Below are 144,179 nucleotides of genomic sequence, written 5' to 3'. Positions count from 1 at the left end.
GGTGGCGTACTCAAAATTCCGCATTTTCCATCAAAAAATTTAAAAAAATAGTTTTATTATCGCAGCCATTTCCCGTTACTAAACTGTTAAAAATCGTGAGACATGTCATTTTAAGGGAAAGTGTTCTACAAAGTTTTAGAGCAGACAAAAACAAAATTTGTTATAAATAAACAATAGGGCTTTGCATATATTTTTCACGGATTATTAGAATAGGTATTACAATATAGATTTTTTAACCCTTGAAACTGAATTGTGTGCTTTTGAAAGAATTTTTTTCTGAATATTCAGCTTATTTTCATCCCTTTGGACGATTCTCACTTTTCAAACAACTTTTTTGTCAAATTTTGATAACTAAAAAATACACCCTTTATTTTTGTTGAAAAAGTTGCATTTTGCGTTTCTCTTTGTTTCGTCGTCCGTGTCTGTTGCGGGTGACCATGAACGACCATGATCAACGATGACCAACTTTTCAAAACGTTTTTTCGTAAAATCGTGATGTTTATTAGCAAACCCCTTATGTTTATACATCATTTTTTTGTAATTGTCTACTCTACAACTTTGTAAAATATTATTACACTCTAAAAAATAACCCAGCAAAGTTAGAAAAAACTCGAAATCGTAAAATGAAAATTTATGTTCTAAATGAAAAAATTTCCCTTCTGGGACAATGAAGATTCCAAAAGAACATTAAATATCCCTTAAAACGACATGTTCCAAAACAAATTTACAGTTGATTAACAGAAAATGGCAGATTTTTAAACTTTTTTGTTATTGTCTGCTCTACAACTTTGTACAACATTGTGACAATCTAAAAAATAACCCTGCAAAGTTAGAAAAAACTAAATTTTAAAATGAAAAATTTTGTTCTAAATGAAAAAATGACCCTTCTGGGTCAATGTAGATTCAAAAAGTACATTAAATTTCCCTTAAAATGACATGTTCAAAAACATTCGAGTAACGGAAAATGGGACAGTTTTTAAAACTTTTAAAGTGTTTAATTTTATGATAAATACGTTTTTTTTAGAATTCTGAGTACGCCATCAAATCGGGCGTACAATTTTACATTAAAGTCTCTTTGACAACAAATTTCTATCTCATCGCCGTTTCAGGCTGCAAATTCTAATCTAATCTAATCTAATCAGTCCCTAGCGCAGCCAATCTTTCGAAGGGATCCTGGAGAGTGCCTTAGGTTAGATGACGCCTAGCACTCTTCTTGTCATTTATTAACATTTGTAGTGCGCCATTGCATCGGAATGCATTGAAACATCACAAGCGTTAAAGCGGCCAGGCCTACTGCGTAAAGCCGTATCGCAGAGATGACTCGTAATTGGGTTGAGTTTGAGCACTGAGTGTTCGAACAACAACACAATTCTGAATCGACAGGGGAGGAAGAAGCGTGGGACACACCACCATACGCTCCGAGATTTCGTTGTATCTGTTGGGAGCACCATGCTAAGAAGGTTTGGTACTCCGGGACCTCTGGGATGGGACATTGTATTTCCACGAATGCCCTGGACACTATTTGCCGTGGTTATAGCGCCACAACTCGCTCTGTAACAGTAGTCCTAATTCCAGTCCAAGCTACCAAGTCGTCATGGCCTAGTGGTTAGCATTTTTGCTTACCAACCCAAAGGACGGAGGATCGAACCCCGCCTCGAGCGACTTTGATTTTTCGTTCATATTCATCATTTCAAATTCTGTGTACTTAACTTTCTCGTTTGGAGCAGATGGGAATCGAACCCAGAACCATTCGCTTACATAGCGAACACCGTAACCAGTCAGCCACGGCCGCTCCCTAATCGCCGTTTCAGGCTGCAAATTATTGAAAAACACTTCTTTTTTCGCATGTTCAAAAATGGAAGGGGTCGTACAGCCCCTCCGTCACGAGATATAAAAAAAAACGGACCTCGGATTCGTGATCAGGAACAAAAGTTACCCCTTAGGACAAAGTTTCACGCAAATCGAAGAGGGGTCGGGGCAACTTTTCCCGATTTCGTGTGAGTTGGTAGAGAATAACCCATTTGTTATTTGTTATTGGTTATTGGTTATTGGTTATTGGTTATTTGTTATTTGTTATTGGTTATTTGTTATTTGTTATTTGTTATTTGTTATTTGTTATTTGTTATTTGTTATTTGTTATTTGTTATTTGTTATTTGTTATTTGTTATTTGTTATTTGTTATTTGTTATTTGTTATTTGTTATTTGTTATTTGTTATTTGTTATTTGTTATTTGTTATTTGTTATTTGTTATTTGTTATTTGTTATTTGTTATTTGTTATTTGTTATTTGTTATTTGTTATTTGTTATTGTTATTTGTTATTTGTTATTTGTTATTTGTTATTTGTTATTTGTTATTTGTTATTTGTTATTTGTTATTTGTTATTTGTTATTTGTTATTTGTTATTTGTTATTTGTTATTTGTTATTTGTTATTTGTTATTTGTTATTTGTTATTTGTTATTTGTTATTTTTATTTGTTATTTGTTATTTGTTATTTGTTATTTGTTATTTGTTATTTGTTATTTGTTATTTGTTATTTGTTATTTGTTATTTGTTATTTGTTATTTGTTATTTGTTATTTGTTATTTGTTATTTGTTATTTGTTATTTGTTATTTGTTATTTGTTATTTGTTATTTGTTATTTGTTATTTGTTATTTGTTATTTGTTATTTATTTGTTATTTGTTATTTGTTATTTGTTATTTGTTATTTGTTATTTGTTATTTGTCATTTGTTATTTGTTATTTGTTATCTGTCATTTGTTATTTGTTATTTGTTATCTTTGTTATTTGTTATTTGTTATTTGTTATTTGTTATTTGTTATTTGTTATTTGTTATTTTTATTTGTTATTTGTTATTTGTTATTTGTTATTTGTTATTTGTTATTTGTTATTTGTTATTTGTTATTTGTTATTTGTTATTTGTTATTTGTTATTTGTTATTTGTTATTTGTTATTTGTTATTTTTATTTGTTATTTTTATTGTTATTTGTTATTTGTTGTTATTTGTTATTGTTATTTGTTATTTGTTATTTGTTATTTGTTATTTGTTATTTGTTATTTGTTATTTGTTATTTGTTATTTGTTATTTGTTATTTGTTATTTGTTATTTGTTATTTGTTATTTGTTATTTGTTATTTGTTATTTGTTATTTGTTATTTGTTATTTGTTATTTGTTATTTGTTATTTGTTATTTGTTATTTGTTATTTGTTATTTGTTATTTGTTATTTGTTATTTGTTATTTGTTATTTGTTATTTGTTATTTGTTATTTGTTATTTGTTATTTGTTATCTGTCATCTGTCATTTGTCATCTGTCATTTGTCATCTGCCATCTATTTTGTTATTGTTATTTGTTATTTGTATTTGTTATTTGTTATTTGTTGTTGGTTATTTTGTTATTTGTTATTGTTATTTGTTATTTGTTATTTGTTATTTGTTATTTGTTATTTGTTATTTGTTATTTGTTGTTTGTTATTTGTTATTTGTTGTTATTTGTATATTTGTTATTTATTATTTGTTGTTTGTTATTTGTTATTTGTTATTTATTTGTTATTTGTTATTTGTTATTTGTTGTTTGTTATTTATTATTTGTTATTTGTTATTTGTTGTTGTTATTTTATTGTTGTTATTTGTTATTTATTGTTGTTATTTATTATTTGTTATTTGTTATTTGTTATTTGTTATTTGTTATTTGTTATTTGTTATTTGTTATTTGTTATTTGTTATTTGTTATTTGTTATTTGTTATTTGTTATTTGTTATTTGTTGTTGTTATTTGTTATTTGTTATTTGTTGTTGTTATTTGTTATTTTGTTATTTGTTATTTATTTATTGTTATTTGTTATTTGTTATTTGTTATTTGTTATTGTTATTTGTTATTTGTTCGTTGTTTGTTATTTATTTGTTATTTGTTGTTGTTATTTGTTATTTGTTATTTGTTATTTGTTATTGTATTATTTGTTATTTGTTATTTGTTATTTGTTATTTGTTATTTGTTATTTGTTATTATTTGTTATTTGTTATTTGTTATTTGTTATTATTTATTATTTGTTATTTATTTGTTATTTGTTATTTGTTATTTGTTATTTGTTATTTGTTATTTGTTATTTGTTTATTTATTTGTTATTTGTTATTTGTTATTTGTTATTTGTTATTTGTTATTTGTTATTTGTTATTTGTTATTTGTTATTTGTTATTTGTTATTTGTTATTTGTTATTTGTTGTTTGTTATTTGTTATTTGTTATTTGTTATTTGTTATTTGTTATTTGTTATTTGTTGTTTGTTATTTGTTATTGTTATTTGTTATTTGTTATTTGTTATTTGTTATTTGTTATTTGTTATTTGTTATTTGTTATTTGTTATTTGTTATTTGTTATTTTTATTTGTTATTTGTTATTTGTTATTTGTTGTTATTTTGTTATTTGTTATTGTTTGTTATTTGTTATTTGTTATTTGTTATTTGTTATTTGTTATTTGTTATTTGTTATTTGTTATTTTGTTATTTGTTATTTGTTATTTGTTATTTGTTATTTGTTATTTGTTATTTGTTATTTGTTATTTGTTATTTGTGTTTGTTATTTGTTATTTGTGTTTGTTATTTTGTTATTTGTTATTTGTTATTTGTTATTTGTTATTTGTTATTTGTTATTTGTTATTTGTTATTTGTTATTTGTTATTTGTTATTTGTTATTTGTTATTTGTTATTTGTTATTTGTTATTTGTTATTTGTTATTTGTTATTTGTTATTTATTATTTGTTATTTGTTGTTATTTGTTATTTGTTATTTGTTATTTGTTATTATTTGTTATTTGTTATTTGTTATTTGTTATTTGTTATTTGTTATTTGTTATTTGTTATTTGTTATTTGTTATTTGTTATTTGTTATTTGTTGTTTGTTATTTGTTATTTGTTATTTGTTATTTGTTATTTGTTATTTGTTATTTGTTATTTGTTATTTGTTATTTGTTATTTGTTATTTGTTATTTGTTATTTGTTATTTGTTATTTGTTATATTTATTTGTTGTTTGTTATTTGTTATTTGTTATTTGTTATTTGTTATTTGTTATTTGTTATTTGTTATTTGTTATTTGTTATTTGTTATTTGTTATTTGTTATTTGTTATTTGTTATTTGTTATTTGTTATTTGTTATTTGTTATTTGTTATTTGTTATTTGTTATTTGTTATTTGTTATTTGTTATTTGTTATATTTTTTTTGTATTCATTTTTTAAACTTTACATTTCGAATAACGAATGACCGAGCCACGTAGCCCAGTGGTAACGCTTCCGCCTCGTAAGCGGTAGATCGGGGTTCAAATCCCGGCTCGGACCAACACAACTGGTGATCTTTTCCCTTCTGGAATCGACTGCTTAGTAAAGGGAAGGTAGTGTATCGTCACAAACTGGACCTTATCACGACACCTTAGGGAGGCGACCTATGGAATGTTAACATTAACCTTAACATGTTAACATTAAGTTGAGAATGAAACTGCCACTGAATCCGCTTTGTAAATGCCGGCCCCGATACTCTTCAAGGGTGTTCCCCTCAGGAACTGGGAAAGATTTACTTTACTTTATTTCGAATAACTGGTCCACTGTGAACTTCTCCTCCACAACGGTCTCAGTCCAAATCCATATGAATGGGTAGTTCCCAGCAACCTACACACATGCGAGCATCACACCGAACGATCCCTTCTCGGCGAGTAGAGTTGGTCGCGCAGGTCTTTGAAGCAGCCATCGTCCCGCGATTACTCGCTTGCATGCAATACTCTGTAGCGAGACAACGAAATCATACACGGTATAAATATTGAATTTGCACGACTTTGCACTGAAGATGCTTCCTTTCTCTCCTTTCGGCGGGTTCGGCACTCCTTAACTGACCTCGGAGACAATTGCCCGGCCCGGGAGGTTCCCACTCTTGTTTCGTTAGTTGTTTATTTTGTTTTCTCCGCCGTTAATTTCGAGCTTTCCGCTGGACCAGAGCAGGACCCTCGGACCCAGCGAAAGCCCACGAGTTCGGCTTCAATTATCGCGGCTTGAATTTGTTAGGATAATTTGGACTAAACATGCACGCGAGGAAACTTTGGAGCCGTAGTCGTAGTTGCGCGCGGGTTGTCTCAAAGTGGAAAATTGCCATTTGTTTGGGACCCTCGACGGCGGAGTATGGTCATGTGGCACCTTGTCAAATTAATTGAATTTCAGCGAGCTCAGCGAAGACGACGGCGTTGGAGTCACGTGGTCCATGCAAGTCCACGAGACCCCCACCTGGAACGTGTTCTATGCACTAGGAGTCCGTTGTGGGTCCCAAGTGAGTGGGTCAGAAAGATTTGTCCGACGAGGTGGAAAAAACCAGAGGTAATTGGATTGTGGCTTTCAATCCACTTGGCGGAGTGACAAATTGGCTGTTTGTCTAGATGTCACTGCGATGGATGCGGCGGCGGCGGCGGGTCGTAACGTTTGAATTCGAGATGGAGTTGGTGTGATCTGGTATAGACTCATGAGTTGGTTGGGTACTGCCGGTGGTAAACGACCAATATAGATCGTATCTTTTCGATGAAGTGATTGAAATGGAGGCAAGTTGGAGCTGATGGGTTTATATTATGACATGATTTTATCGATTTTGCTGAATAATATGCTAGCATTTTGTAATAACTAGAAATAGAAATTGAAAGGAGAATTGAGAAGGACATCCAAGTTATAAGAAAACTAAGCTTTGTAAAAAAATAGGCATTTTGTGATAGTATCATTATGATCATCAATTCAACGTAAGATCCTATCAACGCATCTTTCCAAGTAGCAATACCCGCAATCAATCTTCGATCGTCTCCCAGCCCAGTCCAACCCCTTTGCCGATTGCATCCAACTATCCCACAGATGCGCGTGACCCTTTCCCGGACCGGGTCCACCTAATCGTCCAGATTTATACCTAGACATAAAAAAACAGATGTTTTTTCAGCTTCTTTGTCAGCACCTTAATAGGCGCACCCAAGAACGAAATAAAAAAGAAACTGCATCATCCCCCTTTTCCTTCGACCCAGCACAATTTTTTTTCTCTAACATTCTGTTGCGCAAACTACCCCTTAAGACCATTTCGAGTAGGGTAGTAAAGGACACACAAAAAAAACTCATCTTCGCACACAAACAGCCACATCACGCCTTCCGGACCTATCCTCACAAGAAATGCCATCAGGCCCATCAGGGACAAGACACCACACTGCCGCCGAGAGAGTGAGTCCAGGATGGAAGGGTCCTGAAAAAAAACGGGATTCACTCATTAAAAAACCATGTGAAAATTTCGTACCGTCGCCTGGACGCGCTGCACAGAGGAGGGCAAACAGAAGCATGTCCTGAAAAGGACCCACGAAAAGGATGGGACGTGAACAACAACAACAAAAAAACTGCATCTCCTCCTCTCTATTCAGTCCAGAGGACCTTCTCCGAGTGCACATATGTCGACTAGAGAGAAGAAAAATCCGATCTATTTTCGTGTGCACCGTTAAGGTGCGTTCCGCGGAGGCCTCTTCTTCTTTCATCTTTTCTCGCACGCTGAAGATTGAATGATCACCAACAAAATGTGAACATTTTCGATAAAGCCTTTCCGTTTCAAAGGTCTGCCCCTCGAGAGTGTACAGTTGCACAGGAGCAGCAATGCATCAAAGAAAATGGATCAAAATTGCATCAAAAGGATGCTCTCGATTAGGCTAACTATCGGTGCTTTGTTCGTGGTCGAAATTAAAGTTGGGAGAGAATGAAAAAAAAAAAATTAGGACCCACAGGAAACCACAAGGATCCGCGTTTTTTTCCTAGCGGGATTTGGGAAAGGACGTGAGAAGAGGATGCGTTTTTTATTGTTGGATTTTCATTAGCGATTGAACAAGGTGGCTGTGGTTTGCTACCTGATTAAAGATGGATAGTGTAAAAAATAGTTGTAAATATATTTAGAATCAACGAAAACAGCAACCTCATTGATCATGATCCAAGTAACATTTTTTCCAGGAGTTCTACAAGAGCTCTTCAAGATAGGTACAGCATAGCAGTTTGGACCACGGTAGGATAAAACTCTCTTCAAGTATTCTTCCAAACTCCTGAAGAAGTTTTGAAGAGAATTTTATCCTACCGCGGTCCAAACTGCTATGATGTAGCTATCTTGAAGAGCTCTTGTAGAACTCCTGGAAAAAAATGTTACTTGGAGTGATTTGATCATGTTTTAAGCATTACACGAAACCTCATCAAATATTGCACATGTTCAATAGGTTAGCGAGTGCATGAAATTTGGTGAAAAAATTCAAAAAAATCACTATTGATATAACAATTGTTTTAAGTAACCATTTAGTCGTGTGTGTGTTTTTTTAACTGATTAAAGCAGGTAAACAATCAATGCTGACACGATCATCAAAAGCATGGGTTATTTGATGTAATGATTATCGATAGATTCATTACAAAGGATGTATCTATGATCACATTTTTTTATGTTTAGAGATTCTTCGTGCATGGGAGATTCGGACATGACTTCTGCACACAAAAAAAAATGGAATTTTACATTTGACGTAATACTTTATCAAACCTATTATCAAATCATGTAAACGTCTTTTCGATGTAAGATTAGGTTTTTTTTTTAATGTAAATCGATAAAATTCCCATTCGTATTCTTTTATATCTTTCGTACCCTAAAATTACATTAAAAATAACCTAACTTCACGCCTAATTAGATGCACATATCTGGAGCATCAAATTTGATGAAATGTTGCATCTAATAAAACCCAATATCACGCACCTTAGCCACTACACGTTTGTCAGAATGGTGAAACGTCAAAACGTTAGCAAGGGTTCACGTTGCAGCGGGAATCAATTTTTCGTTCAGATTTTTTTGCAATTGTGTCGTTTACTGACTGAAACCTGCTACAGTTTACGATAAAAACAAGCAAATTGCTCATAGAGGTGAGTTTAATCGATCTTGAGGTGATACAGAACAGATTGTTTTATCGATTTCTTAGATCGCGGACATGGAACGTGGAGGAAAATTTCGGTTCCAGCCAAGTTCAAGCCGCTGTTCCGATGAAGCTGGCTGGATACTTTCTGAAAACGTTTCCACATACAAAGATGTTTCCGAAGTGAAACGAAACTGTCACCTGCTTGAGGGTTGGCCAACATGCTTCAAATGGCTAGTGGAACAAAAACAATAGCCGTGATTGAAATGGAGCAATTGTGGTGATTATTAGTTGAAAACAGAAGGATAGACAAGTTTGTGTCATGAATAAACATTTTTGTAATTTTTTAAGATGCACTGAGTGATATTTGCAATAAAAACGTATTGTTTATAGACAATTTAAACACGTGTTTTCTCGTCCAATAGGAATGACAAGATTCCAATATGAATTATGTCCGACCAATATTACGATTAATGTAATTTCACACGATCTTCGAAGCACTTTGGAACGTGTAATATTACGTTTCATTTGACCCAGCTTTGCGTCTTATTTGATGCTCCAGTTATGTGCATCTAATTTAACCGAAAATTACACGCTTTTTTCGTAGTGCTCCAAAAAGGTTTGATTATGGTTATTCTAAAATTTAAATTGAATTAATTACCTCAAAATCGAACCGGGATGACATTAATAGAGATTCAATTTAATTGTTTTTATAAAAATCAGGTATTCAAACTTTATTTTTACGTTAAATTTACCATCACTTAGGTTGCTGATATAGTTTTTAAGAAAAAAAAATCAATTTTTATATTTAGTTAACTATGTTTATAAGCTTTATAACAGAATTCATATAAATTGCAGGTAGAATTGTGAAAAAGTCGTAATTTTGCCTGAAATTCGTTAAATCTAGTTTTGTTCATAAAATTATCGATTTATATTACATTTCAAACTGGATTCGAAGCACGAATCACAAATTTTCTCATTTTATATGAAATTTGTTCAACTGAAATTGCCTAAAAATTTGGATATTTTTTTGAATTTTGTTTCAAAGACACATATCATTTAATATTTACAAAATTATTTTACCTTCTTCTAGTGGAAAATTGTCGAAAGAATCTGAAAATGAAATGAAATTATGAATAAAGCATTTTGTTGTTCACAGCAAAAATTTCGATGGTAAAATCGCATGCAAAAGCATGCACATCACCTTTGTGAAAGAAAACACTTAATATTACATTCGACATGTACTTCAAAAAACGTGTAATATTACACACATCTTAATTTCGTTCCAGGGATAGGTATCAAATTGGTATCCTTTGTTATTGTATGTCAAGTAAAGAAAAACAATCGTTGAAAAACTTATTTCTCTTGCTTTATTACAAATAAAATGATCAAATTAAATATGTTGACACTTACGGAAAGGTTAATCAATTATTTTTGCAGATGGATTCGATCACAAAAGGAAAATTGACGGATTTAATAAGTGCGGAATTTTAGTTGCACCGGCGAGTCCTTCTTCTGATCGTGCCACGTCTGAATGTTGAGGTGCGGCTTCGGATAGATCTCCTTCACGTTCAGGGATGACACTGAATCCACAATCAGCGAGTGCGGCCCCGTTTGCTGTGTCCACGATGGCACGATCGCAACCTGCTGACGTTCGGATGAATGGCGTTCGTCAAGGGCATCCGCTGTCCGGACGAGGGTTCCACCATCGAGGCCGACACCGGCACATTGACGTGCTGCTGCGGGGGAACTTGCATCAGGGGGTTTCATCGACATTCCGCACAAGACTACGTGCGTGGTCGGGCAGAATATGGTTTGGTATCCAGGCAGGAAAAGAATGCTCTACATAACCTGATGCTGAAAGGCTTCCGGTCGGCCGTCACTGACCTGGCCGGCGAAGTTACGACCCCGGTAGATCTGGTAGAGGTATAACCACCTCTACCAGATCTACCGTGGACTGGGCCACGCTCACGGACGATTTGACACAGCTGGTTGTCGAACGTGAAGGTCATGTTCTCGGTTCCGTTCGGAATAAGATCGTGACCAGGGTGGCGATCGTACTTATGAATCATCGAGACCGTTCGGTGGCAAACCCTCAGCATCTGCACTGATGCATTCACGTTGTTACGGTGCGCGTAGTCCACCAGGTGCGCAAATGACGTAAACAACGGTTCAGGTCGCCAGTCCGACTTCTCCGCCAGCAGCTGGACACCCTCGGAGTCCGTTGGGAGGTTGGGAGGCAGTTGACGGTACACTCGCTGATCCGAACCATGTATGTTGGTGGCTTCGTTACATTTGATCTGGCTTTCCGGCGTCAACTTCTATTGCTTTCCAAGCCTGCGCGTTGGCTTGTGTTGGAGCCGGTCAGCTGCCTCTGGTATTGCATCCGTTCCTATAACAGAATCAGGTTTTTATGAAGGTGCAGACCCACCGGTCGTGGCACGAAAGTATACTTTTCCGGTTCTTTCTGCTTGGCCTGACCTCACGAGACCTAGAAGGATATATTTAGATTTTAGTAAATAATGTTTTTCAAATAACTAAATTCTTACCTGTTCGATTTTTTTTTAATCCATTGATGTTCAAGGACCCGGTTGCTTTGGTACGTTTAAGAAATTAATCCATGCCGTTGAACTCGTCGCAACGCAGAAGAAGAAAAGGAAATAAAATAAGTTATTAGAAAATTGTAATCAACTTAAATTTTAAAACCTAAAATTCTCTAAATCAAAAACTCTTAAAATTTAAAAATCTAAATTCAAAAAATCCAAGGATCTTAAAATCTAAAAGTAAAACATCTAAAATCTCTAAAAGTCCAAATTCAATGAATTCAAAAATAGACCTGTAAAATTTAAGAAATATTACATCCTGACAATTTATGAACATTAGAATTCAAAAGTTAATAAGCCATTATTTTCAAAAAAAAAAGAATAATAATGTTTAAGAAATGAATAACTAAAAAAAAGGAATTATAAAATTTTAGAATTTGAGAGTTCATGAATTTTAGCGTTAAAATTTAAGAAGCAAAGAATTTCAAAAGTTAAGATTTTTAGAAGCTAATAAATCAAAAATATAGAATTCAATAATTTAATAGTCTAAGAAGTTAGACTTGAAGAAATCGCGATTTATAACATTTAAGAATTTAAATTATTCAGAATTTAAAAAAATTAAAGCTTTTTGAATTTAAAAAGTAAGAATTTCAGAATGCCAAAAGTTAAAAAGCTGGGAATTTTAGAATTTGAGAGTTTCAAAAGAAGTCAAGATTTGTGTAATGCATTTAGGGATTTAAAGTAAAGAATCGAAATGTTATGAATTGGAGAATTTATGTAATTAAAATGTTAAGAGTTAAAAAACTAAAAATTTAAGGATTTTATTATTTGAAAAATTAAGGTTTTAAAAATTTGAGAAGTTAAAAATATTTAAATTTTTAGATTTATTGCGAAAGGTTAAGAAGTTATGAATTTGAAAAGTAAAGAAATTGAGAATTTCAGAATTAAAAAAAATCAATTAAAGAAGATTATTCATTTAAAAAAATTAGAGTATAAATTTAAATTTTTAATGATTTCAAATTTAGAAGTTAAGAATTTTAGAAGTAAACAAGTAAAGTAAAGCAATTTAAAAATCATAGGAATTCCAAATTTAAAAATTTTACGAATTAAAAAAATAATAGGTTAGGAATTTCTGAAGCCATTTTCTTTTAATGTAGGATTTTTGGGATTTTAGAGATTATAATTAAAAAAGTTAGCAGTTAAAAAATCAACGATAGAGAATTTAAAAATTTAGAATTTGTGAATTTATAAATTTTGAACTGTTTACTTACCCTGTCTACGTCTTCCCGCTGGTTGCGGACAGATGGCGACTGCATCGAATCGTCGGCGCCGCTTTCCGCGATTTCGCAAGTCTGGTTGACCTACTTCTTCTTGTTCAGATACATGTCAGAAGCGGTCACTTTGATAGTATCCTCGCCGATCCAGACCACGTTGATTGATGGCCTCATAATTGTCGCCTCCGGTGAGTACGTCCAGCCGTCTAAGTTCACCGACGGTTCCGGCTCGGCATGTACGGGTGAGTTTGGTGTCTGCTTCTTGGTGAGATTTAGAGATGGTTGCTTCGGTACGGACTCATGTAAACCGGCGGCTGGTCCCAAGATTCCGACATCACTTCCGGCTCCGACTGTTTCTTCACCACCTACTAAGACCGCTCCGTTCGGCCTTTGACTTTTGGAGCAGCGGCCTCAACAACCTGCAAACCCGTGCCGTTTTCAGCCGGATCCCGACCGCGTTGCACTTCTTCGTCCCTTTTTCCCTCGGTAGAGGCGGTTCCGGATCCGTAACTTTCAGCTCGAAGGGGTAACTTTTCGCGACGGTGGAAGCTTTCCTGTGCGATCGGGTTTATCCTTTCCTGTGAGATGGCAACAACTTCCGGAACATCCACAGGGTCCATTTCCTTCGCCACTTTGACCTTGGCCGCTGGTCCCGCAATGAGATTTTTTGCGGCCTAAACCAGCGCGGCAGCTTTCCGGCCTGGACAACCTTTTAGCTCCTATCGGAAGATAAAAAGTCGCGTCATTCAATAATAAAAATTGTAATATGTTGGTCTACCTGGCATGCTTATCACACTTTTCACAAAAGTTAAACCACCACGGGAAAAACGCAAATAAGCCTCCCGCGATTGCTGCTGAAGAAGGAACACGCGGGTGCAAGAAAAATCCATCCTTAGCGACCGTTTTTTGTAGAGATGAAGCAAATTCATCACTTGAAATTGTCATCAAAATCTTTGGCACTCTTGACTGTTTTGATAATTTGACAGCTGATTCGCAAACAACACGGGAATGTAATGTTGAACAGAAATGTGTTGAATATTACACATTTTGGGTGTAAATGGTGTTAGACCAATTGGGCAAAGGAGTTCAATGCAAATTGCTTAATATTACACAAAAATAATTACACAACACCTTTTTACATGCAGGCATTTTACTACTTTTTTTGCTGTGTTGTGGAAAATATGGCTTAAAGTTTGTGTTTTGTTATAATTCAACAACACACTTCCATTCCCTTGTGGAACACCAATCAGTGAGGTACTCCTGGATATTAGCTCCTGAAAAGTGCTTAAAAAGTGCAAAAATGCCTCACGGCAAGAAAAAGAGGCGGTCCTCACCAGCAGGATCGGCAGATTTGAAGAAGCTAAAGAATGCCGAAGCGCTACCTGCAAAGCCAGGCAGTTTGAGCAAGGACGCTCAAAATTCGTCTGGAAACCAGTTCGCTACCCTCCCTGTGGACGTGAGCGAGAAGGAAGAATTTGAACGACGGGAGAAGTTGCCACCCATTTTTGTGAAAACATCGTCATCGGATTCGGTGCGAAAGTGGCTGACCGGGTTTATCAAATCTGGTGCATTACGAGCTTCCATTCGCTTGTGTGCTGATGGACTCAAAATTCTGCTACCTACTAGAAAGGATTACAACTACGTTCGGGATTTCCTGAACAACACAAAGATTGAATACTACAGCCATGACGATCCAGGTAAACGCCCCATGAAACAGGTCCTCCGAGGCCTGTACGACATGGATGTGAGTGTGCTGAAAGAAGAGCTCAAAACTCTTAAGTTGAACGTGATCGAAGTCTTCAAGATGACGAGACACAACAAGGACATCACATTGTTATCCGAGCATTCGTTGGTGAAGGTTGTCTGAATCAACATGACTCGTCGCGTCCCGGCGCAAAACGCCGGCAATATCGCCCTACCTGCGGCTCAAGCAGGCAAAAAAGTGGGAATTTCCAAAAGGAAGGTTGAGGCCTCAACTGATGGCCAAAAACCGGGGATTTCAAAAGGAAGGTGCTTTTGGAAGTGACATCGAACAGCAAAAAGACGAAAAAGAGCGACGGTACTGTACCGATGGATGAGGAGGAGGAGAACTCTTCATCGCACGAGGAGCAGCTTTTGAAGAACAACAAGTTTGCTGGACTGCCTGACGAGGACCAGGTAGCGGAAGCAAAGGAGAATGAAGTGAAACAGCGAAAGGAGAAACTGCCTCCTTTTTATGTGCGGCAATCAGCAGCAACGATCGACTTTCGAGCGGGGCTGGTTGAACTCATCAAGTCTGGGAAAGTCCTAGGCAACATTCGTCTGTGTCAGGACGGATTTAAGGTGCTGGTGCAATCCAGGCAGCACTATCAACTGGTCAAGGATTACTTGACCGAAAACGAGGCGGAGTACTTTACCCATGATGTCGTCATGGATAAGCCGTACAAAATCGTCGTCAGAGGTCTGTACGACATGCCAGTGGAGGAATTAGCTGCCGAGCTAAAAGTTTTGAAACTGGATGTGTTGGCCGTGCACAAAATGAGCCGACGCAACAAAGACATCAAGTACCGTGACCAGCTCTACCTGCTGCATTTGGCTAAGGGATCGACGACGCTTCCTGAGCTGAAGGCAATTCGAGCGGTTTTCAACATTATCGTGTCGTGGGAGCGATACCGACCAGTGCATCGTGACGTCACACAATGCTTCAACTGCCTGGGTTTCGGGCACGGAGGTAAGAACTGCCACCTGAAGCGTCGTTGCGCCAAATGTGGTACCGATGCGCACATCACATCCCAGTGCATCCAAGATTCGCTGGTGAAGTGCCTCAACTGCAACGGTGAGCACTCGTCAACCGACCGAAAGTGCCCCAAGAGAGCTGAGTTCGTGAAAATTCGGCAGCAAGCATCGACGAAGAATCAGCCTCAGCGTCGTAGAACTCCTCCAGCCCTGGTGGAGCAAAATTTTCCACCTCTTCAACCGCGAGGTCCCGAACTTGGCACCGTTGCCGTTGGATCCCAGGAAGAGAGCTGAGATGAATCATCCACGGCCGGGTTCCAGCCAGGAGCCGAGACCGCCACCACCGGGCTTCAGCCAGGAGCCAAGACCAACCCAAGAACCAGCAGTTGAGGAAAATGGTAATGATCTTTACACCTCAACCGAACTCCTCAATATTTTCAAACAGATGTCCGCTGCACTGCGTGGATGCAAAACCAAGACCCAGCAGATTGAAGTGCTGACCTCGTTCGTCATCCAGTATGGATCGTAGGTCCCTCAAGCTGCTGAATTGGAACGCTTGCTCCATTAGGAGGAAGAACTTAGAGCTGGTGGATTTTCTTCGCGAGAAGGAGATCGACGTAGCTGCCATCACGGAAACTCATCTGAAGCCCGGTGAAAAAGTTTATCTGCAAAACTACAAGATCGCGACGCAGCTCGATAGGACCACCTCTGGAGGAGGAGGTGTGCTTGTCGCTGTTCATCGTGATCTCAAGCCACGCCGGCTGCCACACTTTAAGCTGGACATCATCGAGGCCGTTGGAGTGGAAATTCCCACTTCGGTTGGCCCAGTACTCTTCATTGCTGCATACTGCCCACGTCAGGTGAATGCCAGAGATGGTTCAGCAGCAAAACTGAAGAGCGATATCCAGAAGCTGACACGGCGGAGCGCAAAGTACATCATCGCTGGTGACCTCAACGCGAAGCATGAAGTTTGGGGCAACAGCAGGAGGAATCGGAACGGAGTGATTCTGCACAACGATCTGCAAAACGGATACTACAACGTTGTGAGTCCGGATCGTCCAACGAGGGTGGCTCGGTCTGGGAATCACTCAATCATCGACTTCTTCATTACCAATATGGCTGAGAACGTGGCTCATCCTGAGGTGTTTGAAGAGTTGAGTTCTGATCACTATCCGGTGGTTGTGGAGGTTGGAGCTTCCGTTACTCCGCAGCGGCAACCAACCCGGAAAGATTACCACAACGTTGACTGGCAGCAGTTTCAGCAAGTGGTCGACAGCAACATCGACTATGATCAACACCCGGAAACTTCTGCTGATATTGATCGTTCGCTGGAGGTGATCCAGCAGGCTATCAACCAAGCAGAGGCTGCCAACGTTCGGGAGGTTCCTGTTAATTTTAAGGTAACTGATATTGACGTAGATACTAAACACTTGATTAGACTTAGGAATGTTTATAGGAGACAATATCAACGGACTGGGGACTATGACAAAAGATTTCAGTTAACAATTTGAACAAAATCATACAAGACCGACTTGACAATATCAGAAATCAAGAATTTTCAAAACATGTAAGCCAGCTTGGGAATTATTCAAAACCATTTTGGAAACTTTCAAAAGTTCTTAAAAACAAACCAAAGCCTATTCCTCCTCTTATTGTTGAGGATTCTCCTTTGATTACATCCGAGGAAAAGGCAAATGCACTTGGGCTTCATTTTGTTAGTTCACATAATCTTGGCGCTTCCATGACCAGCCGTAAAGAAACATCAGTTGCCAATAGTATTTCAACAATCAATGACTCTACCTTTGAATTTCCTGCAGATTCCCATGTTTCTGGTGAGGAAGTCAAAGTTGCAGTTAAACAAATGAAAAATATGAAAGCTCCAGGCTTTGATAACATTTTTAATCTAGTGTTGAAAAAACAGAGTGATCAGTTCTTTCAACATCTAGCCAATATTTTCAATAAATGTTTGCAACTTGGTTACTTCCCCACCAATTGGAAACTGGGCAAAGTCATACCAATTTTGAAGCCTCAAAAAGATCCAACATCGCCAACAAGTTATCGTCCCATTAGTCTTTTGAGTAGTCTGTCCAAACTCTTTGAGAAGGTCATCTATTCAAGGCTTTTGGATTTTACCAACGATAATAATATAATTTTGAATGAGCAGTTTGGCTTCCGAAAGGGACATAATACTGCTCATCAGCTTACGAGAGTAACTAAAATCATCAAGCAGAACAAGCTTGAGTCTAAATCAACTGCTATGGCTTTGTTGGATGTTGAGAAGGCTTTTGACAATGTTTGGCATGATGGTTTGATACATAAACTGTATTTATACGGTTTTCCAATGTATCTTATCAAAATTATCCAGCACTATCTTTCGGAGAGATCGTTCAGGGTTTTTCTGAATGGGATTGCTTCTGGATTATTCAACATTGATGCTGGGGTTCCCCAAGGAAGTATTCTTGGCCCACTTCTGTACAATATTTTTACATCTGATTTGCCTACTCTTCCTGGTAATGGTGTGTTGTCACTTTTGCTGATGACACTGCCGTTATTTATAAGGGTAAAATAACCAGATATTTAGTTGGCCGTCTTCAGAAGGGTCTTGACGTTCTTTCCGAATACTTTGGCGACTGGAAAATTCGCATAAATGCAGCCAAAACTCAAACCATCATTTTTCCACTTTCCAAATCGGCCAGATTTGCCCCAAAGGATGATGTTTTGATTAAAATGAATGATGTTTCAATACCCTGGTCAAAGGAAGTTGTCTATTTAGGTCTCATACTTGACTCGAAACTATTGTTTCGGCAGCATGTAGATAAAATATTGAACAAGTGCAGCATTCTCATCAGGTGTTTGTATCCTTTAATTAACAGAAAATCAAAGCTATCTTTGAAAAATAAGCTAGCAGTTTACAAACAAATAATTTACCCCGTTATTGAGTATGCAGTACCTGTTTGGGAGTGTTGCGCTAGAACTCATAAATTGAAGCTCCAGCGTGTCCAAAACAAGGTACTCAAAATGGTTTTGAATGTTCCTGGCTGGACAAGATCAAGTGAGGTTCATGAATTAGCAGAAGTAAAAATGTTGGATCAGAAGATTCAAGAAAAATGTTTGAAATTCAGGGAAAAATGTGCTATATCTGAATACCCCTTGATTCAAGGATTGGTTTAGTTTATGGTAAGTTTAAGTTAGTTTTAGGTTAGGTTATGTTTTCTTAACATTTTTTTCCTCATTGTACCTAGTGTTACAAAAATGATAAATCATATACTTTTAAAGTTATGAAAATGAACAGTGCTTAAATCACGAAAGGCAAATTAAAGCTGAAGAGCCACAGCTGACCACTTATTATGTAAACCAAATGTAATTATTATAAGAAAGATTCAATAAAGTATATTTAATTCAAAAAAAAAAAAAAAAAAAAAACAAGGACATCAAGTATCGTGATCAACTGTACCTGGTTCATCTCGAGAGAGGATCGACAACGCCGTCTGAGCTGAAAGCAGTTCGGGCAATTTTCAACATCATCGTGACTTGGGAACGTTATCGTCCAGTGCACCGTGACGTGACACAATGTTCGAACTGTTTGCAGTTTGGACATGGTGGAAGGAACTGTTTCATCAAGAGTCGTTGTGCAACCTGCGGAGGTGAGCACAAAACTCAAGCTTGCAAAACAATCAACGAGAACATCGAAGCGAAATGCTTCAATTGCGGTGGCGACCATTCTACCAAGAATCGAAGCTGCCCAAAACGTGCCGAGTTTGTAAAAATTCGTCAGCAAGCGACGACGAGGCACCAACCAAATCGTCGCAAAACACCACCAGCATACACGGACGTGGATTTTCCTGCTTTGGCGTCACCAGGAGCAGGAGCTGTTCGAGTGGTTCCAAATCTGCAGCCATTGCCGTTGAATCAGCGGCAAAGAGTTGCAGAGAATACAACACCTCCAGGCTTCAGTCAGCAACCGAGGGAAAACCAACCAACATCAACGGGCGAAGGCAGTAGTGACCTGTTTTCACCACAAGAACTTCTGAACATTTTCATCGAGATGACAACAACACTGCGTAGTTGCAAAACTCGTGCGGAACAAGTAAGAACGCTTGGAGGATTTATCTTAAAATACAGTTCGTAGTTTACTCGTTCTAGTGATTTTGAATATTTCAATGATTTTTTTTTTTTTTTAGTTTTAAGTTAGGATTAGTTGTTAAAGTGATTTTTTTTCTTTTTTACCTAAATGTATTCGATTCAATGCAATAATGTAAAACAATTTGAAGTAAATAAAATAAATGTGATCAGTTAATAATAAAACGAAAAATACAACAAAGATGAAGAGCATTAGGCCATACCACTTAGCATGTAAAACAAATGTAATTATTATAAGAATATTCAATAAAGACATATTTAATTTCAATTAAAAAAACAACACACTCCGTCCTCTCAACCTCGACCAAAGCCGATAAAACGTACTTGCACTCTGTTTACTTTTAATCATTCAAAAATTTTTAGAAATAGCTTCTGTTGGTAATTTTTAGACTTCCATTTCAAGCTAAAAATGATTCCGTATAATACCGTTTGTAAGTTTTACAAAAAGCTGTTTTCCTACACCAGTGAAAAACTTTAATATGAATTTCTTCATCAAAATAAGTAAAACTGTGTCCATAGATTGAAGTTATTCCAGGATTACTAATTTTGGGGTTAGTTTTGGTCTAAAGCTACACATTTTGAAAACAATTACGCAACTTTGGGTTATGTGATAGTTTTTATGTGTTTTATTAAGATAAATCGTCACATGTGTGCAATCTTATGATATGTCTGTTGTAAAAATATAGGACGTGTCACAAGATAGCACACAAGCCATGAATTAGTGAATTAATTCACTAGAGTTTCACAAGAACCAGCTGATTTAAACATATCTATGGCATAATCCTTAGGAGACAAGCACTGACAAGTACTTTTACGATTTGAATGAAACTTTGGCCATGCATTTCCTATGTCAAAAGATGTTATTTTGCATCATTAGTTTTTCCGCACAAGTCGCCATACAATTTTGACTTCCTCACTGAGGTAAGGCTATAATCCTGCTCTAAAAATGAACTTCGTATAAAAACGTCGTAGACCCACCTTCATGTATACATATCGACTCAGAATCGAAAACTGAACAAATGTCTGTGTGTATGTGTGTGTGTATGTATGTATGTATGTGACCAACAAACTACCTCATGTTTCTCGGCACTGGCTGAACCGATTTGACCCGAACTTGTTGCATTCGAATTGGTTTAGGGTCCCATAGATCGAGTTTTATACAGATTGAAGTTTCGATAAGTAGTTCAAAAGTTATGTATAAAAATGTGTTTTCACATATATTTGGATCTCACTTAACTGTATGTAAACTATGTCCGGGTCCATCATCCGACCCATCGTTGGTTAGGTTATCAAAAGACCTTTCCAACGAGTCCAAAACATTGAAGATCTGGCAACCCTGTCTCGAGATATGGCCACTTAAGTGATATTTATGTACTTTTTTGAAGCCGGATCTCACTTAAATGCATGTAAACGATGTCCGGATCCATCATCCGACCCATCGTTGGTTAGGTATTCGAGAGACTTTTCCAACGAGCTTACAGAATTGAAGATCTGGCAACCCTGCCTCGAGTTATGACAACTTAAGTTATATCTGTGTACTTATTTTTCTGGACCTAAAAAAAATAGCTGAAATATGTGTCCAAACCCATTGTTGGTAAAAAGTGAGGAAGGCATCAACCACATAGGTGGATTAAGTTAGTTTTTAATTATTTTTTGTCCAAAATGCTTACCTTTAGACCAGATTTTGCACCATCCCGCACTCCCAGTCACGAGTTTTAACAGGACTTTAGCAGAGTTCTTACAGATCTGGATATTCTTTCAGCATTCTAGCAGAAATGTTCCATCGTTCTTGCAGGATTATGGCAGAACCAGATCGGCTAAAATAATTTGTGACTGTGGCTCAAAAACTGTCAAAAAAAAATCAAAAATAAAAAAAATAATTTGGGAATCTTACTTTTAGTCATTAAAACATAATAAAAAAAAGTTTATATTTTTTCCGTGTTCCGTCATCAAGGATGACATTCGGTCTGGGAGATGTGATTGGGTCATAAAAAAATGAAATTTGTATGACTCAATCTCTCCCCCAGACCCAATTTCACCCCTGATGACGGTAGCAATTTTTCTGAAAATTTCTTATCATAACCTACAACATTGCCGAATGCATCAAATCGATCAGAAATTCTTCCTCAAGTTACAGAATTTCATACATTTACGTACTCATTTTGTATGACCCCTCATAAATTGTATGGAGATACTAATGATGTAAAATGACGTTTTATGATTTATAGTTTCATCCAAATCAATAAATACTAAGAAAAGTCAATTTGCAAAATCGTAGAGAATACCTCAGATATTAAATATTTTGAATAATCGTACTGGTCTTGTACAGTTTTCTGAAGTTTGTTTGATATTAATTAACATATTGTCGATTGTGAGCTAGCTTGTGACACTTCCTATATTTTTGCAGCAGATGTGTAACAAGATAGCCACAAGGGAAGATATTTATAAATCATGTTTCATTGTTGCAAATGTTTTTAATCAATAAATCATTATAATTTTAAATAGCTTTTTGAGTAAATGTACCAGAATTTGTAAAAGATTGTTTAATTGATTTTAAGCAAAAATATCTGGAAACTAAAACAAAAATATACTCTTCTATTTTTAACAGATTGTACATCATCACTTATAACGCGACATACCGACTCGCAGATGCATTCCGCGTATAAAAAATGCATTTTCCAAATATAGTTTTTTCCTCCCCTTCCGGTAGTCGATTTCCTTCTAGAAACGCACCGCTCAAAAGCCCCTCGCTCTATTAGTCACGTTATCGCCTCTTTCACCCGTCCAAGTGGCAGATCCTGTCGGCAAGAAGCAGTAGAAAAAAAAAACATTTAAGGAAGCAGCATTTTTAGAAAACGCTATTTTTTCTCACCACCAATCGGCAAACAAACATTTGGAACAGAATGCATAAGAAAAAAAATCTCGAGGGGTCGCACTCCTCACGTATGGGTCCATTTGTCGGAAGATATGGGCCTGTCGGGTCCTTAAAGAAAAACGGAAAGGAACAGAAAAAATGCAGATGATCGCAATTTCGTTTTGTCACCCCGAGATTATTTTTTATTGCGTCCTGGGGATAGTTTGGTAAACAATGGTTTGGAAGACGCCGATCGGTCGAGGGGTTGAGGGATTGATTTGCAAATCAGATTGCCCAGGCTGATGCTGGGCGATTTCTCACGTTTTTTAGTTAACGTGCCGAATGGTCGCAGGACTATTTGGGTGATTTGGGTAACAAAAAGAAAAAAAACTATTTCAGTAAATGTGATGCACCTGGAACGGAGGAAAGTATCGTGGGAAAGAAGATTGGACAACGAATATAAATTATTCAAATTGAAATCTTTAGAATGTTGATTCTAAATCTTTGTAAGATTATAAAGATTTTTTGTTGTTTTTTTCAAATTTTCATAAACCTTTAGGAAAGTTTTGACCTCCCCTACCAAAAACTAACCAACTCCTGCGCTCTAAGCAACATTGTCCCACGCCGCCGCAGAGGTCATCGTTCGTTGCCTTGCGCTACCGTGTTGGTCGTTGTAGCAAACCTGCTGCAAGACCTGCAGTAGAACAACAACATCGGCGGACTTCATGTTCTAGCTGCTGTAGGTCGTGCACTTTCCGTCTGGTCTTGCCAACGCCAAACAACGTCGTGTGGGCTCTAGAACAACAGTCATCAACGAGGCTCAACCGGGATTTCGGAGGGACCGGCGATGAGGTTAGGAGGTTCTTCCGCCACGACCACGACGACTAGCTATGACCCCCATTGCATGTAAACGTGAGTGTTACTAATCTACTCTCGTTTTTTTTGCTCTCTTCCTCTCTTGAGCCCAACTGCTCAACGGTACCGTCCCGCGCGCGATGCACTTCTAAAACATTAACTAAACATGTCATTAAGGTGGAACTCCCCCCTCCCCCCCCCCTCTCCCGTAAGGCTCGGACGGACACGGACCTCCTAGCGTTCCGGGCCAAGCCACTAATAGATTTGGTTATGTCGAAATCGTGTCCGTTTTTCCAATTTGGTGCAGCAGATTCGGCCGGGTAAGGTCTCTATTTGGTGCCTTGTGTCAGCGCGTCTGATTAGAACTGGAACTGGAACACGCCGAACTGGGGCAGGGAGGGAGGGGTAACAATCAAGCTGGACATTGACAACAGCACTTGGCTTGTCTTTCGCCCCGGTGAAGGTCTTAACTTGGCCTGTCATCACGACCACGACGACGCTGGAATCGTCGGCGTGGACGAGTGACATGGATTTCGCGCGAGTTAAGACCTCGAGACTTTGGGGTTGGGGAAACGACGCGCTCTTGTTTGACTAGTTGGTAATTATGTAATAAATGATTTTTAACATGTGTCTCTTGGCCGACCTGGTGGGACTCCCTAATGCATGATGCATGGTTTTAGACTTGCTCACCTGATTGTGTGAACGACCTACAGGCTTGAGCTGGTAATTAGATAAAGTGATTTTAAGTTTTATTAAAACCTAAAACAAGTTTGGATAATAGCTCTTGCAGCAACGATTACACTACTGCAATTCATTACTTTTTTACAGCTTTTTTATGATCACAATTAATATTTAATTTACTACAAGTAATATTTAGAAAAAAATTCATTGATTTAAAAATTTATGCAATAATTGATATTTTTATTTTGAAAATTTTATAATGGTTTAAAGGTAGAATATATACCGATGCTGATGAAATTCATACCCATGTATGTTTTCATCACAAAACAAACACTTATAAATTGAATCTATTCCAAAATGAACTTTCACCTCTCCCACGACTTGCATCCCAACCATTTGGTCCGAATATTCACAGCTTTCCCTTTGCCGAGAGAAAAGCAATCTTTCGTGAGAAGTTCAAGAAAAAAAAAGTGTGAAAATATTACGAAAAAAAAACCGGAGCGGAAGTAATTTACTTTCCCTACAAACGAAAGCGGTGCACAGTGGGCGAAATGGAACCCAAAATCGGACTTAATTGAACGCGGCTGGTTTCCTGGTATAAAACATAGTGTTTCTTATGTAAAAAAATCCGGGGAATCGATTGGTGATGGTTTCATCCACCGCACGAAACGGCAAAGGGTCCATTTTGCCCCAATTACTTATTTTTTAACATTTTTTCTTGAAAATCGGTCTGTATTTAGAGCGGAGGCTTTTTGCGGCCTTTCAAAATGCACTTAACTTATTTGAAAATGTCCCAGGAATCCAGTAAAAATAACCACTTGCACCGCAAAATCATCTAGGTCCATTTAACCCCAATTCCGCTATAAAAGCATTTTTGGCCGTTTTCAGATGTTAGGTCAGATTTCAAAATCTGAAAATATTTTTATCGTAAAGATCAGACAATTTTACATAAGAATGACGATTTGCACTTGAAAGTTTGACACATTTATGTTGATATAGAAATTAAACTAAATAAAAAGATTGAAGAATCACTTTTGGGCCAATTTTCCCAAACGCAGAATAAACTGCCTTTCACATACATTTTATTTTTATCAACATAAATGTGTCAAACTATCAAGTGCAAATCGTTATTCTTATGTAAAATTGTCTGATCTTTACGATAAAAATATTTTCAGATTTTTAAAATCTGACCTAACATTTGAAAACGGCCAAAATGCTTTTATAGCGGAATTGGGGTTAAATGAACCCTAGATGATTTTGCAGTGCATGTGGTTATTTTTACTGGATTCCTGGGACATTTTCAAATAAGTTAAGTGCATTTTGAAGGCCGCATAAAGCCTCCGCTCTAAATACAGACCGATTTTCAAGAAAAATGTAAAAAAATGGGGAATTGGGGCAAAATGGACCCTTTGCCGTTTCGTGCGGTGGATGAAACCATCACCAATCGATTCCTCGGATTTTTTTACATAAGAAACACTATTATTCATACCAGGGAACCAGCCGCGTTCAATTAAGTCCGATTTTGGGTTCCATTTCGCCCACTGTGCGGTGGCGATCCCTCCGCAAGAAGTCACTTCCCGCGTGAGAAAACCGCCCAAACGGTTATACCCGCGGCTTTTTAAGTTCGGTTTTGCGTTTCCCGTCAGAACACTAACGCAACATTCAAATGACGGTTGGACCTTTTCAATCATTTTCACCGAGCGTCCCAGCTGCCGTGGTCCACGGCTTTTCGTGGAAACTTCTGCCCAATGATCCGGGCTCGAGCCTCGATGAATTATTGATTTTCCATATCGAATAGCGAAATGTATCCCTTTTTTACCCTTTTTCGATTAAAATTGAAAAGTGCCAACAATGTGGGACAGAGGCGAAACTAAACTGAGAAAAAAAGTGTTGGACTAACCCGTGTCCTCTCGCGGCGGGATGAAAATTAAGACCTTGGGAGGGGTACTCAGGACAGGGAAAATGATTCATTATGTAAAGCAGATGCAGATGTTTTTTTCTAACTCGTGAGGGGTAACCAGGGATGGACCACAGTCAATTTATGTGCGGCATCACACTGGTGAAGAAGAGGAAGAAGAACATGGTAAGGAAATTTTAAACTATTTTTAACCCTAAGCGTCGCGTCCCACAGAATAGTGCGTAGATCCCAGGGAGATGTCCCCTGGTCCTTTTTTTTACATATGAGCCTGGTAAAAGGTCGAGATCTATGGTGCCCAGAGGACCAAAAAAAAACTGACGGTGACGGTTGCATTTAGTTACCCCTATCGGTTATTAATTTTCGTATAGATAAAAAAATTCAAGCGTGTCGCGTTGTACTGAATATGAAATATAATACATTTGACTGTCATGGTCGGTGATGCACTTTGATTTATTTTTTGTCGAGTTGGTAGTGGCTGCAATCTATCTGTATTTAAAATAACAAAGTGCACAAGTCAATGATTTTTTTTTGCGATGTTGAAAAAATTTCAATCCTACGTAACATTACAGTTTTTTTACAACTCTATACGATGTCCAAAAATAGTTTATACTTGTATATTGTGATCAGCATAAACATTGATGTTCATTTGTATCCTCAAGTAATTTTACATTATTGAACCATCCAGACATGTCACTTTACTTATCTTTCGACAGATTTCTAAGAATAATACTATATAGTTGTGAAATAGTTCAAAACATTCTACCTTATTAGGAATTAGTACAACAATTTTCAAAAAGAAGATTTGTGTGGTGAAAACGTCTTTTGAACTAGATTTATACAGTGAAACATTTGTTTCCCCGCTTTAATGACAAGATGAGTATCAAACTCCAAAAAAATATCGAAAAGCATTAACTCGAAATGATGCTGAAAATTACTTTTCGGCACTGTCGTTTTTGGCTATGACGATTTCTTCAAAAAAATATTTTAAAATTTTTGGTAGCAACTCTAACAAACAAAATGGCGTATTATTGAATATTTGACCTTTTTGAAGTGTTAGTGGTGAAACCAAAATTTTAAAAATATTTTTTTCGAAAAGATCAAAAAATTCACAAATTTTTAATATTCAAACATTGTAAAAAGGACCGTTACTTTCTGAGATATTGGTACCAAAAAGTAAAAGGCTGTTTGGATGAGACTAAAAAAACTTTAATTTTCTTGTTCCTTTTTTTTTATTCGCAGTACTTAAGCAATTTTAAACTTACATGATTTATGATGGTTCTGACCCCATACGACCTAAACAGAGTTTTATGGGCTACTTTTTTTCTGAAAACATAATTTATTTCATTGATTTTTCAACTCTTCTTACTTTAAATCTAAAATGTTACTAGGGATGTCAATTCAATTTAAATTCGATTTTATTGGTGAATAATCAAGATACAATAAGTGCTTTTAATAACAGAGTTTAGGAGATACTTTTAGCTGTGTGTTACATCATAATCCATTTTGGAACAATTATTGCTTGTAAACAATGTTGTCACCAAGAGTAAGAAAAATAAAAAAATATACTAAGATTGCAAGGGAAAGGGGATAGAAATAGAGAAAGCTTAGAACTAGATCACAGATTTTTATCCTTTATAGATGTGCTTGATCATCAGCTCCCCAAGGGCCAGGAATTGCTCCGCCTTGTTACGGCAGGTCCGAAACCGAGTCATCATCTCCCCTGCGAGAGCAATGAACTCTGGCAGGGTAAAGAGATCTTCCCCGGTAACTTCTTACTGGGCCGCATCGCCACTGCCGGCAGCGACCACGCTGGCGAACGATCGCCCCCATCCAGGAGGGAACGCTGAGCTGTCCGCTGGAACCGTACGATGACCAGCTGCCGGCACGGTTACGCTCGTACTTCGCTGAGGAGGGTGGGACGCTGCTGCTTTCTTCTTCCTCTTTTCCTGCTCCTCGAGGTTGTTTTTCCGTGCGCTGCATCCACGGGGTAGTTGCTGGTATGGTTACCTCCACAGTTGGCGCACTTGATGCACGCCTTCGTTTGCTTTGTGAAAATTATTCAAAATAATTTAACGGATCGTACTCTGCAGGTATGTTATCAGAATAGCAAATCTGATTAACTACCTGTACGTGCCGGCGTCCCTCAAGGAAGGATTTTGGGTCCAATTTTATAAAATATTTTTACTTCTGACTTGCCTGATTTGCCCCCAGGATGTCAGAAATCACTTTTTGCTGATGACACAAGCATCTCCGCCAAAGGTAGAAGCCTTCGTGTCATCACATGCAGATTACAAAAAAGCTTGGATATTTTCAATTCTTATTTGAAAGAATGGAAAATTACTCCAAATGCTGCAAAAACTCAACATATTATTTTCCCTCACAACCCAAGGGCTGATTTTCTTAAACCAAAAAGTCATCACTTTATAAAGGTGAATGAGGTGAATTTAATGTGGGAGGATTAAGTGAAATATCTTGGACTTGCTTTTGACAAAAACCTTACTTGCAAGGATCACATTGAAAGTATCCAGGTTAAATGTAACAAATATATTAAATGTTTTTATCCCCTTATAAACAGGAATTCTAGACGTTGTCTCAAGAATAAACTGTTAATTTACAAACAAATTTTCAGACCTGCCATGCTTTGTGCTGTGCCGATCTGGACAAGCTGTTGCTTAACCAGGAAGAAAAAACTCCAGAGGATTCAGAACAAAATTCTGAAAATGATTCTGAAACTTCCTCCCTGGTTCAGCACCAGTGAACTTCATCAATTAGCCGAAGTTGACACTTTGGATGTTATGTCCACACAGCAAAAAAAAGTGTAAAAATGGAAGCTTTAAAATTGAATGTTGAAAAAAAGAATGTTCAATATTACATCTGTTTTAGACGAATTGTCACTGAAAATTTAACTTAACAAATTTTACTCTTAAAAGCAAGCTTCCCATGCGCCAGTGCCAACGCACACCGCGGGTTTGGTTTTCTAGCTTCGGTACGTGCCTGAACCCATTTGTGTATTGGTATCTTGGTACATCGTACCAGCGCACCACGACACTCTCGGCTCGCCCCATCGGTTTTGTGTCTGGCACTCACCCATGGCATGAACCCAGCGTGCTGTGGTACGCGCCGTGGTATTGAACCCGTTTTTTACCGCCAGCGCATACCACGGCACGTACCTCGGCACGTACCGAGTGAAGCACCTCGGTTCATACACCGTGTTCATGCCATGGGTGAGTGCCACACACAAAACCGACGCGGCGAACCGAGAGTGTCGTGGTGCGCTGGTACGTTGAACCAAAATACCCTCGGTTCGTGTGAGTCGGGTACGGGTGTAAACCGAACAAAGCAGGCGCAAAGCAAACCCGAGGGACAAGTGAACCGCGTGTACCGCACGGTGCAGGGAAGCTTGCTTAAAAGGTTTAATATTTCGATGGAAGGTGTAATTTTGGGACGATTTCGATGCAATATTGCATACAACAGTTTTTCGACCTTTTTCCGATACCGACACCTGTCAAACTGTCAAGACATGTTGTTTTGAATGACTTTCAAAGGCCACCCAACAAATCGCAGATAGATTGTTTTGTTTTTGCTGCCGCTCGGAAAATCGTCGCGAAAATGTGATTCTGCGCGTCTGGGGGCGTTCAAAGTGTCTAGCGGAAAACGGTTCATGTGTGTGGTTTGTGTACGCAAGCGGAAACATGCGATTGTAAGAGTAGGTGTCTGAAAAGTGTTGGGAAAAGTCAGCGCATCCGTCTTAAGCAATCCACGTAATAACCTTCAACCGAACGTGTGAACCGCGCACGGAATGGTCGCGGCGATTCTAGCGCCAAGATCTAGATCTTCGAACGACCGTGGCCCGAATCAATCGTGTTTCCGTGGGGTTGCATCTGCAACTCGATCAATCGGTCCTCCTGCCGATCGTGTTCAGCTCAACCGGACGCAAGATTCAGTTCTCCGCCGAGAAAATGACCGCGCAGGACGATCCGGACACGCTCAACTATGAAATGACCTTCGAGTTCATCAAGGCGCCAATCACCTGCAAGGACGAGCGGCGGAAGGACGCCGTCACGGAGACCGGCAAGCTGTCCGCTGGGGTGGTAAGTTTGACTCTGAATGTTCTTAATTCTCCTTAATGACCCTTAATTTCCAGATGGAGAGCCGAACCTCCGCAAGAGAAGTACCTCTACGTTCGGCTGGGAGGTCTCCTTCTACCCAAAAACAATCAAGGCGTAACGCTGGAGTACAACACCAGTCTCAGTACCGTCACGTCAATCCGGTTCGCAACGAAGGCCCGCATCGTCATCAGAAATAGCGAGGGCGTCTCCGAAACGGCGTGTCCCCTCTCGGATGACACCGGCCATCGACACGTGGTGGAAGTCTTCAGCAACGGCTTGACCCGCAAGAATCCCCACATTAGATTTGAACCCTCGAAAGTGATTTCCGTTGAGTTTTACAGCCGAACAACGGCGCGTATTCGTTCAGCTGGCTCGATCTGATAAAGCGACCGTCAAAGTCATTTGGTAAGTGAACTTCAGCGCAAACCCTCGACAAGTTCTTCACTAACCATCAACGCTCTTTCAACAGCTCTAACCGGTGCCAAGAAGTATCCGATCCAGTTTCCAGACCTGAACGGGTGCGTCAACGAGTTCATCTGGTGCGATGGGATCGCCTAATGTCCGTCCGGCGAGGATGAATCGTTTACGCACTGTTGAGCACTGCTGCAGCTACCGGCTGAGATACTGGCCGGCTTCGCCCGGATTATGTGTCCACGCTCGATGGCCCGCGAGCTGCTGAACGACTTCGTCGACGATATCAACACATAACGATCGAGTGCCCCCGGAATAAGCAGCAGGGTGGACGGGGTTTTGGTTTAAGTGCGCCGTGTGAGAGACAAAGAGTTGAGAAGGTTCAGCGTGGTTCTTCTGCTGCTACTGCGCACCGGATCGCGAGTGGGCAAGCAGTTGCTGCTGGTCTCGTAACCGTAACCTCGCAGGTCCAATCTCCAAAGGACGTACCAGTGTACCACCTACAGATCGGGCGAGGACCGGAATGACGGTGGTGATGTAGGCCTAAATATACAAAGTTGGCGGAACTAATAAAATAACATGTTGTAAAGCAATGTTTGTTTATGCTCCTTATAATTGATGACAGCTCTATATTTATCGGCTCAACTCCACAGAAAATGCGCAAAATTACACATTTTTAGAGACAAATTTTGATATTCATAGGTAATTTTGAGCATTTTTTGTTGCAAATTGACTCATTATATGAGGTAATATTATCTCATATATGAGTTAAATTTACACATTTTCAGAGGTAATATTAAACCTTTTTTCTGACATAAAAGATGTACCCCTTCCCAGATGTAATATTACCACGATTTTTTTTTCTGTGCAATAAGATAATTGATGCATTTCGACAAAAATCATTGCAGTCTTCAGCTGCATTGATCCACTTTTTATATAGTTTATAAGTTAGTTTTAAGGTATCCCTTTTCCCTTTTGTACATGTAGGATCTCCTACATTTGAAATCACTGAATAGCGATGAATAAATGAAAGTTGCTAGTATTTAAAATTGAGGTGAAAAGTCATCGATTGTGATTGGACACACAATAATATTTTAACTGAATGAATGTACATGTAAGAGAAAATCTGAATAAAAATAAATTTAAAAAAAAAATATGTAGAGGCATGTCTGTAGATATATATCCGGTTTGAATCTATGACATTTCCCCGAAACCCATATTACCGAAGGGACATTTCCCCGAATGCCACTTCCCCGAAAAGACACTTCCCCTAATAGTCATTTCCCCGAATTCCATTTACCCGAATTTTCCATTTCCCCTAATCGTCCACATCCCCGAATGCCATTTTCCCGAATGGGCCACAATCCCGAATGCCACTTACCCGATTAGTCGTATCCCTGAATAGTCATTTCCTGAATGCCATTTCCCGAACGTGGTCAAGCGGAAATGCCCGGTGCCCCGGAGCGCGCGCGCGCTCCTGGGCACCGGGCATTTCCGCTTGACCGCGTTCGGGGAAATAGCATTTTTTAAGAAGAAAAATTGATGGCAATTTTTAACACATCAAACTACTTATAATATTTCTTGAAAGGTTCGTATTGGCCTTGAATGATCAACTTTCTTTTTGGCTTCATTCAGAACAGACGTAGCATTTTAGGGGGAAGGGGTGTTGAAAGGTTTGATAATATTCATTCAAATACAATGAATATTGTTACAGACTTTTTTATATATTCTCAAAACAAATACTTTTTTCTTATAGACATGATAATAACAATGCAATAGAAGTTTTGTTTTCTTTTATGATTCAAAAAACATACCGTGCGATTTTCGTAGTACAGAACCCCGTTCACACTGATCATTTTATTCATATTGCTGGTTTGGGATTTGGCGAAGAGTATAATCATCATAAACTCTAAATAAAATTTGTACCAGCCTTATGTACCTATTTGTTCGATTTTTGGGTTCTTGAACAAAATTCGAAAAAAAGACAAATTTCTCAAAAACAACATCTAGGTAATTATGCGGTTGAATACAAATGTTAATTGAACAAAAAAAATCTAGTTCAGTCCAGACTCGATTATCCGAAGGCCTCGGAAAAAATTCACTTAGGATAATCGAAACTTCGGATTAAAACTTTTAAATCCAAGATGGCGGCCAATATGGCGGTGTTGAAATATTGAAAAAATGCATTTTATTATTTAATAGACAATCAACTATTCAAATTTGACTAAAATGGGGTTGCAGAACTCAAATTTGATGTTTAAAACAAGAAAAAGAAAAAAACAAAAAAATGTTGTTCGTAATTCGATTATCCGAAGTCCCATACAAACCTTCGGATAATCGAACTTCGGATATTCGAAACTTCGGATAATCGAATCTGGACTTTAATTGGGTCCTAAAATGAAAATTAAATTTGTCATATTATTGTTCACAACGATAAAGCTTTTTTTCTAAGTACAATGACCCTTTGAACGACCGCAAAGGATTTAAAATGGATTTTTAATTCAATTTAAAAAAAAAATCACTTCACGGCCCTTCTTGGTAGAAAAGCTCCTACTTGACAGCTCGTTCCAAGGGGACCATAGTTGATCCATCGAAAAAATGTTGTCTTGTCAATAACTTTTTTTTCATAAAAATAAAAAAACGTTATCAGAAATGGTTTTTAATCGTGTTTACCGTTGTTCATAAAAATTACAAAGGGCTTTACTACCCAATTTACAACATTTAATCAACAGCATACCCGAAAAAGCTGTTTGTTCGGTAAAATCGAGAAAGAAAATAACTGTTAGTCATGGAAAAAGGCTTGAGCGAAAATGATGATTAGGATTAGGATGATATGAAAAATCGGCAAAATTTAAATTTAAATAAACAGCAACTGGCGTAAGTGTCACTTCGGGGAAACGGCATTCGGGGAAATGGCCGATTAGGGGAAATGGCATTCGGGGAAATGGCATTCGGGGATGTGGCTGATTAGGGGAAGTGGTATTCGGGAATGTGGTCAATTAGGGGATATGATTTTCGGGGAAATGGCATTCGGGGAAATGTCATTCGGGGAAATGAGCTAGACCCATCCGGTTTTCGTGCAAAACTATTCTAACTATAGCAATGATTGGCAAACAATATGAGTAGCAAAAATGATTAACATTGGATTTCGCTAATTACTCTTTTAAACAAAAAATCCGTCTTCAATCGTTACAAAAGCATTAAAAAGTTTAAAATGTAGTAAAAATAGGTTCTCACTCAATGCAACAATACGATAAAAAATTACAGTTTTTTTTCCAAATTTTTAAAAAATTTATCAACTGTTTGAACTTTCAAGATCCTACCTATTATTTCTAAACATCACAAAATCATACCAAGACTTACCGACCCCGATGGGAACAAATCTGCGCAACCTCCCCTTCCCAAATCGAAAGGTCAGTCCAAGACCCCCGGTCTGACCTCGGTCGTCCCATGTGGTTCACTGTAGCTCCACTCCTCGTTGCAACCTCGCAAGCTCTATTACTGCCATTTGATACAGTTTAAATGGATGTTCTATGAGCCGCCACACAAGCCGGGCCTCTCCGAATCGTAATAAAAAATGAAAGCTCTGGCAAAACTGGCGGACGAATTTAAATCAAATCACGAAGTTGATGTTTTCCCCCCGCTCGCCAAACTCGTTGAAATCGTTCTGGGGACCCTGGGAAGATGGGTCCGCTCTTGGGTCTTTTCAGCCAAAAAGGTTGAGCAATCCGGTCGATTCTTGATTCAAGTAAGTGGGCTTGTGCAGCAAAACGCCAAGACCACACCGCCGAAAATTGCTAATCCACGTGTTAATGGTAGCCACTTGAGTGTGTGTGGGAAATCGTTTAAATCTTCCCCCCTTAACGCTCAAACGCCTCTAAAAACATTTGTACCATTCGGCTTAAGATCTGTTTTACAATCGAAACAACATAATAAAATTGTTTTGCCCTTTTGAGGACAATAATGGCAAATGCAATATCGATGAAATCACGCGTCTTCTTCGCGGCTTGTTGATCTTGTCTTTCGGTGGGCGACTTGGCCGCCGCAAGAGAGGAACCCCCGGCTCACAAGAAGAAGGGGGCAGCGGCTGGAGTCTGAACATGGTCCATGGAGCTTCGAAGAAGAGGCTGCGCTGCAGCCGGTGGATTACACAGGCATCAAAACACGAAGAACAATGGCTCGAATCGATGTTTCATTTGCATAAACACCAATCGATGCACCATTAGAAGTGGGACCGGGTGAAGGCTTTTCACTTGGGGGATTGCTGTGGGTGGCAAAGAAGAGGTTTTGCTGGGAAATTTTCAAAATTTTGGGGAATTCACGTTCACTAAATATTTTATGTTTTGATATCAGGCATTTGCTTTCATGAGAAGAAATGATTGTCTAATTTGCAATAGAATTTGTATACCTTTTTAGAATTTGATCATAGTAATAATGATAAATCCTTGCAAAAAAGTTTTTGAGCTAATCAACCATGTGAGACTAACAATTTGATATAACTTAATTTATTTTGATGAATTGTTCAATGCAGTGAATTCATATATACCCTCCATCTTTATCGTTTTTATCGGATTTTTTCAAAAATTTTAAGGATGCTGGAAAATCCAAGTCGGATTCATACCTTACAAAACAAATCTCATTATACCCAATTTATCAGAGACACGTAATTTTGTGGAAACTTCGTGATGTTCACATATATGTATATATATGTCCTATATATAGGATAACTCACCAGAAAAACGCAAATCTTTACCAGTTGCATCCGAGTTCAAGCTTCCCCCAATTGATTAATGGTATCAAATCCAACGCATTCCACTGCACTAGCATGAAATCACAGTAAATAAACAATTTCGGAATCGCCATGACCTATTCAGTCAAATCCAAAGTCATCCCGACATCCTCAATGTTGAACCAGCTTGCACATCTAGGCCATTTCCATCAATTTCGATCAGTTCCAGTTGGTTACACGGACGAACCGTTCGCCGCCAAATCTCGGACTCGATGCAAAAAGGTGCATTCGGAGGTGAAAGTGCAACGTCACTCCGGGGATCGGACAGGACCCCTGGCAGGACTCCGCTGTGAGTCCAAGCCCTGGCGGTGGCAAGCTGGAATTGCGCATTATGAATTCATCGATATGGTCAGTTACGGCGGGAATCAAGAAACGACAAAAATGTCCTATGATTGATGAGACTTTCTTCGGCGATTGGTCATGGAATTGGCAGTTTGAAAAAGTGCTCGATCATTTGATTGATTCAAGCTGCGATTCGAAGGTGGACAAAGAACTGGCAGTCCATGTGGGACACAGTTTGGACGGATTTGTCGCAAAATTGGGACGCTCGGTCTGAAGAGTCCGCCAAGGGTCAGATGGTTCCCAGAGCGATAAGAGCGTTGTTTTCGTTAAAGTTTTCGGGATTACGTGCGCAAGGGCCTCTTCACGGAGGACAACAATGCTGCTGCCGACCCAGGGAGGACACCACCTTCCTCTCTGGGTCCGACAGGATAATCCTTATTATCGACGTACTTATTAGCAGGGTATAATGACACCCTCTACAAGCAGGCCAGAAATTCTAGCCGAAAAGGATGTTGAAAGGTGAGCTTGAAGTGCGTCCCCGAAGTCCTGAAGACGAGATTTTCGTTCGATCATGCGTAATACGGCGCAGTGTTCCGTCGCATGAGGACAGGACGTTGATAAAGATCAATTACGAAAGATCTCTTTCAGATGTAAAATGTTGTCACCAAATGAAAAAAAAGGACGCAGTTTGTTTGCATTTCGCCGAAAGTGGCACTCGAGAACCTATTTGGAAAAGAATTAGAGTCCAATATTTTTGTTTGTGTACTCAAATGTGGGACTTAATCTTCGAAAAGTTTACGCTTTGTGATTTCTAATGAGTTTAGTAATGGAATCTTCGTTGAAGATTGACCATTGTGCTCGAAGATGCTTTGTTCACGGTTATATGAAGTTTACTCTACTTAGAATTTTTCCCATATTTTGGATGGTAGATTATAAAAAAGAAACATTCCGACAAGAAAACCAAATCCAATTAGCATCAAACAAACGTGGATTGCAAGCATTTGAACTAACCTCTCAAGCCAACGACCAGAACCTCACCGCCTACACCAAAACCGTGTCCACAGAGATCCACCTTCAAAGCCCCACACCGAAGACTGGACCTCACTTGACGGCCCGATTCGTGATCCAATATTTTCACGCCTCCATAAATGGCAACAAATAACGCCATTAGTTAAATCCACCGTTGTACCGTCATCGATAAGCCGCTGAAAAAGTTCGTGGTTTAGTCTGGCAGATGATGCCTTCGTAAAACTGAAAAATTCGCTTCAGACGAAACTAACTCTCACTTGTTGGAGAGGGTTTTTTCTAACATAAAAATATGCCAGCAAAATGCAATTGTGCGCGATCTCTTCAGCGAGTAGATCGTGTTCCGTCGCCTAGAAGAAGATGCTGAAACTGTTCAAAGTCTGTTTAGGGTATATGAGGAGTTGTTATAATTGACTTATTCGATGAGTTGTTTTTTTCCCTGTAATAAATGCTTACTCTGAAAAAGTTAAGTCTTTCATCAATTAAGAAAGTTAGTCTAGAAATAACTCCAGGTGACAGTTGATCTGTTGGATGAGGTTAGGTCAAAGAACTTTTTTTGCGATTTTTGCCAACCTCATCTGACTGAGAAAAGGCCTAAAAATCCCTAGAAAAATTAAATTATAAATTTCAACCTCCTGGACCCACCTTCACGTTTACATATCGACTCAGAATCAAATTCTGAGCAAATGTCTGTGTGTGTAGTGGGATGTTGATTGATTGCATGTTGAAAAATTGCATTGGCTCAACTGATTTTGTCTGTTTTGGTCGCATTCGATCCGTCTTGGGGTTCCATAAGTCGCTGTTAAAAATTATTAAGTTTCAAAAATTATGCGAAAAAAACAATTTTATTTAAAGTCCGGAAGATTGCTAAAAGGGGGGTTTTGTAAGAATCCCCGTCATGCTATTAATTTTTAGAAAGGTTTTTAAAAGACCTTTCTAACTCGTCCAAAAAATCGAAGATCTGACAACCCTATCAATAATTATGGTCACTTAAGTGTTAATTTAACACTTATCAGATGCCGGATCTCAGAAATGTTAATGAAAATGTTGTCCAGATAACGAGTTGGATAAACACGACGAGTGCTGAAAAAATCAAGTTTGCACAACATTTTGCAGTTCCGAAAAACGCTTCTTGAATTAAATTTTATGTCAAACATTCATGTGTTTAGTAAATTCATCGTTCAAAACAAAACAAAATATCAAAAATGTAACTTTTCGATACTAAAATGTAACTTTTCGATACTAGTGTTAAAAAGTTGAACTTTTCAGCACTGGTATTGAAAGTTATTAAATTTCCATTCAGTTATTTTAGGTAGGGAAAAGTAGGTCGTTTCGTTCCTCCAGAAGGACAGGAAAAGATGACAGTTTCACATCGGAATTGCAAAAAGGTAGATTTAGTAACGTTTTTGAAATATATTTTATAATTCCGTAATATTGCGCAATTCTCACTAACTTGGACTTCGCACTAAATTATTGCTATCGATCGCACTATTGCGACTTGCCAAACTGGCTTGGGAAATTTTAATTTTCTCAAAAAATGATCAAAGCGAGCCGATATTGCTCACCTGTAAATCGCAATTTTAAAGTGCGAATGTCCAGTTTGGTGGAAACTGCGACTGAAAATGTAAATAAATAACTGCTGGTTGCCTAGTTTTTGGAAATTTTGTTGTCAAAAGTGCGAGAGAAAAGTGCGGGCCAAATCCAAGTTACAGTGCAAGGATCAATGAAAACACTAAGTTTTATTGTCATTCTATGTTCAAGAAATAGCCTTTTTACCATCCCAAAAAATAACAGTTCTGAAAAAAATGCAATTCCGTCGTGAAACTACTTGCTTTTCCTGTCATTCTTGAACGACGAAATAGCCTACTTTTCTGTACCAAAAATAACAGAATCGAATAGCAATACTTTTCAAAATAAATGCTGAAAAGTTCTACTTTTCAGCACTCAAATGGGTGCTGAAAAGTTGAACTTTTCAGCACTTGTTTCGAAAAGTAACTCTTTTAAACATTTTTTGATTTAAACGATTTATTGACAAAATACATGAAAATTTTACATAAAATTTCACTCAGTGTGTGTTTTTTGGAATTGTAAAAAAAGTTGTATGGAACTCGTTGCAAAACTTGATTTTTTCAGCACTCTACGTATTTATACAACTCGGTGAACCTCGTTGGATAAATGTACGACTCGTGCTGAAAAAATCCTCTTTTTGCAACTTGTTGCATAAACTACAATTTTTCTACTGCTAAGTTTCGATTAAATGACGCAAGCGACATTTTTCATTTTTCTACTTTTCAGCAATGAAATGTATGAAAGTTTGAACTTTTCAGCACTTCTATCGAAAAGTAACAGCTTTTTTTTATTTTAGCGGGAGATTGACTAAACTCATGTAAAATTGAATTAATATTTCATATAATGGTTGATTTTTTTAATTGAAAAAAAAAGTTTAGTGAAGCTCGTGGCAAAACTTGATTTTTTCAGCACTCGTTGTTTTTATCCGACTCGGTGAACCTCGTTGGACTTAACCTGCCAACCATACGAGAATTTCCCCTATTAGCCATTTGAATAAATATTTGCGTAAAATAATAAAAATATTCATTAAATTAATCATCTCCCAGAACACCAGGTAGCAGTTATTGATCAGCTCGCCTGTGTGCTTCTAGCAGATGCGGCGAATGAAGCTGATGTAGGTAATCTCGAAAACACAAAACTTTAAAATTCGATATCTCTGGAACGAAACATATTCATTTCTGTCGATAAGTGATTCTTATGTAAAATTGGCCGGGGAACACGATGGTGAGGTCAAATAAAAAAAATAAGTTGGGGTGTTTTGAGATACGGCCGTTTAATGTTTTCAATTGCGCAATACAGGTAAAAACAATAAATTAATCAACATTTTGATCATGGAAATGGATTCTACGTCCAATTTCCTTCGAAATGGAGTCTAAGACCGACCCTCTAAGATTTGTGGTTCATGAGTTATCATCGTTTGAAACTAGGAGGTTTGCTCAAAAATCGCCAAAAAGTCGATTTTTTGGGGAGGTACAAAAATGGACGGGTGGTCCGATTTGGATGCAATTTGGGATTCTTGCATGTTTTGAAAGTTTCAACAGCTCTGCCAAATTTGAGCAGGATCGGAGAGGGTAATTTTCAAATTTGCACTTTTTCGTGCACAGTTGAGATGGAATGACCCATATGCAAAAACAGCAAGCTGAGAAAAACGCAAGGCAAGTTTGTCCCATACCTAAGGCTACGTGTTAAGTTTTCACGAAAAAACTGGATTTCCTCTCGATTTCTAGAACAAAGTACTGGATGTTATAGGCTCCTAAGAAAGAGCACACGATTTTGAACCAAACTGCATCATTAACTCAAAAGTGATGAAAATGCATATGGGACATTTATGCGATCATGGGCAGTATATTTTGTATGGACATTTTTTTTGCAATTTTTTTATCAGTTTTTAAGTACGTTCTTGTATTTATTTCCCAATACAATATGTTGTTGCAGCAATTTGTTTTTTTTTTCCTTACTTAAAATCCATATATGGTACACTTGCCCCTCCTGAACAAGATATTTTAAAAGCTTTCAACAAAAATAACCAAAAGTTAAATCATACTTTATTATAGTTGTAAGCCATTGGAAGGGACACTACTGATCTAGGAAATATAGCATTTTGATAAAATGAGCCTTAAAACGAACCCAAAGCCTTATTTTGTACTTTAAAAATATTATAAGAAAACAAAGGTTTTAAAAAAACTTCATCAAATCTAATGCCCCGTGGCGATTACGACGTTTTGGTGGTTATGTGGTAGTAGAATCAGCTCATTTCATTGCTAGTAACAATTCCTCATACTGGAATTTATCAAAATTGTATAAATTACGGCCGGCCGAGCAATTGTTTCTCTTGCCCTTATGGTCGTCTTGCCCCATCTACCCCCAAGGTTTTTTTCCAAATTGCTCGAAAAATATTTTCAATTGAGTTATATACATTTAAAGAATGATTGAAGAATGAATGATTATCCAGGGGACACTAATACATTTTTGACAGAAAGAGCCTGATTGGGCTGGCATGAAAATACCATCCACTAAACTTTTGAAATCCCTACAGAAATGCATGAGTGGCGAAAAAAGTGCAACTTTCAGCGGAGAGACGAGCTTTTATTGTTATTGTTATTAGTGCCGATTGTGGTGCACTGGAGCAACAGACTTCCTCCACCCCCACCCACCCCATTCATCGAATGATATTAGCTTTGGAGGATATTTTTCCTCCTTACATTTTTGCTTTTCTCAACATTTATCCACTATTTTGAGGTGGCCTCCCACCCACCCCACCCTCCGTTACGAATGCCGCCGGGTCGCTATTTTTTGTTATTAAATTTTTATTTACTTTTGTTATTAGGCTGAAAGTAGTTTTTTGTTGCTGCTAGCTTCTTCCAAGCTGAATCACGTTTTCGTTGCACCAGTCGAGATATTGACTTTTGATAAGCCGACGACCAAGACGGCGTGGAGGTGCCTCATCTCCGCTCTCCAGGTTGATGACGACAGAGTCTGGAGACTCTTCTACCTCTCTAGGCTCAGAGGTGAAGAAATATGGCAGGCAGAATTCGTTCGTTTGGGCGCTATTTCTAGTCCCCCCCCCCCCGGACGGTCGGGAAACCGTCGTGAGCAGACGGCACCCGACGAGGATGGCCCCTCTTGCAGGTCGCGAAGGGTGTTTAGTTTTATTAGCTTTCTTTTTAATTGGAGTGGACATAAAGAAGGAAAGGTCATGCTTCCGCGAGTCGGGAAGGCGTGAGAGAATTTCGCCAAGTCACGGACTTTTGCGCGGTTGACGCTGATGATACATGGTGAAGTCTCCCGCCGGGCACGACTGTGGGACGGGAAACTAGATCGGGACGGTAATTAACAGATTTTGGAGGGGAGCTGTAAATTATTGGTAGTTGTCAATGCTTGTACAGTCATCCCACAAATTCGGAACGGTTTCCAGATCGGCCAATGTTCAAAAAATCATAGCAAATCGATAATTGAATATAATGATTCGCTTTTACCTTCGTTTGAAAGCTTTTCTTGCGATCTTTTGAATGCTGTATAGAACATCTGCAAATTTTAACTTTTATATGAAGTTTTTGAAGAATTACTTTGACCCTTGAAATCCACAAATTCGGAACACTTTTTTCTTACGAATGTAAACAAACTTTAGATCCCTCCATGAGCACATATTTTTTACCAAATAATGACTTCACACACTGAAATCAAAGAAACTCAAGCTTAGTGATGTTTTATACATGGTTTGATAACTTTTTTTGTGAAAATATCAGTTAAATTCAGGTGTTCCACAATTGTGGGAGGCACAATAACATCCCACAATTATGAAACAGGCCATTTGGAGGCAGTGTTTTGCTGCTCTGGGCAAAATAGTCTTGGAATGAAGTTTTTTGTTCAAAAAGTCCTACTTTTACTAGTGAAATAGCAAGATAATGTCCAAATGAAGGTTCTAAAAATAGTAAGGTCGACAGAAAAGCTACTTTTGGCATGCTATTGACAAATTATCATGAAAGTGTTCCGAATTTGTGGGTGTTCCGAATATGTGGGATGGCTGTAATATTAATAAATTATATTTGTTTATTCCCTTTTTGAAAATTCTTTTGATACTTCATACCAGTTTTAATAAATATTTGTTTTGAAATACCTTTGCATATTTATAAAATACTTGACTTTTAATGCTTGTATTTTCCAGTTTCTTGTTTATATTTAATATTTTTAGACCTTATCATTATAAATCTTTTGATTTTTTGTATTTATACAAAAACCGTTCGCAAATCCGAATTGTTCCTCCCGACCAAATCCGCTACACCGCTTATTTCCTTTCCATTTTCTAAGCGTGCGCGTGTCACCACCACGTGGTCATCCGGGCGCGTCGTCTTCTTCTCCAATGCGTCCCGTAGATCTTCCAGGCGAGAGTGAGGAAGCGGAAATAATTGCGCAACAAAACACAACACAACAGCGCAACCATCGGAGTCCATCGTTTTTCTAGCCACGAGCCATGGACTGAAGAACTAAAGTCAAGACAGCCTACGCGACGCCACATTCAATCCCATGCTGTACCGACTTGGAGGAGAAGAGTTGGCTCGTCCAAAGGGCTCAAAAAGTCAGCGCATAAAGTACAGCGAACTATGATGATTATTCACTCATTCATCGTGAAGAACTATCGCACAAATGACATCGCAATTATCGTCATCTGGTCTCCCTTCTACGGCTCCCCTCCCTCTGGTAAGAACCGACCATGGAGTCCCATTATCGGCGGCGTCGTGGCCGCTTCGGCAGGTACATGATGGTCTTTTTTTTGCCTGCACTTGAAAGTAAGGCTCTTGTGCGCCTATCCACTGATCTACTTAATCTGCGGCGGCAGCGGCGACGTTACTCCGTCCTTTCCCTCAACGACTGGAGGAGTCGCGTTTAAGGCAAAAGAGCCGCTATTTTGAGCGAGCGAACCCAGCGGACCATGTTTTCCTCGGAAGAGCGTTTTTCTTTGCGTAGAACCATGTTGGCAGGAAGGCAGGAAATCAAGCAACCACGGCTATAGGATTGGGAGAGATAAGCGGTGTGTCTCTGAAGGCTAATCTCCTGATGGTGGTGACGGCGATGACCAAGGTGCGAAACGTAATCATCGCAATAGTTACCACTCAAGAGTAAAGTTTGAAATCCAAGTTGATTTTTGAAAGGGGTTTTAAATAATTAAAAAATATATATAATTAAAATCCATTTCGGCATTTAGTAGAGAACTGCTCCTCTACAAAAATTACAGAATCTTCGGCATCTTTTATTAAACTGGTGGATTCTTTCCGTGTTATGGTGGAGTCTGCGATCTGCAGAGAAGCGAGTCAGACGTGCGTCCCTCACACACCAAAAAAAAAGTGCTAAAAAATGCAAAAAATGCCTCACGGCAAGAAAAAGAGGCAGTCCTCAGCAGCAGGATCGGCAGACTTGAAGAAGCTAAAGAATGCCGAAGCGCTACCTGCAAAGCCAGGCAGTTTGAGCAAGGACGCTCAAAATTCGTCTGGAAACCAGTTTGCTACCCTTCCTGTGGGCGTGAGCGAGAAGGAAGTATTTGAACGACGGGAAAACCCATTTTTGTGAAAACATCGTCATCAGATTCGGTGCGGAAGTGGCTGACCGGGTTTATCAAATCTGATGCTTTACGAGCTTCCATTCACTTGTGTGCTGATGGACTCAAAGTTCTGCTACCTACCAGAAAGGATTACAACCACGTTCGGGATTTCCTGAACAACACAAAGATTGAATACTACAGCCATGACGATCCAGGTAAACGCCCCATGAAACAGGTCCTCCGAGGCCTGTACGACATGGATGTGAGTGTGCTGAAAGAAGAGCTCAAAACTCTTAAGTTTAACGTGATCGAAGTCTTCAAGATGACGAGACACACACCTGCGAAGGTGAGCACAAAACTCAAGCTTGCAACACAATCAACGAGAACATCGAAGCCAAATGCTTCAATTGCGGTGGCGATCATTCGACCAAGAATCGGAGCTGCCCAAAACGTGCTGAGTTTGTAAAAATTCGACAGTAAGCGACGACGAGGTTGATGCAAATCGTCGCAAAACACCACCAGCATACACGGACGTGGATTTTCCTGCTTTGGCGTAACCAGGAGCACCTCCAGGCTTCAGTCAGCAACCGAGGGAAAATCAATCAGCATCAACGGATGAAGGCAGTAGTGACCTGTTTTCAACACAAGAACTTATGAACATTTTCATCGAGATGACAACAGCACTGCGTGGGTGCAAAACTCGTGCGGAACAAGTAAGAACGCTTGGAGGATTTATCTCAAAATACAGTTCGTAGTTTACTCAATGAATTTACTTTTTTTAGTTTTAAGTTAAGATTAGTTGTTAAAGTTATTTTTTCTTTTTTTACCCAAATGTATTCGATTCAATGCAAAAATGAAAAACAATTTGAAGTAAACAAATGAATGTGAACAGTTGATAATAAAACGAAAAATATAACAAAGATGAAGAGCATTTAGCCATACCACTTAGAATGTATATGAAATGTCATTATTATAAGAAAGTTCAATAACGACATATTTAATTTCAAAAAAAAATCCGTGTTATGGCTGCAGCAGCACAATAAAAGAAAACAACTCTCCAATGTTTATACATATATGCACAGATAATTTATTTGTTACTTGTACCTGTGAGCTGTGCATACCGTGAAAAAATAAACAACACCTTTAAACTGGTATACGTTAAAATTTTTTTTTTACGCAGTGAAATAATTTTGCAGATATTGAATTTTAAAAATAAGACCTAGCATTTAGAAAATTCACATTTTGTAAAAAATAAAATTGCAAAAAACATGACAATAATGACTAATTTTATTGAACTCATATCCCATTTGGACAACATAAACATGTTATCCATCAATATTTAAAATATTCTCGAAAAAAAAAAATACATTTTGATTGTTCATTGGAAAATATCTAAGTAGTAAAAACTACACTTCACAAGATTATGCATCCAAGCTTTCAAAACAGTAAAAACAATGTTGATAATATTACATCTGGGAATGGTGATAGATTTGTTGCCAAAAAATGTGTTGTTTCATTGTGGTTTGGTTGAACGAGTTATCCCTTTTAATTCCACTATATATAAAGCGGAATTAGAAGAAATAACTCGTCTCTTTGTATTCATAGTGTTGTTTCAATTCGACGTCGTCGTGCTATCTTGTCGTACCCGCCATTTTGACGTTCCGAGAAAAACGCGTTTTAATGTTTGACCTTGAATATACAAAAACGAGAGCACGCAATGTAAACAATAACAAACACGATTTGTTTGGCTCACCATTCTGTACATTGTCCCAAAGTTTGGTTGAAGTTGGTTGCTGGAGTCCCGAGTTATAATTACAAATGTTTACGGTAGTCTAGCTTGTACGTGCGACAAACGCTTCCTGACTTTCCTGGCCTGAAATCCCTTTGGCCTTTTGTCGCACTTACATCAATTTTCATGGAGTGACAAGATAGCACGACAAGATTGAAACTACTTTCATATATAAAGTGACAAAAATGCACGGAGTTTTTTCGGTTTTTGTTGAATATCTCAGGATTGAAATCGAATATTGGGGATCTGTGAAGGTCAAAAGGTGAGGCATTGTGAGCTGCACAAAATGGCGTTCTTAACTCAATTTGGCCCAAAATACACGTACGACAAGTTAGCACGATGGCGACGAATTATAGATTTTCATTAGTTTCTGCTGAAAAAAAAAAAACTCAAAAAGCGGTATCAACCATCCAAACTATATCCTACCAAAATTTACTTTTTGTACTGTGATTTTGACAGATTTTGTCAGATATTTATTTTTCTGGCTATTCTATTTTTAAAAATATATGGCTATCTATTTTTAAAACTATAAGCCAGGCCTGCCTAGCGTCCGGCCCGTGAAGCCATTTCATCCAATATTTTAAATCATTTTCGAATCCATCACATTGTAGAGAACAGTTTACTGAACAATTCCCATAAAAAGGTGCAGGTGGTTATGTTACACATGACCAGTATGACAAAGAACTTTGCAAGATGATTGTTGAAATTTTCGATAAGAATGTCCGGTCCAAATTTCCCCATGATTCCCTTATAATTACATAAGACAACTCTTTTGTGAATAGTTTTAAGACATAATATCAACGTCCTATCGAACTAAGGGGACGGAAATTGCAAATGGAGCTGCAATAGAAATCAAGGTGAAATCAATCGACTTTCCCTCACCACTCGAAAGTTATCAAGATGCGGAAATGTGTTTGCAAGGCTGTTGCAAGCAATTGGCGGCAGCAAAGTAAATTTCAACAGCAAACATTAAAACAGCCCTTTCAAGGGCTCTAATTGAATTCGAAATAGTTATTCTATATTTCCAAAAACAGAATTTCACCGCGGCACAATAAAAAGGCAATCGCAGTAATCGATTTATTACTTCCTGCGTAAAATAAGCGATTTATTTTAACTGCGTAACTTCAGATAATGGTCAGATGCATGTGCAGTATCAAAAACCATAAAGTTTGATACCCATATTGCCCTAACTCTTATGGTTCGGCAAATGTCCCCTCATCGGAACATCCGCGGGGCCTCCGGCCACTCCGGATTGTAGCCAATACTTCCGAAATTTCAAATTTCATGTCCAGTATCAAAAACCATAAAGTTTGATACCCATATTGCCCCAACTCTTATGGTTCGGGAAATGTCCCCCCACCGGAACATCCCCGGGGCCTCCGGATTGTGGTCACTACTGCTGAAATGTCAAATTTTATGTCCAGTATCAAAAACCATAAAGTTTGATACCCATATTGCCCTAACTCTTATGGTTCGGCAAATGTCCCCTCATCGGAACATCCGCGGGGCCTCCGGCCACTCCGGATTGTGGCCAATACTTCCGAAATTTCAAATTTCATGTCCAGTATCAAAAACCATAAAGTTTGATACCCATATTGCCCCAACTCTTTTGGTTCGGCAAATGTCCCCCTTCGGAACATCCGCGGGGCCTCCGGCCACTCCGGATTGCGGTCACGACTGCCGAAATGTTAAATTTCATGTCCAGTATCAAAAACCATAAACGTTATCGCAACCACAACCAACTTGACCCAAAGGGAACTGGTTCTCGATCAACACGGAGACCCCTTCTTGATGCCGTTAACCGGAGCCTTCCGGGATCAGCAGCTTGACCACATCGGTCCCTAACGTTGTTCCTTGATGGCCTGCAGCGACAATCCGTCCCGTTCCTGCGACGGCCCGAGCCATTTCGGCGACCTCTCCACGTCGTTGACCGGGGGAAATTTCTGCTGTTCTTCTGATTCTGCAACTGCCACTCGATGTTGACTCCTCGGCTGTCAGAAAGTTATGAGCTTGACGATTTCGCTTCGCAAAAAAATTGGGTTCCGATCTTTTTATTCATTTTGTTTACACATACTACACACCACCTAGAGCACCAAACAGTGCGTTGCAAGTGTATTTGTAGCAAGAAAACGCCATCGACTGTGGATTTGCTCGTGTGTGTGTGTGTGTGTGTGTGTGTGTGTGTGTGTGTGTGTGTAGTAAACCACACTAAAATTGTGTTCGCGGAACCACACTAATATCGAAAATCGATTTTCCCCAAGATCGATCGGATGAGCAAACTCGTGAAGGGTAGTTGCACGGCAGAAACCAGGCGCACACAAATGAAGCTCCCCAGCCCGCGTTTGTGTGTATGCGTTGATAATTTGGTGCTCTTTCAAGCCCCAAACACTCGATTTCCCTTCCGCATACACAAACACTCACTACCGTACCCAGTGTTGCGTTCCTCACGCGCTCACGCGCTCGTGAGCGCTCACTTTTCGCTCATTCGTGAGGAGGAGCGCTGCGCGAGCTAGCTCACGTTTGCCCGCGCTCACATTTGCTCCGATTTTTTCAGCTCGCGTTTGCTCCACGCTCGCGCTCGCGCTCATATTTCGCTCACGGAGCGCTCATTTTGGACGTGTCGCTAATCATTTAACGTTTTTGAGAAAGTTTTTATTTCAATTCTAGATGAATTTTTTGCTTGAGGTGCAGTAGGGCTGAGGACATATGATTTTGTGAACAAATTTTATGATATATGAATTGGAATAGCTTATTTTCATCAACCTTGTTTTAAAATAAAAGGTTGGATTTGCAAGAGTCAAATCATTCTTTAGACATACAGTTGAATGTATAAATATTTTAGAATTTAAAAGCCTTATTGTAGCAGAGAGGTAAGGGGGGAGGGGTATAGACGCCTAAATAAAAGGGCCTGTAAACATTAGAAAAACTTACAAAACAATGAATTGATTCAAGAGGATTAATGCATTGGTAAGTTCGATTCAATGTTAAAAGCTTCGTTGATTAAAATATAACATTAAACTGTTTTATGTACCGTCAGTGGGGGTGACATTGGGTCTGGGGGGTGAGATTGGGTCAAATTGATTTTTTACGGATTTTACCATTCCTCAGATTCTTCTCAATGAAACTGGATTCTGCTAAAAAGGTTGTGTAGGGGACATCTTAAGATGACTTCGCTGAAAAAATCTCGTTCCTAGAACAAATCCGGTTATTTTGGCAGCTGTCTAAAATTGAGGTACGTTTTTGGCCAAAATGACCTCTCGAAAAATCATTTTTCTAATATTTTTGTTGGGATTGCTCAAAAACTACCCAAATGTTTGAAAATCTCCACTTCAAACATTGTCAATACGATTCCTTCGAACAAGAAACACTGTTGGATGACTTGTTTTTACCATATCGTTGTATTTGAGCATCATTTTAGTTCAAACTATTGGCATTAAAGGTAGTGTTCATCAAAATTTCCCATATTTTGGGAAAATGTTAGTAAACTATCTAAGAACAAATCTACGTTGAAAGATTTTCGATGTTATTTAAATTGTTTTTGTTATTAAGAAATTACAAGAGGTGAATCGTTTTTTGGCCCATATTCACCCCCACTGACGGTACCTAATCAGTGTTTTGACTACATTTCCAGATTGCGGGTCAGAATTAGCTACTATTAAAAAAAAGTTATTCCGTTTATTAAATCTTTAAATGATTCAGTGATAAGAAATGGATGATCATTTCTATAAGGTTAGTCTTTATTTGGTAGAAGTTTCAGAAAATAGGGTAACATTTTGAAACAGTTCTATTTTTAAATATTAGCCTAAAAATTGCTAATGGTTGAAATAACCCTTTTGACTCAAATCAAATAAATTGTCAATATTTTTCACCACAAAAAGGTTGGCTCTTCTTCCAACAAGTGGATTTTATTCAACATTTCCGCAACCAAACCTCTGAAAATATTCAATTACAAGTTATATATGATTTTTTGAACATGAATGATTGTAACTGTTTAAAAGATTATCATCGTGTCTGCCTGTGTGGATCAATCGGACCGCGCACTGGACTCACAATCCAGAGGTCGCTGGTTCGAATCCCGAGGCGGACGCAAAAAATTCTAAGTGTAAATATAGGTATTCGGTGCCCTCTTCCCGTGCCATACCTTCACACTTAGGAGACCCGGGAGGCGGAGTCTTGTCGCAAAAAGAACGATACACACCTGTGGAACCGTTGACGAAACCGCAAGGTTTAAGAGGGCCACATTATAAGGTGTTACGTCGATTCCGTTTTTTTTTTTTTAAAGATTATTCAAAATAATCAAAACATACATAAATTGTCATTTTTTTTGTACATAACAGCAATACAATATGGTCAAATATGGATTTGATTTGTGAACAAATAGTGCATCTCTTCACGTCAATGAATGTTTACATTATGAATTAAGTTTTTTGTTAATTGTTCGAAAAATGTCTAGATTTTAAATAGAACGTAAATTTCGGTTCGCTGACCAAATCCACTTCATTGCATACTTTTGTTTGTTCGACCACTTTCTTGTTTGTTTTTGCTGCCTGTGCTGAGATAGTTCTGGAAACTTCGTTTCAAACAGGCAGATGCTTCAACAGGAAAAAAACAACTACCTACTTTGGCTCACCAGCTCACGTGAGCGCAAAACGCTCCGGTGAGCGTGAGCGAGCACGAGCTACCTGATAAAAAACTCACGCTCCAGCTGGAGCGAGCAAGCCTTCCGTGAGCGCTCGCTCATTCGCAACCCTGTCCGTACCCAACCAGATTTTTAAAGAATACTCTTTCGTGTGAATTGGCCCTGAAAAGGGCCATTTTAATGTCTTATGACGATGATAAAACCATGCGATGACCACTCCAAGTTGCCGGCAATTTTCCCTCCCGCGCCTGCTCTGCCTCTCTTTCCAATTTTTCAATTCTCTCCTTCCTCTCGGCGGCTCTGCTGTGCTGCTACTGCTTCTCGATCCTCCTCGTGCAATGCTTCGGACTCGTTTGAGCTTCAACCGGCGGCACGGCGCTCTTTTATAACCTCGCTTGGCTGTGACGGCTCGATGCTTTCAAAGCAGTGGCAGAGAGCAAAATTTGCTAAGTGCTAGATACTTGAATCTGATTAATGTGTTCGGGAAAGGTTGCGCTCAACCAATCAGCGACCGGGATTTTCCCGGTCTGAATTTTTATTTTTCATCTTAACTTTTGAGTACTTTAATAAAGTTTTATCAACTTTGTGAGGTAGTCTACTTGCAATTTAAGACTTCCCCTTTCGTTTGGTGGATAAAGCATGCAGATAGCTTGAATTGGGTGGAAGATATAAGCGTTTAAACGATTACACAAATCGTTACACTTTCGCTTCGCAAAATTTTGGATTGACACCCGTAGACAGTGCCCTTAGGACAAAGTTCTTTGTCAAAATCCTATAAAATCGAAAAAAAATATTTCTCCGGGCAACGCAAAATGTCGGGAAAGAGCCCTTCTTCCATGGTGCCAAATATCAGACATGCCGTATTTTCTATCCTTATGTCCTGGAAAAATACACCGTGCAATCTTTTAGATATTATAGCAAAACATTTATTTGTTTTTTTTTTGCTTTTGACATAAAATGTTGCCAATTCAAAGTTTTGTTTGGATTTTGATTTTTTTAAATGATTCTATTGCCCATTTTAACATTCTTTGAATTATATTCTTATCGTCCTTGCAAAAAGATTGCAAAATGATACTAAATTAAAATTGCTTTAAGTTTTGGTTGATTTTACTTCTAATTAAGTTATTGCTTTTCGAGGATTTTGATTAAAATTGATTTTTCATAAATGGATAAGCAAAAAAAAAATTTTTCAGAAGAACGATTCAGTGATAAAGTTTTGCTGGAAAAAAGCTTTAAAAAGGCAAATTAATCATATTGGAAATAAAAATCACTGCAAATATTTTTAAAATATTAAAAAATAATTCTAAGTGAGTCAAAACATCAAAGAGCAAACAAAAATATTTTCATAAACGTCAATAATTCTAAGAAATACGAACAATTATTAACATGTCTTTAAAATCATCAATCTTAGGCCGATGCAAATAATTAAAAAAAGTTTTTGTCCCTCGGCCCTGGCCGAGGTCAAGGGGGGGGGGGGGGGTGCAAAAAAATATAAAAATTTAAATAACAAGCCATAGTCTTCACATTTAAATGAAAAAAGTGTTTTCAAATGCATTTTACACTAGTTCAGTTGTTTTGCAATCATTAGTTTTCAAAAAATCTAAGATCTAACAAAAACAAAAATTGTATCGAAAAAAAAGATTTTGCATCGAAAATTTTCAAAAAATCATAAGATTTTTAAATAAACCCAAACATGCTAAAAATGATTTTAAACGCAGGAGAATGTATTTTAATTTGATTTCAGCTGGTTGCACTCGAATTTTCATTGAAATTTTGAAGTTTATTGTAAAAATATTTTTTTTTGCCCCCTGATTTTTCGGGCCAATTTTGAAAGGGGGGTGACAAAAACTTTTAAAAATATTTGTACCAGCCTTAAAACATTTCAATCTTGTAAAATATTTGAATAAAGGTGCACTACAGCTTAAAAATATTTTTTAATTGTACAGAAGATTTGAATCCACATTTCGTTTCAATAAATTTTATCTTGTCTCGTTGGTTTTTCATATTAAAAAAAAACTTGTAATTTTAATGTTTTTTAAAGTAAATGATATCAGGGTATTCAACTTCAATCGACAAAAAATAGGTTGGGCACCCCTGCTATAAGCTCATAAAAGAGCATTGAACGCAGCCAAATAGCAAAGCTCAAAATATGGTGCTAAACAAGGTGGTCTGATTTAGTGAGATTCAATACCGTCTTGGTAAAATATACAAAATAAGCAGAAAAAACTTGCTTAAACTTTATTGAAAACATAAAACCAGGGGTTATTTTGAATGCCGCCAGTGGGGGTAACTGTGGGTTAAAAAACGATACCTCTCGCAATTTCGTAAGAACAAAATCAATTTGAATGATATCAAAGAACGTAGAAATGTTCTAAAAGTTTGATGAAACTTGACTTAAATGCAAGTAGTATCTGCGCTTAGAAGGGGTGAAAAGTGCATAACATATTTTAAAAGGTTGATTTTTTGAATGACCAAAGTGGCCTCAAAACGTACCTCAATTTAAACAGCTTACAGAATTGGTTCTCTTGTTGATCAGAATTTAGTTTCATTGATAAAAATCTGAGAGATTGCAAAAACCGTATACAATCATATCGAAAAAATGGCAGAAAGACGAACATTTTTTTTTACAAAACAAATCCTTTTTGACAGGTTTTAACAAATGGGGGTTTTATCCTGGGTGATCCTGGGTTAGATTTTGAATCCAGGATAATTTTCCCGGCGAAATCATTTGGTATATTATTTACAAATTACAGCATTTTTAAAATGGGCACAATTTTAAAAAATGGAAATGGTTTACAAGTTTTCAATTTTGACAACAAACTTTCAAAATTTGAGCCATATTGATGAATTTTTTGGGCATTTTCTATATTATTTAGTGTGAATAAGATTTTCAGTTTTAAACATCTTGATTGCCACCTAATGTATGATTGTCGATCTAACATGAACAATTGTTCACACCATGCGAAAAACCTCACATGCCACATGCACATGTTCTAGAACCAATTAAAACTGTACTGTCCTGGAAACCGTACAGGTTAATTTCCCATGACATAGAGCTACTTTATTGTGCCGGCGAAAAAAACATTTTTGGTCGATTCTTAGACCGCCAAAACAATTCAATTGTCTACGTGCTCAAACAGAGGCCCTTCCCGAGATCTTCCAAAGGTCTCCAACAACTCACAATATTCCATACAGACCCATATTGTCGTCATCATTGTAATTATGTCCATCAGCGCCGCCGTAGATTGTTGTCGCCGCGCTTCAGGTGAAATCAGTGGCCGCGAAAGAAATGGTTAACCATTGACTAAGCACAAACACCACGGGTACACCCTAAGAGAGGAGCCTTCGTCCATCGAATCTCTTGGAGAAAACTGACGACGTCGCATTAAGGTATCTAGGCAAAACGAGTGCGCACACTGCTCGCGCACACTTAAGGTGGCCACAAGTCCGGAACCGAACAACCAGATGTCGCCGGAGTGTTGTGCGAGCGCGCGCTCTGGGTTTGTCCAATTACCCCGGGAAGCGGGAACCTGCCACTAGGCTCTATGGTCGGTGATTTGAACAAGTTGGTCGCTTTTTTTGTTGAGTTGAGTTGTTTTCTTCTATATTTTAATATTTTTTCTTGCTCAGATTTGGATGCGCTCTATAAGACACTGACTGGCCCAAGCTGGTGTGACAGTCCCGTGTCGCCGTTCATCGCTGGTTGTACACTTTAATTTCTAACTGGAAGGAAATTATGTGGAAAATAAGTGCGGCACGACAATTGTCGCAAGAGCCTCGGTACGGAACATTAACATTACAAGATGTCAAAAAAGATGTATTGTTTGAGCAAAACAGCTAATCTTTTGACGTCCACTTTTCAATTGAAAGAATATTTAATGTTAAATGGAGTACCAATTTAATCTGAATCTCAATTCAAACAATATGTAAGAAATTGTTTGAACAACAAAAATAATATTTTTATTTTAGGATGGTTGTAGTCAAAAGGCGCACCACAGTAGGGCAGTGCTATCTGAGATAAGTAATATTAGAAAAAAAAATACGGTGTTGAAAAAAATAACCACATCAAACATTGAAACGCCATTGATTTCCCTGCCGCAGTTCACGTGGGCAGGGTTATGCGAGATGCATAAAATTCATGACCAGCATTTTCGGTCACGGCGTTCATCGCTGATGCAGTGCCAATCATGCTGGTTCAATTATAAATTCAGCTTCCATTTGGCGCGTACGAGACGTACTCGTGCCCAAAGCGAACCCATTAACATTGATCCAGTTGCATACATTTCGATAAACCCCATATAATGTTGTAGCTGGCAGGTCGGTCGTAAAGCCGATGGTGTGTGACACAGTTGTCACCCTTCGTTGTTCAGTATCTTCTGGCCTGTCAGAAACCTGCCAGAAAACATCGAACTAGTGAGGTTTTCCAAAGTGTATGATTCATCCACGAGTTCAGAAGGTGTGGTGTCGCCCAAGCCCTCGTCATATTTTCCCACAGGGCAAGTATTCATTAATTCTCACTCTGCACACACATATGCATAAAACTGGCAATAATTTTTGCCCACCAAATGAATAATTTATATTAATTCTTTGTACGAATCCATTGCACAAACCGACACAGATTGTGCAACCCCTTCTCAGTCGCTGCAGCCGTCGAAGAACTGTCCCAAAGATGCAGCACTTTCAATTTCTCACAGACTTCTTGCGGTGGGAGAGTCTGAGCTGCGTGTACTCACACTACCAGTCGGTGGTGGTGGTACGCCTTCTAACCCCGTCGAACTGGTCGTGGCAAACGTCAACAAGTCAGTGACGTGTGCGCGGCGACACACAGGAACTGAACTGCATGGGCGAGGTGATCACCTGGCTGAGCCTGGAGATGATCGATTATAGCTGGCTGAAGAAGAACAACCGCGGAGGCACGTGGACGCGCAGTGCTGACGATTAATTAAGAAGCATCTTTCGCCGCTGGCTGGCTGGCTGACAGACTGACTTGGGACTGGCACTTACGGTAATGCACTAGCTGCAGTAGATCTGCAGAAAAAAAGGTTTGTGTGTTGCCGTCGTTAGGGACACCCCCGCGCAATCACAAGATGTTGTTAGGTTAGGATAGGCTGAAGATGATCACGATAGTTGTAGAATGCTGAATCTGAAGATTCGATTCACACAGAAATGCTGCCTTAAATTGTTTGGATGAGAACCTCTTTTCTGGTTTATTATCACTTTTTCAGTCTAAATTGAGTTAAATTTACATCACAAAAAGGCAATACTAAACCTTCCAAATTTACACAATGTTTTACTGAAGATATGAAAAAACATAACAATATTTTTAACAACTTTCCAAATATTTCTTTTTGGAAACTAGGCCCTAGTCATGCACACGGAAAGGATTTGATGAGTCTTCACGTGCATTTTGAGCAGATTTTGTCAAAGCAGTGTTGAGATTTCGTGGCACTCATTTGTTGAAACTGCTAACATCAAATAACTGTATCCCCTTAAGCACTCTTCAATTATAAGTAGTTCTGGAAAAATATATTCTTTTTAACAAGAGCAGTTCTTTAGAAACGATATATTGAGCAATTCCAGCTCAAATCGGGAATTTTTCTGGTACTTTTGTACCCAACCCTCTCCGATTTTGATGAATTTTTTTAGACATGTTATCTTAGGCCTATATAAGCCATTTTTTGTGTATGGAGCCAATTGTTCTCGAAAATAACATTTGAGAAGGGCGTAAGGTATTTACATATTTTTGTATTTTGCAATTTAAAAAATTACTGTATCTCGAAGCCGTTGCATCGTATCAAAAAGTGGTCAATGACAAACATGTAGGCAGGGCTGCGGAGTCGGGTCATATTTCAAACGACTCCGACTCCGACTCCGACTCCGGCTTTCTCAGATTAGCCGACTCCGACTCCGGCTCCGGCTTTCAATAAATGGTTGGCTCCGACTCCGACTCCGACTCCGGCCTACCAACTCTAGCCAACTCCGACTCCGACTCCGACTCCAGCTTTCAACAAATGGTTGGCTCCGACTCCGATTCCGACTCTACATATTTTTAAATGTTTCAAAAGTTAGTTAACTATTATTAGTTAATTATTTTTAAAACATTGATAAAGAGGATTATTTAAATACTCTCTAAGCGTCATGTTTTTCTCAAGAAAAATAAGTTAAGTAAAAGTAAAGAAAGTAAATAAACGGAAAAAAAGTTTCTAGGTTACAAATTTTATACGTTATGGAAACAGAAATCAAAAAAATATCTTCAGTTTTAGAGGCATTTTGAGAAGAACAGTTTTGTAAGTAAATTTGGATTTATTAGCTTAACCTCAAATTTTAAAATATTTTTTTCAAAGCTAATAAATTTAAATATTAAATTGTTATTTTTGAATGAATAACTAAAAGAAGCCTTAATGATCTATTGAACAATAAAATTCAATTTGCTCACTTTCAGGCTAACATTTGTAAGAAGCACAGTAACAGGCACCTTGTTTTTCAAATGACAATTTTAAACGAAACATTTTTTCTTTAATTTTTAATTCAATTTTAAAATTTTGCGTACTTTAAAAAGGAGGTTCACGATACTTCGTGAAACCTAAAACGAAGCTTAATGAATGATCTTGCGCCTCCATTATAATATATGAAAAAACTTAAAATATAATAAAAAACAAATATCCACAAGTAAAATATTTTCTAGGTCACAAATATTTCATTTTTTTTAAGGTACATTGATATGCAATGATTATCACCTTCCGTCATATTGGCGTGGGACATACAGTATGAGAAAATTCGTACCAGTTAATAATATATTGATTTTGTTTTTTTTTATAATACTTGAAAAATAAATTAAAATCCTATATTTTGTTCTATACATTTTTTTATTAGTTTATTTTTGTACTGAATTCTTGAGATTTGTTCACCGATAATTTGCAACGATATCAAAATAGTTTACCTAAAATCAACATCAACAATCAATGATTATTTCAAAATTTGTTGCAACTTATTTTGATATTTTTTGATAGTTTCAATTATTTTAAATGCAACACTTTGATTTGCTTGTACTCACACCCAAACGGCGGTCGCATGATTTTGATTCATGGCGGCATGAAAGTATATCAGAATCTGCATGAAAACTGTCCTCATGCATTTTTTGCGATGTAGGGGTATGACATTTTTGCCCGTTACCGACAATTATCGACATTACCGACGGCTTTATCAGAACGAGGATTGAACCACCAACTTCTTAGTTATTGATCTGACACTCTACCACAGTGATCAGTAGTGCGGTGCCTGTGTGGACGCTCAGTCCTGTTTTTTCGTGTTATTTTCCGTCTCTTTTATGTCGCTGTTCGAGTGCATGGGGTGATTGGTCATTATAATTAAATAATGGCATCAGTAGTGCGGTGCCTGTGTGGACGCTCAGTCCTGTTTTTCGTGTTATTTTCCGTCTCTTTTATGTCGCTGTTCGAGTGCATGGGGTGATTGGTCATTATAATTAAATAATGGCATCAGTAGTGCGGTGCCTGTGTGGACGCGCAGTCCTGTTTTTTCGTGTTATTTTCCGTCTCTTTTATGTCGCTGTTCGAGTGCATGGGGTGATTGGTCATTATAATTAAATAATGGCATCAGTAGTGCGGTGCCTGTGTGGACGCTCAGTCCTGTTTTTTCGTGTTATTTTCCGTCTCTTTTGTGTCGCTGTTCGAGTGCATGGGGTGATTGGTCATTATAATTAAATAATGGCATCAGTAGTGCGGTGCCTGTGTGGACGCTCAGTCCTGTTTTTTCGTGTTATTTTCCGTCTCTTTTGTGTCGCTGTTCGAGTGCATGGGGTGATTGGTCATTATAATTAAATAATGGCATCAGTAGTACGGTGCCTGTGTGGACGCGCAGTTCTGTTTTTTTCGTGTTATTTTCCGTCTCTTTTGTGTCGCTGTTCGAGTGCATGGGGTGATTGGTCATTATAATTAAATAATGGCATCAGTAGTGCGGTGCCTGTGTGGACGCTCAGTCCTGTTTTTTCGTGTTATTTTCCGTCTCTTTTGTGTCGCTGTTCGAGTGCATGGGGTGATTGGTCATTATAATTAAATAATGGCATCAGTAGTGCGGTGCCTGTGTGGACGCTCAGTCCTGTTTTTTCGTGTTATTTTCCGTCTCTTTTGTGTCGCTGTTCGAGTGCATGGGGTGATTGGTCATTATAATTAAATAATGGCATCAGTAGTGCGGTGCCTGTGTGGACGCGCAGTCCTGTTTTTTCGTGTTATTTTCCGTCTCTTTTGTGTCGCTGTTCGAGTGCATGGGGTGATTGGTCATTATAATTAAATAATGGCATCAGTAGTGCGGTGCCTGTGTGGACGCGCAGTTCTGTTTTTTCGTGTTATTTTCCGTCTCTTTTGTGTCGCTGTTCGAGTGCATGGGGTGATTGGTCATTATAATTAAATAATGGCATCAGTAGTGCGGTGCCTGTGTGGACGCGCAGTCCTGTTTTTCGTGTTATTTTCCGTCTCTTTTGTGTCGCTGTTCGAGTGCATGGGGTGATTGGTCATTATAATTAAATAATGGCATCAGTAGTGCGGTGCCTGTGTGGACGCGCAGTCCTGTTTTTTCGTGTTATTTTCCGTCTCTTTTGTGTCGCTGTTCGAGTGCATGGGGTGATTGGTCATTATAATTAAATAATGGCATCAGTAGTGCGGTGCCTGTGTGGACGCGCAGTCCTGTTTTTTCGTGTTATTTTCCGTCTCTTTTGTGTCGCTGTTCGAGTGCATGGGGTGATTGGTCATTATAATTAAATAATGGCATCAGTAGTGCGGTGCCTGTGTGGACGCGCAGTTCTGTTTTTTCGTGTTATTTTCCGTCTCTTTTGTGTCGCTGTTCGAGTGCATGGGGTGATTGGTCATTATAATTAAATAATGGCATCAGTAGTGCGGTGCCTGTGTGGACGCGCAGTTCTGTTTTTTCGTGTTATTTTCCGTCTCTTTTGTGTCGCTGTTCGAGTGCATGGGGTGATTGGTCATTATAATTAAATAATGGCATCAGTAGTGCGGTGCCTGTGTGGACGCGCAGTCCTGTTTTTTCGTGTTATTTTCCGTCTCTTTTGTGTCGCTGTTCGAGTGCATGGGGTGATTGGTCATTATAATTAAATAATGGCATCAGTAGTGCGGTGCCTGTGTGGACGCGCAGTCCTGTTTTTTCGTGTTATTTTCCGTCTCTTTTGTGTCGCTGTTCGAGTGCATGGGGTGATTGGTCATTATAATTAAATAATGGCATCAGTAGTGCGGTGCCTGTGTGGACGCGCAGTCCTGTTTTTCGTGTTATTTTCCGTCTCTTTTGTGTCGCTGTTCGAGTGCATGGGGTGATTGGTCATTATAATTAAATAATGGCATCAGTAGTGCGGTGCCTGTGTGGACGCTCAGTCCTGTTTTTCGTGTTATTTTCCGTCTCTTTTGTGTCGCTGTTCGAGTGCATGGGGTGATTGGTCATTATAATTAAATAATGGCATCAGTAGTGCGGTGCCTGTGTGGACGCGCAGTCCTGTTTTTTCGTGTTATTTTCCGTCTCTTTTATGTCGCTGTTCGAGTGCATGGGGTGATTGGTCATTATAATTAAATAATGGCATCAGTAGTGCGGTGCCTGTGTGGACGCTCAGTCCTGTTTTTCGTGTTATTTTCCGTCTCTTTTGTGTCGCTGTTCGAGTGCATGGGGTGATTGGTCATTATAATTAAATAATGGCATCAGTAGTGCGGTGCCTGTGTGGACGCTCAGTCCTGTTTTTTCGTGTTATTTTCCGTCTCTTTTGTGTCGCTGTTCGAGTGCATGGGGTGATTGGTCATTATAATTAAATAATGGCATCAGTAGTGCGGTGCCTGTGTGGACGCGCAGTCCTGTTTTTTCGTGTTATTTTCCGTCTCTTTTGTGTCGCTGTTCGAGTGCATGGGGTGATTGGTCATTATAATTAAATAATGGCATCAGTAGTGCGGTGCCTGTGTGGACGCTCAGTCCTGTTTTTCGTGTTATTTTCCGTCTCTTTTGTGTCGCTGTTCGAGTGCATGGGGTGATTGGTCATTATAATTAAATAATGGCATCAGTAGTGCGGTGCCTGTGTGGACGCTCAGTCCTGTTTTTCGTGTTATTTTCCGTCTCTTTTGTGTCGCTGTTCGAGTGCATGGGGTGATTGGTCATTATAATTAAATAATGGCATCAGTAGTGCGGTGCCTGTGTGGACGCGCAGTCCTGTTTTTCGTGTTATTTTCCGTCTCTTTTGTGTCGCTGTTCGAGTGCATGGGGTGATTGGTCATTATAATTAAATAATGGCATCAGTAGTGCGGTGCCTGTGTGGACGCGCAGTCCTGTTTTTTCGTGTTATTTTCCGTCTCTTTTGTGTCGCTGTTCGAGTGCATGGGGTGATTGGTCATTATAATTAAATAATGGCATCAGTAGTGCGGTGCCTGTGTGGACGCGCAGTCCTGTTTTTTCGTGTTATTTTCCGTCTCTTTTGTGTCGCTGTTCGAGTGCATGGGGTGATTGGTCATTATAATTAAATAATGGCATCAGTAGTGCGGTGCCTGTGTGGACGCGCAGTCCTGTTTTTTCGTGTTATTTTCCGTCTCTTTTGTGTCGCTGTTCGAGTGCATGGGGTGATTGGTCATTATAATTAAATAATGGCATCAGTAGTGCGGTGCCTGTGTGGACGCGCAGTCCTGTTTTTCGTGTTATTTTCCGTCTCTTTTGTGTCGCTGTTCGAGTGCATGGGGTGATTGGTCATTATAATTAAATAATGGCATCAGTAGTGCGGTGCCTGTGTGGACGCGCAGTCCTGTTTTTCGTGTTATTTTCCGTCTCTTTTGTGTCGCTGTTCGAGTGCATGGGGTGATTGGTCATTATAATTAAATAATGGCATCAGTAGTGCGGTGCCTGTGTGGACGCGCAGTCCTGTTTTTCGTGTTATTTTCCGTCTCTTTTGTGTCGCTGTTCGAGTGCATGGGGTGATTGGTCATTATAATTAAATAATGGCATCAGTAGTGCGGTGCCTGTGTGGACGCGCAGTCCTGTTTTTTCGTGTTATTTTCCGTCTCTTTTGTGTCGCTGTTCGAGTGCATGGGGTGATTGGTCATTATAATTAAATAATGGCATCAGTAGTGCGGTGCCTGTGTGGACGCGCAGTCCTGTTTTTCGTGTTATTTTCCGTCTCTTTTGTGTCGCTGTTCGAGTGCATGGGGTGATTGGTCATTATAATTAAATAATGGCATCAGTAGTGCGGTGCCTGTGTGGACGCGCAGTCCTGTTTTTTCGTGTTATTTTCCGTCTCTTTTGTGTCGCTGTTCGAGTGCATGGGGTGATTGGTCATTATAATTAAATAATGGCATCAGTAGTGCGGTGCCTGTGTGGACGCGCAGTCCTGTTTTTTCGTGTTATTTTCCGTCTCTTTTGTGTCGCTGTTCGAGTGCATGGGGTGATTGGTCATTATAATTAAATAATGGCATCAGTAGTGCGGTGCCTGTGTGGACGCTCAGTCCTGTTTTTCGTGTTATTTTCCGTCTCTTTTGTGTCGCTGTTCGAGTGCATGGGGTGATTGGTCATTATAATTAAATAATGGCATCAGTAGTGCGGTGCCTGTGTGGACGCGCAGTCCTGTTTTTCGTGTTATTTTCCGTCTCTTTTGTGTCGCTGTTCGAGTGCATGGGGTGATTGGTCATTATAATTAAATAATGGCATCAGTAGTGCGGTGCCTGTGTGGACGCGCAGTCCTGTTTTTCGTGTTATTTTCCGTCTCTTTTGTGTCGCTGTTCGAGTGCATGGGGTGATTGGTCATTATAATTAAATAATGGCATCAGTAGTGCGGTGCCTGTGTGGACGCGCAGTCCTGTTTTTTCGTGTTATTTTCCGTCTCTTTTGTGTCGCTGTTCGAGTGCATGGGGTGATTGGTCATTATAATTAAATAATGGCATCAGTAGTGCGGTGCCTGTGTGGACGCGCAGTCCTGTTTTTCGTGTTATTTTCCGTCTCTTTTGTGTCGCTGTTCGAGTGCATGGGGTGATTGGTCATTATAATTAAATAATGGCATCAGTAGTGCGGTGCCTGTGTGGACGCGCAGTCCTGTTTTTTCGTGTTATTTTCCGTCTCTTTTGTGTCGCTGTTCGAGTGCATGGGGTGATTGGTCATTATAATTAAATAATGGCATCAGTAGTGCGGTGCCTGTGTGGACGCGCAGTCCTGTTTTTCGTGTTATTTTCCGTCTCTTTTGTGTCGCTGTTCGAGTGCATGGGGTGATTGGTCATTATAATTAAATAATGGCATCAGTAGTGCGGTGCCTGTGTGGACGCGCAGTCCTGTTTTTCGTGTTATTTTCCGTCTCTTTTGTGTCGCTGTTCGAGTGCATGGGGTGATTGGTCATTATAATTAAATAATGGCATCAGTAGTGCGGTGCCTGTGTGGACGCGCAGTCCTGTTTTTTCGTGTTATTTTCCGTCTCTTTTGTGTCGCTGTTCGAGTGCATGGGGTGATTGGTCATTATAATTAAATAATGGCATCAGTAGTGCGGTGCCTGTGTGGACGCGCAGTCCTGTTTTTCGTGTTATTTTCCGTCTCTTTTGTGTCGCTGTTCGAGTGCATGGGGTGATTGGTCATTATAATTAAATAATGGCATCAGTAGTGCGGTGCCTGTGTGGACGCGCAGTCCTGTTTTTTCGTGTTATTTTCCGTCTCTTTTGTGTCGCTGTTCGAGTGCATGGGGTGATTGGTCATTATAATTAAATAATGGCATCAGTAGTGCGGTGCCTGTGTGGACGCGCAGTCCTGTTTTTTCGTGTTATTTTCCGTCTCTTTTGTGTCGCTGTTCGAGTGCATGGGGTGATTGGTCATTATAATTAAATAATGGCATCAGTAGTGCGGTGCCTGTGTGGACGCGCAGTCCTGTTTTTCGTGTTATTTTCCGTCTCTTTTGTGTCGCTGTTCGAGTGCATGGGGTGATTGGTCATTATAATTAAATAATGGCATCAGTAGTGCGGTGCCTGTGTGGACGCTCAGTCCTGTTTTTCGTGTTATTTTCCGTCTCTTTTGTGTCGCTGTTCGAGTGCATGGGGTGATTGGTCATTATAATTAAATAATGGCATCAGTAGTGCGGTGCCTGTGTGGACGCGCAGTCCTGTTTTTCGTGTTATTTTCCGTCTCTTTTGTGTCGCTGTTCGAGTGCATGGGGTGATTGGTCATTATAATTAAATAATGGCATCAGTAGTGCGGTGCCTGTGTGGACGCGCAGTCCTGTTTTTTCGTGTTATTTTCCGTCTCTTTTGTGTCGCTGTTCGAGTGCATGGGGTGATTGGTCATTATAATTAAATAATGGCATCAGTAGTGCGGTGCCTGTGTGGACGCGCAGTCCTGTTTTTTCGTGTTATTTTCCGTCTCTTTTGTGTCGCTGTTCGAGTGCATGGGGTGATTGGTCATTATAATTAAATAATGGCATCAGTAGTGCGGTGCCTGTGTGGACGCGCAGTCCTGTTTTTCGTGTTATTTTCCGTCTCTTTTGTGTCGCTGTTCGAGTGCATGGGGTGATTGGTCATTATAATTAAATAATGGCATCAGTAGTGCGGTGCCTGTGTGGACGCGCAGTCCTGTTTTTCGTGTTATTTTCCGTCTCTTTTGTGTCGCTGTTCGAGTGCATGGGGTGATTGGTCATTATAATTAAATAATGGCATCAGTAGTGCGGTGCCTGTGTGGACGCGCAGTCCTGTTTTTTCGTGTTATTTTCCGTCTCTTTTGTGTCGCTGTTCGAGTGCATGGGGTGATTGGTCATTATAATTAAATAATGGCATCAGTAGTGCGGTGCCTGTGTGGACGCGCAGTCCTGTTTTTCGTGTTATTTTCCGTCTCTTTTGTGTCGCTGTTCGAGTGCATGGGGTGATTGGTCATTATAATTAAATAATGGCATCAGTAGTGCGGTGCCTGTGTGGACGCGCAGTCCTGTTTTTTCGTGTTATTTTCCGTCTCTTTTGTGTCGCTGTTCGAGTGCATGGGGTGATTGGTCATTATAATTAAATAATGGCATCAGTAGTGCGGTGCCTGTGTGGACGCGCAGTCCTGTTTTTCGTGTTATTTTCCGTCTCTTTTGTGTCGCTGTTCGAGTGCATGGGGTGATTGGTCATTATAATTAAATAATGGCATCAGTAGTGCGGTGCCTGTGTGGACGCGCAGTCCTGTTTTTCGTGTTATTTTCCGTCTCTTTGTGTCGCTGTTCGAGTGCATGGGGTGATTGGTCATTATAATTAAATAATGGCATCAGTAGTGCGGTGCCTGTGTGGACGCGCAGTCCTGTTTTTTCGTGTTATTTTCCGTCTCTTTTATGTCGCTGTTCGAGTGCATGGGGTGATTGGTCATTATAATTAAATAATGGCATCAGTAGTGCGGTGCCTGTGTGGACGCGCAGTCCTGTTTTTTCGTGTTATTTTCCGTCTCTTTTATGTCGCTGTTCGAGTGCATGGGGTGATTGGTCATTATAATTAAATAATGGCATCAGTAGTGCGGTGCCTGTGTGGACGCGCAGTCCTGTTTTTCGTGTTATTTTCCGTCTCTTTTGTGTCGCTGTTCGAGTGCATGGGGTGATTGGTCATTATAATTAAATAATGGCATCAGTAGTGCGGTGCCTGTGTGGACGCGCAGTCCTGTTTTTTCGTGTTATTTTCCGTCTCTTTTGTGTCGCTGTTCGAGTGCATGGGGTGATTGGTCATTATAATTAAATAATGGCATCAGTAGTGCGGTGCCTGTGTGGACGCTCAGTCCTGTTTTTCGTGTTATTTTCCGTCTCTTTTATGTCGCTGTTCGAGTGCATGGGGTGATTGGTCATTATAATTAAATAATGGCATCAGTAGTGCGGTGCCTGTGTGGACGCGCAGTCCTGTTTTTCGTGTTATTTTCCGTCTCTTTTATGTCGCTGTTCGAGTGCATGGGGTGATTGGTCATTATAATTAAATAATGGCATCAGTAGTGCGGTGCCTGTGTGGACGCGCAGTCCTGTTTTTTCGTGTTATTTTCCGTCTCTTTTGTGTCGCTGTTCGAGTGCATGGGGTGATTGGTCATTATAATTAAATAATGGCATCAGTAGTGCGGTGCCTGTGTGGACGCGCAGTTCTGTTTTTTCGTGTTATTTTCCGTCTCTTTTGTGTCGCTGTTCGAGTGCATGGGGTGATTGGTCATTATAATTAAATAATGGCATCAGTAGTGCGGTGCCTGTGTGGACGCGCAGTCCTGTTTTTTCGTGTTATTTTCCATCTCTTTTGTGTCGCTGTTTGTGTGCATGGGGTGATTGGTCTTCTTCTTCTTCTTTTTTCTTTATTTTTAGTTCGCGCGTTCGTTGGCCAATGAGTTTATTTTTGTTCTCTTTACATAGTTTTCGATAGAAACGATCCGAATTCTTTTTTTTTTCGAGACAAGCAAGTCGTATTGCTGGATTAAGTCCTTTCTATATCATCGATGATCGGAAGGCACGCCGACGAATATGTTTTAAGGCTCATGATATAAAATCATTTTAATGAATAAAGCCCTTCTTACATCACCGTTGATCGGAAGGCACGCCGACGAAGAATTTCTGGAGGATCGCGGTCGAATTAATACTATATTTAAACCCCTAGATAGGTATCTTTCGGATTCGATTGTGAGTAGCGGGACTTCGCGGTTACTATGCAACGTATTTTTTGGAGTCTTTTTATATTTTAAATTTATAAGTCCTTCTTTTATCATCGTTGATAGGAAGGCACGCCGCCGGTTAAGTTCGTTTAAGTTATTGTTTTAATTTCATTACAATCGGTTACGTGGTGTCCTGTTTTCTTTTCGTTTATATTCGTTGATCGTAATGATTTATTCCAACTGGCAGCTTAAGTATTAACTCATCTACTATTTTTGACATTTGCTCGCGTTATCTTAATTGTACCAACAGTAAAAATATACTGATAAGTCCAGCCCATAGCACTACCGCTCGGTTGGCACGCGTTCGATTAAAACAAACTTTTTAAATAATCAATTATTTATCTTACCGCAGCCGGCTGCCTAAGATTTAAAATTTTCAACCGATAAACAAAATGCTCATGGTCACATCACTGCCACTCGTGAATCCTGACCTCATACCCATCTACTAACCCCTCAAAACTCATGTGATACTTTGTCGGAGAAGCAGTCGATTGGGCGGTCTCTATCACTCAAGTATCGGACTAACATTCCCATCCACTTCCCCGTGACCCTACCACTGGTCGTGGCCGGCGCCGGTATTGATCAGCATGATAGGGGCCTTTGAGAAGTTGCGAAGCGAGGAAAGATAGCACCCACTTATCTTCCACGGCTCGTGGATGTGACTTCTGGAGGTCCTGGTCAATAACGGAGTAGCAACTGCGGGTGGGCACCTATGCTTATGCTTATGCTTATTGATCCGACACTCTACCACAGTGCCATGGACGCTAAATGAAAAACTAACTTAATCCACCTATGTGGTTGGCGCCTTCCTCACTTTTTACCAACATTTGGTGATATGATGGGTTTGGACACCAATTCCATTCATGGCTTTCCACCTAAGGTACTCGCGATTTAGTGTGTAGTGGTGCGGTTGTCAAAATCAATTTCTCAATAAAAAATACACAAATGTCACTTAAGCGGTCATAACTTGAGACTGAGCGTTGCCAGATCTTCAATCTTTACCAACGATGGGTCGGATGATGGATCCGGACATAGTTTACAAACATTTAAGTGTGATCCGGCTTCAAAAAAGTACATAAATATCACTTAAGTGGTCATATCTCGAGACAGGGTTGCCAGATCTTCAATGTTTTGGGCTCATTGGAAAGGTATTTTGATTCCCTAACTAACGATGAGTCGGATGATGGATCCGGACATAGTATACAAACATTGAAGTGAGATCCGGCTTCAAAAAAGTACATAAATATCACTTAAGTGGTCATATCTCGAGACAGCGTTGCCAGATTTTCAATGTTTTGGACTCATTGGAAAGGTCTTTTGATTACCTAACCAACGATGGGTTGGATGATGGATCCGGACATAGTATACAAACATTTAAGTGAAATCCGGCTTCAAAAAAGTACATAAATATCACTTAAGTGGTCATATCTCGAGACAGGGGTGCCAGATCTTCAATGTTTTGGACTCATTGGACAGGTCATTTGATTACCTAACTAACGATGGGTCGGATGATAGATCCGGACATAGTTTACATACATTTAAGTGAGATCCGGCTTCAAAAAAGTACATAAATATCACTTACGTGGTCATATCTCAAGACAGGGGTGCCAGATCTTCAATGTTTTGGACTCATTGGAAAGGTCTTTTGATTACCTAACCAACGATGGGTTGGATGATGAATCCGGACATAGTATACAAACATTTTAGTGAGATCCGGCTTCAAAAAAGTACATAAATATCACTTACGTGGTCATATCTCGAGACAGGGTTGCCAGATCTTCAATGTTTTGGACTCATTGGAAAGGTCTTTTGATTACCTAACTAACGATGGGTCGGATGATAGATCCGGACATAGTTTTCATATAGATAAGTGAGATCCGGCATCAAAATTCCAGTACCTGATTCGCAACTCTGACACTTTTTTATACGTAACTTTTGAACTACTTATCGGATCTTCAAACAATTCAATAGTGCAGTATGGGGCACCTAAACAAATCGAATGCAACTTGTTTGACTCAAATCGGATCAGCCAGTGCCGAGAAAACTTGGCAAGAATTTTGAGCACCAAAGTGAATACGCACACACATACACACACACACACACACAGACATTTGTTCAGTTTTCGATTCTGAGTCGATAGGTATACATGAATATAGGTCTACGAGCTGTTTTTCAAAAGTTCATTTTTCGAGCAGGATTATAGCCTTACCTCAGTGAGGAAGGCAAAATGAGTGGAAGAGCATATATGCTTCTCTTTGAAGTGTTGCTCGGGGATGGGCCAGCATTATATGTGTTGGTGAGAACTGCAGATCGCTGAAATGTTTACACGTGGCAAAAATGATCTACGGACTTGCTGCAAAAAATGTTATAAAATGTGACATTTTCTGCAGCAAATCCACTGTTGCAGATTTTGAGATATATTTTTCCTTTGGGTGTGATAATAGTGTAATAACACAATTAGAGCTTTTCAATCACAATAAAAAGCTTCAAAAACATAATGGCATCTGTTGAATCAATTAAAAAGATAAGATATTTTTTTAATTAAGCTGGTCTATAGGAAATGCTGAACAATAAAAAAACATATTTTTTGTTGAATTTAAGATAACTCCGGCTCCGACTCCGACTCCGGGTTATCAGAAATCATCGGCTCCGACTCCGACTCCGACTCCAGCTCTTAAAATTTAGCCGACTCCGACTCCAGCTGTTCGAGTTTTGACGACTCCGACTCCGACTCCGACTCCGACTCCACAGCCCTGCATGTAGGAAATTTTATGGACTTTCTGAAAAAAATACACTGAAAGAAAAATAAACGCCAATTTTATGAGAATTTAAAATATGTTATATTTTGAGGTGATGTTACGATTTTTTTCGTTCAAATTTTTGTGAAAATAGCCTAAAATGTGACAAAAAGACTCATGAAAAATGCAGGATGGTATGTCTCTCCTAAAAAAATACAATAATCATAGACTAACACTTTTTTTTATTTGAAAAGTGGTTTAAACATCAAAATTTTCAAAAACCGAAAGTAAGAATCGATTCCCCAGACCATTTCTGCATAATCCTATGTCCAATCCTTGTGAAGATACAGCGGTTTTAAACATAAAAACGTTGAAAATATAGTTTTTTTTGGTGGTTTTTGGCGATTTCTATAAGACAGACTTGATTTTTCAGTCTCGTTAATATTTTTACTGGAAAGCTCGTCCAATTTCCCATAAGTTTGCCATTGACAGCGTTTCAATTGGATGTATGGGCTTATAGATATAAGCTTTATTACATTGCTCATAACTGAAAATTGTATATATTTTTCAGTGTGGTAAAAACCTGGATAATAAATAAGCTTTTGTAAATAATAAAACGAAAAATGAGCTGTTCTTCAACAAGAATCAAAAGAAAATAGTATTGAGTGTTTTACAAAGCTATCTCCGAAACTGCCTTCGGTTTTTTTTTATATTTGGATAGATCATGTCGTCACCGTCGTGCTAACTTGTCGTGCGTGCATTTTGGGCCAAAATGAGTTAAGAACGCCATTTTGTGCAGCTCACAATGCCTCACCTTTTGACCTTAAATTCGATTTCAATCCTGAGATATTTAATGAAATCCGAAAAAAAAATCCGTGCATTTTTGTCACTTTACATTTGAAACAAGTTTATATCTAGTCGTGCTATCTTGTCACCAGGGTTGCGGAGTCGGGTCATATTTCGAGCGACTCCGACTCCGACTCCGGCTCCGGCTTTCCACAAATTGTTGACTCCGGCTCTGACTCCAACTCCGACTTCGACTCCGGCTTTCCAAAAACTTAATAAGCTAGCTACACTTATTTTCAATTGTTTATTTTCAGCAAGTTTTCATTCATATCAGTTCTCTCAGATTTCGGTCATTCGATTTTTTTGTATTTTTTAATCCTACTGAAACTTTTTTGGTACATTTGATATTCCTAAAAAAGCCATTTTGCATCATTAGTTTGTCTATATAATTTTCCATACAAATTTGGCAGCTGTCCATACAAAAATGATGTATGAAAATTCAAAAAGGCGTCATCCATAAAGTATGTCACACTCTAGGGGGGGAGGGGGAGTCTGAGCAAGTGTGACATTGCGTGTTATAAATATAGGAAAAGCGTGACAAAGGGGGGAGGGGGTAAATTTTGGCTGATTTTAGCGTGACATACTTTATGGATGAAGCCAAATCTGTATCTTTTGAAGGAGTTTTTTGATCGATTTGGTGTCTTCGTTAAAAATGTAGGTATGAATATGGACTACACTGAAACAAAATGATACACGGTTAAAATTTTTTGATAATTTTTTTATTTAACTTTTTGTGACTTAAACTTGATTTGCAAAAAAACACTATTTTTATTATTTTTTATTTGTTTTAAATGCCAATTTTTCAGAAATTTCCAGGTTGTGCAAAAAATCTTTGACCGAGTTAAAAATTATTGAATCAATACTGATTTTTTTCAAAAAATCTAAACATTGGTCGCAAAAGTTTTTCAGCTTAATTATTCGATGTAAAATCAAATTTGCAATCAAAAAGTACTAGTTAAATTTTGATAAAAAGCACCGTTTTCAAGTTAAGGCCGTTTTTAGGTATCTTTTTTGAAAATAGCCGCAGTTTTTCATTTTTTTAAATTAGTGCATATGTTTGCCCACTTTTGAAAAAAAATATTTTTGAAAAGCTGAAAAAATTCTCTATATTTTGCTTGTTTGAACTATGTTAATACGACTCTCAGTTGCTGAGATATTGCCATGCAAAGGTTTAAAAACATGAAAATTAATGTTTTCTAAGTCTCACCAAAACAACCCACCGTTTTCTAATGTCGATATCTCAGCAGCTAATGGTCCGATTTACAATGTTAAAATATAAAACATTCGTAAAATTGTCCGATCTTTACGAAAAAAAATTCTTCAAAATTTTTAAACCAAGACTAACATTTTAAAAAGGCGTAATATTGAATATTTAGATTGAATTGAATATTTTCTCAGCTTTTCAAAAATATCTTTTTCAAAAAAGGGCAAACATGTGCACTTATTTAAAAAAAATAAAAAAACTGCGACTATTTTCAAAAAAGTCACCTAAAAATGGCCTTAACTTGAAAACGGCGCACTTTATTAAAATTTGACTGGCGTACTTTTTGATTGCAAATTTGATTTTTCATCGAAAAATGAAGTTGAAAAATTTTTGCGACCAATTTTTCAATTTTTTGAAAAAATCAGTATTAATTAAAAAATTCATAACTCGGTCAAAGATTTTCTGCAAAACCTGAAAATTTCTGAAAAGTTGGCATTTGATGTCCTCTAAAACATAAAAAAATGAAAAAATAAAATAAAAATAGTGTTTTTTATGCAAATCAAGTTATAGTGAAAAAAAAGTTAAATAAAAAATCACCAAACAACTTTTTTACCGTGTATCATTTTTTTCCAGTGCAGTCCATATTCATACCTACAACTTTGCCAAGGACACCAAATCGATAAGAAAATTCCTTCAAAAGATACAGAATTTTGAATTTTAATATATCGTTTATGTATGGACAGCTGCTAAATTTGTATGGAAAATTATATGGACAAACTAATGATGCAAAATGGCTTCTTTGGGCATACCGAAGGCACCAAAAAAGTTTCAGTCGGATTAAAAAATACAAAAAACTAAATTCTAAAAAAAGACTGATTTCGTAGAAAATAACGCTTTACTGAAAATTCCAGTAGTTCAGATTTCAGTAAATTTAACTGAATTCAGTAATAAGAAATTGGTGTGCAGTAACTATTATAGATACACTGGTTTTGAAATAAAGAATTTTCAAAGTAACTTTTTTTTAAAGCTTTTTTGAATTTATTTGAGAAGACGTACATGGACATTGTGTGATCCAGCCCAGTACACACTCTAAACATATATGTAAATCATGAGAATATTCTAAAAGATGAAAAATAAATTTAATTAAATCAATTATATCACCCAGATTTAAGGCATTTAAAAAAATAAGACTTGTTCAACGATATTATTTAAGGATCAACACTTTAAGAGTTTTGTACAGAAATTGTAAACATTGGGGTAATCGATATATCTAATAAATTCAATGACTCGTATATGTTGCATATGCGAGGCATAAGAGCGCCGGTTTAACAGTATTGCTTTGCGTTTCATGTAGAAGGTTGATATAATAGTTGATAATGATTTAAAAACAAAATTATTTTTGTTAAATACTGATAGTGAGCTTTCCAATCACAATAAAAATGCTTCAAAAACATATAAATTAAACAAAAAAATGTCAACACAGTGCACGCAATTCAATAAATAAATTTAAAATATAAAAAAATGGGAGCTATCCTAAATTATAACAAATATTGAACAATAAATAAGTTCGTAAATAATATTATTTTTTTTAAAAACTCCGACTCCAGCTCCGACTCTGGGTCTATCAGAAATTTACGACTCCGGCTCCGACTCCGACTCCAGCTTATATAATTTAGCCGACTCTGACTCCGACCCTGACTCCAGCTATTAGAGTTTTAACTGGCTAAAATGATTTCAGGTCAGATCGCTTTTGATGCACGTACAAGTTAGACTACCGTAAACAATTGTAAATATAACTTGGTATGATAGATTTTTTTAAATAAATAAACAAATCAGATACATAAAAAGGTTTAAAACTTCGAAGAACTGGTCAAAATTGTTCCCTATTCAAAAAACTTGTTGGAAAACTCTGATAACTCGTAAAAAATACATGCAAATATCTGAATTTACCTCTCAAACATGATGTTTAAACATTTATGTTTCTGTTTGTTTTTCTACTTTGTAGAGCATTAAAACACTCTTAAAAATAACACTGTAAAGTTACAAAAAAAAACTAATATTTAAAATACAAAAATCATTTCTCTTGGTTATGGCCATCAAATCAGGCGTTCAATTTTACATAATAGTCTCTTTGACACCGAATTTTATTTCGTCAAGGTTTCGAGCTAGAAATCATTGATAATCGCGTATTAGTAAAAAAAAACGAAAAACGAGCATAGTTTTACGGAAATCCATGAAGGGTCGACGCAACATTTTTCGATTTCGTGTGAAATATTTACTCATAAATAATATTTAAATCAGACAAGAGAAGTCCTATTTATCATTAAAAGGAATTTTCAGGGTAGGATCAATTCTCAATTCAAAGGTCATTGGATTGAATCCCGGTGAGGAAAGAGGCTTGTCGGGTCAGATGAACCCATAACTTGCAAAGAATTCACCTCTGTCATGTATGGCTACTGTCATCCTTCCAAGCCCCCACAACGTGGATGTCATGCGTTGCAACGAGGGCGATAAAAGGGCAGCAGCGTATCGCGTACAGCGTGGCAAACCTTTACCATAACTACTGAGCGCAACAACTAGGCAGCACAGGTGAAGAAGACCGTGCTTCGTAGTCAGCGGCCGCCGCCGGTGATGAGTGAACTATAGGCGCTTCAACTAGTCTAGTGCACCAGCCTTAGTTTTCCCCCACCTTCTTTTCGCCAGGTCTGCGTTTGTTGATGGTAGATGGAAAGCCTCTTCAAAAACGACAAGGTGAACAAGTAAATCGTAATAATTGCTATGATCGAGATGATGACGATTACAGTTGTTCGGCTCGGTGCGATACCGCTCGGCCTGGGGTGTGAAAGAACTTGAGCTATTTGAGGTGCAGCGATGCGTGGTGTTGTTTGTGTTTGCTGAGGCCTAAACAGAAAATTTTGAAGATTGTTGAAGATGTGGACACTTGGATCTAGATTTTTGGTGCTCATTTTCCGCACAATTTAAGTTGTACACAAAGTGACATCTATTGCCCAAGCTGTGGGTACAGTTAACTGTACCCAACTTCAGACACCTCGGCGGTGGTGACTCATCCATGGCTAGAACTGGGGAAGAAAAAAAACACTTTGGAGGCAGATCTTTTAATTGACCACGCAAATCTTACAGCGTGGTAATGATGCAGTACCTCAGGGCGTAACTCTCCACCAATATGCCACGGAAACTCCAACTCATTCACAGTTTGAGTAATTTGCTCGGGTTGGGTAGGGAAGCCAAATCAACGCTCGGGCCATCAATAACCTTTTCATTCATGAAAATATCACTAGATCGCATCTCGAACCACCGCCGTCGCAGCACAAGTTTGCAGAAGTAGTTCCATAGTGCACTTTACCGAGAGGGGGTACAAACCAGAGGAGAGAGATGAGTTGGTTAGTTAGTAGATCGAATTATGTGTAGGATTGTGTCGTCGAGTCATCGCTGCGAACTCCCCTCCCTTGTGTCACACGGGGCTGGCTTGATATCAACCAAGAGTCGTGCAAAGTTTAAAGATTGAACTGGGAACAGTTTTTGCATCGAGGAATAATGTTGGGATAGGATCGAATACCCCGAGGAAGAAGATGTTTCATGATTATCATACTTTTGATTTAAAATTTTGTTAAAATTATAGAAATTGAATTAGTTTTTTAACACCTAAAAGTGAACTTAATGTTTCAATCAAAGCATAGTTAATATTTTAGACAATAATTAGAAATTTTTGTACCTTCATTGACTCAGACTGAAGGGTCTTTCCCTCGTTGACAGATAAAGTTCGATTTTTTGTCATAATTAGACACACAAACCGCAAACAGTCCCGAGCCCAACCCATCGACGATCATCGCCCGAGATGTTCCCTCAATCTGTCTGCCCACCTGAACTGCCCATTCGTCGTCGTAGGGAACCAACTCACTCTCATAGTTCACATCATCGTCTTGCATCGTCCAGCCGAGGGCATGACCAGATCCCGTGGCCTCCCGTGGTGAGCCCGTTTTGCTCCGTCGTGAACTGGCAAAACTGTCCACGTTCGTCTACGCCGCCTTGCCGATCGAGGATGAGATGAGTTTGTCGCCGTTGTGCTGACGTGCCACAATTTTTAAGCAAAATGAGCATTTTCCTTTTTAGTTATACCATAGTCTGCTGTTTAACTCCACGATGGGATAAGACATCATAACCCCGACGAATTGGGGATTGGTCGATCCAATCCATTAGAAAAACAACCCAGAGAGTAACCCACAGAACAGACAGCATGTTGTGATCTCGGCCTTCGACAGATTCACTATCGACATTTCCATATTCATCATCGTATCACTCATAACCCTGGACGCAGCCTGGAATTGACGAGATGATGGCCTGCCTGCATCGCGTGCCTTTGCCGTTCTCCTGGTGGGCACGAGTCTACGGCCCAGACTCCATCGATCTCCCAGGAGACGTCCAAAGGGGAGGAGGAGGAGGTTCCGAACCTTTAATCACATTATTTTACATACAATGGACATTCGACTTCATTGTGTCATTTCCTCTACACGTTTGCAAAGGGACGATTCGAAGACGCGCGCGCCGTAATAATCGAACGTCAAGAACGCCAACAACAAGAACATCCCCCGGGCAGACTATCGACGCTACAAACAATGATTATGACTTTCTTATTGTTGAACACCCAAGATTGTCCTGCACCCACACGATACGGGCTCACCCTTGGTCGCTGGGTGTTCTGTACGTGATTGAGTGTGAACTGCCCATCAAGTCGCGTTGAGGAACACGGGATTGTTCTAACTGAAAGAGGTCCAGACGGCTTTCTTTTTGAACAAATGGACCCCTGCGAGGGCGGCGCCTGGTGTGGTGAGAGAGGATTGGTCTTCACGGTGTAATTTGTCTGGTGTGGATGTTAAGACCAAATTCATTTGGAGCCCCGATCGTACAGGACTTCAAGTTCAACGCGTGGTTCCAAATTACTGTGGGCTTTAGATTTCATGCGATTTATTGTCGTTATTTTGCAGTTGAGTGCAGTATTTTCGGAATTCTTTTACAAGACTTTCTAAAACAAATAACAAACAACAAACAACAAACAACAAACAACAAACAACAAACAACAAACAACAAACAACAAACAACAAACAACAAACAACAAACAACAAACAACAAACAACAAACAACAAACAACAAACAACAAACAACAAACAACAAACAACAAACAACAAACAACAAACAACAAACAACAAACAACAAACAACAAACAACAAACAACAAACAACAAACAACAAACAACAAACAACAAACAACAAACAACAAACAACAAACAACAAACAACAAACAACAAACAACAAACAACAAACAACAAACAACAAACAACAAACAACAAACAACAAACAACAAACAACAAACAACAAACAACAAACAACAAACAACAAACAACAAACAACAAACAACAAACAACAAACAACAAACAACAAACAACAAACAACAAACAACAAACAACAAACAACAAAATAAAAATATTTTTTCATTTATGAGTGGTTCCCTACGATTCCGCAAATTGACTATTCTTTGTACTTTGTGATTTGGATGAAGGAACAAAAAATTTCGTTTTTATGTAACTTTTTATAACTAAGTATTTTTTTAAATTTTCGATTTTATATATTTTTTTGATATAAATCGGATATTTGGACAAAACCATTAGAGCAATTCTCTGAGATTTTGGTCATTCGTTTTTTTTGTATTTTTTTAATCAAAATGATTTATGAAAAATAAAAATCTGTATCTTTTGAAGTAATTTTGATCGATTTGGTGTCTTTAGCAAAAATGTAGGTATGGATATGGACTACACCGAAAAAATGATACACGGTAAGAAAATGGGCACAAAAGAACACAATTTTTTATCTATTTTTTTTATTTTCTGATATGTTTTACGGAAAATCAAATAGTTGGCATTCAGAAAGCATTTCAGAAATTTTTAGTATGTGCAAAAAATCTTTGACCAAGTTATTAAATTTTGAATCAATACCGATTTAAAAAAAATATCGAATTATTGGTCACAAAAAAATTCAGCTTCATTTTTCGATGTTAAATGGAATTTGCAATCAAAAATTACTTCAGTCCAATTTTGATAAAATGCATAGTTTTCAAAATATGCATAGTTATATAAATGTTATAAAATGACATGTTCCAAAATTTTTTACAGTCGAGTAACGGAAAATGGGAGAATTTTTAAAACTTTTTTAGTGTTTTTTTCGTTGAAAAATACGTTTTTTTTCGGAATTCTGAGTACGCCATCAAATTGGGCGTCCAATTTAACATAAATCCCTGAGGAACATGTCCCTGTGGCACCAAATATCTATCTCATCACCGTTTCAGGCTGCAAATTATTGAAAAACACCTATTTTTTCGCATGTTCAAAAATGAAAGGGGTCGTACCGCCCCTCCGTCACGAGATATCAAAAAACGGACCTCGGATTTCGTGTTAGTTGGTAGAGAATTTATTATTAATTTCTTAAAATTAGTGCCCATGTTTGCCCACTTTCGGAAAAAACGTTTTGAAAGGCTGAGATAATTCTCTATATTTTGCATTTTTTAAACTTTCTTGATACGACCTTAATTTGTTGGTATATTGCCATGTGAAGAGGGCCAAACATTCAATATTACGCCCTTTTGAAATGTTAAAAATCAGATTTGAAAAGCAAAATTAAATTTAATATCAATCGTTATATCAGACGAGATTAGAAAATCAGATTTGCAATCGAAAAGAACTTTTTATATTTTTTAATGAATTATGCCATTTTAAAGTTTTAAATGACCAAGCATATTTTTTTATTTGTTTCGTTTTATTATGCATTTTAAAAATACTTCTTGAATGAAAAAATCTTGAACAGCTTGAAAATTTCCAACAATTTTCTCTCTGTAAATTTGAAAACCGGACAATTCGTTTTTTTAATAAATTTGAATCGATCAAAAGGATTTTTTTAGTGTCTCTTTATTATCCTTTAAGTTTCAACTGACGGTATTTCGCCAAATATTGGTTCGATTTTCAATTATATAATATGAAACTTTTGTGAAATTTTCTGATCTTTTCATTAAAAATATAAAAAAAATTGGTCTGATTTATGGAATCGGCAAAATTTTAGATTATAAGACTACTTCAAAAGTAAAGCTTGATTTTTAAATTAGTTTTTTAACTATTCAATGAAATAAAATTATTCATGATTTTTATAATTTGATCTGATTGATGAAATTATGATTTTTTTTGTAGACTTTTCCAAAGCAAAGCTTGATTTTAAAATGTTGATTTTTTTATTTTTATTAAAATGACCAGAAAATTTCACAAAAGTTTGGACCAATAGTTTGCGAGATATTGTCTGTTGAAAATCATAGGATTATTCGGTAATACTTAGAAAAACTAATTAACATCTAGTCGAATTCTTTGTGAGCCTGTATCTCAGAAATTTATTGCCCGATTTTCAAAGTCTTATAGTCTCAGCCTTTCAAAAATATTTTTTCAGGGGTGCTTTCCTTTCAAGAAGTATTTTGAGAATGCAAAAAAAAAATAAAAAATATTCCTATAACTAGAAATAACTTGAAAACAATACATTTAATTTAAAAAAAATGTTTAGTACTTTTCGATTGCAAAATTTATTTTGCTTTCAAAAATGATTGTTAATAACTTTTTGTCCAGGATTACGATATTTTCAAACAAAAAAAAACGATTATTCATAAATTCATGACACTATGGCTCAGAGAATGTCTTTTGTAATCACCTAAATCATATCAACAATTTCGAAAATAAAAAAAAACTTCATCCATAAAGTACGTCACGTTAAAATCGGCCAAAAATTTACCCCTCCCCCCCTCCCCCCCTTTGTCACGTTTTTCCTGTTATAAGCAATGTCACACTTGCTCAGGGGAAAATCATCACTCCAAAATTTAGTCGGCAGGTGACGCAAGTCTCGCCAAAAATTGTCCAAGTTTGAGCTTCTTGTATTAAATTTACCCAAGTAACCGCGGGACTGTATAAGGTAGCTTTAAGTCCCCTCTATATCAACATATAAAGTATTCCAATAGAGTCTCAAAACATTATATTCACTTTATACGCATAGAGGTAAAATTGAGTGGCGACGGGTAGAATTGATATAAAGTTATACCGTGGTAAAATGTCAAAATACTGCTTTACCGACAGTATTAAAAATAGAAACATTCAAAAAGCTTTGCGCAGCTCTCTCTTTCTGGGGAGAGTGCTTTTCACGCTGAGATTATGTTTTGAAAGCTTATTTGTGATTTTTGTTGAGTTCCTCTAGATTGAGATTTTAAACGACGTGTTGAATTGAATTTTTATGAGATGTTTCTCCTTGATGCGCTGCGCCAACCGTCTCGACCGTTCTGAAATATGTATGAACAGTTGATGTTTTTCAATACAGTCAGTCAGAACAACTTTATTTTACTCAGGGAAAATAAAAACACCTGGCAGGTTAAATAGGAGCATTTATTCTTCACTTAGCTACAAAGGTTAATCACGATATAACGCACTTGTATATTTACTTTTTTCATCCTTTTTTCCTCATTAATAACATTTCCTGAGTTTGTAAAAGGAAACATGCACAGCGCCACAAAAAAGCCACCACAAAAATGTCAGCACTCTCTCTCGCGGCGACTTCCCTTCGGCGAGGCAAATCGGACGGGATCGGCATCACGTCTTCGATGCGGCCAGGGCTCAGAGTGCCGACTAGGTACCCGGTCCTGGGGTCTTGGAGCGGTTTCCGCCGATGGCATGCAGCTTCCGCCGGTGTGCCCGCCGTGGTGATTCTGAGCGACTTTTCAGCGACGCCCTGAGCGGCCAACGAAGTGGCTCGCCCTCGCGGACCTACGGCTCGAGCACACATCAAAACCTGGACCTCCTCCTTTCCAGATTTTGTTTTTGCCATCGCAGCTAGAAATAAGAATAATTTTTAACAAAACCTAGTTAAATTTAATGTAATAAACTCACCTTTTTTATAGACGCGGATCGATTTTTCCAACCATAAACATAAAAATACCACGAAATACTGCCAAACTTTTATTGCCCTCACTAGAGTTGAGTTAGTGTTTTGAAACATTTAAGAAATGTCAAAGTGTGATGTAACATTAATGGCTTCCTTTACAGTGATATATAAAGCTTCCATTAATGCTTCAAAACATTATTGTGCTAAATGCTTTGAAACTTTAATTGGCTGTTCTATATGTCATTATACAGTAGGTAATAATGTTTCAAGCTACAAATGTTTCAAAACATTTGGAAAGTCTATTTAAAGTGTCATAGCATTGAGAATGTTTATTAAGAGTGAATATAGAGTTTTGATTAAATGCTTGTGGTTACTTGGGTAATTCCCTACAACTTTGTCCAAGGGTGCAAAACGATACGAGTTGATCTTGATTTTCGATGATTTTTTCGTTAAAGCTATTTTCTTATATACTTTCTATTTTCCCCTTATAAACTTTGCTGCCGATTTCTTTTCATCGCATTGCTAATAACTCATCAGGCTCAACTTGGATCTTCTTGCACCCTTGGACAAAGTTGTAGGGAATTGAAATTCCTTCAAGAATCTCGCACTTAAAAAAAAGTTTGGGGGCGACCTGCGCCAGCTGATGGAAAAATTGTGATCTATAGGGACCCTTACCCCTTAACCGAAATTGACACAGTATCATATTTTTACCTAAAGAATCGAGCCGGGGGGTATCTCTTGAGATTTTTCAAAAATTTCAATTTTTCTTGTCACCCTGCTGATCTCTCAATTTGAGATAATTAAGTTTAGGTTAAATAGATGCAGTTTTCTCTTTGTAGTGTGTTTAAGATTTTGAACTTTTTTGTTATATTTATATGTGAAACATAAAAAATATTTGTTTGCGTGTAAATCAACTGTTGACGTTCCAATTTTGAATGAAACTTCGATTTGTAACAATCCATCGTTCAACGAAAAGACTAACTTAAGTTACACATTATTTCCCCTCCAGCCCGAAGCAATATCAGAAGCCGACAACTTGTTCTCCGCTGGAACTTCTGGAAAACTGCCAATACAGTGTCAGTATCAGTGTCAATTTGGACGGCCGAGCGCCAACTCCCGAAGTGCGAGAGCCCTGCGCGATGAGTTATTACGGCAAATTGAATACCTCTGCGGGCTATTGCGGGAGCACCGATCATTATTGGACGGCTGGCGGTTGTTCCAGGTCGCGCTGGGACCAACCTGGTGCGGTTTCCTCAGCCGTTTCTCCCCCTCGAACCAAAGTTGAATGATTACACATTTGCTGCTGTTGCAGGCTCACTAAGAGTGGTTTCAGTTGCCGCAGCAGCATTGATTGAAAAAGTGGGTGTTTGGTGTTGGTGCAAAAAAGAGAGTCTAACCACAACATCAGCCATAACATCACAACATCAGGCCGGCAGATTAAGCGCGCGGGTTGAAAAAAGGAGGGCAACAAGAAAGGAGCCTCTCAATGGTAAATAAATCAAATGGACAATAAACTATAGTTATTATGAGGTGTCTTGGTGCCTGTACCTGATCGGTGGAAAATTATCTCGTTTTTGTAGGAGGGAAATTGAGAGGAAAATTAATATAAAAGGCTCGTCTTTCAGTTTAAAAAATAAAAAAAAGTACATGAAATTAAAAAAAAAACTAAAATATTCGGGTTGAAAATAAAACACTAAGACCCCATGCAACTTCATACTAGTTAACACTGTGTTTACAATGTTTAAATTATAAAACAATAAAAAATATTTAAGATGAGTATTCATTCAAGTATTAAGTTATTCACCACGATGAAACAAATTCTGTGCCAAAACTCTTCATAAACTGCAACAGATGGCTACGAACGATCTCCATCAGCAAGCCTGCGGTCGGCCAGAAGAGGAGATCGATGGGTGTGATTTTGTCAAACCTTCTTCCTGAACCTAGCCCTAAACTACGCAATGTCCAACACCCTGCTGTCCAACGTTAATCCAACCTACCAGGCCCGATCAATCGATTAAGTGGTGGGGTGGCAGAAATCAATATTGATTTCCGAGGTGCATTTCAAATTATGGTTGATGCTATCGTAAGTGTTAAATATTGCACACCTTCGCTTCCGACGACGGAGGAGGCTCTTTTGTTGTTGTTGCTGATGATGGTGTTGTGGCTAGGAACATCAGGAAGCCTAGGTTTAAGTCCAGGCGAAACCACCCATTATCACATTAAATTTATTACCCCTCGACCCCGCGCACTTTTTGGTCTCGTCCACTCTGGACCATAGCGGATAGGGGAGATTGGACAGGTATGCACATTTAGATTTTTGTGTTCAATTTTAGCAGAATTCCGCTAAAATCAAATAAACTTACCCAGAGAAAAGTCAGTTCCCAAATTCGGTGTTCAAATTAAATGGCCCGTTTTTGAAAGAGGTACCATAGAATTCAAAGACTTTGTTCGTGGTTCCGCATTTCATGAACGCTGGTTCACGTTTTTGGAAACTGATTTTTCACCCTGCATTGCTAGATAGTAAAAATATGTGTCTCAGCGAAAAATTACAGGTAATTTTCCGAAATTATGTATGATGCATCTGGTTCCGACATTATCCTGCCTTATAGAATTTTCAACGATTTTACAATTTTTCTCTAGGGGACTGAATCAAGACTAACATTTTAATAGGGCCAAACATTCAATATTACGCCCTTTTGAAATGTTAGTATTGATTAAAAAATATCAAAATATTGTTTTCGTAAAGATCGGAAAATTTCACGAATGTTTCATGTTTTAACATTGGAAATTGGACCATAAGTTGCTGATATATCGACATTAGAAAATTGTTGGTTGTTTGAGTGAGACTTGGAAAACTTCAATTTTCATGTTTCTTTTTCTTTAAGCAGCTGTATCAGCAACCAAAGGTCCAATCTTCGGAGTCTCTTAGACAATTAGAAGCAAATTTTCTGAACTTTTCAAAACAAATATTTTTAATAATGGTTACTTCTGGTCACTATTTTTAAAAATCGTAAAACTGCAAATATTTCGTTATAATCAATCATTCGGTGAATATTTCTTGAAAACGGTGCCCTTTATCAGAAAATCTGTAAGTACTTTTCGATTGCAAATTCAATTTGACTTAAAAATCCGAGGTCAATTTTTTTTTGGTGAGAAATTTAGATTTTTTTTTCCAAAAAACACATTTTTTTCAAAAAATTACAAAATGGCGGCAGATTTTTTGACCATACTTCTCTATGGCTCAAAAGTTGCTGGTTTTTGTCCCCTAAAACAAATTGAGTTTTTGTGAAAAAAATGTTTTTTTCTAAATCGTAAATTTTTTCCGTGTACCTATTTTTTTCTCAATAGTCCTCAACAATACCTACAACTTTGCGGAAAACTTCAAATTGATCAGAAATTCACTCAAAAGTTACAGCTGTATTTACGTACCATTTTTGTATGGACATCTGCCAAAATTGTATGAAGGCTTGTATTGTTGAACCAATGACAAAACATAGCTTCTTTGGTCATGGCCCCCACAAAGTTTGAGCCAAATAAAAAAATACAAAAAATAAAAATTGTCGAAATCGGCCAACTTCGTAAAGTATTGCTCAAGGGCGTAATATTGAATGTTTGACCCTATTAAACTGTTAGTTTTGATTTGAAAATTTTCAAATTATTGTTACCGAAAAGATCGGAAAAATTCACGAAAGTTTCATATTTTAACATTGAAAATCGGACCATTAGTTGCTGAGATATCAACATTAGAAAATAGTGGGTTGTGTGGGAACGACTTAGAAAACTTCATTTTTTTCTTAATTTTCCTTTTTCTTTTTCAATTATGACCACTATTTTAAAATAAAAAAACGGAATTTTTCGGACAAAATTTAACCATGAATTGCTTTATATTGAAAACAGCTTACCTAATAAAAAAATGAAAAGCACCTTTCGATTGCAAATTCGATATTACATAAAAAAATGAGGTCAACAAGTTTTAAGTACAAGATTTAGTTTTTTTATTTACAAAAATCACTTTAAAAAATCATAAAAAATTTTCCATACTTCTTAATGGCTCAAAAGATGCGGGGTTTTGTCCCCTAAAACATATATTTTTTTTTCTAAAATAAAAAAAAAACGGATTTTGGGGCAATGTATTTATTGCAAAAAAAAGTTTATTAAAAAATTACCAATTTTATTCGTGTACCTTTTTTCTGCATAGTCTTCATCAATACCGACAACTTTGTCAAGACTTGGTGTCAATCAAAAAAATCCTAGAAAATTTACAGATTTTCAAATATTTACGTTTCATTTTTGTATGAACAGCTGTCTAAATTGTATGGAGACTTTTATGGGTAAACCACACACACAAAATTCCCCCTTTTGTCATAGGGAAGGTTGAATCAAATAAAAAAATATAAGTAAAATCAATTTCAGAGAATTGCTTTCATATCACACATTAGAATGATACCAAATTGTACAGCTCATTTATTCTTGAGACATAGAAAGGTATTTCTATACCCATTTTAAGCCTAATAAGCGGTCGTGTTTGAATGATGCTGGTTAATCTGGAGTGTTCCTTGAAATTTACTAATACCAAGTACACCAACTTTTTGTGAAAATTTCGGGTTATTTTCACTGGAAAGTTATAATTAAAAGTTACGCAGTTCGAGTGCATTGGGCCATGCCCATTTTTCTATTTTCAGCTTAGTTTTTCAGCGCTCTGCTTAGTGCTGCCAAAATTGATGAAATTTTTACGCGAACACTCACGAAAAGTAGCATTTATAGAGAAAATTTCCTGACATCACTGGCTCACTCCAACGGCGCTGCTGGTGGTGTTGGTGGTCACCTTTTGTTCTTTATTTGCCTTCTCTTCTCGCTCGGTTTTCTTCAGCCTTCGATTGGAATGGGTAGTCAAAAGTCAAACGTCAAAAGACTTGGCGCGTTCATTAATTCACATGTTTCGGGATTATTTTTCAAGTGAGTGACTAAATCAAGTTCAAAAGAACATGTTGCCAGCAGTTGGAAGCAATTTCATATCTTAAGCGCTTTGAAAACGTTAGCGCAAGTGAAAAGATATCGATGGCGACTTTCGTTGAGCAGTTAAGCTCTCATCTTGCGTGTAGATGTGTGTGCCAACGAAATGATAAGAAATGGTCTCGCAAAATAGAAATTATTATAGAAAGTGCATTAAATTTGATCTTTTTGGCCAGTAAATGGCATAAATTTGCGTGCCTACTTGAGGCGGTGCTGTTGCTGGTAAGTTTATGGCCTAAATAGTATTTTTGGAGCTTTAATCGTGCATCAAACTCTTCATATGACGAAGATAGGTGTTTGATTAGAAAGGGCATATTTCCCCTTTATGTTTGAACATATATTTTTTTGAAGATCCTAACATTTTACAAAAGTGTAATTTCTGTAACTTGCGAATGGTACATTTTATCAAAAAAATGTTAAGTACATTTCGATTGCAATTCAATTTAGTTTTTAAGAATTAATTTTTAATGTTTTTTTTTATTTTCAACATTTAAAAAAGACAAAATTTATTGATGTGCACTATGGCTAAAAAGCTGTCTTTTTTAATCCACTAAAACAAATGAAAAAAAAATGAAAATAAAAATACTTGACTTGGGACTTCAACTTTTAGTGATAAAAAGATAATTGAAAAAGAAGGATTTTTTTTTTGGTCAAAAGTTTAGGTTTCGATTCCTGATCTCGACACTTTTTTTATGGGTGAACTTTTTTGAAAATTAACCCATCAGGCTAGTTATTTCGAATATTTCGGAATTTAACCACTCCTTTACAACCAAACCGTGCTATTTATCCTCCCGTTTGCCGTAGCCTGTTGTGGGTACAGAAATAAGCCTATTTTAGAATTTTTATTTTTGCAACTCCCTTAAACTTTGTAGGGGCCATCCCTATGAGCATGAGCATGAGCATGGTTGACTGCCAATGAGCTGCTACTCCGTTATTGACAGATCAGCTGAAGTTACACAATGAACCAACAGGTGAGTAGTGGGAGCTAATCATCCTCACTGTATAACCCCTGAAGATCTCTGCTTTAAGTCAATACCGGCGCCCCCCCAAGGAGATGCAGTTCAACAAAGGTAGGAATGTTAGTCCGATAGTTGAAGTTGCAGACTCATCAGACACAGAGTTTGTCGCTCTATACCTGTTGACACCGCATGAGACCGTTGAATCCACAGCATCTCCTTCAAGCATCACGGGAAGTGGGGAATTGTGTTAGTAGGGGAAGGAAAGGGAAGGTCAGGATTCATCTTGGTAGATGATATGACCAGAATGTGAACTGTGAACCAAAACCGTTGCCTTCTGAGCTACGACGCTATGAGAAGGACTTATCATTCGCGTATTTTTTACTTTTTACCGCCGGCGTGCCATCCGAGCAACGATGCTTTGGGATGGGCTTTCAACACGAAATGAAATTTGAATTAACGCATTATTCGGTAACGTACAATTTAAAATAGATCCGTCGTCGTGCCATCCGAGCCACGATGCTAAGGGATGGGCTTTCAAAACAAAATTAAATTTTTAGCAACGTATTATTCGTTATCATGTAAACCTCAAATAGTGCTGATACACCGAACTGTTTCAATCGATTTAATGAAATTCTTCGCGCATGACTTCTTTGCAACAAACTTCCCCACGAATTTACCCAATCCGGACCGCGAACAACCGGCTCAACAACAGAAAGAAAATATATACACGACGACGCGAAGCCTTCTATCAATAAATTCAAGAATCTTCTATCACTTTCTCGCGGATTCTCGCGCGTCGGTTCTTTAACCGATCCCCCTCACGAACACCACACGACTGAGGGCCAAACTCCCAAGGCCACCACGCGACACTTTTTCAATGAATTCCAGAATCTTCTATCACTTTCTCGCGGATTCTCGCGCGTCGATTCTTCAACCGATCTCCCCGACGAACACCACGCGACTGAGGGCCAAACTCCCAAGGCCACCACGCGACACTTTTTCAATGAATTCCAGAATCTTCTATCACTTTCTCGCGGATTCTCGCGCGTCGATTCTTCAACCGATCTCCCCGACGAACACCACGCGACTGAGGGCCAAACTCCCAAGGCCACCACGCGACACTTTTTTAATGAATTCCAGAATCTTCTATCACTTTCTCGCGGATTCTCGCGCGTCGACTTTTCAATGAATTCCAGAATCTTCTATCACTTTTTCGCGGATTCTCGCGCGTCGATTCTTCAACCGATCTCCCCGACGAACACCACGCGACTGAGGGCCAAACTCCCAAGGCCACCACGCGACACTTTTTCAATGAATTCCAGAATCTTCTATCACTTTCTCGCGGATTCTCGCGCGTCGATTCTTCAACCGATCTCCCCGACGAACACCACGCGACTGAGGGCCAAACTCCCAAGACCACCACACGACCCTTTTTTCAATGAATTCCAGAATCTTCTATCACTTTCTCGCGGATTCTCGCGCGTCGATTCTTCAACCGATCTCCCCGACGAACACCACGCGACTGAGGGCCAAACTCCCAAGGCCACCACGCGACACTTTTTCAATGAATTCCAGAATCTTCTATCACTTTCTCGCGGATTCTCGCGCGTCGATTCTTCAACCGATCTCCCCGACGAACACCACGCGACTGAGGGCCAAACTCCCAAGACCACCACACGACCCTTTTTTCAATGAATTCCAGAATCTTCTATCACTTTCTCGCGGATTCTCGCGCGTCGATTCTTCAACCGATCTCCCCGACGAACACCACGCGACTGAGGGCCAAACTCCCAAGGCCACCACGCGACACTTTTTCAATGAATTCCAGAATCTTCTATCACTTTCTCGCGGATTCTCGCGCGTCGATTCTTCAACCGATCTCCCCGACGAACACCACGCGACTGAGGGCCAAACTCCCAAGACCACCACACGACCCTTTTTTCAATGAATTCCAGAATCTTCTATCACTTTCTCGCGGATTCTCGCGCGTCGATTCTTCAACCGATCTCCCCGACGAACACCACGCGACTGAGGGCCAAACTCCCAAGACCACCACACGACCCTTTTTTCAATGAATTCCAGAATCTTCTATCACTTTCTCGCGGATTCTCGCGCGTCGATTCTTCAACCGATCTCCCCGACGAACACCACGCGACTGAGGGCCAAACTCCCAAGGCCACCACGCGACACTTTTTCAATGAATTCCAGAATCTTCTATCACTTTCTCGCGGATTCTCGCGCGTCGATTCTTCAACCGATCTCCCCGACGAACACCACGCGACTGAGGGCCAAACTCCCAAGACCACCACACGACCCTTTTTTCAATGAATTCCAGAATCTTCTATCACTTTCTCGCGGATTCTCGCGCGTCGATTCTTCAACCGATCTCCCCGACGAACACCACGCGACTGAGGGCCAAACTCCCAAGGCCACCACGCGACACTTTTTCAATGAATTCCAGAATCTTCTATCACTTTCTCGCGGATTCTCGCGCGTCGATTCTTCAACCGATCTCCCCGACGAACACCACGCGACTCACTTTGTAGGGGCCATCCCTATAACCGAAAAAGCCTTTTTGCGATATTGTTTTGTCCATTCAAGTTTTCACATAAATTTGAAAGCTGTCCATTCCATTAGAAAATGGAATTTAAATTTTCTAGAATCTATATCTTAAAACGAAATTTAATATGAATGGCAATGTTGCGGGAACATTTTAAACAAAGTTAATCATTCAAATATTATTGAACACAAAAAATCAATTTACACAAAAAAAAATACTTTTGAAAATTTTCATTTACTGATTGTTTTAAATGATAAAAAAACGTCAACGTTGAGCTGTGACCCAGCAAAGGCAAAGATTACTTGGCAGTGTTGTAATTTATTGAAATAATCTAGATTTTCGGGAAATTTCGGCAAATTTTAATAAAAAATAGTACTTTTTGGAAAAGTTTTCAAAAAAGCTCAGCTTACAAGAGTAAAAATCCTGACTTGAAGGTGATGATTTTCGACAAGCGTGCTGGATTTCCTATTTCCAATACAGAGCTCATGAGTTTGATTTTCATACCGAGATTTTTATTTTTTTATGTCTCCGGCAAAATTGTAGGTATCACTAGCAATATATATTGTTCTAGAACTAGTTTCCCAAGCATCCCCTATCAAACACAACTTCCGCTGCATACAGGTGAAATAGTGCACCAGCAGCAGCAGCTTCAACTATACCGGACCAGGCACCTTTTCTCTAGCCGTAATTTAGGTGCAATGGATCTCCTATGGACTGGCCACGGCTCCAAGTGGCTCTAAACTTCCGAGAGCAGCTCCCAGCTTTGCGATAATCAAATTGATTAGGATCGGTTTAAGGGGGTTAGTACCGGGAAGCTGCTACTCAGAGCAAGAACCTGCTGGCGGTCTGTTTATGAACTGTACTATCAGGGCTTTGCTTCTCCGTGGACGGGTGTCCTATTAGGCGTAACGGTTTGGGCAATTTTGCGTGGCAGCCGCGGTGATTTACCGAATTAAGCAGGTGCCTTTTTAGCTGAGCAGGAAAGTGTGCCAAACAAAGAGTGGAACAATGGTTTTGGTTGAGTTTGGAAGTGGGTTTACAGTTTGTGTTAGACTTGAGGTAGCTGTTCTTGAAACTGAAATGAGTTCTGTGGTTACTGAACTCAATGACTTTCTTTACTTTTTTTTTTACTTTCCTTTTAAAGATTCATGTCCCCCTTCCAGCCTGGACAAAACTTTTCACTAATTTAAATTCAATTGACGCTCACCCCGCACTATAGAGTTCGTCCCAGTGCACCACATATTCTCATTAAATCTGTTTTAAGACAATCACGAAAAGAACGAACTTAGTTCAAAGTTCCCGTCACCCCTGCTGCAAGCCTGGAGATGGTCGCGGTTGATGGAACCGCGCTCTGCCAACGCTGGCCTCTGTCACCGTTGACGTTCCTCGCCTGACTTGGTCGTCCCGAGAGTTGAAAGGGAAAACTTTTTCGCAGCACTTTACTTGGGGGGTTTTTTCGTCTTCGTCGTCGTCTTATCGGACCTGCCCGATCGAAATGCCACATCTTGGGGAATCAACCATCCGCGACCTCACCGTCGTGGTCGCAGAGTCTAAGTCATGAGGGACAGATTTAGCGCCAGCCAGTCAGCCTCCGGACGGGGAATGCTCATACGCGATTGCCACTCTCCAAGAGGCGAAAAATACGTGAGCAACCGCGGGATGGCACCACCATTTGTCGTGACCCTCATCATTTTTCCCGTCTGGCAGTGGTGCCAGATTCGGGGTTTTGAAGAGTGGAAGTCTTGAGGATTTGACGATTTGCAAACAAGGACTTGGAGACTTGAACACATGATGACTTAAAGACTTGAAGACTTGAAGACTTGAAGACTTGAAGACTTGAAGACTTGAAGACTTGAAGACTTGAAGACTTGACGACTTGACGACTTGACGACTTGACGACTTGACGACTTGACGACTTGACGACTTGACGACTTGACGACTTGACGACTTGACGACTTGACGACTTGACGACTTGACGACTTGACGACTTGACGACTTGACGACTTGACGACTTGACGACTTGACGACTTGACGACTTGAAGACTTGAAGGCCTGAAGACTTGACAATCTTTAAAAAAAAGGTGAACTTATGAGTTCAAAACCTTATGGCAACACTGCCGTCACTGACTCCCGTACCGAGAGTGTTTTAAGTTCAAGTGATGGTGTCCTTCCAGATGTGCATGTACTGGCTGGCCCCTTCTACTACGACGTCGTAATTCTTTGAAAACTTTTCCAAAACCACCACCATTCGCTCTGTCTCGTGACATATGAGTTCATCGCATTAGCAAAAACTATGCCCACTTTCCACGTGCTGTCTTTGGCTTGGGTTGGCTCAGCTTGACTGGCCAAGATATGGACTTGGAGATGAGGACGAAAAAGTTTTCGGGGTAAAAACAATAGACGTCACTGGCAGAGCGGTGTTGTTCGAATTGAGTTTGGGTACAAATTTCATTATTATTTTTTACTCGATGAATGGATAAAACTGTTGGAAAACTTTGTTCAAAGTCAACGGACGTTGATTCAATTTGAACAATCTGGCATCATCGACTTCTTCACCTTGAGATTTTCAGAGTCATTCTACAACCAAATAACCTAGTTTCCCACACCAGTAAGGTCACCAAAACACAACTCACGACACGAAAAAGGATGGGCCCTCCCTGGCCTGCCCAACAAACATCAATTACCTGCAACAAATCCAGCTCAAACGTACCCTTTTTTGGGGACGAGGATGGGACTGCTTTTGGCCTTTTCCCACTCCTCAAATCGAAAACTGCAATGCCTAACCCGCGGACGGCCTACACATTCCACGCCGAAGACGAATCACCGACCGCGGTTGTCGCCGGGATCCATTTTTTTTTTCCTTTGGGGTGTACGAATTCCTTCGCAAGGAATTAAGTTATTCACGATCTGTTTCAGCACGCCGTTGTCGTCGCTGGAAAGACTGCATGATCACACCTTAGTGGCGAGGGGAGTTCAGAGATGAGCAGATCTGAGATTTTTACCATATTTTTAGTTATGATGGTTGTCATGTTATGTTATCAGAGAAAAGAAATCTATTAAAAAAATATATAAACAATAGTGTTTCAAATCATCATATTCTTCACTTAGATGGTTGATGTCTTCCTCACATTTATATAGTAATTTAACTTGAAACATCAACTGATCCCTAGTGGCAAAAAGGTTCAAGTTTCAAATGGTTCGTGGTCTGACTAAATAGTTGCTGGAGCTGTTGTTCAACAAGCTTGCTACTTGGAATCTTTACAATATATGACTTATCGGGAAGTTCTCTCGTCAATGCAAACAACGAAGGATTACGTGATATATCCATAATTTCAATCGAAATATTTGACGACTGACCTCAGAAAAGTTTACAAAAACACTTGTATTTCCAGATATTCAATATTAATAGATCCTCGACATGGTAATTAAAAAATCTTTAAAGATCGAAAAAAAAAATCATTTTTTTTCATGAACCTGACCTAATAGCACAGGTATAAATCTACAAGCAATTTCAATCTGGCGACTTGCATCAGAAAAAAAGTGAGGCATTTTCGCTAATTCTTACTGTTCTATGTTCTGCGTGCACACATACTAATACAAAGCGCCACCAAGAGGCAAAAGGTAATTATGAATTTTTTTGGCCCTTTCGTAAAAAAAACATGTGGATTCGCAACAAAAAAAAACAAATAACAAAACCTTTTAGGTCTAGTTTGACTATCAAACTTGTAAATTGTTGCTGCGCGGAGAAAAAAGAGTTCCCAAAATCGTGAACAATTCGATAAAAATAATAAGTTTTTTTGCAGCACCCCTTTTGGACGGACATTTCTGTAGCCACCTTTTGGTTTCTTGGATTAGACATGGATAATTTCACAATGTGATGAACATGGCAGCTACCATCACGCCGCGTCACTGTTTTGAAGGAGAAAGTAATGCAGGTTTTTCAGACAAGTTTCATTACCCTGCTAATAGGGAATAATAGTAATAGAATAATAGGGAATTATTTGTTATTTTAATTGTTATTCAAGCAACCTTTTTTACTTGATCATTGTAAAATATTAATTTATTCAAATTATTTAATAATATTAGGTGAAGTATCATTTTTAAACAACAAATTTTAGGTGTTCTTTTTTCGTTTTGAAGCTCAATTTTTTTTTAACTTATTTTAAATCCAGGTTAATTTTTTTCCATCGAATATTTGATTATGAAAAACATTATTTTTGAAATAAAAAGAATGAAATCAAAAGAAAAATTTGTATGAACTAACTGAAATTTATGCATTGAATAGAAAAAACAAAATCCACTGAAAAGATGGTCAAAATGGTTGATTAATGAAGATATATTGGGCCAGATGTTTTCATTTATAAATTTTTCAAATTAAAATGAAAAATATAGAAACTTTTGAGGAAATTGTTTTTTTTTTTCAACACGAAAAATAAACTCAAATTCAAATATTTAATGAAAGGCCTAAAGGTGAGCAATTTTCATAATCCCTCGCGAACCGGATGAAATTTCTTCTTGGATTTTTACTGGCCCACTAGCTGGAGATTTGGCATTCCTGGTTGAAATGGATTTGAAGGACTATAAATAAAAATTCATCTGATATTTATTTTTATTTGACAATTCTAGGAAATGATCGTGTTTGAAAGAGTGAACAAACTCCATACATTATCGAAACAAGAATAAATTATTCAAAAAACACTCACAAAAAACTAATACAAGATTTATTGAAGTTAAATGAATGTGAAAATATGTTTAATATTTATAAGATATTATAAGATCAGTCATTTTTAAAAAGAATTAAAAATAAACTCACGACGATAGCATAAAATACATAAATACATTATTTTGAAAGATTATGAAATTTGTTAAAGTATAGTTGACCTCAAAACTTTTTTTCATAAAACATGTTTGAAAGCTGCTTCTGTCTGGAAAAATAAATTTATAAAAGACTACGTTAAGATTTTTTTTAAATAGAAAAATATAAAATTTAAAACAATAGGAAATTGTTTTTTTAAATTTTTTTTGAGTTTTCAATATACATTTTGCCTTCCTCACTGAGGTAAGGCTATAATCCTGCTCTGAAAATGAACTTTTTATTAAAAGCTCCTAGACCCACCTTCATGTGTACATATCGACTCAGAATCAAAAACTGAACAAATGTATGTGTGTGTGTATGTGTGTGTGTATGTGTGTGTGTATGTGTGTGTGTATGTGTGTGTGTATGTGTGTGTGTATGTGTGTGTGTATGTATGTATGTGACCAAAATTCTCACTGAGTTTTCTCAGCACTGGCTGAACCGATTTTGATCGAACCAGTTGCATTCGACTTGGTTAAAGGTCCCATACATCGCTATTGAATTGTTTGAAGTTTCGATAAGTAGTCCAAAAGTTATGTATAAAAACGTGTTTTCGCAAATATCCGGATCTCAATTATATGCACGTAAACGATGCCCGGATCCATCATCCGACCCATCGTTGGTTAGGCAATTGAGAGGACTTTCCAATAAGTCCAAAACATTGAAGATCTGGCAACCCTGTCTCGAGTTATGACCACTTAAGTGATATTTATGTACTTTTTTGAAGCCGGATCTCACTTAAATGTACGTAAACTATGTCCGGATCCAACATCCGACCCATCGTTGGTTAGGTAATTAAAAGACCTTTCCAATGAGTCCAAAACATATAAGATCTGGCAACCCTGTCTCGAGTTATGACCACTTAAGTGATATTTATGTACTTTATTGAAGCCGGATCTCACTTAAATGTACGTGAACTATGTCTGGATCCAACATCCGACCCATCGTTGGTTAGGTAATTAAAAGAGCTTTCCAATGAGTCCAAAACATAGAAGATCTGGCAACCCTGTCTCGAGTTATGACCACTTAAGTGATATTTATGTACTTTTTTGAAGCCGGATCTCATCTAAATGTATGTAAACTATGTCCGGATCCAACATCCGACCCATCGTTGGTTAGGTAATTAAAAGACCTTTCCAATGAGTCCAAAACATATAAGATCTGGCAACCCTGTCTCGAGTTATGACCACTTAAGTGATATTTATGTACTTTTTTGAAGCCGGATCTCACTTAAATGTACGTAAACTATGTCCGGATCCAACATCCGACCCATCGTTGGTTAGGTAATTAAAAGACCTTTCCAATGAGTCCAAAACATATAAGATCTGGCAACCCTGTCTCGAGTTATGACCACTTAAGTGATATTTATGTACTTTATTGAAGCCGGATCTCACTTAAATGTACGTGAACTATGTCTGGATCCAACATCCGACCCATCGTTGGTTAGGTAATTAAAAGAGCTTTCCAATGAGTCCAAAACATAGAAGATCTGGCAACCCTGTCTCGAGTTATGACCACTTAAGTGATATTTATGTACTTTTTTGAAGCCGGATCTCATCTAAATGTATGTAAACTATGTCCGGAACCATCATCTGACCAATCGTTGGTTTGGCAATTGAGAGGCCTTTCCAATGAGTCCAAAACATTGAAGATCTGGCAACCCTGTCTTGAGTTATGACCACTTAAGTGATATTTATGTACTTTTTAGAAGCCGGATCTTTCGTAAATGTATGTAAACTGTGTCCGGATCCATCATCCGACCCATCGTTGGTTAGGTAATTGAAAGGCCTTTCCAATGAGTCCAAAACATTGAAGATCTGGCAACCCTCTCGAGTTATTACCACATAAGTTATATCTGTGTTTTTTTCTGGAACTAAAAAAAACTGAAATGTGTGTCCAAACCACTCATATTACCCATTTATGGTAAAAAGTGAGGAAGGCATCAACCACATAGGTGGATTAGGTTAGTTTTTAAATTAACTGTTAATGTTTGAAAGAACGGACAAACTGCCAAATCATAATCATCATACAAAATACATAAATGTAATCGAAACAATAAAATTTGAACAAGTAAAGCCTACAGCAATATAATAGAAACATGAATAAATGATTTTGTTTTTTTATGTTTAAATCCAGTCTTTTTGAAAACATTTGGAAGTACCGTCAACCGGGGAGACATTGATAGTATTTCAATTTATTTTTGAAATATTTTCCAACTGGTAAGGTTTGTCATAAGATTACTATTTTTAAAACATGTAGGGGAGAGTGGGGTTGATCCTCGGAGACACTTGATCCCAAGCCTGTATCTCGTCAGCGTGTGGGTAAAACAATTAGCTTTGTTCTAGAATGTTGTGCGAAATTGACTAAAACTCATTGTAGAAAACAAAGAAAAAATTTAACAATGTTTAGATTGAGTTACACACATTTTTCTAAAACGAGCTGCAAAAAACATCCAAGAGATCTTTTTTTCTTTGGTTTGATATGTATAGAAAACAATCAAAAATTATTCACCAAAATATTTTTTATACATGAATTGTTTGATAAAATTATCAACTCCAAAACCCTTACGCATTTGAAGTAAAATTTATCGTCATACTATTTTTACAATCAATTGTTTAAAAAAGTGCGTTTAGGGAGACTTGATCCCTGCATTTCTACAGTCACTGGAATCAATCTCAAGATTAATTAATTGGGCTGGGTTTTCATACATAGTTTCCTTTAGTATAGTTGTACATAACTTACTGCAGCTTGAACCTTTTTCAAAAGTTTTGTAAACACAAATTTTCAGCTTTTGTAAACATGCTTAATTTTGGTCTAAAAAATAATATTTTAAGTTTTTAAATATTTTACATACTAAACTTGTTATATTTTGAACACAAACGTACAGGTTTTATGTGAAATTGCTGTAACTTATAGAAAATTAAAAGTTTGGATGAATAAGAAACATTTTGCTTAAGATTTCTTCAAAATGTTGAAAGGGGGATCAAGTTACCCCTAACATTTTTAAAATGCCGGTTTAAAATATTTTTTTAAAACGCTTGGCATGATTCGAAGAGTTCATCTGTGGAAATACCCTTATTAGCCAAACATAGATAAATGTTTAAGCTTTCAATTCATGCAAAAAGTTTATAGTTTTGTGAGACATTGACAGAGTTATGTGCGATACAAAAAAGGGGATCAAGTCTCCCCACTCTCCCCTACTAGGGTAGGCGACATAAGGTGTATGCACTATTTTTGATAAAAAGTTTTTTCATTGAAAATTCTTATTTTGAATTCCGGGGTGACTTTGATTTTTTTTTTATTCTTTGTCCTCTATCTTAACCTATACCCTAACTGGCTCAATCGGCCTTGCCATCACGGAGCCGTGCGTCTATTTATAGATCCGAGATCTATTGTTCTTCGTATTGATGGTAGATGATGATCTCCTGGGGGTCTTGTTGGAAGAGTCTTCCTTCCTTCCTTCACTCGTTGTGGTGTGGTTGGTTGGTCATCTTCCCGGTCCATTATCCACTCAACCACCGCTATCTTTTTCTAGCGGGGGGAGCGGCGTGCGTGTGTGTGTGGTAATTAATTACCGAGGTTCTGGTGCTCCCAGAGGGAGCAAGGGGGTTCAATTGCCACCGAAAAATCGGTGGCGAGGTGACCGGGCGGGATTCGATCCCTGATCGTCTGCTTGGAAGGCAGATCGCTTAACCATCAGGCTAAGTACCCGGACGGGGTGACTTTGATAGTCATAGTTATTTTTTTTAAATCAGATATAATGTGTTAAATTTTATGTTTAGGTCAAATGTACCATTACAAAGGTGTCGCTTTTAAGAAGAAAAAAATCATTGTTTATAAATATAAATTTTGTCCCGCCCGTGCGGATCAATCGGACCGCGCACTGGACTCACAATCCAGAGGTTGCTGGTTCGAATCCTGCGGCGGGCGCTCTCAAAATTCTAAGTGTAAATATGGGTATCCGGCGCCGTCGCTCCGTGCCGTACTCAAACATTTAGGAGCCCAGGGCGGCGAAGTCCTTGTAGTTAAAAGGAAGACACTAGTAGTTGGTACTAGCAATGGTGGCCGACAGCTATAAAGTCAACTTCGTTTTAATAAATATTTAACTAAGTTCATGAGCTTTTTAACAAACGGAGTATAAGGAGTTATATTTGTTATTATTATATCTTAAATTTTAAACTGATCCTCGGTCCCAACCTGGTCGCAGCACCTAATAGGACCTAATAAAAATACAGGTAAATTTTAGGTAAATTGTTCAAAAGTCATTTTATTATAAAATTATTGAATCATATTACACTCTAAACTGAAATCAAAACAAGAAACATCAGTTTTCACATTTTATATGACGTTCTACTGAAAATGTCTATAAACTGGAAGATTTTATTAAATTATGTTTCAAAAACACATAAAACCAATTATTTACAAACTTATTTTACCCTTCTCCTAGTGGAAAACTGCCCAAAGAATCCGGAAATGCATTCCATTTTCCGGTTCGAAATCATATACATTGAGATAATCATGACATTTTCAGAATATTAAAATAATGCTATTAATCAACATTTTCTTAGCCGAGACGGTGGTGTAGGGGTAAGCGTGATTGCCTCTCACCCAGTCGGCCTGGGTTCGATCCCAGAAGGTCTCGGTGGCAAATTTTGAGACGAGATTTGTCTGATCACGCCTTCCGTCGGACGGGAAGTAAATGTTGGCCCCGGACTATCCTAAAAAAAAAGGTTAGGTCGTTAGCTCAGTGCAGGTGTAGGAGTCGTCTCCCTGGGTCCTGCCTCGGTGGAGTCGCTGGTAGACAGTTGGACTCGCAATCCAAAGGTCGTCAGTTCGAATCCCGGGGTGGATGGAAGCTAAGGTGTAAAAAGAGGTTTGCAATTGCCTCAACAATCAAGCCTTCGGACACCTAGTTTCGAGTAGGAATCTCGCAATCGAGAACGCCAAGGCAATGCTGTAGAGCGAATAATTTGATTTTTTGATTTTAGTTGATTGTTGTAGTTATATCGGGCCGGATGTTTTGTTGTATATTTTTTTCGAATTAAAATTAAAAGTATTGAAACTTTTAAGAAAATTGTTTTAAAAATAAAGATATTATAAGATCTTATTATGTTTTATTTTTTTAACTAAACAGGTTGTACAGAAACAAGAATACATTATTCTGAAAGATTATAAAATTCTTTAAGGTATGTTTGAGTTGTTTGAGTCCCGCCCGTGTGGATCAATCGGACCGCGCACTGAACTCACAATCCAGAGGTTGCTGGTTCGAATCCCGCGGCGGGCGCTTTAAAATTCTTTGTGTAAATATGGGTATCCGGCGCCGTCGCTCCGTGCCGTACTCAAACACTAAAGAGTCCAGGGCGGCAAAGTCCTTGTAGATAAAAGGAAGACACTAGTGGTTGGTACTAGCAATGGTGGCCGACAGCTATAAAGTCAACTTCGTTTTTTATGTTTGAGCTCAAAACTTTTTTTCATTCAAAAATTTCAAAAGTTGCTTTTATATGAATGAATATAAAATAAAAGTAATGAGGAAAGCGTTCATTATTTTCGAAGATTTATTGGTTTCGTTTTATCATAAATTTATAAATATAGTAATTATATTTGAAAAAGTGGATAAACTAGCGTTATATAACTGAAACAAAATTAAAATATGAATAAAATAGAAATTTAGTTATTATTGGATCAGGAATTGAATATTTTAGAAAAATATGTATTTAAAAATGTTTGAATTCAGTTTTTTCAAAGACATTTTTAAGTATAGATCATGTTTGAATGAATAGAAAACTCACTATCATAATGCTGTTACAAATACTTTTAAAAGTTTTTGTCACCCCTACCTTCAAAATCGGCCCGAAAAATCAGGATGCAAAAAAATGGAATTTCAAGTGCGTCTTTTGAATTTTTGATAATTTTCAATGTACAATAGGGTGACAACAAAAAAAATCGATACTCAGGAATACCCTCTGATTCGATTCATTAGGCAAAAATAAATAACTGAATTAGATCGTTAAGGGTCCCATTAGATCGTTAAGTTGATAAAAAAAAATCATACAAAAACGTCTTCAAATCGCTACTAACACGTTAGGGTTGACTCGGAACGTTTTGCGGTCTTCGACAAGTTGTTTTTCATAAAATTTTACATAAGAATCTCACACTTGACAATGATCCGAGTCATTTAACGTTATCTTTTGGTTGAATTTTGAAATTTTTGCTTTTCCCATACATTTTTGCGAATTTTTCCATACAAACTTCAACGATAGAGAGCGACCCTTAAACCTTAATGGATTTGGCTCAAAATTGGCATAGTTACTTAATTTTGTTTAAAGAACCTATTAAGATTTTCCTAAATTTTCTTGTAACCCAAATGTACAATTACCGCAAAAAGTTTGTTTTTCGCTATTTTTTTTTTGTTTTCGTCAAATCTTACATTTTTGAAAACTAATGATTGCCAAACAACTGGACTAATGTAAAATTCATTTTAAAATACTTTTTTCATTCAAATGTTGAGACTTTAGCTTGTTGTTTAAATTTTTGTATTTTGTTCCAATTATTTATTTCATTATTTCATTTAAAAATGAAAGTAACGTTTCAAATACATTCTAATCTGATGAGTCTTAGTAATAACAGTTCAATTTCTAGCTAGTCAACATGTTGTTTCATGCATTGTTTCTCTTGCCCCAGTGGATTGTTCGTCTTACCCCACTTGTTGAGTAGAACGTAAGGAAAATTAAAAATTTTAAAATCATTTTTTTTTATAGTACAACACAGGATTTTTAAGAAACTGTCATTTTCGAATGACGAAATTGCCGAAAAATAATCTGCATGCAAAAACTAGTTACTATTTAGGATCAAACCAGATACTAATATTACTTCCGTCCAAGGCAATGCCAAAATAGAGGGTGAAAGCGTAGTAAGTTTTTTTATGTGTTACACATCTCATTTACGTCCAACTCCACTTGTCTATGCATCGCATCCATTGAGAGACTTTTATGTACTACACAGCGAATAACAAACAACAATTGCAAAATTACAAACCATTATTGCGCCGCCGTCGGCCCGTGGTAATAACAGTACGGTGAACGTTGTCGAACGCGCGCAACACTACATGTCGATTCTTCAATGAAGCTGCAATCCGATCCCATGTCGACGACGAGCCGAAGACCAGAAATTGGAGGCGTTACAAAGAAGTCCACCGCGTGGAGGTCACTTGTTCCGCCGTGGGTCCACCGGAGACGTTATTTTGGGCCCCGTGACGTGCATTTGCATCGCTCGGAATGTGGCGAAGGGTGATTCCAAGTCGTGATCCGCGCTGCTGAGGTAATCAAAACAATAGAAGGTCAGCCGATGGGGAGGAGGAGGCTCGTGGTGAAAACTGGCCAGCGCCGATGAGCGCGCTCAAATTGGTTTGGGGATGGGATCGCCCGGCGACCGATCCGACGGCTGGTTGGCATTTTCGGCGCGGCGCGGGTTTTACATCACAATTATTATTCTAATTAGACGTGATTGTTGAAAGGTTTGCGATGTCATGATTGGATTATTTGTCAAAACAATTTAGATCTGGCTGTGTTGTTTGAGGAAGGTTTTTAGCTAGTTGCAACAGATGATTCTCCAGTGAAGCATTCCTAAACTATTTCAATCAAAGATATCCCAGAATTTTGAAAGCGAAATGCCCAAAACCTACCCTTCAAAATTGAACCGTCTGATCAACCCACATGATAGCATAACAACGGCGATCCCAATTTGTCAAGCGGAATCCGTCCAGTTTCCGGGGAAGGCGATCCGATTGGCCAAGCCCCTTCATCAGTCAAACATGATTCCCCGAAAAAAAGCAGAGAAACAACAAATCACGGTCCACAGTTACACCTTGTTTCTGGTAATTGATTTCGGTTTATACATCGCCGTACATTCTCTTATCAAATAATATTCCAATTATATCTCAGCGGGGATCGTGGCCCGACGACCAGCTCCAAAACCATGAATGAAACTCCAACCTCTTCTTCTTGGCCAAGCTTGTTCCGGTCCTCGTCATGAATGAATCGATCACACACGCAAGCAAGCGGGAAAGGCCGTCCCCTGACGTGACGAGTCTTCACGGCCAGCGGTCCGCGTCTTGGTCGTATTAACCATGGATGGAAGAAAAGACCGTTTCTGGGAATGGTTGGGGTGGTCCCAACCTATGATGGTAATAAGGTTTGTGTAGGATTTTACCTGAGGAAGAACTTTGTAGAATATCGCAAAACGATTCAAGTTGATCCTGCTGAGTTGCATCCCGATCTTTGGGATACCTCGAGCACTGTTTGAGATACCACCCTAGCACGCATCGCATCCGTATCGCACCAAGTCGTCAACGCAGATTGAAGCCCGGACTGAAGGTGAAACATCGCTGTCCAACAAATCTCCACGACAATTAATCATCTGCCTTCATTGAATAATGATATTTGTGCCCGAGCTACAATAATGACAACAGGAGAGCGACAACCCCCGGCAGATCTTCCCGTGTAGATCACCCGGGCTTAAAGTGGGCACGTTTTGAGATGGCATTCAAACCGGCGCGGTGGACTTCACCTGTAGACCAAGAAGACACTCCCCCGAATGCGATGATGGCTGAGCGAGGTCAACGGAAGGGGGCGGGAGAGGTCCAAACAAGTCCGATATGGAACGCGGTCCCGGGTTGGAGCTGTTTTTGGTCTTCTCGACTGGGAGTGCCTTGGGAGTTTTGGGTCCAGCAATGTAAGGTGAAATGGAGGAAGATAATTACAACTGTTTCTTCTGAACAAAAGATGCTTTCCGGCTCTTCGGGTAGGAGCAATGTTTGTCCAAATCCGCTTAGCTTTGTTTGGATTTGGGCACAGATTTGAATGAAGAGATCAGGCGCGAGTCCATTTTGGGGACTGACGGATTGACTCAGGTGAAAACAGTAGTAGATTGACTCGATAAGGACGTCAAATCGTCAAACTGACTTGAGTTTGTCTTGGTATAACTTGGTAAAACTTAACTTTTTAACAGTCATAAACCGGTCAATCGCTCAGCTGCAATTCAGTTATTTAAATTGATCTTTCTCTCTTCTCATCCGACCACCACCGCTTGTGGCACTTTTCTGCGGTTGATCTCCGCAATCTATCTGCTTCTGGTCACCACTTAAGCGGTCGTTGGTGGTGCAGTTTTGACATTTTTCTGACATTTGATACCGTCCAAAGCCGTCGGCAGCGTGCGATATTCGCGAAGCAGAAGATCCGCGTCTGACCAGCCCCTTTTCAGTGATCGTCCCAAAAGCCTCCAATTTTTTTTGCGGCAAACATAATTTGATGCGATGCGATACCCACTCCACTTTGATTGACGGGGAAGGATTTGTTTTGATTTGGGACCCGCGAAAATGTGCACAACAATGACGCGGGTCAACCGAGCTCGAAGCAGGGTCTTGGTTGGGTCCTGTCCGCGGGACCTTGACTCAAATGTTGACGCTGAAAACTGGGGCGAGCGATGCGGCCGTGTCTGGCAACCTTGGCAACTAAATGGTATCGCGGAGGAATTATGTAAGAGCGGCCGTGACTTATGTTGAGCAGTTTTTGTGAACATTACTCGAACATTCGCTCAGAATGCTCTGTTTGCAAAGTTTTCTCAATTACAAATGCCCAGCAAAACAAATAGTGCCTCAAACTCCCCTGGCAATTCAAAAATGAAGATGGGCAAGCCACACATTCCAGTCGTGCCCAGTTCGCATCGGTAAGTGCACAGCCGCTAAAATGTCACTTCAAATTCCACGTAAACGACTTTATGCACTTCTCTCTCCCCCCTGAAAACCAGGAGGGACATTGAACACACATCGACTACAGCAAAATCAGCGCGCCCGGTGGCAACGCCGATGACTTCTCGAAATGGCATCGAGTCGTGTGCCTTCCGATGTCTAATTTCAATTTTTGTCTGCACAACTATCGCAGCATTGTTTGTACAAAGTTTTGGAGCCGCGGCCGAGAGTGATGCACTTATAATAAGATGCAGTGTCAAAAAGGTCCCCGGTGGGTTTACCTTCTTTTTGCAGAGTCGTAGGATGAGTTTTCATTGCATCACCCTTTTACTTCTATAACATCATCATCTTCGGCGATTGTATAGACGGGCTCAGTGACATCAGGCTGAACTTTGTGCCATTCGAGAATGTTTACATCGATTCGGCGCGGCACGGTACACGAAGGAATCTGATAACCAGCGACGGGTTTTGTGACACCTTTGCGACGTGCAATTCGATGTGGGCTAAATTTCAAACTTTTCAGAAGAGAATAGGTCATAATGGGAAAGTTCAATCTTTATCACAACGTTGTTTAACGTTGACGCTCTAAAATAGGCCAAAATTAAAAGTTTTAAACTCATATAGTTTTGAACCTTTTTTGTCTTTTAGTTTATAAAGAGGAAATTCTCCGCCAACTTACACGAAATCGGTATAAGTTGTCTAGACCCCTCATCGATTTGCATGAAAGTTTGTCCTAAGGGGAACCTTTTTTCCCTGATCGCGAATGCGAGCTCCATTTTTTTAATCTCGTGACAGAAGGTTGGTACGACGCGTTTTCAATAATTTGCTTGATATAGAAATTTGGACTCCTGTATAAAATTGGACGTACCATTGGATGGCGTACATTACATTTTATTTGAGAAATAAAACACCGAAACGATTTTCAAAGGCAGTTTTTGTAGATTTTGTTTGGTTTGTTCTGGAAGTCGTATGAATCGATAAATGAAATTTTTAGCATTTGTTTGTCTTTACATGAGATGCACTCATGCCAAATCAATTCCAATTCTCTGAGTTGCATTCGAAAGGTCTCTTGAATCCCTTCAAAATGGACCATACAGATCCGGGATTTGTTTAACTTTTTTTCTTAGCTTTGAAATAGTCGTTTATGCAACAAGTTGCAAAACATTCATCCAACGAGGTTCACAGATTGCACATAGAGGGTGATGATTTTCGAGATTTTCAATTTCCCGGGAATCGAGAGTTGAATTTGGCCATTTCCCGGGAATTCCCGGGACCCGGGATTTTTTTAACTATATGTCAATAGAGCCAATAATATAAAAAGAAAAGTAATAAATCAATTATTTTTCAATGAATTCAGTTACAATTAATTCATGTACATATTTTCAATAAAACGATAATTTTAGTAGCCTCATTATTTAGCGGAAATATCTATACCTTTTGATTTTTCTGAATCTGTAAATACAAGATCGTTTCTTGAGCTTTTTGAGACTCAAAATTATAGTTTAAAATGTTCATGAATCTTCATTCGCACTGAGTAATTTTTTAAATGTGCAGTTTTTATTAGATTTTTGTGAAGTAAAAAAAGCTAATTTGTAATTTGCCGAAATATAATAAATAACGACTAAACTATTTATTAATGAAATATTTGCTGTTATCAGGAAACCGATTGTTCACAATTGGTGGACCATAACATTTTTTTCCCGAGAATTCCCGCTCGTCACCCTCTAATTGCACAGATTTTATTTTGATGATTATTATTCCATCGCCATCATTTTTTAGAAAACAATTAATATCTGGGAAATTATGGACCCAATTTTCGACGCTACAAAAACAATAAGGTATTGAAATGTTCTCATTTTCTTTATATAAAAAATCTTCGAAATTATAAAATCTAGAATTAAAATAAAAAATATCAAAGAAAACAATGCCTTGACCTTATGATATATCAGTCGTTGCCGGTATCTCAGCAACGAAATAATGCATAAAAATGTTTTTTTTTTAATTTCAGGATTTTCGAAGCTATTTGAGATAATAAAAATGGACTTTTTTCAATAAAAAAACATTTATAGGAAGTCGTCAAAATTTAAAAACGGTGTACATTCAAAAAAACTGTATTTAATGCAAATAATATTTAAATAACATTATTAAAAAAGTACTTTTTGTAGCAATTTTTACTCTGAAATAAAAAATGTTTTAGAAATCTCTTTGAGTTTTGACAGCTTAAGACAATCATTTAAAATATATATAGATAGTAATGCCGAAAATAATTCGTCCGTCACAGTTGCCTTTTAATCTAGTAAAAATACATCAAAATCAAAAAATCAATGCAATGCCAATTTGATAAAAAAATGGGTAATATATCTTTACATTTTCTAGCATTTTTCAGTGGATCAAATTTCTAATTAAGGAGTAACATACATGTAAATCAACAAAAAAGTCAGAGGTTGGTGTGAACACACAATTAACTTTATTTAAAATCTGTTATCAGGGCACTACAATATATACCTTTTCATCTATTATCAAAACAAATTTGAAGACATTTGGTTGTATCATTGCCGAGATATAGCAATTTGAAGCTAGCAGTTTCAAAAAACGAGTGCCACGATATCTTAACACTGTCTTGACTAAATCGGCTCAAAATTTTGGTGAAGACTTATTTAACCGGTCCTGTGTGCATGACGAAGGCCGATTTTCAAAAAACTTATATTTAAAAAGATTAAAATATTTTTGTGTTTTTCACATAAAAAATCATCAGTTTTTATTTTTGTATTTTTTTAAAAAGCAAGATTTCAAAATTGGCCTTCATCACGCACACGGGATATGTCTTGAGAGACTTCACCCCAAATTTTAGCCAATTTGGTCCATCCCATCTTGAGATATCGTGGCACCCGTAAATCAACTCGGGTTTCAAGAAAAACGCTCAGAAAGTTTGACAGTCCACTTTGTGCACAGCAAAATGTTGAGCTTAAAATTGTCTCTAACTTAGTTTAAACATGTAATATCTTCATGATACTTTCAGGAGTGATTAAAAATCATCTTTGTGATTTTCTACATGTATGTAAACCCTTAAGAGAGGACTTTTTTTATCATGCTTTAAATTAGGTTTTAATGTCAATTAACACTGATATTTTCATGGGATTTTTTTCCTACTGAATTTCTAACAAAGCTATAGCTTGAGAACATTTAATGAAGGATATTCGAATGATATATTAAACGTTTTCCTTCTTATTGTTCACTTAACGCTGTCAACTGAATTTCCAAAATAATTATTTTTGTATTTTTGACAACACTCTTAAAAACGGATTTGAAAAAAGTACATGGACATTGTTTGGCCAACCCCAGAACATTTTTTAAGAGCAAACCTTACCGATTCAACAATATTTGCAAAATAAATGATAATTCTATCAGTTTCACTCCTAATTTCGATAACAGAATAATGCAACAAATAACAAGATCTTTATAAAAAATATTCCTTAATAACCAAGAAAAGGTTGAGAACCACTGATTTAGAACATTTGTTTTTATTTCGAAAGTTTGTGTTTTTTGTAACTTCAATTTCAATATCAATTTTTAACAGTAATTTTAGAAGCTATAAGAAAAGGTCAAACCAATCCCAGATCTGTATGGCACATTTTGAAGTGCTTAAAAAGACCTTTAAAATACAACTAAGAGAATGGGAACTTAGCAAGTTTTTCACAAATGCGAGCATTTATAAATATCTACCAAAACCGGAAAAAGATTTTATTTGTATTTTTTAATTTGGCTCAAGCTTTGTGCACTGAAAAAAAAAGTGGTAAATTCCTAAATTCTAGGAATTTTGGCTCCTTTCCTCATGAAGTGATCCAAAAAACACGAAATACTAAATAAGGAAAAAAGGCAAAAATGCCTAGAATAAAAGAATTTGCTTCTATTTTTTTATTTCAGTGTGGAGGCTTTACCTATGACCAAAGAAGCTATTTTGTGTCATTGGTTTACCCATACAAGTCTCCATACAATTTTGACAGCTGTCCATACAAAAATGATACGTAAATATTGTAAAATCTGTGACTTTTGAGTGAATTTTTTGATCTTCGGCAAAGTTGAAGGTATTGTTGAGGACTTTTGAGAAAAAATAGGTACATGGACATTTTATTTGTCTATTTTGTAATTAACTATTTTTTTAATTATCGAGATTTTATGATTTGTTTTAGAGGACCAAACGCCGCAACTTTAGAGTCATGTCAAAGTGTTTGTTTGAAGAAACTCGCGCTAGTTTCGCACGAGTTTTGCCGCCATCTTGGAACTGAAACTCTAGTGCCGCACTCGATATTTTTTCAGTTTCATGCGAGTTCCATGCATACTGAAAAGTAATGTTCGATTGAACTAAAACTAACACCAACAAGTGCCACTCTAAGTGCCGCACTGGCTCTTCAAACAAACGTACCGTAAACTGGGGTGACTTTGATAGTCCGGGGTGACATTGATAGAAATTTGATTTGGCCACTAATTTTGATACATCCAATGTAACAGTCACATTTGTGCATATATGTTCGATAATAAGCTATCCCTTAATGCTTACATACTCAAAATTCTCAAAAATGATTAGATATTAATTTGACGGGCATTTGAAAAGCCTATCAAAGTCACCCCGGGCTATCAAAGTCACCCCAGTTTACGGTACCAATAGGGAAATATGGTCAAAAAATCTGCCGTCCATGTATAATTTAAAAAAAAATGATTTTTGAAAAAAAAACAAATTTTATGCATCTTTTATTCTGATTAATTTGTAATCGAAAAATACTTTACTGATTTTTTGACACAGTGCCCCGTTTTCAAGATTAGCCACAGAAAGTTTCATTTCACAAAATATTTGCAGTTTTTCGATTTAAAAAAAAACTAGTGACCATGAGTGACCTTAATCTCCATTTTTTTTCAAAGGTTCAGAAAATTGGACTCTTGGATGCTGAGATACGACGCGCACGTACAAAAACAGGAAAATGACGAAATCGGCAAAAATCAACTATTTTCACTAAAACTGCAATAACTTCAAAATTTCAGCGATGACCTATACATGTTAGGGTACCAAAAGTTGCGTATTTTAAATACAAAAAATTTAGTACCCTAGCCAGTATAGGTCATCGCTGAAATTTTCAAGTTATCGCAGTTTTAGTGAAAAAGTTGATTTTTGCCGATTTCGTCTTATTCTGGTTTTGCGCATGGCGCGTCGAAAAACTCAGTTTTTATTTTCAAAAAATCATATCTCAGAAACGTACGGTTCGACATCGCCAATTTTTTATATGTTTTGTGAAATTTTCCGAGGAATCCTATAAAAGTATTTTCAGACATAGGCTCTTTGGCCCTTTAAGTTTTCATACGACTTTTTCAATTGTTAAGCTAGATTTTTGTAACTTCTTGCTATTTTTCTCAAATTGTCAAACTGATCACCTTTCTTTTGCATCTAAAACAGCTAAAATTGGATGATTTGCCGCGGAGATATGATATTTTTTGAAAAAAGTGGAAAATTGCCATTTTTCGAACCTCCCTAGCACGGTAGGTCACCCTAATCACCAAACAAAAAAAAAACGGATCTAATTATTTTGGCCAAGGAACCCCCAGAAAATTTTTGAGCCCGATCGGTTTAGGCTCTTTTCAAATGGAATTGCTGAATAAATTAACTAACATTTTTTTCGGATTTCCAAATTTTACTGGTTGAAAACTATACAGAATTTTCTGTCGAAAGAAAAACATAGTTTTTGAAAAGAACACGTTGATTGATCGGTACATGTATTTTGACAACAATTATTAGCATAAAATAACAGTCATAAGTGGCAGTACGTGGCCGAATGGTTACGCTGTCCGCTTTTTAAGCGGATGATTCTGGGTTCGACTCCCATCTGCTGCAACCTTCCATCGAATGAGGAAGTAAAATGTCGGTCCCGGCCTTGGTTGTTAGGCCGTTAAGTCATTCCAGGTGTAGGAGTCGTCTCCATGCCATAAGTACAAACAACACACCAAACCAAGCCTACTCCGGTGGAATCGCTGGCGGCGGTTGGACTCGCAATCCAAAGGTCGTCAGTTCAAACACTGGGGTGGAAGGTTCCTTGGAGTAAAAAGAGGTTTGGGTGCTCTCCCCATTCAAGCCTTCGGACTCCTAGGTTCGAGCAGAAACTTGCAATAGAGACCACAAAAGACCCGGGGGTCGTTAATGTGGATGGTTTGATTTTTTTTTTTTTTTTTGAACAGTCATAAATGTAATATCAGCCGGGACCGGTGGTGTAGGGTGAGCGTGGTTGCCTCTCACGCTAGTTTGGCTGGGTTTGATCCCCAGACGGTCCCGGTGGCATTTTTCGAGACGATATTTGTCAGATCACGCCTTCCGTCGGATGGGGAAGTAAATGTTGGCCCCGGTCTAACCTAGAGGTTAGGTCGTTTGCTCAGTCCAGTTGTAGGAGTCGTCTCCCTGGGTCCTGCCTCGGTGAAGTCGCTGGTATGCAGTTGGACTCAAAATTCAAAGTTCGTCTGTTCGAATCCCGGGCTGGATGGGAACAATCAAGCCTTCGGACCCCGTTTCGAGTAGAAATCTCGCAATCGAGAACGCCAAGGCAATGCTGTAGTGCGAATAATTTGATTAATTTATGTTTATGACCTGAAATCAAAATTTCTCCTAAATATGGAAAAATCTCGTGAAAACTGCATCCATTCCATTGCTTCGTAGCACAAAAGTGCGGCCGGTCGATCGGTCGTTTCCCGGCCACCGGAAAGACCCGCGCATCTCGCCCTGCCAAAGGACCCTGAACTCTACGGGACAACGCACTTGTCTCCACAGCATCACTGCACTGATGTGGATGACTTTTTGTATGCTCTCGTTCCGTCACTTTGCTTCACTCCCCATCCGTGAGTGTCAGTGTCAGAGGCTTGAGTTAGGAGGGAAAGGGGACACCAGATATATATTTTCAACGCTCGAAAAGACCCCGGTCCGGAGACTCATTATGGGTTTAAAAGTGTACCGGTGCTGGTCGTGATGGGGACACAAAAAAAAACTGTGGAGAATATTGATGGTGCAGCAGCAAATCGACCGAGATGGGCCCTGTGATGTGATGATATTTTTATATCCAGTCGAGCTGGGTTAGATGGGTGATGTCTGGTTTGATTTGGGAATTTGTTGGATTAAATGGTGAAATTGGATGAAATGACTTTTTTTTGTTCAAAGGACAAGTACAAACTTGGCCAAGCAAGGCAAGACAAGTGAGCAAAACCAAAGTTAGAGAACTCAAGATCAAATCAGTTTTCAGACAGCAGGTGTCAATATCAGACGAAACAATTATGCAAACATTGCGTCGTCCCCTGTCACAAAATCGCTAACAGCCACGTTTAATTATTTCTCAGACACCGCGCTGCGCGGCACAGGTTATTCCGAATCGCATTATGCTCACTTAAGGTACCTCCACAAACGCATTAATTCCGCAGCCAGAGACTTGCCGCCCGCATAAAAAACGCATTCATTCAGCAAAAGGGTAATTGCAACAATCATAAATCAAAGACCCAATTTGCCGCGCGGCCGATCCAAGGGACTTCCACTTTGGACCCCCGATAAAACCGTAGAACAACCCCTTCAACTCCATGCGCGCAGAGAATTCGGTCCCGGGGCCAGAACGTTCAGCGCGGATTTGGGCTTATGTCGGCGGCGGTACCAAATCTCTCAGTAATCAACTGGTTGACGGCGGCGGCATCGATTGTTTAGAGAAGTTGCTGCGCAACTTGCGTGTACTAACGCTAGTCTGGGATTGGGTAATGAGATCGTCTCAAGTAGACGGATTCTTTGTCGGCATCGACTCATGTTCGGATGAGATCGTGGTGCACGCGCCGCGATCGAACAATATGGTTGCTAATTACATGCAATGCAACTTTTAGGACACGACATATCAATTTCGAAAATAGAAGGTTGTAGAATCAGGTCTCACGACATGTCATCGTTGCGACGGGAAGATAGCTCACTCGGAAACTTTGCTCCTGAACTCCAAAGCAACGGTCATCCAGCAATTCAGTCATTCTCTCCCCTCGTAAAAAGTTCATTTGTTATCTGTTTAAATATTCAAATATGTCCATAGAGACCTATCTGGATCTGTCTCCAAGCTACGTTGGACACACATTCGGTGCCCCATTCGGGCTGCCCACTTCCGTCCAGGATGCTGCTTTGTCCTCTGGAAAACCTTTTCCAGGATGTTGACGATGCATTTTCCCTCCGGTTTTTTTTGCTGCCCAAGTGCATCCGATGAAAAGAGCTCCATAACCAGTGCAGAAATTAAAAATATCCCATGGCCCTGAGATCCGGTGTGGATGCTGGCCATCCTGTCAGTGCCCATGTATGACACCACATATGTCAAAAGGAGGGGGGAAACAACAGAAGCAGACTTCGGTCCGAAAGCATTTTTTTCTTCTTTAGGGTGGTCGTTGTCACCAAATTTTTTTTTTTTTTTTTAATTTCATTCAAAATTCACTGTTGCAATCTAATCTAATATTCATGAATGATTTTTTTCAAAACTCTTTGACAAACCTGAGGAGCCACCCTAATCCCGACACACCCATAACCAGTGGACCGACACTCCTCGGGCTGATCCCTCGCACCCAGAAGACGTCGGAAAAGCCGACCGGACGTGTTCAGGAAAAACAGCACGGACAGGAGAAGGGGACGGGGGGAAAATGCATCATTTAATCATGAGATGATATGGACCAAATGTGGACATCATTCAAACTTAATGTGCATGCATGCAACGCGTCGTGCTGGCCTGAGCTTCTTTTTTCTTGAACCAAGTCCATACTGAGGCAGTTTTTACTCTCGAAATATCTGGGGAATGATTTTTGAAAACGGGGGGAAGATTAGGGGGAGGATGCATCGGAATGGCGGGGAGAGGGGAGGAAAGTCGAGAATATTACGGACGATGACATTGACAACGGTGGTGATGGGAAAATGAGTAACGGGCAGAAGAAAAACCTTGGAAAAAGCTGGCCAGCTGGTGCAAGTCCGGAATTAAGTGGGCTTAGTATGTTTGTTTGGGATATTCATCAACTACTGGACGTTCTCAATTCTGTCACTGTCAGAATTCCTTTATTTTGTCAAAATTATCAATTTATTGAATAAGTAGCGTCACTTATGTTGATCAGTCCCTTTCATCTGAAAACTTAATTTTTCTGTCACAGTAAAGACAAACGTCACCTCAATACACCCACGTTATGTTTAACAATGGAAATATGAATGTGAGGAAACTCCTCTCCCAGCAGCATAATTGAATATTTCTATAAATCATCTGAGGTAGTTTGAACATACATTATAGGCTATTCAGAGAGGCAAAACAGTTAAAAGACAACAGCAAAGAAAAAAGAAGCACAGCCCAAATGAAAAATAGCTTCGATTACTAGTTCGCACAATTTAATTTGCACTACCCATAAATTTCTAAATAATAACGATCATGACGATGGTTATGATTCTCTCTTCTTCTTATTTTTGTTCCCCCACTCCACGTTACTGCTAAATGATCATTAACCGAGTTGCCGCGAAACTTGAAGTAAGAGTGAAAAACTAGAGGAAACTTCTTGTCGGCCCGCGCGCTCCGTAATTCCATGTATCGCACCAGCAGCAGCAGCAGTCAGAGTGGTCTCTACGACGAACCCGCGGACCCCGGGGAAGCGGAGGTCTCACCGGGCTCGTGTTTGGCTCTTGGTGTGTTGGTGGTAATGATTATTGCCCAAGCTTTGCCGTTGTTGTGATATTTGCGACGACGACGACGACGACTCCGCATGTTTGTAACTCATATATCACTGCGGCACCACCACAGTGGCGGTGGAGTACATGCCGATTCTCTGCGGACGACCCATCCCCGATCCCGTCATCCGGGCAATTTTGCGGGTTTTTTTTGCGGCGATTTGGGCAGTGATGGGAAAAACTTTGAAGGATGAAAAACTCGAAGAAATACCTTGCAAATACATTCAAAATGTATTAAAAAAAATCTAATCAACATCACAAATTGAAAATAATTTACTTGAATTGAGAATTGAAACTTGATATTTTTTTAGTAAAACTTCAGAGGATTCAGAACAAAATTCTGAAAATTATTCTGAAACTTCCTCCCTGGTTTAGCACCAGTGAACTTCATCAATTAGCCATAGTTGACACTTTGGATGTTATGTCCAATAAAATAATTGATGCATTTCGACAAAAATCATTGCAGTCTTCAGCTGCATTGATCCGCTCTTTATATAGTTTATAAGTTAGTTTTAAGGTATCCCTTTGCCCTTTTGTACATGTAGGATCTCCTACATTTGAAATCACTGAATAGCGAAAGCTACAATATTTCATGAATAAATGAAAATTGCTAGTATTTATAATTGAGGTAAAAAGTCATCGTTTGTGATTGGACACTCAATAATATTTTAACTGAATGAATGTACATGGAAAAGAAAATCAAAATAAATATAAATTAAAAAACGTTACTTAATCCACCTTTAGAAGGTTGGTGCCTTCCTCTAATTTATAGAGTAATTACAATCCCCTAAAGTGTCCATATGGTTATAGATCTCCCCTAACGTGATCGCAGCACCTAAGAGGTCCTAATAAAAATAAGTGACGAGTAAAAAAATAGACTTCCTACAGACTTTTTGTCAAGACTATACAGACACCGCCTTTTAGGAAAATGGCATCCCTCTACAAGGCTTTTTAGGTGGCGATCAGACGGGACCATTTTAGGTTATGTAAATTCAGACCATTTTTTAAACTGCTTGTAATTTTAGATAGGTAAGTCAGATATTGAAAAATCTTAATCCACAAGAAAGGTCTTCTCATATGAGCAGTTCTCTACGGAATCGTTCTTTTTTCTTTAGTTTTAATTTTTGTATTTTTTAATCCGGCTGAAACTTTTTTGGTGCCTTCGGTATGCCCAAAGAAGCCATTTTGCATCATTGGTTTGTCCATATAATTTTCCATACAAATTTGGCAGCTGTTCATACAAAAATGATATGTGAAAATTCAAAAATCTTTATCTTTTGAAGGAATTTTTTGATCGATTTGGTGTCTTCGACAAAGTTGTAGGTGATATGGACTACACTGAAAAAAAGACGATACACGGTAAAAAAAATTGGTGATTTTTAATTAAACTTTTTGTCACTAAAACTTGATTTGCAAAAAAACACTATTTTTATTTTTTTTATTTTTTTATGTGTTTTAGAGGACATAAAATGCCATCTTTTCAGAAATTTCCAGAATGGGCAAAAAATCTTTGACCGAGTTAAATTAATTAAATTAAAAAGAAAATTTTTCATTCATTCATTTATCGATGTAAAATCGAATTTGCAATCAAAAAGTACTTTAGTGATTTTTTGATAAAATGCACCGTTTTCAAGTTATAGCCAGTTTTAGGTAACTTTTTTGAAAAAAGTCGTAGTTTTTCATTTTTTAAAAATAGTGCCCATGTTTGCCCACTTTTGAAAAAAATATTTTTGAAAAGCTGAGAAAATTTTCTATATTTTGCTTTTTCGGACTTTGTTGATACGACCCTTAGTTGTTGAGATATTGCCATGCAAAGGTTAAAAAAACAGGAAAATTGATGTTTTCTAAGTCTCACCCAAACAACCCACCATTTTCTAATGTCGATATCTCAGCAACTAATGGTCCGATTTACAATGTTAAAATATGAAACATTCGTGAAATTTTCCGAACTTTTCGAAAAAAAAATATTTTCAAAAATTTAAAATCAAGACTAACATCTCTAATGGGCGTTATATTGAATGTTTGGCCCGTTTTAAAGCCTTTTGAATGAAAAAACATTATTTTTTGTGAAAAACATTGTGTCTTCTCTTTTTTTTCAAAAGAATGTAATAGCTTATAGAAATTATTCAAAAATATATTTTTAGAATTGAGTCATGTTGAAAACAATGCAAAATCACAGCAATTTTTCCAATGGTTTTTTATTCAAAGAGTTTGTCATGTTGAACAGAATGCAAAAACTCATAGATACTTTATAAGAAATCCCCTTTTATCAAAACTAAGGTCTTTCAAAAATGTAGGGTTGTAAACCTATTTTTTTTTTTTTTTTTTGTATAATAGAACATGATTTTGAAAGATCTAGTCATGTTGAAAAAAATGGTAAAACTCACAGATTTTTTTACGACAAACCTTTTTTCCAATGCACTTGTCGTATTGGAAAGAATACAAAATCTTCTAGAAGTTATTTTTTTTTAATTTTCAAAAATCTACTAGTGTCGAAAAGAATGCAAAAAAATCATAGACATTTTTCATGCTGATTATTATTATTATTTCAAGAATAAATATCCAAAACAACCTATGAGATGAGCCATGGGTTTCCTATGCAGCTAGGACCTTTTGAAACTGTAATCTAGATTTATTTTAAACAATGTGTTTATAAAAAACTGGAAATGTTAAAAAGAAAGCAAATACTCACAGAAATAAAAAACATATTTTATTTAACCCTCTACTGCCCAAATTTTCATTTCGATTTTTTTATTTTTCCCATGTTCAGGAGGTCATTTTGAGCAACTTTTGTTCTATGGAAAACTTTACTTCTGTTGTTTTATATTTTTCTTGTTTCATTTTTAGTATTTCATTTTGATTGTTTAGTTTATGTTTGTTTCTGATAGTATTTGGCTTACTCTACCACCTCCTATCATTACCCTTTGCTGTTTTTCAAATTTTCTACTATAAAACGATCCCATTATCATTTACATAGTAATTGTAATTTGAGACACAGTCTGGTACACTACAAACATTACTGCATACTTATTTTCACATAATATAGAGGAAATGCTTGTAAGAAACACAGCCAAAGCAAACCACCTATTTAATTTGTTCTTTTTTAATTTGGCTCAAATTTTTTGGGACTCATTATCCCCAAAGAAGCCGTGCTGTGTCGTTGGTTCACCCGTAACTTTGGCAGCTGTCCATACAAAAATGTTACGTTAATGTTCGAAACTCTGTATCTTTGAAGGAAATTTTTTGATCGATGTTATTTATTTGTTTATTAAAAAAAGAAGCAATTCTGTTTTTTTGTTGCGAAACAGAAATTACTTAATATTCTATAGACTTTTGAGAATAGTTATTCTTTCTCCAGAAATATGTTTCTACTATAGCTATTGTTTAGGAAAACACTTTAATAAGCAACACTGAACTACCTTTTGGAAAATTATCTACCTAATATCATAAAAAATACATCTGAGTTTGATAATATAGTCTATAGACTTCTCAAATGGCAAACTTGTCACACAGTAGTTATAGAAAACTTGTTGCAAACTCTTTTCGATAGTATAATTGTTTTCTGAGCTTCTGTAGAACTTGTTCACCAGTTGGGATCAACCACAAGATAGTAAAACCAAAACATCTTAAATTTCCAACACTGTTCATGACTCAAACCAGAAGACCAACCGAGGGACGTAGACCCCCATTAGCTTGTAGCTCGCTGCACCTCAACGGAAGAGGGCTTGTGCAGAGTCGTCGTCGGCCTACACTTGTACTCTCAACCAACGCACAGTGGGCAAAAACGGGTGAAAAAACGGATCTTTTGATGCCGTCAGTTTCTGCATGTCAAAAGTATCATTTTTAATGTAAAAAATTACGAGGAATCGATTAGTGGTAATCTCATAAGCGGCAAATGACGAGAAGTGGTCCATTTTACCCCATTTTGCCTGTTTTATGGTGTTTTTCTCGAATATCTTCAACTGCCGTAGTTTGCCGCACTTCTAAAGTAACTTTTTTTATGTAAAAAATCACGAGAAATCGATTGGTGATACTCTCAATAGCGGCAAATGACGGCAAGGGCCTATTTTGCCCCATTTACCCCTTATTTATGTGTTTTTCATGAATATCTTGAATTACTGTAGTTTCCTACATTTTTAAGTATATTATTTTATGTAGAAAATCGCGAGGAATCGATTTATGACATTTTCATTGCCGGCAAATGTCAGCAAGGGCCCATTTTACCCCAGTTACCCTATTTTATGTGTTTTTCGCGAATATCTTTAATTGCCATTGTTTTTACATTTTGAAAGTATACTTTTTTATGTAAAAAATCACGAGAAATCGATTGGTGACACTCCCATTGGTGGGAAATGACGGCAAGAGCCCATTTTGCCCCATTTAACCCCTTTATAATGTGTTTTTCGAAAATACCTTGAAATTACATCATTTCTTACAGTTTCAACTTATATTATTTTATGTAGAAAATCACGAGGAATCGATTGGTGGTGTTCTCTTAAACGGAAAACGACGGCAAAGGCTCGTTTTGCCCCATTTACCCCATTTTATGTATTTTCTTTAATATCTCAAATTGCCGTGGTTTTCCAAATTTTAAATAAATGTTATTTTATGCAGAAAATCACGAGGAATCGATTGAGAACACTCTAATTAGCGGCAAATGGCGACAAGGGCCTATTTTGCCCGTTTCATGCGTTTTTAGTCAATATATTAAACTCGTGATTTCCAATACAGTTTACAAGAATTATACTGTAGTATGCACAGTACGTTCAAGATATTCACGAAAAACGTCTCAAGAGGGAGTAAATGGGGTAAAATGGACCCTTGTCGCCATTTGCCGCAATTAAGAGTGTTCTAAATCGATTCCTCGTTATTTTCTGCATAAAATAACATTTATTTAAAGTTTGGAAAACCACGGCAATTTAAGATATTAAAAAATACATAAAATGGGGTAAATGGGACAAAACAAGCCTTTGCCGTCGTTTGCCGCTTATGAGAACACCACCAATAGATTCCTCGTGATTTTCTACTTAAAATAATATACGTTGAAACTGTAAGAAATAATGTAATTTCAAGGTATTTTCGAAAAACACATTAGAAAGGGGTTAAATGGGGCGAAATGGGCCCTTGTCGTCATTTGCCACCAGTGGGAGTGTCACCAATCGATTTCTCGTGATTTTTTTTACATAAAATAGTATACTTTCAAAATGTAAAAACAATGGCAATTAAAGATATTCGCGAAAAACACATAAAATAGGGTAACTGGGGTAAAATGGGCCCTTGCTGACATTTGCCGGCAATGAAAATGTCATAAATCGATTCCTCGCGATTTTCTACATAAAATAATATACTTAAAAATGTAGGAAACTACAGTAATTCAAGATATTCATGAAACACACATAAATAAGGGGTAAATGGGGCAAAATAGGCCCTTGCCGTCATTTGCCGCTATTGAGAGTATCACCAATCGATTTCTCGTGATTTTTTACATAAAATAAGTTACTTTAGAAGTGCGGCAAACTACGGCAGTTGAAGATATTCGAGAAAAACACCATAAAACAGGCAAAATGGGGTAAAATGGACCACTTCTCGTCATTTGCCGCTTATGAGATTACCACCAATCGATTCCTCGTAATTTTTTACATTAAAAATGATACTTTTGACAGGCAGAAACTGACGGCATCAAAAGATCCGTTTTTTCACACGTTTTTGCCCACTGTGCAACGGTGGCTGCGGCACCGACCAGTCTCAACCGGTTCCAGCCCGTGGGTCGTCCATGCATCGATCCATCGGGAATGATATTACTATTAATAGGCTAATGAAGCTTAATCACTCATTACGGTTATGACTCTATTTTGATATTAGCTGCGGTGAGCTTTTGCCGGTGAACTGGACTCGCGTTGGAGACTGGTTGCGATCAGGGCAGGGCAGGTCAGACTCCGTCCAAATGACGATGATTGGCGGCGATTGACTGTTTATGGGGTTGATAATGGGCTGATCACGTCAAATCACTGGTTTTGTTTATGGGGTATCAATGTTCGAAAATAGAATAATTCCAAAAGAGAATGCCAGGATTACACAAGATTAATATGGAATAAATGAAAATTTCGTAAAATCTTATTCAACTTTCGAAATCAACAAGCGGCTCATTAACCGAAAGCTCTTCTCGAGCTCGTGAGTATGTGCGCGATCCTGAAGCTCGTTAGAAAACCATGTCGACCATTAGAACTGCTCGCATCAATCCGCCCCCGGACTGTGAGTCAGTTCGGCGAGATGGTCGAGGTAGGGATGAAAATAAATCTTAATACAAATTTATAAAATATCAAATTTAGAAACTTTTTTCAAACCCGGAGTTGGAATCGAAAAGTCAGAGTCAGAGTCGGAGTCGCCTCTTGATTACAAACCCTAGCATCTCTACATCCCCAGCATCATCCGAAAGCGCAGGTGTGGGTGAGTTTTGATTGGAAAATCGTGCCCCAACAATAGAGTCTGGTCCATCCCAGAGTTCGCGGAGACTGTGCGGCTGAGGTTGATGCGCGCGCCCAGACAAAGTAAACGAAACGCCATTCTCTCTAATTTGAAGGAGGGAAAGAAGTTCAGGACACCAACAACAACAGCAAAGGGGTATCATCACGAACTGAGTTACTCCGGTCGTCGTCGTCGGAGATCCGCGGTTGATAATAAATTATTTGAGTGGGCGACTCTATGCGCTGGAGCTGCGACTTTCGCCCGCGACGAGACTTTTGGGCTCACGATTATTATTTGCAAAAGGGCTCTTTTTTCCCGGCAAAGATTCCTCTATTGTTGCTGGTTTTTTTTACGACCCAAATTGGATTGAGCGGTTTTGCACAATAATTGGATGCCCATTGTCAACCGGGGATTGCGATTGATTGCGTAACCAGGAAGAGAGACAATTATTTGAAGTGTGCGAGTTGACAATTTGTACTGCAATTCAAATGGAGATCATGCAGATTTTCCAAAATTAATATGGACAAAAAATACGGACAACTGTGTGAGACTGTTTTTGTGTGTTAACTAGAATACTCTTCCCATAGCATCGCAGCTTGGATGGCTTTGCGACGCGTTTATATAAATGAAGTCCTCCCCATGGCATCGTAACACGGGAGGCACCAATACCATTCACGATATGCTTGGCTGAGATGCTGTGGATTCCACGGTCTCATGCACTGTCGTCAGGAATGGAGCGACAACTCCAAATTCTACTGCAAATTCTGCTATTTTTCTATCATTCCTACCTCTATTGAACTGCAGGCTTTCTTGGAAGGCGCCAGTATTGACTGAAAAAAGAAAATATCTAAAACACTTTTTTATATTTGTACACCCAAAGTTAAAGAACGAGGGGATAGTCCTCACGAAAAGAAAACGTGAGGAAAGTGCTATTTTGCGAGAGTATAGTCCTCTCGTGTATTCATTCGTTCATTGGAACAGTTCATCCTATTGAGTGGCTTATATGGACAAATGACCGCCACTTAGTCACCGAACCATGGTGGCCAATACGGCAAAGGCACGGTTCAACACGGAGAAAAAAGAGTTCCCAAAATCGTGAACAAGCGTTCATGAAAATGGGAACCACGAACAAAGTGTTCATATGCCATGGTACGTTTTTCAAAATCGTACCATGGGATTTGAACACTTTGTTCGTGGTTCTCATTTTCATGAACGCTTGTTCACGATTTTGGGAACTCTTTTTTCTCCGTGAATATGCCAAAGGTAGAGCGTCCAATTTCCCGGGAAACTGGAAATCCCGGGAATTCCTGGGAAATTTTTAAATTACTGAAAATTGCTCTGATCTTGGCTCTGATTAATATTTTGCAACAAAACTGTAAAGAACACCGACTTCAAAGGTTAAAATAAGTGTGAAGATCAATTAATTGCTTGACTGCATGTAAAAATCCTACAACTTCAAGTAAATTTGTAACTTTATATGCGAAAATTAACAAATCAAAATATAAAAAAAATCAAAAAATATGTTTTGATAAGAAGTTTTTTTTATCAAAACTGGCCTTTGTGACCAGTTTGAAAGAATGTTTTTGACACATAAAGTAGAAATAAAAAAAAAGAATGCAGAAACTAGATTTTTCATGACAAAAAACATGTCTAAAACAAGTCATACTGGTTTCAGCTCTTGAATAAAATAGTAATGCTTTAAAGTATTTACTTTAAAACATTAGTTTGTTTTACTTCAAAAGTTTTCAAATATTTGGAGCAAGTTTTAAAATATGTTTGCAGTTTTTGGGTACCTCTATGAACATACAAAATAGTTTTTCAATAATTTTTTATGGTTATTGTTTAACCACATAGTTTATAGGTTAAGAATTGGAATTGGTTGAAAGTTTTTTTCATAGCACTTAAGAATGATTCAAATTATACGATAAACTTGTATCATTCCACAATCAGACTTCTTTTTTTGTTTTTTAACCCTCTGAACCCATTATTGCACCGAACTATAGTAGTTCTTCTTACCTATTTGAAGTATTTTCATATCATTTGATCATGGTAAAAAAGTTAAAAAACCCAATTTTGCTTCGGCGGAAAGAGGTTAATATTTTTTTGAATTAAATAACACCAATTATTCTATGAAAAGTTTACATAAATTGTAATACCATATTTTCATGAGGATATTTGCAGATGCTTCAGGAATCAATATTATCATAAATAAATATAGATGTAAAATTTTCTGATTAGTTATATATGGACTTAACAATAAATTCAATTGAAAAAAACATGTTTATTTTTTTCAGAAAATTTTCCAAAAACTGGTGCCAACAAGTTAAGTAAACGTATGCTTTCGCTTGAATTTCGGGAGTCCAAAACATTGAAGATCTGGCAACCCTGTCTCGTGAAATGTACACTTAAGTGATATTGATGTACTTTTTTGAAGCCGGATCTCACTTAAATGTATGTAAACAAGATCCGGATCCACCATCCAACCCCTCGTTGGTTAGGTTATCAAAAGACCTTTCCAACGAGTCCAAAACATTGAAAAACTGGCAACCTTGTCTTGAGATATGTACACTTAAGTGAAATTGATGTACTTTTTGGAAGCCGGATCTCACTTAAGAGCGAATTTTTCACCGATGTGAAACAGGTCGTATCGAGGTGCTCCGATTTGGATGAAACTTTCAGGGTTTGTTTGTCTATACATGAGATGAACTCATGCCAATTATGAGCCCTCTACGACAAAGGGAAGTGGGGTAAAACGGGCATTGAAGCATTTCCGTAAAACTTCATCAATTCCAACTCTCTTAGATGCATTCGAAAGGTATTTTGAAGCCCTTCAAAATGTGCTATAGACATCCAGGATTGGTTTGACTTTTTCTCATAGCTTTTGCAAATTATTGTTAAAAATGGATTTTTTTAAAACCTTAATAACTTTTGGCAACAGCCTCCAACACCCATACTCCCATAGATCAAAAGTTAGGGAATTTCATGGACTATAAGCCTACGGTATTAACTTTTTGGCCAATCGCAGTTTTTCTCATAGTTTTACGATTTTTCTAGAACAAACATTTTACAGCGTTTGTTTTTGCCCTGTATGCCTCCATAGTGGCACTTTTTGGTCTCAATTTTTACATATTTGGAATCCTCAGAAAATTTTACATTAGATTGAGGTGTTGGAATTTTGAATTTGATTGGAAAAAATGCCATTTAGAATTAATTAAAATATTATTTAGCATTTTGTCGGGTTAGGGGTAAAACAAGTTTTCGCCTACTTGATACAGCATTTGACGTACTGATCATAGGGTAAATAAGATCTATTTCTTTTTTCAAAAATGTTTTATTTAATTATTTTTTAAATCAAATTCAAACATGAAGAATGTTGTTATAAAATGTTAAAATTTGATCTCAATTTTTTTTTTAAATTCAAGCAATCAATTTATTAATTTAATATTTCATGAACAGCCTCAAGGGCCGGTCATAGAAATACTTTGAAAAGCTGTCGCGGGCCGGATGAAACGGCTTCACGGGCCGGATCCGGCCCGCGGGCCGGATGTTGGGCAGGCCTGCTCTAGCCAAAGGTCTTGGGTTCGAGTCTCGACACCGGTCCTTTTTTTTGATAGATGAACTTTTTTTGAAGATGAACCCATGAGTACTCTCGGTAATTTTGGGATTTATCCTCTCAGTCCGCACACAGTAACAACATTTTACTACCGAATCGTGCTCTTTATCCTCTCGTATGCCGATGTCCAGTTCTGGGTGTAGGCACGAAAAAAACAAGAAATTTTCATAAGAGAGTAGTATGTTAAAACTTCAAAAAATCAAATCAAATTATTCGCTTCACAGCATTGCCTTTGCGTGCTCGATTGCGAGATTCCTACTCCTACTTCCTACTAGATTACTACTCGAAACTAGGTGTCCGAAGACTTGATTCGATCTTTGGACTGTGCGTCCAACTGCCTACTAGCGACTCCACCGAGACAGGACCCAGGGAGGCGACTTCTACACCTGGACTGAGTTAACGACCTAACCTCTAGATTCGACCGGGGCCCACAATTACTTCCCCGGCCGACAAAAGGCGTGATCAGACTGGGATCGAACCCAGGCCGACTGGTTGAGAGGTAACCACGCTTACCCCTACCCCTTATGAAAAAGAACTACGTTTCGACAAAATACAGGCAGAAAAATCACCTAAATGTATGCCTTTTAACATCATTGGATCACGTTTTCATTTCTCAAGCTTTCTAAGAATGTTTTAATATCATCCACTATCAAGAGCAACAAACTCGTGCTCGCCTTACCTTCGCTCATACATGAGGGTGATTACTTCCAACTCGCAATGCCCGCTCATAACAAAACTACTGCTGCAGCGATGCACCTTGCTCGGTGGAATCATTTTTCTCATTGAAATGCAATAAAAATCACACGTCTCTCCACTGCTGAGTTCTGTTTCCAGCTGTTTCTGTGGAAGGATACGGAAGCACGCACCTTCACTATAACTCGTAGGATTCCTTGGAATGATGTTATTAAAAAGTACTCAGCTCAAAAAGAGGGTTCTATTCCAGGAATTCTCTCCAGGTAAGTGAACATTCCTGATCTGCGAGATGCACATGAATCTAGTTATTGCTTGATATTGGATAACTGCAGAATTAGATCTCCTTGCAATTTGTCTGAAATTTTGATCCATGTAACACAACTGTTTACAAACAAACCTGCCCAGATACTCAGCGTTTTTGCACTTGGGCCTTGACTTGGGCCATAAAAACCCCACAAAAATCCCGTAACTTGCTCTCTTCCTTGAAACCTCCCTCGTCCAAGCCAGTGAGGAGGAGCAGTTCAAGATCATCATTCACACCTCGTCCGGCCAGTACCGTTCATCACAGCGTAATAAACCTATCATCATCATGTTTCACTCTCACTTTCGCCAGTGGAGAAGTGCATTCCGCGCGCCGAGAGTCCCAACAACGTCACGGCGAGGTCCGGAGAACCATCCATCTATCTGCCACTTTGCTCTTGTTGGCAAATTGGTGTTCTTCAGCCAGGCCCATTGCATCACCCTCCCCCAGCGCTGGGAGACTGGAGAGCGTAAGGAACCCCCGGCTGAGGATGATGCTGACGATCATTACAGCTCGGCTATTACCGTCATCATCATCAACTTGCACAGGGAAAAAGAATTGAAATAGTATTATAAAAGAGTAAAAAACAACTCGAGAACAAAAAATAATAACTACAAAGACAAAATATATTTAAAAAAAAACATAAAAACGAAAATAACAAAAATAAAAAATAAACAAAAAATAAAATGCAAAAAAAAATATTTGAAAAGCTTAAAACACTATTCAAAATACATTGAAAATTTTAAAAAAGTGCAGTTTTTCACTGTGTCATCCCACAAGAACCAAGAATTGGAGAAGTGGTGAGCGGAATTTTTCACCGGTAAACACCACGCGCATAAAATCGCGGCTTCATAAACGCTTTCCTTTCCTGCTTCCACGCCGCAATCTTCAAGGAGTCGGCGGGCTCTTAAGCTTTGTTCTTACTACTGCGATGCCGGTGCAGTTCCGCCAACATGACGGTACTTGGCGAATTTTATTTCCACCAAACTGGCTGCTGCTTGCGTTTTTTTTCTCCCTCGGAGGTAGGAAGTCCGAAAAGTAGCAAGAAAAAAACTTTATGGTTCATGTTCCTTTTTCAAGTTCGTCCTGATTAGGCGAGTTAACCTTAAATTGAATTCTTATGATTGCAAAATACCAAAAGGTACTATTTGAATAAAATTTGAACATGAAGAATGAATATCTAGCAAACATAAATGCAGGGCTGTGTCGTCCGAGTCGGTGGACGCTGAATCCGAATCTGAAAACTAATTTCATGTATACAAGTACGGCCATACTTCGGTTTTTGTTGCACTGATATTTTACTAAATGAACTCTTTCTGAATAAAGTTTTTGTTTACGCTCTGATTGGCTTAAGAATATAAAAAAAAACTCATTTTGTAATTTGGCAAGGGCTGGAGTTGTAGAGCAAAAAATCACATTTAGAGGGTGACGAGCGGGAATTCCCGGGAAATTTTATACTTATAAATATCGAAGCAAAATTATATAAACTAATCAGAAAATTATTTGAAAAACTCTAAATTGATTATAACATTGAAAGTTCAATGTTCGATGTCCTTGTTAGAATAAACAAATGCTTCTCTGATCTTCTTATTCAGAAAGTTGTAACAAGTCAAAATACCAATAACTATAATTGAGAGAAGCCAAAAAAAATGTACCTCAAAATATATCTTGCCCTAGTAACATTTTTAAACTTACAGGTTTTATCAGGGTTCTGAAAAACTTCATGCAGCCTAAACAGGCTTTTATGGCCTACTTAAAACCTAAAATGTTACTAGGGTGAAGCATACTAAGCAGTTGAACCCCAGAAATAAATTCTAAAGTTTTTTTTGATCATTTTATTTGTTATTTGTAGAGGGAAAAGCTTTTTAAAAATAGGTTCAATTTCCATATCTTCTCTTGAGCATTGCAATCCTCATAATCTTCCCTTGGGTAATTTTGCTGTAGCAAGGCAATTTCCTTTTTTAATGTCAATAAGTCATTTTGTATTTCACGTCAACTTCAATATTCAATTATATTTTTGGAAAAAAAAACACTCTGTAAATTTTTATAAAGTTTAGGTCAACCAATTGTGAACATTCCGATTTTCCTGATAACTGTAAATATTTCTTCAATGAATATTGACAGTTGACCTTAAAAAGGAAGAAAACAAGTTTAAATTGTTGTTTGAGTCGTTGTTTATCATATTGGACCAAATATCCCGATACTGGGAAATATTATATATCAGCTATTTTTTTTTTTACTTTACAAAACTTAACAAGAAGTTGATGCAGCAAACTTGTGAAAATTGTGAAAAATCACTCAGTGCGAATCAGGGTTGATTGATATGCACGGTGTCGTGCTTGAATCATAGGAGACGGGTATCAAGTCGTCACCAAGCACGCATGTTTTTCAGTGCCTATGGTGATGCATGTCACTTTTTTCTTTTCTCGTGCTTACTTTTCTGGTAAGCACGTCACTTGACAAGCACATAACTGCACGTGTGCTTATTTCAAGCGGACTTTTTTGAAACTTCAATAAATAAGGTTTGTAAAATAATAATTTTTAACATTAAAAAGCTCTTTTATGTTTTAGATTGAGAATAAAACACATAAATTAATGAAAAATTTGACGGCAAATCAAATCGACTTTACAATCTAGCCGGCACTGCGAATAAAGGTTTGTTAACACTTAAACTAGAATTTTGAGTCCCAAAAAGCACAAGAAACGGTCTTGTATTTGTTGATTCAGAAGTAAAAATCAAAAGGTAGATAAAGAGGATACTGAAGTTAACGTTTCATAGAATAAATATGAATTAAATGTCACTTAATTGATTGAAAAGTAACAATATTACATTTACTTTAAAAATATTGGCATAGAAAAAAAAACTCCCGGGTCCCAGACCAAATTTAACTCTCGATTCCCGGGAAATTGAAAATCTCGAGAATCGTCACCCTCTAATCACATTTTTTATGTACTAACATAAGGGTTGTAATCATCATAAGTAATCGCGATTTAACAAATAAAAACTAACCTAATCCACCTATGTGGTTGATGCCTTCCTCACTTTTTACCAAAAATGGGTAATATGAGAGGTTTGGACACACAATTCAGCTTTTTTTAGTTCCAGAAAAAAAAACACATATATAACTTATGTGGTAATAACTCGAGACAGGGTTGCCAGATCTTCAATTTTTTGGACTCATTGGAAAGGCCTTTCAATTACCTTAATCACGATGGGTCGGATGATGGATCCGGACATAGTTTACATACATTTAGGTGAGATCCGGCTTCAAAAAAGTACATAAATATCACTTAGGTGGTCATAACTCGAGACAGGGTTGCCAGATCTTCAATGTTTTGGACTCATAGGAAAGGCCTTTCAATTGACTAACCAACGATGAGTCGGATGATGGATCCGGACATAGTTTACATACATTTAGGTGAGATCCGGCTTCAAAAAAGTACATAAATATCACTTAGGTGGTCATAACTCGAGACAGGGTTGCCAGATCTTCAATGTTTTGGACTCATAGGAAAGGCCTTTCAATTGACTAACCAACGATGGGTCGGATGATGGATCCGGACATAGTTTACATACATTTAAGAGAGATCCGGCTTCAAAAAAGTACATAAATATCACTTAAGTGATCATAACTCGAGACAGGGTTGCCAGATCTTCAATGTTTTGAACTCTTTGGAAAGGCCTTTCAATTGCCTAACCAATGATGGGTCGGAGAATGGATCCGGACATAGTTTACATACATTTAGGTGAAATCCGGCTTTAAAAAAGTACATAAATATCACTTAAGTGGTCATAACTCGAGACAGGGTTGCCAGATCTTCAATGTTTTGGACTCATTGGAAAGGCCTCTCAATTGCCTAATCAACGATGGGTCGGATGATGGATACGGACATAGTTTACGTACATTTAAGTGAGATCCGGCTTCAAAAAAGTACATAAATATCACTTATGTGGTCATAACTCGAGACAGGGTTGCCAGATCTTCAATGTTTTGGACTCATTGGAAAGGCCTTTCAATTACCTAACCAACGATGGGTCGGATGATGGATCCGGACATCGTTTACGTGCTTATAATTGAGATCCGGATATTTGCGAAAACACGTTTTTATACATAACTTTTGAACTACTTATCGAAACTTCAAACAATTCAATAGCGATGTATGGGACCTTAAAACAAGTCGAATGCAATTGGTTCGATTAAAATCGGTTCAGCCAGTGCTGAGAAAACTCAGTGAGAATTTTGGTCACATACATACATACACACACACATACACACACACACACAGACATTTGTTCAGTTTTCGATTCTGAGTCGATATGTATACATGAAGGTGGGTCTAGGAGCTTTTAATAAAAAGTTCATTTTCAGAGCAGGATTATAGCCTTACCTCAGTGAGGAAGGCAAAAAGTTTCATAAAAAGTTGTTTTTACATAAAAAAATAATAATCTGCTCTACAACTTTGTAGAACATTATTGCACTCTAAAAAAGCAAAAAATAGAAAAAAAAACATGAAATTTTTAAAACGAAAATTATGTTCTAAATGAAACAATGACCCTCCTGTTTGAATGTAGATTCGAAAAAAAATGTTCCATTTTTTTACGTTCGCGTAACGGCAAATGGCAGAGTTTTTCAAATTCTATAGTTTTTTTTTTCGATGAAAAATGCGTTTTCTCGGAATTTTGAATACGTCATCAAATCGGGTGTCCAATTTTATACACCCCGAGCAGACGGATATAACTTGGGAAGGTCAGTTTTTGATATTGTGAGAAGATCGAAATATGTTATTGGGATGATCGGATTAGTTGTTAAAATAACAAAAATCAATAACAAAGATTTGTTCGAAGAATAACTTAAACTGTTATTATGTTGTTATTGCAATAACAAACCAATAACACAGAAGGAATCATGAAAGAATAACAAGATTTGTTATTTTGTGCGGAGAGGTGGAGCAGCATAATAACAAAAAATGTTATTGAACTGGTATGTCTCCATAACAAAAAAAAAGTTATTGTTATGGTTTATTTGTAATTTGCAAATAAACCTGCAGTTGCCATAACTCCTCTGTACTAGTCAACGTTGCAGATTCGGGTACCTCCAAGCGACTTTGAATCCATACCTTGAAGACAACTCCGACTCTGGATGCAGGATATGACGTCAACGACGGCTTCAGCTCTCCAAAAATACCCGACTTCACAGATTCCGACTCCAAGTAAAAGTTGCTGAAAATTTGCTGAATCCGATGCAGTCTCCGAGGTCTCACTCCAGCTCGAACTTCAACGTCAGCTCCGACTTCCTGGCTCTGTGAAAATAATAACAGTTTTTGTTATTCACACTTCAAAAATTCTCAATAAATAAATCAATTCCGTTAGGAAATATAACAAAATTTCAAAAAAATTAACTCTCAAAAGTGAATTTTATCGGATTAATTTTAGCTTGAAACCCCATTTCATGGTGAAATAAATGACCCCGATGAAATTGGTAAAAAAATTATTTATTTTTTTCTATTGGTATTGTTGATTTTATTTCTTTAAGTATTTGAGAAAAAATGTTTTTAGCTGAAAGTAATTGTGTTTTCAATAAATTTTTACAGTTTTTTTTGTATTTCAAAAATCGTGACAATTTATGTAAAGGCGTAGTTGTATCTTTAAATAAATTGTAACTAATGAAAAATCGTTGAGAGCCCAAATTTCCACATTTTAATGAAAAAACTGTAAAAAAAAAGTTTAAACAACCGTGAAGTTAAATTGCAATCATATTTTTTTAATGTAAAATGTAATAAAAATAATAAAGCTGAATCAACATAAATTTTCATTAATATTCTGAAGTTTCTAGAAAAAAAAATTTTACTAATTTTTTAACATTTTTTAATAATGAAGGGGGGAGGGTTGGTTAACAAATGCTTTGTAAAATATTTGCAAGAGCTTTATTTTGCCGTTTTCAACATTTTGTCTGCCTGAATAAGATGGTAATCAATCAAATTCGTCTTCCAACTGTCATGAGTTTGAATCCCGAGGGAAGGTTTCTCAATAAGTTTGAGGGTCAGTTCGTAAAAGGGTCATTTTGACTTTCAAATAAAAATAGAAAAGTTATATTTTTTGCAATTATTACAGATTTCTAAATATTTCCAAAAATGTTTGAAAAAAGTTTTGACGATATTTAGTAGTTTCACTCACATTGAAACGAGTAAAATTGTTTTAATTTTTAAGATTTTTGAATAAAAATATTTGTGTTTTATTAAATACAAATAAAAAAAGTTTAGTTTAAAATAAACATTAATTTTGAAAAAGCATAAAATCACTTTAGAAGTGGTCAGCGGGCCATTTTACATAATCTTTCAAAATGGGTCCGCGGGCCACAAAAATTAACCTCGCGGGCCATACTTTGGTCACCCCTGTGTAGAGCGTGTAATTTGATTTTTTTTTTTGACTTTGCAATGCTTTTTAAAAGATTAGACAATTGGTAAAAACATTATTTACGAATTTACAAAATTTACGAAAAAATGAAACTTTAGTAAAATTTAAAACATTTTCAGGTTTGGGATTTAAAGATTACAAAAATGAAATCCTCCTACTTTTTTGCATTTTCAAATCAATATTGAAACATGTAAAAAGGTCAAATCCTTTTGAGATCAATGTTTAAATTTGCTGTTTGGACCCTCTAAAAAAACAGTAAAGTAAGGTGCTCTAAATTTAACTACGCATGCTCATAGCTTTCGATAGGGTTCTCAGATTATTTGAAAAGGTCTTTTTATCATGCATCCAGCGATGGGTCGCATGATTGATCCGAACATTATTTCCAACCATTTCTGAGATTCGATTAAAAAAATGAATACCTATAATTGATCACAACTTTTAATAGGGTTGTAAGATCTTCAGTCTTTTGGACGTGTTAGCAAGGTCTTTCAAAGACCTTTCTAAAAATATTTTAGGGATGGTTCCGTCGTGATCATCGAGCATTAAAAAAAGAATTCAAGAAGGTGCTGCAATCGCTTCTTAGTGAAACTTTTAAAGTACTTTACACAATTTCATCATTGTCCTTATAGGATGAAATGAATGAGACCAAAACGGTAAGTAAGTTGACGAAGGCAAAAATTAAAACAAAAAATAACACTCAAATTGATATTCCAAAACATGGTAGCTGAGTGTTTCCCAACGTTACTGTTCAAGTTCATGATCATATTGCACCAAAGATCGACTCTACCCGTTGGTCCTTTTGAGCTTCCAAACCGTCCTCAGTGCATTCCTCTCCCCAGTGAGTTATAATAAGCCACAACTGCTGAAACTGTCTCCCAATTTCAAGAATCCGTGTTTTTTTCTCCTCCACAACCCAGCACACGTTCCGCTTCCTTTATCAATGTCAAGTGAAGTACCTAAATTAAGGCCCAGAGAAAAAAAGAAGAGTATCATCTCCACAGCATCATAGGGGCAATTAAAGTCTGGGCTAAGGTGACAGCAGCCGTCGTCCGAAAGTGAAAATCTCGCGTCATGAAAAGAAGCCAAGAAGCTGCTGCGGTCCTCGCTCTACCATATTACATTTCCTGCACTCAAAAAATCAAGAAACACAAAAAAACTTGTCTCAAAATGCATATGTCCCACACATGTGTTGTCGGGGCTATATCGCGCGAGGTGCATTTTAGTTAAACTCTTTTTTTCGTTGTCTCGTTTCGTTTACGGCACGCAGCCTTTCCCGGCTCTCATAATTTGGACATTTTCGAACGACTTGCATACTTGGCGAGTCTGTCCCCTCGTCCAAATGTGAATGACTGCGCTGCGCTTTGGTCCAACGGTTTTTCTTTCCAACGTCTTCGATCTTCTTCTTCTTCGTCATCCACGGTAGCATCCTTTCCCGCGCGGTTTTCCCTCCCGCCGGTAATCTCTGGAAAATGTACCACCAAAGTGTCTCTTTGTTTGTCTAGTCGCGTAGAGTAGAGATCGCTGTTTTGGGATCTTTATTGTCAAAAGAGAGACAAAATTAAAATTAAATTTAGGTAAAGAAAGGTCAAGCAAAAAACAAGGAACAAGGAACAAAGAGAACAAGAAATTATCTTCAGAAAAAGGTTCAACACATCAAGAAAATCTATCAAGAAGCCAATACTATGTCCTCCTACCCTAATACGTTCATCAAAACCACAAAACAATGAGCTCGACTACTCTTTTTCCAAGCCACATTATGCACGTGTGTGTGTGCGTGTGTGCAACGGTTTCAAAATGTGCGTACGCGTTGTATAATTTATCGCCCAGTCGCTTTGGCCAACATATGTTTCCCATTATTCAAGCGGTCAAAAATTGTCGAAAAATAAAGAAAATCACGACCAAACCGAGCAACGCGGCCGTTTCCTTCGATATAGCCATTTGAAGTGGTACAAAAACATGGAAAAAAAGGAGATCCCGTCGAAGAGACAACAAGAGGCGCGCATCTCCGAGAAGGCCACTTGACGAAGACGCAATACAGGGTGACTTGGGAGGTATACCAAGTATACTGTAAGTAAGCAGTGGCAAAGCTGGTAACCCCTGGTCCGCGGCGACAGGGATTTGAGAGTCATAATCCGTAGCGGACGCGACACGACTGAAATCCAGAAAATGTTCTGCTCAGAACGCCCAGGGGACCGCAGGCAGCCAGCTCAAGAGTCGTCATCCGCTGTCAATTAACACCATATACGTTAAACACCACCGCACCGTGGTAGTTCGCCATCACGATCTTGTTTTGATTTTTAAGTTTTCTTCAAATACGGATGGACCAAACAGTATAGAATGTTTTCAATTATAAATCACTTACAAATTTATCAATCAGCTTTAACAATTTTCTATTTCTCAGTGTTGTAGGGGAACAGCATCTAATTCCAGCGTGCCTCTAATGTTGGCAGGTCAGAACTTTGACATTGAATTAAAGCTAATTAAAGCGTTTTTAACTGAAATCGAGTGAAGTGAGCAAGCAAGTTTCTAAAAAAAGTTTTGCAAAATTAGTTGTTTGAATAGTGAAAATCAGCAAATTGGATGGAGTTAGGAGCGACAACTTAACCTGCCAAACATACGAGAATTTGCCCTATACGCGTAAATTGTATAGTCACGTGATAAGGCTGGTACAAAAAAATGTATTTAAAATTATGTTCAGAAGTTTTTTGAAAAACATATTTTTGCCCCCTGATTTTTAGGACCGATTTTGAAGGGGAAGGGAGGGGCGGGGGAGGTTTCAGAAACTTTGAAAATATTTGCAACGGCCTAACTTATTTATGATTTTTTTTTTAATTTGCTAAAAACTACAGCTTGAAATCCGGGCCCATGGTGTAGGGGTAAGCGTGGTTTCCTCTGACCAAGTCGGCCTGGGTTCGATCCCAGACGGTCCCGGTGGCATTTTTTTCTGACCACGCCTTCCGTCGGACGGGGAAGTAAATGTTGGCCCCGATCTAACCTAGAGGGTTAGGTCGTTAGCTCAATCCAGGTGTAGGAGTCGTCTCCCTAGGTCCTGCCTCGGTGGAGTCGCTGGTAGGCGGTTGGACTAACAATTCAAAGGTAGTCAGTTCGAATCCCGGGATGGATGGAAGCTTAGGTGTAAAAAGAGGTTTGCAATTGCCTCAACAATCAAAATGCTGAAAACAATTCTAAACACATTTTCCTGCGTTGTATTTTACAAAGTATATTTCTGGTCATTTCAAAAATTGGGGCTGTAGTTCAACCAATTTGAATTCCAGAGTGCTTGAAATTATAAATTAATAGTAATGAAATTAATAATTTATAATGTACAGTCCAGACTCGATTATCCGAAGTCCGATTATTTGAAGATCTGTATGGGACTTGAAACAATCGAATCACGAATTTGTTTTTTTTTTGCATTTTTTTATTTTCTTACTTTTAACATTTAATTCCAGTTCTGCGAATTTATTTTAGTAAAATTTTAATTGTTGATTGCCTATTAAAACACAAAATATTTTTTTATTATTCCATTGCTGCCATTTTGGAATACTTTTTAAATTAAAAATTCTTAATCACTTTAAAGTAGTTTTTAGAGACTTTATTGGTTCTGAGCAAATGATTTCAAACCTGGTTTTTAAATATAAGTTTTTTTTTGTGAATTCTAAATTTTTTGGTCACAAACAGTGTTGCAAATGCAAATGAGTGATAAAAAAGCTATCAGAAGATTATCTCTGCACCAAAAATATCCGAGAGTATAGTGGCCGTCACTATAGCTTGTGAGATCTCTTCTTGTGTCTCGTGATTCCCAGCGATGTCATTCTCTCTCTATCACTCTTCCCCTTTTCCTCGACTATGCGCTCTCACCGCTGAGTCTCTCAATCTCTCCAAAAACTGCAATGAGAGAACGCGAGATGGCGATTAGGATCCGACCACGCATGACGTCCCGTCAAACTGCGTTTGCGAAATTGGTTTTGTAGCGGCTTTTGTGGTTAAACGCTTTTGTGGTAGGATGATCGTGGAAGCGGGAATGAGAGAGAAAAGGAAAATATCAATCGCGAGTGGGTAAACACGAAAAAGTGTTCGGCTATGTTCGGCGCTGAGAGTTTCAATGAAGAGAGAAGAGCAGTTGTATTTGAGGCATGAATATTCAGGCGGGATAATTTTAGTTGCTGAGAGCTGATATTTTGATATTTTAACAACCCTGGTCACAAAATTTAAAAGATGAGAGTCAAAATTGAAAATAATGGCACAGATATTTGCTTTTTTTCTATGGTGACGAATTCCATGATTTTTTTCATCTAAAGATATAAAATTGTCTTCCCTTAGGCCGTCGCAAATAGATATTTTTGTATACTTGGTTTTTACGCGCATCGCAGGATTAAACTCGTCGTGTTAAATCGAAAAATAGCTCAGAATAGTTATGCTGAAATTAATCAGACATAGTAGAATTTGGCTCGATCTGTGTCCGATATGCGATGCCTTTCAGGAGGGTCGCAAGATTTTTCGCGTCCGTCGTTGGTGTGCTAAACCTGTCCGATTTGCGATGTCGGGTCGTCGTCGGTGTGCAACAACAATAATACCTTATCATACCATTACTGCTCGATAAACATCGTAACTCGTCGTTCGCTTCGCTAATCAGTACCTAAATAAACATCAATCATTTAAAACTCGTAAAATAATCTCAAGTTAAAAGTTACACTGTTTAATCCTTCATTCTTTAATCACAAATGATTTTGGTTCTACCTTTCCACAGCCGGCTGTCTAAGACTAAACCATTTCATTTAAACCGATAAACGGGAAATGTCTCATCCGATTGCTTGCCTTGAGAATAATATATAATACAGGGTTGCCCAAAGTTTTTGGATGGCGGACCAAACTTGAAGCTTAGATGAGTTTAAAGGGCCAAATGTAGACAATTGTTTATTTAAAATAATGAAATCAAGTCGTTTTCAAATAAAATGCATCTATCAGTTCAATTTTTATTATATTTCAGATATTTTTTAAAAACATTTTCGTCATTTCAAAATTAAACCAACCTTATCTAAAAATTAAAGATAACAGATAACGACACTTTCCCAACAGTTTTGTTGTTTTTATGAAAATTAATGAAATACCACTTTTAAACGAAAATGCAATACTTACATTTTGCCATTATTAAAATTTTCAATTTTAGTCAAACTTTAGTCAAACTTAAATTATTACTGAAAATGTTGATGAAAATTTTGACGAAATTGATTATTTTAACAGACATAGAAATCCTTCAATTTAGTTATTTTAATTAGACAACTATTTTGACGAAATATTTGTTCCGTATAATGGAAATTAAAATATGATTAAAAAAAGAAATAGATTAACATGCAGAAGTGAAAAATAAACTTTCACCTCGTGGGCCACACTTTGGTCACCCCTGATATAATAACTTTCAACAAACATTATGATTTGGGTCGCATCACCATCTTCTATGATGAATCCTGACCAAACACCCTATCATACTAACAAATTTTCAGGTTCCTGGCGCTTGTGGGGTGTAAGCACAGAGTAAATCAGCTGCCCTAGTAGCAGCCTGCACTTACTAACATTCCCGTCCCTTAAAATCGAGATCTACAAACTGACATGGCGGGCGCCGTTGGTGGTCAATTACTGTTACCTATTCGCAACTGATCTAGTTTTAGCAATCTTGGTGTTTAATCTTTTGAGCGCATTCATACATGCTGTTGATAAGGGAAACACCATTAGATCGTCGAAGCCTATGATCAGTAGTGCTGAAAGGATATTACGGTTCTGTTCAGCAATGGAGGGGCAACCATGGGTGGTCTCCCATGGCCGTCGCAAATATTTTTTGAAGTTTATGTCCCTAGACTCTAACTAAATTCGAGAGGATGGCAAAAAAAATAACGTGTCAAACTTTCAACATTTGGATAAAAAAAAGTTGCATAATGTATTTTACACCAGTTAAGATGTTTAAGAATTATTAGTTTTCTAAACATTTATGCATTGCGACTTTGGTCAGAGTCGAGGGACATAAACTTCAAAAAATATTTGCAGCGGCCTCACTATATTTTGACAAAATTCCTTTGTCAAGAAAAACAAATCTGTTCTGAGGCGTACGCGTAATTTCAATAAGTTCAATATATACAGACAAACAAACGCTGAAAGTTTCATCCATATCGGAGCACCTCGATACGACCTCTAGAACAAACCGAGCAATATTTACAAAACTGCCTCTTAAGTGAAAAAAAATCTTTCAGGTGACTTCAAGAAGGGTACAACTAGCAAATCTGTCATATGTAAATGCCCGAATACTGTTTATAGTTTGGTTATATCCTATTCTCCAGAAAAGTTTTTTTTATGATGAATGTACTTTATTTTAAAAAGTGAAGTACTTTGTTGAAAAATGTTTTAAAGTGATAAGTGTTCAGATTTCGCCTATATTGTGATAACTGCTGACAAAAGTAGAATGTTTCCATTTTTAAAGAAAGGAAAATTCTTTGATTTGTGATAATTTCTGACAAAAGTTGAATTTTCCCTTTTTTCCTTTCAGTCCTGAATTTTCAAAAAAAAATGTGATGGTGGGAAAATGATTCTTTTGACCATACGAAAATTTTAAGCTAATTTTGATTTTTTTTATATTTGGGTCATATTTGACCCATCAGGCCTGAACGGGTCAGTGCTGTTGAAAAAAACTTTATTTTCCCTGTAAAGTTGAATTTTACCTTCTTTAAAGACTGTCTACTGCGGGCAAAAGTTGAAATTTACCTTTAAAGTTGATTTTTGCCTTCTTTAAAGAAGAGATAACTCTCTTGACTTGTGATAACTTTAGCATGGTGACACAAATTGAATTTTCCTTTAGCAGTTATCCCTAGTAAAGAATGTTTTCGCTTCTTAAAGAATGAAACAAATAAATTAGTTTCAGCAGCTATCACACGCTGGGTGCTGAAAAGACAGAATGCGTAACGTGATTTCCGAATGATCTCCACTGCTCCTCACTAATACAACTGAACTACAGCTGTAAACATAAACAAAGTGGAAGGCTTTGTTCAAGCTCAAACGTGACATATTTTTTGCTGTTGAAGTGACTCGTTTTGAAACATTTTGGATCTGATGATACATATTAAAATTTTCGCTGAAAAATTAAGTTCTTCGTGCTTTTTTTTGTAGACTAAACGATGGGCGGTTAAAAGAGTCCTTCTTTGTTTTTAACGTGATGAAATATTGCGTCAGAAGTGGGGGAATTTCGTGAATCAGAAGAGCAACCGGATAGAAGTTACGAGATTATGTATCTTTGAAGCGCAGTGATAATACAGGAGTAAGATTATGAAGATTATTCAATGTTATTTGGCAGGTGCCATTCACAGTTACTGATAATTCGTCTTAAACAATTTGTAAACATAGGTTTTGAGTGAGACATAGCGCTTATGGAAATGTTAGCAACGAATTAAGACAATCTCGATTTCATCCCTTTTCTTAAGACTGACTCAAAAGCTCGACGCCCTCGACTTTTTTATTCCTGACAAAATAAATTAAAGATCGATTACAATACTTGCCAATTCATGGCATCATTTTCCAAACAATAAATTGGTTCCGCTTTGACAGTTCTAAATTGAGGCCGCTTTGCGGACAACTATTCTGCACCTAGATCACACGTAGCGATTTCTTTAACGCGATTCTTATATTGAATGTTGAAAATTTAATATCATTAGGCCAATTGACCAATTTGCGCCATTATGACAAATTACGATATGCCAAACGGCGTTAAGCTAATGAGCATTATGCCAAATGGAAAACATAACAAGTTTTTCTAGGTCTTAAATATTTCAGGGGAATGGGCCATTCTGGGGAATGGGATAGAACCTATATTTTTGAATTTTAACTCGATACTCCGGCAACCAACACCAACAAAACAATTCAGAGAATTGTCAGCCAAACAAAACTTTTATGTTATTATTTCTATTGCGTGCTTTTATTTTATTTATTGAAGTTTATTAAATCACGTTTTGCTTGACAAAGTAAGAAAACAATTCCAATCATTTTTTTCGGGTCTTCACCAAAACAAAAAAAAAATGGAACCCTTGATGGATACCAAACATACGAATTGCTCGTTTCCAAAAAGAACAAAACCAGGTGAAGTAAAAAACTCACCCCCATGCAAGAGAGGAGGTCGTGGCACCACCATCCTGGTCCTCGTTGGCCATCGGCGTTTGTGCCTTTTCTTTTCCAGAACACATTACCCCCCACACACCAAAGAGGATGGTGACACATGAGAGTGCGAGGGAGTCCTTTTGCTGGACCACTTCAGACAACCAACCAACCCTCTCTCACCACCCCACCTTCTTCAACATCGCCGAGCCCTTTCGCACAACCCCTTTCCACACACACGCGTACCCATACATGTAAATGAACTTGTGTGCGAATGTGTAACACTGGAGGGGATGAAAGGACAGTTGCGTGCGCATGTGGCTAGTTTGAGGGTTGTGGAAGCGTGTGTGTGTGTGTGTGTGTGTATGTGTGTGTGTATTATCTCACATGTACAATCTTGCACGCCACCCCTTTCCACCCTCAAACAACTCCCCTCGCGATTTCCCAGCTTGTTCGATTTGAAAGGATTTTCCCGCCGCTTTGCTTGTATTGTCCCTTCTAGTTTGTTAGCACTGTGTGCGTGCGAGTATATTTACTACGAACCCTCCAACTTCCAGAACGGGGTCGGAGGAATATGCTAATCAAAGTCCGGCACGCCAACTTTAGGCTAGTATTGGTGGAGAATGAGAGCGAAAAGTGAGCGAAAATCATTCAAACAAAACAAAACATAATTTCTCTCTGCTCAGCAGGTGCCTCACAAATGCGAGATAGAGAGATTCGTTTGCTTTGAGAGAGAGAGTAAAAATGTTCAAATGAGAGTGAGAGAACCAAACAACAAAAACATCAATTCGACGGTGTGATAAGCAACGCACATAACGGTATGTTGACGGCGGCGGTGTCGCGACGGTGCTTGGCCGGTTGAGTGTTGTACTGTTGTTGGAGTTGTTGTTGCGACTGTGTTTGGGAATGTTGTCTCTTTCTTTCACGGCGAGTATGATGTGTGGGGACGACACACATGTAGGCTCGTGCAACATTTAACGTGGAGTTTTGAAGCGAGATGTGACGCTTTTTGTGTTGTTTTTGATTTGTCGAGGGGGTTATGTACTGTCCGACTTGGTCAATCGGAAGAAAGGACATGTACATAAGCGTTATTTTCTGCGTTGTAGCAGTACATACTTTGTGTATGGTATGGAAAATCATGCCGCGAATAGGACTGAAATGAGTTGATGGAGACTTTTTCTTCACTTTTATTTCTGAAGGAGTTTGAATAATCTCGAATAAATAACAAATTTCATTTATACTGACTTATTGACAAAAATAACAAAAATTCCCATCTCCATTCAATTCTCTTCCAACATTTCGTAAATAATCAGAAGTAAAACAATTATTGATACTAGCCTTGATTATTGCATTGCTCTAAACAGTCTAAACTCTATTATCCAAAGGCCTGGGAAAAAAATCACTTCAGATAATTAAACCATTATCTTATTTTTATTTAGACCGATGCAAATATTTTTCAAAGTTTTTGTTCCTCGGCTCTAACCGGGATCGAGGGAGGGAGTGGTCACCTGGTAATGAACTATAAAAAATGATAACTTTAAATAGCTTACAATCGTTCGTAAAGGGTTATGCATGAAGTTTGTAGATTTAGCAATTATTTATTTTTTGGCCTCTTTATTGTAATTATTAATTTTTCAATTCAGGGAAATTATTAAAAGACAGAAGGCAAAAAATTTCAATACAATTTGCACTTGTTTCATAAGCGATGAAAAAACGTTTTTTTTTTAATTGCGATCCAGTGTAGCAGTAGAATTGTCTTAATGGAAATCGCACATAATATTGGCTAAATGGCATAAAAAATAACAAGCATTAATTTTAGAAAAAAAAATAAAACAATGATTGGAAAATGAATTATACGCCCGTAAAAATGATTAGCAATCATTAGTTTCCGAAAATGTAAAAATGAATCTAACGCAGAGATATGCATTTAAAATTTGATTCAGCTGCACTCAAATTTTCATTAAAATTTGGAAGTCCCTTTAAAAAAATACGCTGAATTATTTTCTGTAATATTCTTGACTATGGCAATATTTAAAAAAAAATAGTTTTGATAAATAAATCAATTGATTGATCTTCAAACTTTATAATATTTTGCTCCTAATTTTTCGAAACGAAACGGGGAGGGGGGCAAAATAAGCTTTGAAAAATGTTTTCAACGACCTAAAATACATTTAAAATTGAAATAATTAGGTCCGAAAAATCAGGGGGCATAAAATATATTTTTTTTTAAATCATCATTTCTCACAAAAATCAAATTTCCGTCAATACTTAGAAATTACGGTAATTTATGATTGCAAAACAACTATACAGGTGTATAATGCATTTTAAAACCCTTTTTTCATTCAAATGTTGACACCATGGCCTATAATTTCATTTTTGTATATATTTTTTGCCCCCTTCCCCCTCTCGACTTTGATCAAATTCGAGGGACATTAACTTCAAAAAATATTTGCATCGGCCAACCAATATTATGAACAATTTTTTATTGCCAGAAAACGTTATTTAAATATTTTATTCTTATTGCACGTTTCATCAAAATTTTGTAGTTAAGGCCGATGCAAATATTTAAAAAAGTTTTTATCCCTCGGCCCTGGCCGAGATCAAGGGGGGGCAAAAAAATAAAACAAATATAAAAATTTAAATAACAAGCCATAGTCTTCACATTTAAATGAAAAAAGTGTTTTAAAATGCATTTTACACTAGATCAGTTGTTTTGCAATCATTAGTTTTCAAAAAATCTAAGATCTGACAAAATCAAAAATTGTATCGAAAAAAAAGATTTTGCATCGAAAATTTTCAAAAAACCTTAAGATTTTTTAATAAACCCAAACATGCTAAAAATGATTTTAAAAGCAGGAGAATGTATTTTAATTTGATTTCAGCTGGTTGCACTTGAATTTTCATTGAAATTTTGAAGTTTATTGTAAAAATATTTTTTTTGCCCCCTGATTTTTCGGGCCAATTTTGAAGGGGGGGGGGTGACAAAAACTTTTAAAAATATTTGTACCAGCCTAATTGGAATTTAAAAAAAATTTCACCTGGTTTTTCGATTAAAAATTGTTAATTTTTTTAATATTAATAATATTTCGACAGCCTAAACATTATCAAAATATTTTGTTTAGTAACGTACATTATAAATGCAAATTTTGCTATCCGGATATTTCAACAAATTTGTTCAAACTTTACATGTTTTATTCGTGCGTTAGAAAAATTGTTGGGTTTTCAGAACGAATACATTGAATTAAAAGTAAAATAGAACGTTCAGTTATCGTCTTGGTTCAGCTCGTTTTTCTTTTTTGCACCAAAGATGGTCTCCAATCAATTGAAAATTATCACAAAAATATGCTTTTTGGAAAGAATTTAGTGTAAGATAGTCAAAATGAACAATTCGCGTTTAATTTTTTTTTTGTTAATTCTGCAAGCATGTATTTTCTCTCACTTTGCGTGACAAATTATGGCACATTTTTAAACTATCTAGAAAAATCGACAGTACTTAAGGTGAAATGCCTTCAAATCCGATTTGAGCTTCTTCTTATTTTTATTCTTCTTCTTGGTAGTCATCAAAATCATTAATCATTATCACTATACTTGTGTTGGTAAGACTATCACAAATACCAACACTCACCATTTTAGTGTTGGTATTGTTATGAAATGTTGACCAAACACAAGTTTCTTTGTTTTGTTTGATAGAAAATAAAAACAATTCACATTGCAGTTCACATATCATAAGTAAAACTTTTTTAAATACTTTTCAAAGTCAAACTTTAAAATTGAATCATGTCATATTCTAAAGTAGGAGTGGCGACATTACGGTCCGCAGGTCTAACTCTCGCCAAGCGATGCCATCCGCCCCGAAATGGTTCTAGAAAAATCTTCTGAGACCAGCCTTGGTGGCACTTATTCCAAAATTGTTTTTATGCGGCCGTTGCAAATTTTGAAGTGTATTCCCCTAGACTTGACCTCGTCGGAAAACCGGAAGTTTACAGACGTAAAATCCTGCACCAAAAGACAACTACTCGTATAACTTATAACTCGACGATCAAGCGGGTTATCCTTGGCACGTCCGACTAACCTCCAAATCGGACGCATAATGCTGTTCTACGAGGAAGCCTTGAAGAAAGCTCCCTCCGGCAGCATCCGACTTGGTTTGTTAACGTTCGGCTTGGTATTTGCCGTGGCCAAATCGGTGGAGACTTTTCGTAAGTGGCGCCTTAATCTTCTACTGAATCATGGAGTTCAACTAATGCCATCCGTTGCGTTCGTTCTGAAGCGATTGTTTGGCCCACTTTGAACGATCTCTACCGACGGATCCTTCGCTCGGCAGGACCCACTAAAGATATCGCGAAAATTTCCTTGCTCAGCACTTTGGAACGTCTTCACTTTGCTTTTGGTATTTGTAATAGTGATCTGCAGAACGAGCTGCAGCGGAATGTTCTCAGATGCTGCCCCAGATAGAGTGGTGCCATGACCAGCAAAGATTCCGTTCGAGTCAACTCTTTTTCCTGAGTTTAGAAACCGGATGTGTGTCACTACAACACGGTCGAACTTCTCAAGCGCACCGTACAAAACAGGTACCGTCGTCAGGGGTGACATTGGGTCTGGGGGTGAGATTGTGTCATATACAAATGCTGAAATATGTCGTCCCATTCTCACCACCAGACCCAATGTCACCCCTGATGACGGTAATTTAGATTAGGCGATTTTTACACGATGGCCCAAAAGTGATCCCGCTTCTCCATGGATCTGACCATTTTGCAGCCTAAAATCAAAAGTTTCATAAATCTCGAACCATTTTTGCAATTTCTAGAAAACCAAACTGACAAAGTGCCGTAACGCACTAATGGCGTGCAGCACTGGACCCACGTGAACCTGCTAAACCCTGGCCACCAAGATGTCTCGACGAGCAGCAGGCAACCCTCAAATTTCAATCGAATTTCCAGCGCGAAAACCCATGCCCAATAGCCGAGCTGACTGACCTTATTCACCGGCAACGCCGGAACCAACAAAAGAGTGATTCAGACGGACCCAAATCCGGCCGTAGTTCCGTTCACATGTTCCTGATTCTTGGTCCCTTCGTGTGGATTTAGTTGCGACACAGTCAAGGGTATTTTCAGATTGGCCGGCAAAATATAGTTTTTACGCGGTGTACAAATTAGCCAAAATTTCTCATGAGATCTATTGAGTATTCGTGTTTACTAGAAGATCGAAAGGGTCAACACTACACAGTTGTCACGTCCATGTCCGTTCACAGGAATGCCTGTGCGGGTTCCGCCAAAACTGCGACCGATTCAGCTTGGCCTTCGAATGCATCCTGGTGGACAGTGGAGGAAAAACACCGCTAGCTGACTATGTCCAAGGCTACCCCAACTGCGGTGGCGACTGGAACATTTTTCCGACGAAGCAACTTCCGGGACCATCGCTACAATTTTATATTCCGATAGGCACACTCCAGCCCGGGTCATCTTGGCACGGAAAATGCACATCGCTTGTGACGGAAAATGAACTAAGCCGCTACCATCGGTTCGCTTTTCAACGGAACGCGTTGGGGTGCCGGTCGCGGGTTTTCACAGTTTCTCAAAAAAATCCGTCCTCTTTTGGTTTGTTTGGTTAACAGTTTGGTTGACAGTTGTTTTGTTCATTTTCTACCGCAGCAGCATGACAGATGGTTTGCGGAAACAGTGTTGCTGGTTTGAGTGTGACTAAAATATAACCGTCTGCTATGTTGGTTGTTTTAATTTGCATTTAATTGCTTCTATTTGTTAGCAAAATTATGGTTGCATGCAAACGGAATTTATACGAAATTTTTGATTTAAAATTGAGTTCTAAAGCGTATAATAATTGACTTTTAGTTTATTTATTTTGCAAGCATTTTTATGGTTCACTGTTTTGGCATCACTTTCTACACCTTCTTTGTTAAATATTTGGATAGGGCTTGTTACAAAAATCATCAGCGAAAAACTTTGTTTCAGTACGTCATTTTAAATGTTTGTTAAAACATTATGGATTTACATACTATGAAAGATTGGTGTGTACGGACAGAGGCAGTAATAATAATACTTTTTTTCAAGCGGTTGCTCGGGTTTTGCAAAAGTAAGCAAATTGTGATTCAAATTTTCAATTTCATCGCGTCAAAAGGTGTGTTCCGGGAAGTTATGAACAAATCACGTTGTGTGATATAATATGAAGCCAGTTCAACCTAAGGAACACCCGAAA

The sequence above is a fragment of the Culex quinquefasciatus genome, chromosome 3 (genome assembly GCF_015732765.1).
Source record: "Culex quinquefasciatus strain JHB chromosome 3, VPISU_Cqui_1.0_pri_paternal, whole genome shotgun sequence".
In the NCBI taxonomy this organism is placed as follows: domain Eukaryota; kingdom Metazoa; phylum Arthropoda; class Insecta; order Diptera; family Culicidae; genus Culex; species Culex quinquefasciatus.
This window is presented reverse-complemented; position numbering follows the sequence as displayed.